At 40.3% G+C, this 103,025-nt stretch overlaps 1 protein-coding gene and 2 pseudogenes across 2 annotated transcripts; all 3 read left to right on the forward strand.

Annotated features, from left to right (window-relative positions):
• The first annotated feature begins 17,553 nt into the window (after window positions 1-17,553).
• Window positions 17,554-78,825, forward strand: CCDC83 (coiled-coil domain containing 83). 2 transcript variants are annotated; one of them, XM_012469504.2, is made up of 12 exons: window positions 17,554-17,752; window positions 27,175-27,297; window positions 34,409-34,493; window positions 44,363-44,525; window positions 48,034-48,201; window positions 57,891-57,982; window positions 61,536-61,604; window positions 70,264-70,385; window positions 71,664-71,762; window positions 74,393-74,472; window positions 75,005-75,207; window positions 78,137-78,825. In XM_012469504.2, the coding sequence occupies exons 2-12, from the start codon at window positions 27,203-27,205 to the stop codon at window positions 78,296-78,298; spliced, it is 1,338 nt and encodes a 445-aa protein (XP_012324927.2). In that variant the 5' UTR covers window positions 17,554-17,752; window positions 27,175-27,202; the 3' UTR covers window positions 78,299-78,825. The 2 variants fall into 2 exon arrangements, with proteins under 2 accessions (XP_012324927.2, XP_012324928.2); XM_012469505.2 differs by lacking the exon at window positions 71,664-71,762.
• Window positions 19,926-20,841, forward strand: LOC105729031 (adenosylhomocysteinase-like; annotated as a pseudogene).
• Window positions 78,826-82,988: 4,163 nt separating the features above from the next.
• On the forward strand, window positions 82,989-93,551 carry LOC105729030 (tricarboxylate transport protein, mitochondrial-like; annotated as a pseudogene).
• The last annotated feature ends 9,474 nt before the right edge of the window (window positions 93,552-103,025 follow it).

Raw genomic sequence — 103,025 nt, forward strand, 5'->3', positions numbered from 1 at the left:
GGCCACCATGCCCAGCTAATTTTTGTATTTTTAGTACAGAAAAGGTTTCGCCATGTTGGCCAGGCTGGTCTCAAACTCCTGACCTCAATTGGTCGGCCCACCTCAGCCTCCCAAAGTGCTGGGATTACAGGTCTGAGCCACCACACCCAGCCAAAGTTTTGAAGAGTTCTCACATATAAGGTTTTAATGAACATGAACTTGCAATTAAAACACCAGGAAACAAGCTACCATGCACTAGAGTTAAGAGAGACAATAAAATATAGAAGCAGAACTACAAAGACTGCAGATATTATCACATTCAGAATATACAATAAGATAGACTGAAAAAGAACAAAATGGAACTATTAATAAAAAGTATATGTGTAGCTAAATAATATTAATCCATCATTTCTTAAATATGTTGCACATCTTTTCTTCCAAATTTGTCATATATGTTTACCCTGTTTCTTATCACTTCTAAGTTTTTCATTCTTTGGAAGTCAAATCTGTCCATCATTTTCCTTTATGGCTTTTGTGGCTTGTCTCTTGCTTAGGAAGGCTGTTTCTATTCCAAGGTTATTTTTAAAACCTTTATCTTAAAACAGTTCTCACCTACAATGTTCAAATTAATAATACCTATCTTATAATGTTGTGACTTTATGACAGTGTGAAAGCAATACACCTTCAGTAGAAACTATTTCAATATGGTATTTAATAAATTATATGAGATATTCAATACTTTATTATAAAATGGGCTTTATATTCACTGATTTTGCCCAACTGCAAGATAATGTAAGTTTCTGAGCACATTTAAGGCAGGTAGCTATATTAAATGCTTTCTTTTTTCTTTCCTCTTTTTTTTTGAGACAGCGTCTTTCTCTGTCACCCAGGTTGGAATGCAGTGGCACAATCACAGCTCACCATAACCTCAAACTCCTGGGCTCAAGTAATCCTCTTGCCTCAGCCTCCTAAGTAGCTAAGACTACAAGTACGCACCACCATGCCTGGCTAACTTTTAAAAATTTTTTGTAGGAACTGAGGGAAGAGGTTGAGGGAAAAAATTATAAAAACAAAATAAAATAAATAAATAAAATTTTTTGTAGAGACTGGATGTCACTATGCTGACCAGGCTGGTCTTGAACTTCTGGCTGCAAGCAATCCTCCCACTTTGGCTTTACAATGTGCTGGGATTACAAGAGTGAGCCACCATATTCAGCCCTTAAATGCATTTTTGGTTTATAACATTTTCAACTTATGATGGGTTTATCAGGACATAATATCATCATAAGTTGAGGAGTATCTGTACTTTATTTAAATATTGATTTTATATTGAGTCTAATTTTTACTTTTAATAGATTGCATTCAGAAATTCCAGCACTGCTTATTAAATATACCTTTCTTTCTCACTAATTTGAAATACTACTTTTAACATAAACTAAATTAATTTCTTGTTATGGTAGTTGAGAATTAAGTTAACCAACAACTTCTAACTTCACTTACTCCATCCTCTAGCCTCCCAATTTTTGTTTAAATCATTAGTCACTATTTACATAACAAAAATGCATGCAAATATTTTGCAGTGTTGAGCCAGGTAGTATACTATGATTACATTTCCTTTCTTGAACAACATTTTGTTTTCCCAAGTGTTAATACTTGCCTTGTTATTTTCAGTAGCAGTTTTCTGTGAATCTATACAAATGCTTATTTGGGCCTATCAAGGACCTTTATTATTTTCCAAATACTCAAATATATCAAATAATCTTTCTACTCCATTGTTTTCCTGGCAATCTCCCTCTTAGAACCCTCCAATTCTCCTGCTCCAGTTGGGGTGATTATTCTCTAGGTCTACTGCACAACTATCCTAATGGGATTTCCTTCACTACTTTGTGTTGGAGGCTTCAAATGTCAGTATGCAGAGGTGTTTACTCTTGAGAAAAAGTCTCCAATCTCCTACCTGCTGGGGAGGGCAGCATATGTCTAGTTGCTATTTGGTAGTAGGGTCTTTCTGTGACAAGGTCTGAGAAAGAAGGCTGAGGATCTCACTGTTCATTACTCGAATTTTCCCACAATCAGCATGTTTCAGCCTCCTGCCATAAATTCAACTCTACCTCATCCCTACATGTGTGGTGTCCCTGAGTCTGTCTGGGCTGACTCTGGTTCACTTTCTCCAGAGAACTTGTCTTCTGTCACTGGTAAAGGGTAGCTACTTAGCAACAGAGAGGGGAAGAGGTCCTTCAGCTCTAATAGCTCCAAATAAACATATAAGCAATCCCTGCACCTCACTTACCTTCCATGCTACTGGTACCACTTTAAGTCCTGTGTCCTCTATGAGCTCTCACATAGTAACCTCTTCTACTCAAAATCATGTTTCTCTCCTCTACTAATTTTCCACCTTCCAAAAATTTTTTTCTGAAATTTCCTATTTGCTGATGACTCCTTTCCAATTCTCTGTCTTTTTGGATGTATACCACAGCCCACACCTACCCCACCCCATGCCTACCCTACCCCACCATACACATACAAATTTAGTGAGGTTTCAGTAGGAAGAGGAGATAAACTCTGCCATGTTTAACTGGAAATCTCTTATCTTATAGTCTCATATATCTATATACATGTGGCACTATGAGATATATAAAATTATTATGATAATAATAATATATTAAGAATAATGGTAATCAACCCTAAATGCCCCTTTCTACCATTTCTCCCAAAGCCCACAGGGCCTCTTACAAACAGGCCTCTAACATCTCAGAGTTTTTCAGGGTAGATATGCATCGTGGCTCTTGACACATATGATACAACAAAGAGATGAGTTGAGAAATAAAAAAAAAATTAGTAATTGAAAGAAAATCGATTTCTAGCTAATAAATAGGAGAGATATTACATATTATATTTTATTACAAACTTTGTTATACTTGGTATATACTTTATGCCTCCAAAGTAATAATGTGACTTTAGATCTGTTTGGAAATGTGTACATATATATATATGTATATGTATGTGTGTGTGTGTTTGTGTGTGTGTACACACAAACACACACATACAGATACATAGATGATTAATAGATAGACAAGGTCACATAGATACACAGACACGCATTCCTTCTGGCATTTTTTAACCCTCAGAAGTGACTGTTTCTCCATCCCACTCCATGACTTCACTGTTACAAAAGTTGTTTATTATGTTTTGGTTTCAACCCTTTGCTTCTTTCTGTAATTAACCCAAAAAGTGGTTAGGAGAGAAAATTTCAAATTTTCTCCTCAAGCAATCAATATGCACCCTTTTTCTAACATTCTATTTACAGAATCAGGCTCCAAATTCAGTCATCATTACATGCCATATTTATTTGTAATGCTCCTCTTAGATAGAATTGTATCCTCCCAAATTCGTATGTTGAAGCTCTAACCCACAATGTGATTGTATTTTGAGGCAGGGTCTTCAGGGAGGCAATTAAGGTAATGAAGGGAATAAGAGTATGGCTCAATTCAACAGAATTGGTATCTTCATAAGAAGAGGAAGACCTAGCAGGGATCTCTCTCTTTCCTCATGTGAACAGAAGAAAGGCGATGTGAGGACACAGTAAGGAGACAGCCATCTGTAAGTCAGGAAGAAAGCCCTCCTCAAACATCAATCCTGATGGCACCTTGATCTGGATCACTTTCTACTGGTTATATCCAGTCTGTGGTATTTTGTTATGGCAGACCTAGCAGAAGAATACACCTCTCCTACTTTTGTTGATACATCCTTTTTAAGTTAAAATGATGAAGCCAGGAAGCCGTATGATGGAGCTACTCTCCTCATCATTGCTGACAACAGAATTAAGCCCGAGTGACTGTAGAACCAGGGCTTTTGGCTACTGCTATGACCCCAAATCTGATTTCTACCCTAGAGGAACATACACTATAATGACTAGTCCTCCCTCAGAATGGAGCCTCTGATGATTTATAAGAGCAGATGAAGAATGGGTGAACAATGATGGAGTACTTCACTTTCTGCGATCCCACAATGATATTCACCCTTCTGTAACCGGTCTTTTCCAAACCACGCTTTCTCAATCTCAGTACTATTAAATTTAGGCCAATTGTTGGGGCCATCCTGTGCATTGCTGGATGGTTAGCAGCATCCCTGGCCTCCACCCACTAATTATACCACAAATGTTATAGAACATCTAAAAGCAAGTTTTTATTTATTTATGCCAGTAGCACAAGTTTTATTTTATTTATGCCAGTACACCCCTTCCCTAGTCATGACAATTCAAAATATCTCCAGACATAGCCAGATGTCCCCAGGGGGACAAAATTACCCTAGTTAAGAACCACTGTTTTATGCTTTTAGTGGTTCTAGACTACAGTTTTTAAAACCTGTCAACCTCTGACAACCCTCTGTGTCAAAAATAAGTGATAATGAAAAGTAACACTGTATTTCCCCCTCAAATATAAGCATTAGGACAGGAATTTGAAGAAAATAAATTCTTGTGATACCAGCAGGAAATCTATTTCTTGGGAGATATTACGTATCCATATTTTGTGTTGCACAAAGCTATTTTCGCTGGAGATACAAACATAGATACAGATGTAGATATAGACACAGGTGTATGTATTACGACGTTCTTGCTTTGCTATAAAGAGATGCCTGATACTGGATAATTTATAAAGAATAGAGGTTGAATTGGCTTACAGTGGTGCAGGCTTTACAGGAATCATGGTGCCAGCATCTGCTTGGCTTCCAGAGAAGCCTCAGGAAGCTTCCAAACATGGCAGAAGGCAAATGGGGAGCAGGTATCTCACATGGTGAAAGCAGGAACAAGTGAGAAAGAGTGCAGGGGCAAGTTCCTCCTACTTTTAAATAATCAGATCTCAAGAGAACTCTCTATGGCAAAGACAGCACCAAATCATGAGGGATCCACCCCCATGACCCAAACACCTCCCACCAGGGTCCACCTCCAGCACTGGGGATTACAATTAAACATGAGATTTGGGTAGGGATAAATATCCAAACTATATCAGCATAGGTATCTCCACATACATAACAGTCACATGAGTTTTCACATATGCATACACTCATGAAACCAACAGCATAATCAAGATATAGAACATTTAAAAGCAAGTTTTTATTTATTTACTTATTTTTAGAGACAGGATCTCACTATGTAGCCCAGGTTGGCCTCAAACTCCTGGGCTCAAAGGATCCTCCTCATCTCCTCAAGTACTGAGACTGTAGATGCCCACCACTGTGTTGGGCCTTTTTAAATTTAAAGTTTTAAGGGAAGCACAAAGTTTTTTAGTTTCAGAGAAAGACATAGGATGTACATGGAGGATATTCATGAGTTATCCCACGAACATACAAAAATAACTGCCACTTTGCCCCCTTTCTAAACAGCTATAGGAATGTGCATTCTTGATTTTTTAAAATGTACAATTAAGGTATTATTGATTGTAGTCACCTTGTTGTGCTATCAAATAGCAGGTCTTATTCATTCTTTCTGACTATGATGGAACACTTTACTTTCTGCTATCCCAGCACGATAGTCACCCTTTTGTAACTGGTCTTTTCTAAACCAGGCTTTGTCAATTTCACCATCCCCATACCTCCCCTCAGCGCATCTGAAGCCCATCTGAAGGATGGTTGCCAGAGGCTGGGAAGGGTAGTGGGGGACTGAGGGGAGGTGGGGATGGTTGAACTCTCCTGAGTTCAATTGTTTTCATTTTAGACCCCACAAATAAGTGAGAACATGCAATGTTTGTCTTTCTGTTCCTGGCTTCTTTCACTTAACATAATGATCTTCGGTTTCATCCATGTTGCTACAAATGACTGAATATCATTCTTTTATGGCTAAATAGTACTCCATTGCGCGTATATATATATATATCACATTTTCTTTATCCATTCATCTGCTGATGGACACTTAGGTTGCTTCCAAATCTTAGCTATTGTAAACAGTGCTGCAATAAACATAAGAGTGCACATATCTCCTCAACATATTGATTTCCTTTCTTTTGAGTATATACCCAGCAGTGGAATTGGTAGATCATATGGTAACTTAATTTTTAGTTTTTCGAGGAAGCTTCAAACTGTTCTCCATAGTGGTTGTACTTATTTACATTCTCACCAACAGTGGGCAAGCGTTCCCATTTCTCCACATCCTCGCCACTATTTGTTATTGCCTGTCTTTTGGAAATAAGCCATTTTAACAGGCTGAGATGATTGTAGTTTTGACTCGCATTTCTCTGATGATCAATGAAGTTGAGCACCTTTTTATATACCTGTTTGCCATTTGTATGTCTTCTTTCAAGAAATGTCTATTCAGATCTTTTGCCCATTTTTTATCAAATTATTCTATTTTTTTCTATAGAGTCATCTGAGCTCCTTATATATTCTGGTTATTAATCCTTTGTCAGATAGTTAGTTTGCAAATATCTTTGCCCATTCTGTGGGTTATCACTTCACTTTGTTGATTGTATTCTTGTTGTGGAAAAGCTTTTTAACTTGATATGATCCCATTTGTCTGTTTTTGCTTTGCTTGCCTGTGCTTATGGGTTACTGCTCAAGAAAGCATTGCCCAGTCCAGTATCCTGGAGATTTTCCCCAACATTGTCTTGTAGTAGTTTCATAGTTTGAGAGGTAGCACTCAACTAGGTATTGTTTAAAAGATTATCAGGGATCTGCTACCCAACTTCAAACTATACTATAGGGCTACCAAAACAGCATGGTACTGGTACAAAAACAGACACACAGACCAATGGAACAGAATAGAGAGCTCAGAAATAAGGCCACACACTGATAAATACCTGTTCTATAACAAAGTTGACAGTAACCAACAGTGGGGAAAGACTGCCTATTCAATAAATGGTGCTGGGAAAACTGTCTAGGCATATGCAGAAGATTGAAACTGGAGCCCTTTCTAATATCACATATAAAAACTAACTCAAGATGGATTAAAAACTTAAATGTAAAACCCAAAACTATAAAAACCCTGGAAGACAACCTAGGCAATACTATTCTGGACATAGGCACAGGCAAAGATTTCACGACGAAGACACCAAAAGCAATTGCAACAAAAACAAAAATTGAGCTTCTGCACAGCAAAAGAAACTATCAACAGAGTAAATAGACGACCTACCGAATGAGAGAAAATATTTTCAAACTATGCATCTGACAAAGGTTTAATATCCAGCATAAAGAACTTTAACAAATTTATAAGCAAAAAAAAAACCCATTAAAAAGTGGGCAAATGATAAACACACACTTCTCAAAAAAAGACATACATGTGGCCAACAAACATATGAAAAAAGCACAACATCACTTATCATCAAATCAAAACCACAATGAGATATCATCTCACACCAGTCTGAATGGCTGTTATTAAAAAGTCAAAAAATAGATGATGGCAAGGTTACAGAGAAAAAGGAACACTTATACAAGGTTGGTAGGGGTGTAAATTAGTTCAACCATTGTGGAAGACAGCGTGGCAATTCCTCAAAGACCTAAAAACAGAAATACCGAGCACTTTGGGAGGCCGAGACGGGTGGATCACGAGGTCAAGAGATCGAGACCGTCCTGGTCAACATGGTGAAACCCCGTCTCTACTAATACAAAAAAAAAATTAGCTGGGCATGGTGGCGCGTGCCTGTAATCCCAGCTACTCAGGAGGCTGAGGCAGGAGAATTGCCTGAACCCAGGAGGCGGAGGTTGCGGTGAGCCGAGATCGCGCCATTGCACTCCAGCCTGGGTAACGAGCGAAACTCCGCCTCAAAAAAAAAAAAAAAAAAAAAAAAAAAAAAAAAAAAAAAAACAGAAATACCATTCAACCCAGCAATCCCATTACTGGGTATATAAGCAAAGGAACATAATCATCCTATTATAAAAACACAGGCATGCATATGTTCATTGCAGCACTATTCACAATGACAAAGACACGGAATCAACCTAAATTCCCATCAATGGTAGACTGGATAAATGAAATGTGGTACACATATACCCATGGAATACCATACAACCATAAAAAAGAACAAGGTTTTCTGTTCCTGCATTAGTTTGCCATGTTCCTTTGCGGGGACATGGACGGAGCTGGAGGCCTTTATCCTTGGCAAACTAATGCAGGAACAGAAAACCAAATATCATATGTTCTCACTTATAAGTGAGGGCTAAATTATGAGAACACATAGACACATAGAGCAGAACAACACACACTGGGGCCTATCAGAGGGTGGAGGGTGGGAAGAAGGAAAGGGTGAGGAAAAATAACTAATGGGTACTAGGGTTGGTACCTGGGTGACGGAATAACCTGTACAACAAATCCCTATACACAAGTTTACCCATAAAACAAACCTGCACATGTGCTCCTGAACTTAAAAGTTAAATTTTAGAAAGTCAATTCAGATGTCACAATAACAAAGAAGTTTTATTATGCATGTGTAACTTATTTGTCAGGTACTACGTTCTGGCATTCTCACAGTATGGCATGCCTGGCTTACTTTCTGGAAAGAATAACCATTTGTTCATTTATCCAAACATTTGCTAAATATCTCTGAACACCTTTTACATGTCAGGCTCCGTACTAGGCACTGGTGGTATAATGGTGAAGCAGACAGACATGGTCTACACCCTTACAGAGCTAAGAGATGAGTTGGAAAGATCGACACAGAATGAGTTCATTTCAAGGGTAAGGAGAGCTACAAAGGGGAGGTCAAGAACATTCTAAAAGCTGCGGTCACTCTAGTGGCTGCCCATGTTCCCTCAGCATTCACCAGGCAAGCCAAGAGCTTCTTCCTGCAACACTTAGTCCTGAGTGACGACTTCTCTGGCCTGCAGTGGGTAGGGACATGGTTAGCCCCTGTAGGCTATTGGGGCCAAGGAATCGATGCCCTCAGGAGCGTCCTCAACCAATGATAAATGAGAATTAACCATCCAGCTTCCTCACCCTCTGGGTGAGACAATTCTGAGCATGTTCTTTGCTGTCTCCCAGGGTTCTCAGTAAAACTAAGCCCCAGTTACCCATCTCCCAGTAACTTGTTTGTTAACATAACCTCAATTGGATTTTCTTCCTCCCTCATCTCCCCATTTTCCTCCCAGGGCTTTCTAAGACTACCTCCCTAATAAACTACCTGCACTCAAATCCCCATATAAGGGTGTTTCTTGGGGAACCCAACTGGAGCATATAACAAGGGGACCTGACCTAGACCTGGGTGGGCCTGGATCTTGGAGGGCCTTATCAGCCACGTCAGAAACTCTTTCCTAAGAGATCTGTGGGAAGTCATTTATGGTCTTAAACAAGAGAATGGGTCTGTAGAATAATGTGGAGAAAGGACTGAATGCAGGGTGACTAGGTAGGAAGCTATTTCATCAGTCAAGTCAGGGAAGATTGGGACCTGTACTAGGGAGGAGGCAGTGAAGAGAGAGCCTGACATAGTGACTAGCTCATAGTAGCTGCTCAACAAATATTATCATCCAAAATACTTATGAATGAAAATTATTGACTGGGTTAAATCTAGTAGAAAGTGTTCAACTCCAGCTGTGGCCAAGTGGAATCTGTCAGTAGACTAACAAAACTTGAAGCTTGATTAGATCTGGAGGTGAGGAAAATTAAACAGTCTAGAATGGGCCAGGCGTGGTGGCTCATGCTTGTAATCCCAGCACTTTGGGAGGCTGAGGCAGGCGGATCACTTGAAGTCTAGAGTTCAAGACCAGCCTGGCCAACATGGTGAAACCCCGTCACTACTAAAAATACAAATTGGGTGTGGTGGCACACCATTAAAATCCCAGCTACTTGGGAGGCTAAGGCAGAAGTATCACTTGACCCAGGGAGGCAGAAGTTACAGTGAGTCAAGATTGTGCAACTGCACTCCAGCCTAGGTGACAGAGCAAGATTACGTCTCAAAAAAAAATAAAATAAGAGTCTAGAACAATTCCCAATTTTCAGAGTTGAAAAGCTAAGTGGAGGCTGGTGTCATTTACTAAATATGGAACACAACCTCGAGGAGGAGGGGCAAATCGGAAGGAGTGGAAGATAATAAGTTTGGGGCATGGTGTGGCTGTGAGCCATCTAACTGATGCTGAGTGTGTGTGTGCAGGCCTGGAGTTGGGTCAGAGATGCCTATTTGGGTCCCATCAAATATGACACTAACCAGGTGGAGAAAGCTCTCTCTGGCTACATGGGAAATGTGACACAGAAGAGTTCCACATTTTCCTATTTTCCAGCCTTCTCACATAATAGTTAAAAGGCTACAAGGAAGAACTAACATTTATTGAAAACCTATTATGTGCCAGGAATTGGACCCGCTAATCTTCAGAACAGCCCTGAGAAGTATGCGATATCACATCCATTTTATAGATCAGGAAATTGAGATACAGAAAGGTAGAGTAACTCATCCAAGGTCACACAACCAGTAAGCAGCTTCAGAACCCTGAACTGACTCCAAATTTCATGTTCTTAAACAAAATAAGCATCAACAAAGTGTGGTTCTGAAAAGTATTATCTCTCAGTCTCACCAGATGCCTCAACAGGTACTTCCTAAAGTCAGGGGCATTCGACAGAAGGATTTTTCCATTTCAGGGTCAAAGACTATTCTTCTCTGCATTACCCCTTTCAATTATTCATGGCTTCACTTGGACAGCTTCCTCTCCAAGCAGTCCTTGTGCTGGTGACCCTATCATGTAAGCCCTAGCTGAAGTCTCTTAATTTCTGTCTCAGTAAATTTGCCTTTCTAGACATTTCATTCACATGGAATAAGAATATGGTCTTCTGGCAATGGTTTCTTAGCTAGTGTGCTGTATATAGGGTAAAACAGTATGTCCTCAAAACCATATGAAGTGTGCAGGGAGTAATTCACAACCTTATTATTCCCTTATCTGAAAACACAGCACACTACCTTGAGTTTCCTAATATTGGCAGATATTCCTGAAAATGTCCTTTTATTTTTCTTTCCACAAACAAATACAGTTCTTAAAATATGGAAGTTAGAATGTATACTGCCTTATTCTATGTGAGGCAGTATTTCTTCACATGTTCTCTGGTGGTGTGGTAATGGTAGTTTCATAGACTACTTTCTGGTGTGGAGGTGGGCATCTCACCTGAGTCATAGAAGACTCCAGAGATTAGGCAAGCTGACAACTTGAGTCAAAGAGATGAGGTCATTCTTTTCGCCAGTCACTGCAATCTTGCAAAGGGCAGAGCCTGAGACATGTATCTTGGACCAGAAACTGGAACCAAGTGAGTGGCCCTTAGGCAAAAGAAAGATTGAAACTGTGGTCAGGGGAATTCATCCTGGAACCTGACCCTGTCCTGCCCATTCCCACCCTCCTTCACACTTGCCAGAGTGAACTTCTGTCATCATCACAGAGCCTGTAATCCTCCGCATGGCTGAGGACCCATCATGATCCATCCTACTTGCTTCTCCAGCCTCCTGTCTCACTCCTCTCATATCCCTGGGAACCTATTATCCAACCGTGGTAATCTCTTCTGCTCTATTAGAAACTGATCTTCATTTTTACCTCTAGGCCTTTGTATTTGCAATGCCCTCTGTCCCAGGCCCTCCCACTCAATGAGTCCTGCTCATTGTCAAGTTCCTGTTCATTGTCAAGTTTAAATTTAGACCTCAGTTCCTCTGGAAATTTTTCTCAAGACCGGATTAGGTTTTCCATAGCACCTTGCTTTTACCCCCTTTCTGGAAAGCATCCAACTGTCTTATAATTGCAGAATAACTTGATTGCTCCACACTTCCCCTAGAATGTTCCTTCAGGCAAAGATAGAATCTGTCCAACATCTGACCTCATGAGTTACACCAAGCTACAACTCTCCAGTGACGTTGCTCCCAAATTCCTGATCCATAGAAACTGTGAGATAATAAATGACTATTGTCTTGAATTGCTAAATTTTGGAGTAATTTGTTGTGCAATAATAGACAACTAATAGACTAACAAAACTAATTCGTTTAAAACAACAACCCAGGCTGGGTGCAGTGGCTCATGCCTGTAATCCCAGCACTTTGGGAGACCGAGGTGGGAGGATCACTTGAGCCTAGGAGTTCAAGATGAGCCTCAGCAACACAGTAAGACCTGGTCTCAACAAAAAATTTTTAAAAATAAATAAATAAATAAACAAACCACTACTTTATTGCAGCTCACAGATCCTGTAGGTTAGTAACTGGTGATCTCTTGCTCCTGTGGCTTCAGCTGAGATTAACTCAACAATACTTAGCTGATGGATGGGCCAACTGGGACAGTTCCAAGATGGCTTTGCTCACATGTCTGGCACTTTGTGGGTTATAAGGTGGGGTCAGCTAGAATGGTGGACCACAGTACCCATACTTGGCCTCTCCAGCATGCTTGTCTCACAGGAGATGGACTTCTTACATGGCAGCTGGCTTCTTTTGGATATCCCAAAAGAACCAGGAGGAAGCTGCATGACTGTTTATGACCTAGCCTAGAAGTAACACAGACTCATTTCCATACTCTCTTGCTTAAAGCAGTCATAAGACCACCCAGATCCAGGGAGAACAGAGATGCCACCTCTTGAAGAGAGGAGTGTCAAAGAAAATGAAACATTTATTTATTGATTGATTGAGACAGAGTTTCACTCTTGTTGCCCAGGATGGAGTAAATGGTGCAATCTTGGCTCCCTGCAACCTCTGCCTCCCAGATCCAAGTAATTCTCCTGCTTCAGCCTCCCAAGTAGCTGGGATTACAGGCATGCACCACCAACACCCAGCTAATTTTGTGTTTTTAGTAGAGATGGGCTTTCACCATGTTGGTCAGGCTGTTCTCAAACTCCCAACATCAGGTGATCCACCTGCTACCTCCCAAAGTACTGAGATTACAGGCGTGAGCCACCACGCCCAGGCTGAAACCATTTTTTAAAAATTAACTTTGTTAAAATACAATTTATATATAATAAAATATACCCATTTTAAATATATAGTTCAATGGCTTTTAACAAATGCATACACCATTGTAACCACCACCATAATCAAGATATAGAGCATTTCCTTAATCCCCAAAAGTTCTCTCCTGCCCTCCTTGCAGTCAATCCCACACCCCAACACCTCAGCTCAAGGCCATCACTGATCTGCTTCCAGGCTTTTCTAGAATTTCATATGATACAGCATATTGTTTTTCACACTTGGCTCCTTCACTTAACTCAATTCTTTTGAGACTCATCCAGGTTACTGCATGTATCAATAGTTCATTCCCCCACACCCTTTTTTTTCACTCCCAAGTGCTGGCAGCATTCCTTTTTTTATTAAGTAGTAGTATAAATAAAGCAGCTATGAACATTAATTTTCATTTCTCTTGGATAAATATCTAACAGTGGGGTTGCTGGGTCATACAGTATATGTCTAACCTTATAAGGGACTGCTAAATTGTTTTCTAAAATGGTTGCACCATTTTGTTTTTCCACCAGGAATATATGAAAGTTCCAGTTACTTCACATCCTTGCCAACACATGGTATTCTCAGTCTTTTTAGGTTTAGCCATTCTAATGGGTGTGTAGTGGTATCTCACTGTGGTATCAATTTGTATCTCCCTGATAACTAACGTTATTGAGCATCTTTTTGTGTGCTAATTGGCCATGAATATAGCTGCTTTTCTGGAGCATCTATGCAAATCTTTTGGCATTTGTAATTAGTTGAATTTTTTCTTATTATTGAGCTTCAGGAATTATTTACAAATTCTAGATTGCAGTCTTCTGGTATATGTATTGAAAATATTTTCTTCCAGACTGTGGCTTCTCTTTTCATTTTCTTAAAATTAAAGAGCAGGTTGGGTATGGTGGCTCACGCTTATGATCCCAGCACTTTGGGAGGCCAAAGCAGGAGAATTGCCTCAGGCCAGGAGTTTGAGACCAGCCTGGGCAACATAACAAAACCCCATCTCTACAAAAAATAAAATAACAAAAAAATTAGCCGAGCATGGTGGCACATGCTTGTGGTTCCAGCCACTTAGTAGGCTGAGGTAGGAGGAGCACTTGAGCTCAAGAGTTTAAGGCTGCAGAGTGAGCCATTTTCATACTGCTGCATTCCAGCCTGGGTGACAGAGCAAGACCCTGACTCAAAAAACAAACAAACCAAAGGAAAAAAAAAAAAAACCAAACCTCAAGAGCAGATGTTTTAAATTTAAATTTGATGAAGTTCAAGGTTTTTTTTTTTTTGAATCATGCTTTTTGTGTCCTATATAAGACTTTCCTGATGCAAAGTCAAAAAGACTTTTTGTCTTATTCTAGAAGTTTTATAGTTTTCACCTTTATGATTTATTTTGAGTTACTTTTTTATATGGATTTTGGTCAGAGTGAAGGTTCATTTTTTTCCCAAATAGATATCCAATAGTTACAGTAGCATTTGTTGAAAAGATTATCCTTTGCTTATTGAATTACTTTGACACTTTTGTCTGAAGCAATTAATCATGTATGTTTAAGTGTATTTCTTGATTTTTGTTGTTATATTCTATTGGTCTATATGTTTGTCCTTCTGTGTTCATATTTTAAAACTATGGCAATTCATTGTTGCTAAATGTTCTTGTGATGTCACATGCTGAACCCCTCAGGCGTAATTCATATCATATAGCCTAGCTTCCTGAGATAAGAAACCCTGGCTCCAGCTTACTGTCTTGGACTCCTCCTATATCTGAGAAAACAGAGAGTTCATAACAGTAATTTCAAAAATTAATTAGGCAGAGGAAGTAAGGAGGAAAAAAAGAGATGTGATATCTTTTTGCCAGGATTCTGGTTATTCAAGTTAAACTTGTTTGGAGAGATAAAGAAAAAAGTGAACTAAAGGGATACGCCTCTGGCTTCAAGTGAAAAAAATGTGACTCTTATAAAGTGAGACACCATTCCATTTTATAATATTTTATAATATTGCAACGTGACAATGGATGTTGGGTTAAAACAATCTCCTTCTTAAAAGTAGCATATACTTTTTCCTCTTAAGTGAATATTTCAGTTCATGATTATTTTTGCAAAGTCATCTATTTAATTGTTTCATATTTGTGAGGAACAAAGTTTTTGGATAAGAAGTTGTAACATAGCTTTTCTATTTCTCAAAAGTAACTGCTGTAGGTAAAATGTCTGATTTACTAAAGTTTGAACTGGTTTGGAAAGGCAGTAAGTTCATTTCTAGTTCAGGTCTTTAGAAATCATTGAGAGATTTAATAAGACCCTGCAGTTGTTTTTGTTTAGCAATTGTTCATATCAAACAGGTTCTTTGTGGGTTTGCCAAAAACAGACAGTATATTTGGCTTTTTCTACCATAGACACTTTTCTACATCTATTTCTACATCAATTCAACATGGCAAGGCTGACAGAAAATCAAGGTCAAATGAGGAAACTCGGCAATGGTTTTTATCTGGCTTCACACTGACCACCAACTGGTAGACACCGTAAGAAAAACTGTGCAGAATATAAATGATAAAATAAAAGTACACTTTTTACTATGGGCCCAGGCTCTCATAAAAGAAGCAGGCCTAAGATTTATAGGAAATGATGTGAGAATGAATTCAAAGTGTTGAAGAATCACAAACTGCTTTTCTACTTAACTAAAAAAATCACCATGCTTCAAAAATCTTCCACTAGTAGCTTTTTCTCCTGAATTTGCACTCTTAATAATTTTATCCTATAATCCCATCTGATGTTGTTATTTTAGGGAAAACCAGGTTAAGAGAAGAATCTTTATCAGATGTGTAGATCATAGCAAATTCCTGGCACCTAATAAATACAACACTGATAGAATAAAGGGAGGTTTACATGAGGTGGAACAAGTAAATTATCTCTAATAATAATGGATAATTTGTGTATGACATTTTACTGATGAGAAAAACTCCTTTAACCAAAAGCTGCTCATTATTTTTATTAGCTGCTTCATTTCCATTCCTTTAAGTTCTTAATACGTTATTAATATAACACAGCATAAATAAAAAATATGATAATCCATTTTTTAAAAAACAAACTTAAGGGTGCAAAACAGGTGACTTACGAAGGGAGCAGGGAAGCTTAAAGGAGCCTCATTTCTGTCTTCCTGAGACAAAAGGATAAATAATTGACTGAGATGTAAATACCAGGACATAGACGCTCCTAGGATGTAAAAGAAAATTTTCCATTCAGAGCCAATGTCAAAGTACAAAAAAAAAGTCTTGAGGTAGCTAATGAGAAAAAATGCAGGAGAGCAAAGAGTAACTTTAAAGGCTGTAGGTATAGGATTTCCTTTTTCTCCCTCGGAGAAGAGAACTGCAAAAAACGAAGAGTGGGAAATACTGGACTTAAATTCCTTTCTTAAGGTTTAGGAACAAAAAAGTAAAGCGAGAAGGAAAATAGAATCAAGGACTCTGTACAGCAGGAAGTTGTCCTATAAGCATTTAGTCCAGGGATCTGCCATTCTTTTTAAGAGCTAAAACCAAGAATTCATGTACCAAAGAAGAATGACAAGAAGCGCGGTGGCTCCCGCCTGTAATCCCAGCACTGTGCAGCCGAGGCGGGCAGATCACCTGAGGTCAGGAGTTGGAAACCAGAGTGACCAACATGGAGAAATCCCGTCTCTACTAAAAATACAAAAAATTAGCCGGGCATGGTGGCGGATGCCTGTAACCCCAGCTACTCGGGAGGCCGAGGCAGGACAATCGCTTGAACCCAGGAGGCGGAGGTTGCCGTGAGCCGAGATTACATCACTGCACTCCAACCTGGACGAGAGCGAAACTCCGTTGAAAAGAAAAGAGAGAGAAAGAGAGGAAAAGAGAGGGAAAGGAAGGAAGGAAGGAACTTGAAGGAAGGAGGGAAGGAAGGAAGGAGATGGAAAAGGAGGAAAGGGAGAGAGAAAGAAAAGAAAGAAAAAGAAGAAAGAAAGAAGAGAAGCCGCTGCAGTGGAAGAATTGGAGCGGGGCGGGGCGGGGCAGAAGCCGCAGCCGGCGCCCGTGTCCCGTCCCAGTGCCCCTAGCTATGCGGAAACCACCACCGAGTCCAGGCGTCTCGCTTTACACAGAAGATACAGACTCTGAGACCCAAACGACCTGCTCACGGTCACAGCACAAAGCCCGTGGGTCCAGTGTCTACAGTCACCAACTTCCGGGTTTGCGACTAAAGGGAGCCAATGAGCGAGAGAGCGTTTAATCAGACGAGCTGGCTGAGGGGAGACGGAAATCCCGCCCGGAGGAAGGCGGGAGACCACGACCCCGGCTACCAAGCTGCGGCGCGGGCCCTAGGCCAAGACTCTTCCGTGCGCCGCCACCAGATGGCGCGCTGGGCCCGCCGTTCGCGGCTACGCAAGGGCTGGTGGGGAGGGAGTGAGGAGGACTTCTGTTGCCTTGGAAACGCAGGGCCCGGCAGCGACTACAGTGGAGCGGGCGGGCCTGGTAGGCGGGCTGAACTGGAGTGCAGGCTATCGGCCTACGGCCCTGGGTATCCGCCCCCGGAAGCTGCGGAGGGGATATCAGGAAACTGGCTGGCCTCCTTTCTTGGCCCCCGACTCCTTCCAGTCTGACATTGAAGACTTTATAAATATCCCCGCCCCCTCCCTCCACGGGCCCCTTTCCTCGCGGCCTAGGCTTGCGCCACTTAGAGATCTGCCTGGGGGTCGCGCCCTCCTGGTCTCATCCACGAAGCGCCGTTCTTGGGCCGTTAGGAGCTGCTGGGAAGGGCTCTGACAGACCCACCCCTCTTCGCCCAGGAGATGAGAAGGAGGGCGGGCCTTCTTAATCTAATCAGAGTGTTAACTCATCGCTCACCACCTTGGGTAGAAGCCCTGGATACATTGCTTGCCCTCTCGGAAGGCAGGCTCTGAATTTGATTCAGGTTTGTAACCTTCACGGTGCCCTCACACAGCCCCTACCACACGGCAGACGTGGAGTAGACTAAGAATGCCTTCCATTCTTACGAGGCTTTATCACTTGACAGTTTTCCCAAAGCGTCGGGAGCCTCATAATAGCCCGGACAGCAGCTAGGACAGATGGAGGAGGAAACAGCTCAGAGGCTGAGACTTGGCCGAGGCTATACAACTCCGGGCAGGGGCTGGGACTAGGCTCGGTCTAGCTTCTCTTAGGGCCTCTCTCATCAAATTCCGAGTCTAGTGAATGCTGAGTGAGGACCTCACATATTCTTGTTTCCTTCTCCATACCAGCTCTTCCCCTGTAGGTACTTAATATGCGCTAAGTGTGTTATTGATGTCTTTTATCCTCATATCCCAATTCATAGATTGGTTTCAACTTCTTGCTCTAGATACTACAACAATTCTTCTAAAGATAACAGTTTCTTTTATGAATTTTTCTTGGGGGAGGACAGAGTCTCTCTGTTGCCCAGGCTGGAGTGCAGTCGTGTGATCTCAGCTTACTGCCCCCTCGCCTCCTGGGTTCAAGCTATTCTCCTGCCTCAGCTTCCCGAGCACCTAGGATCACAGGCGCCACCACCACGCCTGGATAATTTTTGTATTTTTAGTAGAGACGGGGTTTCACCATCTTGGCCAGGCTGCTCTCAAACTCCTGACCTCGTGATCCACCCACCTCGGCCTCCCAAAGTGCTGGGATCACAGGCGTGAGCCACTGCACCCGGCCTTTTTATGAATTTGTCACATTTGTACAGTGCCATGTTTGTTTCCTCACTCCCTTCCTTATCCCATAATTTTCTGCTGGGCAAGAGAGAGAGTTGAGCACGTGATTAGGAGATGGGAAAAAGTGCCCTATCTAAGCCATAAGAAAACAAAAAGGAAAAGAAAAATTCCTGCTATGACAGAGGAGAAAAATAATGACTCGATATTTATCAGTCTGTGATAATTGCTGAAATAGACTGATGATTGCCTTATAGCCACCTCCAGAAGATCCTCTTTAGACTCACTACTGCTCTTTGAAGGTGGAAAGAAGCCTTTTTATTCTCCACCATCAGAGTATAAAATTATTGCATATTTTCTCCTTATCCTCACAATATTTTCATGGTTATTTTTCTTTTCTTTGTTGATATTTCTAAAACTGAAGGACAGTAAGACTTGGAAAAAAAGTAGTTCTGTTTACTAGAGAAGTTAGTGTAATATACTGCATTTCAAACTATTTGATATTAGCAATTCTGGATCAGAAGACAGACTAATTTTAAAGCTAAGACTCCAATATAATTTGGGTACTACAGTAGAAAAATGTGCCACTGACTGGCATTGGAGAAGAAAATACACGGAGAAAATACATGTACATCATCAACCATCCAAGTGAAACTCAAAAATGCCACTTATCTAGATATTTTTAAATACCTTGATTTTAAAATATGATTTTAACACATTTCCAAACCAGACAAATTTTACATTTTAACACTATTTTGGGCCATATCATATATACATAATCTATACAAAAAGAGGTCTCAATTTTTAAAACTAATGCTTAAGTGGTACTATTACTACGAAATGGCTTTAAATTAATTCAGGATTTTTAAAAACATTTACTTGAAACCATTTTAATTGAGTTAAAAATGTGTTCTGTGCAATCTTATTTTCAGGAGCCACAAAATGAATAAAATACCCAGGAACCCCCTGCCCAGTGCCATACCCCCAGTGCCTGTCCCCAGATCAAGACCTAGCCTCCTTCAGCCGTGTCCATCAAAAGTGCCAGCAGCATATCTGAGAAACTGCCCTACAATGTCGCTGACATTAGCCTGGCCATCTGGGGATGCAAAGCCCTGGATATTGTGGAGAACCAGATGCTGGGTCTGATGCGCATGTGGGAGCTGTGCTCAGTCCTCTAAGCCCCTGAAGGGCTCCCGCATCACCAGCTGCCTACACAGGACTGTGGAGATGGCCATCCTCATTGAGACTCTCATTACCCTGGGTGCCGAGATGCAGTGGTCCAGCTGCAACATCTCTACCCAGGACCATGTAGCGGCTGCCATTGCCAAGGCTGGCATTCCAGTGTATGCCTGGAAGGGTGAAATGGGGGAGGGGTACCTGTGGTGCACCAAGTAGACATTATACTTCAAAGATGGGTTCCTCAATATGATTCTGGACATTGATGGGGCCCTCACCAACCTCATCCACATCAAGTACCCACAGCTCTTGTCGAGCATGCGAGGCATCTTCGAGGAGACCATGACTGGGGTCCACAACCTACACAAGATGATGGCCACTGGGATCCTCAAAGTGCCTGCTGTCAATGTCAACAACTCCATCACCAAGAGCAAGGTGGACAACCTCTCTGGCCGCCGGGAGTCCCTCATAGATGGCAAGTGGGCCACAGACTTGATGATTGCGGGCAAGGTAGCAGTGGTAGCAGGCTATGGCAACGTGGGCAAGGGCTGTGCCCAGTCCCTGTGGGGTTTCAGGCCCATGTCATCATCATCAAGATTGACCCCATCAACACACTGCAAGCTGCCATGAAGGGCTATGAGGTGACCACCATAGACAAGTTGTGCCAGGAGGACAACATCTTTGTCACCACCACAGGCTGTGTCAACATCATCCTTGGCCAGCACTTTGAGCAGATGAAGGATAATGCTATCATGTGTAACACTGGACACTTTGACATGGAGATTGATGTAAAGTGGCTCAACAAGAACAGTGTGGAAAGGGTGAACATCAAGCCCCAGGTAGACCAGTATCAGCTGAAGAATGGGCACCACATCATCCTGCTGGCTGAGGGTCAGCTGGTCAATCTGGGTTGTGCTGTGGGCCACACCAGCTTCGTGATAAGTAACTCCTTCACCAACCAAGTGATGGCGCAGATTGAGCTGCAGACCCACCCAGACAAGTACCCCGTTGGGGTTCTCTTCCTGCCCAAGAAGCTGAATGAGGCAATGGCTGAAGCCCACCTGGGCAAGCTGAATGTGAAATTGACCAAGCTGACTGAGATGCAGGCCCTTTACCTGGGCATTCCCGTGACGGCCCGTTCACGCCAGATCACTACCACTACTGAAAGCCAGACCTGCCCTTCACCTTCCAACTGCTGTCCTTGTCCAGTCCCTGCCTCTCCTCCCTAAGAGCAAATAGCACCAGTGGTTGGTTTGTCAGTGTCCCTTATTGACTCCCTGGGGCTGGTCACTCAGTTTTTGGCCTCTGCTGCATCCCTCATACTGCATTCCAAGTGTGGCAGGGGGAATTGAGAGGCCCCTCCTGAAGCCCTGGCCATGACAGAGGTACAAGGAAGACAGCCACAGGGAACTATTAATTCAGTGGTCTCGAAACTGCTCACTAAGTCAGTCCTTCCTTTGCCTGGAAGTCAGTAATGGAGTCACAAAACCCATATATGTTACCATCTAGGCCTTCACCCTGTGTGTGGACTTATACCCGTGTGCTTGGTTTACAGGTTCAGTGATACCTCAGCCCATGACAGATAAGAAGCAGCTGTACTGAAGGGCAAGGAAGAGCTGCTTGAATTTTCCTGAGAGCCTGGCTTAGTGCTGGGCCTTCTCTTATACCTCATAACAATGAGGTTGGTACTTTTAGTCCCTGTTTTATAGGAATTAGAATAGACTATTAAGGGACAACTGAGAAAGGACAGAGAACTGACAGCCAGAGGCTGAGAGGGCCATAAAAACATAAAAGCAAGCATAAATCTACTACCACTTTGTAACAAGATAGTTCCTATCACAACCCTGGGTCAAAAAGAGAATAATTTGGTATATAATGTTTATGTTTTTTTAAAAAAAAGCAGGAAGGTGGGTAAATAAAAATCTTTGTGTCCAAAAAAGCAAAAAGAAAAAACAACTAGGAATACAGCTTACCAAGGAGGTAAACGAGTTCTACAATGAGGATTACAAAACACTGCTGAAAGAAATCAGAGATGAACACAAACAAATGGAAAAACATTCCATGCTCATGGATTGGAAGAATTGATATTGTTAAAATGGCCATACTGCCCAAAGCAATTAGAGATTCAGTGCTATTCCTATCAAACTATCAATGTCATTTTTCATGGAATTAGACAAAACTATTCTAAAATCCATATGGAACCAAAACAGAACCTTCATCACCAATTCAACCCCAAACAATAAGAGCAAAGCCAGAGGAATCACACTACCCAACTTCAAACTATATTATAAAGCTGAAGTAACCCAAACATGGTACTGGTACAAAAATTGACATATAAACTAATGGAACAGGTTAGAGAACCCAGAAATAAAGCGACACACTACCAGATCTGTGACAGAATGACAATAACAAACAATGGGGAAAGGACTCCCTATTAAATGGTACTGGGATAACTAGCCAGCCAGCCAGCCATAGAAGATTAAAACTGGACTCCCTTCCTTTTACCACATATAAAAATTAACTCAAGATGAGTTAAATACTTAAATGTAAGACCTAAAACAATAAACACTCTGGAAGAAAACCTAGAAAATACCATTCTGGACACTGGCCTTGGCAAAGAATATATGACTAAATCCCCAAAAGCAACTGTAACAACAACAAAAAATAGACAGGTGGGACTAATTAAAGAGCTTCTGCATAGCAAAAGAAACTATCAACAGAGTAAACAGACAACCTGCAGAATGGGAGAAAATATTCACAAACCATGCATCCAAAAAGGTCTAATATCCAGAATCTATAAGGAACTTAATTCAGCAAGCAAAAAGCAAATAACACCACTTAAAAACAGGCAAAGGACATGAACAGATACTTTGCAAAAGAAAACATACATCAGGCCAACAAATATATGAGAAAATGCTCATCATCACTAATCATTAGATAAATGCAAATCAAAACCACAACAAGATACTATCCCACAGCAATCAGAATGGCAATTATTAAAAAGAGAAAAAACAGATGCCAGTGAGGTTCAGAAGAAAAGGGAACACTTATGGTGGGAATGTTAAAGAACATATGGAAAGCATTGTGAAGATTTCTCAAGGAACTTAAAACAGAAATACCATTCAACTCAGCAATCCCACTACTATACTTAGGGTATATACCCTAAGGAAAATAAATCATTCTACGAAAAAGACACATGGACTCATGTTCATCGTAGCACTATTCACAGTAGCAAAGACATAGAATCAACCAAGATGCCAATCAACGGTAGACTAGATAAAGAAAATGTAGTACACATACACCATGGACTGCTACACGCCATAAAAAGAACAAAATCATGTCCTTTGCAGCAACATGGATGCAGCTGGAGGCCATTCTCCTAAGCAAACTAATACAGGAACAGAAAAGCAATATTGCATGTTCTCATTAAGTGGGAGCTAAATGTTGAATACACATGAACACAAAGATGGAAACAATAGACACTGTCTATCACAAGCCATAAATGGTGGAAAAAAAAGTACAAATTGCTGTGGGGCCACAAGGCAAGGTTATTTATCACTAGTTAGGACAGTAACAAGAGGCTTCTCAAGAAGATGAATTTAAATATTAAAGGATACAACATCTATTTTTGAATTCCCAAAGATGAGTGTTTATTGAAGTAGTTAGGTGTCACTAGCATTAAAGCAATTGTATTTTGTTGAAGATGAGTACCATGAACGTTTTTGAATATGTATGTCAGCCTTGCAGTTAACATTATAGTGAAGTATGTACCTTTTAAGTTAGATTGCTCTTTAATAAGGCTTTTGGAAGCACTGCATTACTACCACACTACTACTTTTATTAGCCTTACAGTTTATAGCTGAGAATCCAGTAAAATTTGGGAACTGCAGTCCAAAACTGTGCAGTTAATGGCTCAGTTTCTAGCTAGTTAATGGCTGAGCCATGACTAGACTTCAAAACATCTAGCACCCAAATAGAAATCTTTTATATCATGCTCTTATGCCTTGATGGAATCTTATTCCGAACTTCTGCCATTACTAATGCTATTAACTAAATATCTTTCATTTTAATTTACATTTACATAAAACATTAGCTATCAAACCTCAAGATCCATTTTATATGTCCAGAAAGGTATTAGGGCAGAACTGCCATCCCTCCCAGCCTCCACAGAATTATGTGCAGTGGCTCATGCCTGTAATCCTAGCACTTTGGGAGGCCAAGGTGAGTGAATTGCTTAAGCTCAGGACTTCAAAATCATCCTGAGAAACATGGCAAAACACCCTCTCTAAAAAAATATAAAAATTAGCCAGGCATGGTGGCATGTACCTGTAATCCCAGATACTCTGGAGGTTAAAGTGGGAGGATGACTTGCACTTGCGAGACAGAAGTTGCAGTGAGCCTGCATTTTAGCCTAGGTGCCACTGCACTTTAACCTGGGCAACAGAGCCAGACTTTATCTCAAAAAAAAAAAAAAATCATTTATTTTAAGCTTTCTAGATACTGAGACAAGATCCTGAGACAGTGCAGGAAGGGACACACTCTATGTTCTCTAGGTAACTTTGCAGAGCCAACGCAGTATGGGATAACAGTACATATGAAAAAAATGATTGTGATATGTCTATTTTTAGTAAACAGACTTCTGACTTTTCACTGAGGGCATTTGGGAAATATTTACTGAAAGATTTTATGACAGAAAATGATTATGGAGTAGATCCTGGAAAGGTTGGTTGGGAACTTGAATTTTTCAAACCCAGGATGTTCACCTGTCCTTACATTATGGTGTATGTTTCAGAGACCCCAAACACAGTTGGGAGAGGAAAACACACGTGAGCACAAAAGGGAGGTCACATGTTGGGTGAATATCTTCCTAGCATTACCTGTAGGATTTTGCTAGAGTCTTTTAAAGCTGCTCATTTTCTTAAAGTTCTGCTGTAATATGCTTCTTTCTTCCTATCTGTATGAGTCGGGTCTTGCCTCTTTTATACTTTGTATGAAACCCGGGGGCCACATAAATCACCATGCACAGGGCAGGCATTGAATAGATGTTTGTAGTTACTGATGGATTCTATGTCCATTTGTCACATATTCTAAGTGTAACCTTCCTGGAAGATAATTGTATTTATTTTGTGAATATTTTTCTAGGATTATCACCCTTTAACTGAGAGAAATCTTTTGGTTGGTCAGGAACTGTGAATCCTCGTAAATGTTTATGAAAGTGCCCATGGTTTATACAGCATTATCAAATGCAAAAATAGATACTGAGATACTATCATTAGCTCATCACAAAAATGCAGCTGTTAAGCAGGAAGTCCAACTGGCTTACTAATTTTCTTAAAGTGTGTGAAACAATGAATCTTAATAGAGTTTATGCATAAAGCATTTGTGCTTTAATGGGTCCACATTTTCACTCATATTTTATTAAAATATTTTGCCATGAGCTGCAGTTAGGTACGTAATTATACATTAGTCAGAGAGTTAAAAACATAAAAGCCAAGTAACTAAGGTAATTCAGCAAGATGAGGTCATTTTTCCTCCAACACCAGATGGGTACCGCAGGTAAAAACCGGAACACTTGATCTCTTCCATATGACTTAGAAAGAGATTAATGTTGACATTTAACTTTTAAATAAAATATTTTATAATAAAAATTATTACTTTTTGTGCAAGTCAAGTTTAAAATTCTAATTCTAAAATGAAAAAGAATATAAAAATTCAACTCTGCATCTGAAACAAAAGAGTAATCTTTTCTTAGCTGATAATTTTCTGTGAACTGGGGTGGTATCATGATGACACTTTTTGATGTGGAGCCTATTACTCTCAATACTTTCATATTTGAGAAGATATTACTTAATGTACTAAATCTTTTTGTTGTGTCATCTGCATGCTTTTCAGACGGAAAGTATTGTGGTATGTTTGCATACATATTCATGTATAAACTCAAATTTGTTAGTGTATAGAGTAGTGCATACCTGGTTAGAAAAATCACAGACATAAAGACAGCCTCACTGGAGGTCTGAGTCTGCAAGCAGCATGTCTACAGAGAAAAAGCATGTTTTCATTTTAACAAGTTTTTCCACTTTGGGGCTGAATCGTCTACAAAGATTTGTGTGGATTGCCAATTCAGTGATCCAAATCAATGAAAGTTGCCAATAGCAAACTTCATGAATTAGTCTTTCCACACATCATCGTACTTGGCAGCAGGCAGACATTCTATGCTTTAGTTACCCAGAATTTGAAGAGGCTTGACCTGGAGCAACAACTAAAGGGAAAGAGGAAGGGGCACTATACAGAGATAGAGCTACAGATATATGCCCTTCTTCTATATGTCAGACACTATGCTAGGTGCTTTAAATATTAGCTTATTTAATCCTTACAATAGCTCTTAGAGTAGAATTGTTATCCTTCTCCCTTGACAGATGATGAAACTGAAGTTCTTCAAAAAGATTAAGTAACCTATTCAAGGTCACACAGCTGGATCTAGGATTAAAGCCCACGTCTGCCTGATTCATTCATGCATCCACTCCTGTATTCATTGACAAGCATTTATTGTGTGCCTGTTGTGCTTGGTGAGGAAATATAGTAGTGCACAGAATTACATCATCCCCACTCTCATGAGTGTTTCCAGCCATTTAAACAAATAATTGCAAAGGTTATATTATATGCTTTCTACCACACCTAACTACTGATACATTTATTTAAGACTAGGTACTTATTCTTTTAAGAACAGTGGAAATTAAAAGATAAAAATGTGTTAAGGAAGACTATAATCTGAAAAGTCTATTTTAGTACCCAAACCAAATGCATGAAAGTTCTCCTGCTTACTATAAACATCTGTGAACAGCGGGTCTTGATTTTCCCTTTTAAAAAGTAGTTTTGATTTTTTATTATTAGGTATAAAATCAATTAATAGCTGATGAGCAGTTGTTATTAATACATTATTATTATTCTCATTTGTAAATCTCAATCATTTTAAAAGTACTTCAATGTGTGCTTTTATTTGCTCTTTATAACAACTGTAGCCAAACCTAATTTTTTGGATCCTGATTCTAATTAAGTCTTTTGGATCCTAGCTTCTTCATGCTCATAGAAAATTGTGGTTTTGTTTTTATTTTCTCTGAAAAATTAATAGACATTTAATTAATGTCTCTCTGCCAAATACTGTGGAGAAATAAAATGATTGAAAAAGCTCAGTTCTTTGCTCTTAGAAGAGCTAGATAGGGGCAACAGATATAGATGAATAACATAAGAGAGGGAGTCTCTCAGAAAGTTTTGGGTGGAGAAAATGCTATGCCTGGGCTAAACATGGAATTCACCCAGAATCAAGAATCCAATCATTTCATGATGTTCCACCGTTGTGATGAATCTTAGATCTGGGGACATGGAAACAATCAGGATAGAAAGCCAGTATTAAGTCCCAGAGGTACCTTGTCTAGAGTAAACAAAACTAGGGAGGCAAAGATGGAATTTTTCACTTTTCCTATGTCTCTTTTCTAAACAGGTATATTTCTTAATAGCTAACCAGCACAATGGAAAACTCAGGGAAAGCAAATAAAAAGGATACACATGATGGGCCACCAAAAGAAGTTAAATTGCCTACCAGTGAAGCACTTCTAGACTATCAGTAAGTTTTTATTCTGAAATCTGAAAGTTGCCATACATAAAGGGCAGTCATTGTTAAGACTCATATAACTCCAAATGGAAATGATGCATGCAGCAGCTGCCAGAAGAATAGATGTGGATTTGGAAGCATAATTGCACTCTTGTGCTATACACGTATTTTTAAAGATTTTTGAAACTTTTAATATAACATAGTCCAAGTAGTAGCTATGACTACTTAGACTACGTTATGAAATGAAATGAAAGCTGCTATGAAACAGCTTTCATTAATGTGGTATTGGCTCCCTCAATTATATTATTGGTTACTCTCACCAATGCACACAACAGCTTGCTAGCTTACCTCTTAAAATACAACATAGAATGGTTAGTTTACATTTATAGAGAGTGGAAGAGGCCGGACGTCGTGTTTCATGCCTGTAATCTCAGCACTTTAGGAGGCCAAAGCGGGAGGATCGCCTGAGGTTGGCAGTTTAAGAACCAGCCTGGCCAACATGGTGAAAACAGGTATCAACTAAAATCAAAAAATTAGCCAGACATGGTGGCGTGTGACTGTAATCTCAGCTACTTGGAAGACTGAGACAGAAGAATTGCTCAAACCTGGCAGGTGGAGATTGCAGTAAGCCAAGATCACACCACTGCATTCCAGCCTGGGCAACAGAGCAAGACTGTATCTCAAAAAAAAAAAAAGAGAGAGAGAGAGAGAATGGAAGAGAAAATTTCCCTTTATGTGACCTTTTATTTCTTAGACATTCCAACTTACATTTTCCTAAATGGCTACATATAAAATCCAAATGATTTACAGAAAATTCTTTTAATAAGAATAACATTTCATAATGTCTCACTCCTAGGAGCTGGAGACAAAAGCATAGGTAACATTTATTCTATGTTTATGTTTTATTCCAACAAATAGCTCCTTGAGGGTTGTGAACTTTAGCTTTTGGCACGAGGTAGGTGTTTAATGTGTAATTCTTAGAGAATTAATAGATAAGTGTTAGTCTTTTCTCACATAAAGCTGAAATGTGCTTCATTCATGTATTCATTCAATAAGTACTTGAGTGTCTACCAAGTGCAAATCAAGTGCTGGGTACGGAAGTATAGCAGCAAACAGGATCACATGGTTCCTGCCTTGATGAAGCATGGGAGACAGACAATAAACCACTCATTTGAGCTTTAAATAAAATGACAGGACAGTGTGGTGGCTCACGCCTGTAATCCCAGCACTTTGAGAGGCCAAGGTGGGTGGATGAGCCCAGGAGTTTGAGATCAGCCTGAGCAACATGATGAAACCCTATCTCTACAAAATAAAAATTAGTCCCTGCTATTTAGGAGGTGGAGGTGGGAGGACTGCCTGAACCCAGGGAGGTCAAGGTTACAGTGAGCCATGAGTGTGTCACTGCAGTCCAGCCATGGTGACAGAGAGAGATCCTGCCTCAAAAAAAAAAGTTGTATGACTATAATAAAGGTGCTATAAAATAAAAATGTAGGGTGCTGTTTAACAGCATAACTAAAGGATTTGACCTAGACAGAGGGGTCAGGAAAAGCTTGTTTGAGAAAGCTTCAAGCTGATTTCTGGAAAAGGAACACGTATTATGTATTTATGCATTCCATGTGTTCCTCAGTGACAGAACTGTTGTCACATGACAAATAGCCAGGACACTGTCTCTCATCATCTGAGGAAGGATTGTCCAGGAGTCCCCTGGCAGCCTCTTATACCTCTTTCAGCTCCTAATAAAGCAGTGAGCACACAGTAGGTAGTTAATTCATGGTTTTTGAGCAATTGACCTTTTTTCAAATTTATCCCAAGAAAGTCTTGAACTTCTACGGTTGTTTGAGAAGAGCTGATACTACCAATGTTCAGTCTATAAAATTATCATCTCTGAATAATGATTATTTTTCTTTTCTCCTTTATATTTGTTTTCCCTTCAGTTTTCTGAAGTATGGATATAGATATAGAAATAGGTGAGAATGTGGTTATGAGTAAAAAAATGAAGATGATATAGATTTTTTGAAAGTCAAGTTTATTTGGATCAATGATTTGTTGGTTGGTTGGTTTGTTTTTGAGACAAGAGTCTTGCTCTGTCACCCCCAGGCTGGAGTGCAGTGGCATGATCTCAGCTCACTACAACCCCCACCTCCCAGGTTCAACTGATTCTCTCACCTCAGCCTCCCAAGCAGCTGGGATTACAGGCACACGCCAACATGCCCACTAATTTTTTGTATTTTTAGTAGAGACGGGTTTTCGCCATGTTGGCCAGTCTGGTCTTCAACCCCTGATCTCAGGTGATCTGCTCACCTTGGCCTCCCAAAGTGCTGGGATTACAGGTATGAGCCATGTTTGTTTGTTTTTATAGAGACAAGGTCTCCCTACGTTGACCAGGCTTGTCTCAAACTCCTGAGCTCAAGTGATCAGCCCATCTTGACCTCCCAAAGTGCTAGGATTACAGGTGTGAGCCACTGGGTCTAGCCAAGATTTGTGTTTTTATATGGATAAGGCAGTTAGAATATTTTAGGTGAAGGAAAAATATGGCAGGACATTTGTGCTTGGCTCTCCCTCAACAAACTGTGAGCTCCTTGAAGACTGTTGTTTACTCCTGTCTATACCTCTAGTATCTATCACAGCCTGATATATAGTATAAGCTCAGAGTTTCTTTGTTGAGTAAATATTGTTGGATCTTGTCTGAAAGCAAAATCACACTCATGAAAACAAATACAATATTATTGTTGCCTGTTGATACAGGAAATAAAATTTTTAACGTATTAACACTCAGTGATGAAATGCCCACCAATAAATGAGCTCTTTCTTACCCACTGGTGAGTATAGATTGTTAATATTCTGAAATCATTTGCAACAAAGCAATCCTGCCCTTTTATCAAGTAATTTCAAGGATATAGGAACTCTTTTCCAGAATACAAGGTCATGAACTCCTATGGTTGTTTGTAAAGAACTGATACTGCCAATACTAAATCTATAACATGATCATCTCTAAGTAATGGTAGTTTTTATTTTCTCCTTTATACTTGTTGGCTCCCAGGTTTCTACATTAAATATGGATAGAGATATAAAAAACAGATGTGGGTATGTTTATGGGTTTAAAGAAAAAACACAAAAATATAGGTTTTTTGGAATTCAAATTAATTTGTTTTCCTTCCCAGAATTTTCAATGAAATTGCATGAGTGGGGGGAACACTGACACATTACTAACATTTTAACAACATAGAGAGTGGGGCAAAAGGTGACATATTGTATTACTAACAATTTAGTGTCACTGTGCTTTAGAATAGTACCATATCCTTTTCAAACTCCTTTAATGTATATTGGTTTTTTTATCGCCCCACTTGCTTCAGCACCTAGTGTGACATTTTAGATTCTAGGGCACTGAGTAGATGGGGAGATATTAAAAAGGAAGAAGTGTATAGAGAACAATGATGCTTGAAGTCCCCATAATAGTGGCGAGTTCTGAAGTTAAGCTTCATCTGCTTCCTGGTAAAATACGCCTCTTCATGAAGCCAGAGAAAGCAGAGAGGCTCAGCTAAATTAGACCGCCAGCTACCATGAGCTCCACAAGGGGGCCAGTGAAGCTGCCAAAACATTTAGGGCATCTCAGAATTCCCCCGAGGCCTGCTGCTGCCACTCACATCATCCGGAACTACTCACTGCAGAAATGGACAAGAGACAAAGCCCAAGGCCATTTGCTCCTAAATGCTCTGAGGGAGGGGTAGTGGTCTTAAGTGTAAGATACATCTATTTGACAGAGGTATCAAATAGAAATAAAGGCTGCCCAATTAGAGTTTCAGAGAAAGAGCAAATAATTTTTGTAATATAAACATGACCCATGAAGTTGGGTTGGGGCAGCACGTGGTCTCCAGCCCAATAATTGCATGCTCAGTTATCACCAAGAAAAGCTCTCAGCTGCAGCCAGAAAATTTGTCTATTGCCCTTTCTCTTTGAGGAAGACGCGGTTGTAGCTGTTGCGGATTATTGGTTTGCACGCTCTTGCTCCTGACTCACCACTGTTCACTCTTGCTGAGGAACAAGTCAGTCAGGAAGCCACTCAGCAGCCATGGCTTTTAAGGATACCAGAAAAACACGTGTGGAGCCGGAGGTGGCAATTTACCAAATTTGAATCACTCTAACAAGTTGCAAGGTAAAATCCCTGGAGAAGGTGTGTGCTGACTTGATCAGAGGAGCAAAGGAAAAGAATCTCAAAGTGAAAGGACCAGTTCGAATGCCTACCAAGACTTTGAGAATCACTACAAGAAAAACACCTTGTGGTGAAGGTTCTAAGACATGGGATCATTTCCAGATGAGAAGCCACAAGTGTCTCATTGACTTGTACAGTCCTTCTGAGATTGTTAAGGCATTGATTCTTTTCAGATAATTTTCATTTATAATACTTTTTTTAATCTCCTGAAAAACAGGAGGTAGAGAAGGCACTGCTTCAAAATTTTTGCACAAACGTAAGCTTTAAGTAAGAAGTCAAAGATAAGCCCAGTGTGGTGGTGCACATCAGTAACCCCAGCTATTTGGGAGGCTGAGGTTGGAGGATTCCTTGAGCCCAGGAGTTCAAGCCCAGCCTGAAGAGCATAGCACCTTATTTTCTTACTATTTTGTGTAGCCCGCCTATCTATAGTAGTCCCCTCCATTTACAGTCCTTCTTATATTCTTATTTTCCCCATGGTATTTATCATAATATGTAAACAATATGTTTCAATATATGTATGCGTTTACTTATTATCATGCAGTAAAAGGTACCCTTGAAGGCAAGGATCATGAAGGTGTTGTTAAAAATTATAGGCTGAGCACAGTGGCTCACACCTGTATTCTTTCTACTTTGGGAGGCCAAGGCAGGTGGATCACTTGAAGCCAAGAGTTCAAGACCAGACTGGCCAACATGGTGAAACCTTGTCTCTGCAAAAAATTCAAAAATTAGCTGGGCATGGTGGCACGTGCCTATAATCCCAGCTACTGGTGGGGTAGGGGGCTAAAGTGGGAGAATAGCTTGAACCTGGGAAGGGGAGGTTGCAGTGAGCCAAAATTGTGCCACTGTACTCCAGCCTGAGTGACAGAGCAAGACTCTGTTTCCAAAGGAAAAAAAACAACAACATCTCTATAATGCCTAAAACAATGCTGGGCACCTAGTGGCAGGTCTTTTAAATCTACATTGAATATATGACTGTTTGAAAGGGAATACTGGTCCATTTAAATTGCAGAATTTTGGAACTGAAAAGAAAGCACAGAGTTCATCTCCATCAATCCTCTTATTTCTGAAACAGTAAGCCAAAGCCTAAAGGTTAAATATCCCTAGAGAACTGGAAAACTAGCTCTAAAATTCAAGTTTCATAATATCCAAACAGAGCTTTTTATGACCAGTAAAGGATTTTTTTTAATGTTGCATTTTCTCATTATTGGGAAGGAAAGAGCCTACTTTTTCTCTCTACTGAGTATACAATGTCACAAATATAACTGACGTCTGGGGGGAAGGGCTAAGGATGTAAGGCTCAGTTCAACTGAAATTTACTAAGAATTTACTTTATGCTAGAAGCATTCACATATGATTTCTTGCTTTAATCCTTATGATAATATGCAGAACTAGGTATTCTTATCCCATTTGACAGCTTGGACATTTAGGCACAGAGAATTGACTTGCCTGAGATAATGTAGACAAGAAGTGGTAAGGGCAAGATTTAAAAGCAGAGTTTCTCATTCTTTAACTACTCTTCTGTTCACTATACTATAGAGGTGCTGTATTTCTGGCTTTGTTTTATTTTGTTTTTAATTGAGCCAAAGGGTTTAGATAACACATTTCCTTTGCATTATTTTGGTCTCAGATTTAAAGTTGTAAGATTTACTAGGTCATAGTGATACAAGAAATACTATAAAATTTTTTAAATTATTTATTTACTTTGAGACAGGATCTCACTCTGTCGCCCAGGCTGGAGTGCAATGGCATGATCTTGGCTCACTGCAACCTCCACCTCCTGGGTTCAAGCGATTCTCCTGCCTCAGCCTCCTGAGTAGCTGGGACTACAGGTCTTCGCCACCATACCTGGCTAATTTTTGTATTTTTAGAAGGACAGGGTTTCGCCATGTTGGCCAGCCTGGTCTGGAACTCCTGTCCTCAAGAGATCCACCTGCTGGCTGGACGCAGTGGCTCATGCCTGTAATCCAGCACTTTGGGAGGCTGAAGTGGGTGGATCACTTGATGTCAGAAGTTCAAGACCAGCCTGGTCAACATGGAGAAACCCCGTCTCTACTAAAAATAGAAAAATTAGCCAGGTGTGGTAACAGGTGCCTATAATCCCAGTTACTCAGGAAGCTGAGGCAGGAGAATGGCTTGAACCCAGGAGACAGAGGTTGCAGTGAGCCAAAATCACACACTGCACTCCAGCCTAGGCAACAGAGTAAGACCCCATTTCAAAAAAATGATCCACCTGCCTCAGCCTCCCGGAGTGCTGGGATTACAGGTGTGACTCACCATACCCAGCAAATTTTTAAAGAGATATACTATACTTAATACCTCAAATAGCTATCAAATAGCCTATACAAAAGTCTTTCTACACTTTTCTATCTCTCATACCTAACAGACACTCAACAAATACTTGTTGAGTATTAAAGAAATGTATTTGTGCCAGAAAAGAAGTTTTTACTATTTGTAGAAGAGAGGGCATGCTAATGAATTTTAACCAATAGGCATGCCTAGTTTACCTTAATATTTCAAGAAAGTGTGCTTGCCCTTATAAAGTCTTAGTTTTGTTTATCATTTTTGTCTGAATATTTTTAGAATTCTAGAAAGCATATTTTCTATATGCCCTCTCCTTGTTTTCCTTTAGGCCAAATTATTTATAAACAATTCGAAAGTATGAAATTACAACTATAAAATGTGAACAGGGATTTTTTTTTTTAAAGAAAAAAACAACCTTGAAGTTATCTCTCCAATATATATTTTAGTGAGTTAAATAGATTCAGAAACAGAAAACTATTTGGGAAGGTTTTTATCCCTAAATGTGTTTTCATAATGTATTTAATAATTCACTTCAAATACTTTTTAAATTTTTCTTATGAATTTTTCCTAAGATAAATGATTGTAACACATGTTATCTTTGTTGATTCCCAGATGTCAAATAAAGGAAAATGCAGTAGAGCGACTCATGTTTCAAATAAAGACACTTAGGGAAAAGAATCAAAAATATCATGAAAGAGTGAGTATAAAATTTAGAACCTATATATAGTCATTAAACATTTACACTTATGCTTTCAAAAAATGTGCATTATGGTGAAATATACTCTAGGAAATTATCTTCTTGAAAGCTTGGAAGTGATTGATTTATAATCTATTTAAGTTTCTTTGTACAAGTGTGGCAAGAAGGTACTGCTGTTCCCATTATATTAGTTATAATGTCAATGGAAGATGGGTTGAATTATGTTACTTAGATCCTGAAGACACTGAATTTTACATTCAAAATTTTAAAGCTTTGAAACCACATTTATCTTTTGACCTTTTATTTAACCAAACTATAAAACATTGGTTCTCTATTTTTCATTTCTTTATCTTTTTTCTTTTAGATTTTCAGAGTATGCATATGTAAATACCATTTGAAAAGGACATTCTCAGTTGTTAAAATTATTGATTGCATATTTACGATAATACACTGTTTTTATTCAATCAGATTGAAATGAATATCAAAAGGGTGCTATATATGACTATCAGGACTACAGGTCAACAGAAATAAAGTTTGGAAGCAGTCAATGATAATTAACATAGTTTATCCCTCAAGGTATCTCATGAAGGAAGAAATACTGAGGGTGCCTCCTTTTAACACATTTTATATGGACCCTGAAACTTCCAGTTAACTGTTTTATTTTGGCTTCGTTCTAAAAATATATATTTATAGCTACAAATTTTAATAGAGTCTGGAGTCAGAGATCTGAGTTTGCATTCTGACTGTACAGCTTATTGCTGATGTCATTTTGGCCAGATTTAGTATAAGCCTAAATTTCCCTTTTGTAAAATGGGGATTCCTGTCTTCCCCATAGGGCTAATTTGTTTGTTCATTCAGTAAATATTTAGTGAATAAGACAAGCTAGTGACATAACTATGACTCTGACACTGTCATGATTCTCAAGGTTCATTCACTTGTAATAGGGACTAAAACAGAAGCTCAGTTTGACCTGTTGCCTGAATACAGGCTCTACAAGAGATCCAGAACACTAAAGAGAAGTGAGTACCATCAAGGCACCCATGCACACCCTCCAGTGGTCAGCACTGGGACTTGTAGATCAGGACTTGGTTGTGGCAAGTACAGCGATCAGGACTGAGTAATCATTTTCCCATTAGTCCATCATTTGGAGCCGGAAACAGTTACAGTTCTTGTTTCCATGAGGATTGGCTCAAGAATCACATTAGTGGACTCAGCAGTGAGGAGCATGGAGAGGCAAATTCTAGCTCCAACTCTGTATCTGAACATCATCCATTTCTTTCCTTTTATGTTGCTATTGCTGTAATTTAAACCACCACCATCTCTTACCCATCCTTCCCCCAAAGCACATTTTCCACAGTGCAACCAGAATTAAGTTTTGAATACTGTAAACCTTTCAGAGATTAACATCCTTTAGTGGCTTCCTATTGCACAGAAAATAAAAGCCATTGTCCTCACTAAAGTCTTCAGGGCCCTTCAAAATCTGACCCGTTCACCTCTCAAACCTTGTCTCCAGCTGCCGATAGAGGATTTTTTGCTCCTTAGCTCAGCTAGGTCTGGGTTCTTGTCTCAGGACCAGAAAGAAATAAGTACAAAGACATGCAAAGAGTGAAGAGTGAGCAAGGCAGGAAGTTTTACTCAGTGATGAAACAGTTTTTAGCAGGGAGGGGAAGCAGGGGTGGTCTCCTTACCCAAAGGCAGTAGAATTCCCAATATGGCTGAACCCAGGACTTTTTATGGGTTCAGAATAGGGAGTGTGTGCTGACTGGTTTTTGGGTACGTAAAAAAGGTTAAGGTGGGCACAATAGTGTAGAAAATCAATTAGAAACGGGTAGGTATATGTAAAATAGGTGGAGGATGGGGGCCAATCAGAGGAAAGCATGCCAAACAGGAAGGCAGGTTCTCAGTCTGGTTGGAGGATATTCGCAGGACTGTTTCCAGCTTGAAGGCTGGATTTCGCTGAGGTCCCGCCCTTTTCTGCCTAGGCATTTGTCTGCCTCCTGCCTCTCTGCTCTACCTTTTGCTTGTCACCTCTTCTTTGAAATCTTGAAAAACCAATCTATTTATTTGTGCTTTTATTCATGCTGTTTCCTCTTCCTAGAATGCTTTTTTCTTGGCTAGCTCCTTTTCATTCCCCCAACCTAAGTTGGAATATTGTGTAAAATTATATCTCCGATATTAAACTGCAAGCTTTTTAAGCAGCAGCAATCCAGTCTTACTTATCTTTGTTTCTCTGGAAGAATCCAGCTTGAGTAGGTGTTCAATAAATATTTGTTGAGTTGATTCACGCTAACACTAGTGGAAGGAAAAATGTTTTGTGGTCACAGATATTTAACATGACTCATTAGGAAGATACATTGTTTTCTCTTCAGTTATTTCAAAATCAGAAATGCCCCTCTTCTTTCCCACACAACATCTCTTCCTATGTATATTTAGTTCTGTTTGGATTATCACCTCATTTATTATCTTTCTTTCTCTCGGTTTGCATTCATTGCTCTACCTACCTCATTAGATGTTCCATAGTTCCCTATGTCTACTTACTTACCCTCCATTCATTCTTTCATTACTACTATTCCACCACAACTGCTCTAGCAAAAGTTATTAATGACCAATTTTCCAGGTCCATTAGACTCTTTTTAGTCCTTACTTTATCTCTCATCTCTACAGCAGCCGCTCCCTTTATCTTAAAACCTTTTTCTCCTTTGGGTTTCAGGACCTCACTCTATCTTAACTTTTCTCCTACCTCTCTGACCATTTCTTATTTTTTATTCACTGCTCTTTGCCTAGACCCATCCCTTAATTATCACATTTACCAGGGCTCTGATCTCAACCCTTTTCTCTCTCTCTAAATCCTTCTTGGGGTCATCTCCCTTAACACTATGGCTTCAAATAACCATCCATTTGTTAATAAGTTTCACATCTATATGTGATAAAATTTTATTATATTGTACATTGAAAAAAACAAGTGTATGTACAAACAAAAATGAATAGTCTCTAGTTTAGTTAATAACATATCAATGTCAATTTCCTGGATTTGATAATGCAATTTGTTATATAGAATCTTATCATTGGGGAAAGTAAGGTGAATAGTAGATTGGGATTCTCTGCACTATTTTGGCGACTTCTTTTCTTGTTTTTTTTGTTTGTTTGTTTGAGAAGGGTCTTGCTGTGTCACCCAGGCTGGAGTGCAGTGGCACAATCTCTGCTCACTACAATCTCCGCCTCCCAGCTTCAAGTGATTCTTGTGCCTCAGCCACCCAAATACCTGGGATTACAGACACATACCACCATGCCCAACTAATCTTTGTACTTTCTGTAGAGATGGGGTTTCACCATGTTGGCCAGGCTGGTCTCGAACTCTTGACCTCAAGTGATCTATTTGCCTCGGATTCCCAAAATGTTGGGATTACAGGCATGAGCCACTATGCCCAGCATCTTTTCTTATTGAGCTTTAAAAAGTAAAAGGGTAAATATGAGAAGAAAGAAAACAAAATCAATCTTTTTATAGCTTATTTATTAAATGTCCTTTTTCCGTTTTTATAATGTGATAATTACTCTTATCTCAAGTAGTAATGACTTACCTCACTTTGTAGGATAAACATATTTTTAGCACATTAGTAGTATATCTAACTAAATTTTGTTTCTTATATTACTCAAAATAATTTTTGAGATATATTGAATTCTGTAAAATGCTATCAGACACATTCTCCTTCCATTCAAAATTCATATTGGGTTTGATAAGTTTAATATAGATAATATTAAATTTATATATAATGTCAAATAGTATTTAATGATATTTATGCAGGCCAGGCACAGTGGCTCATGCCTGTAATCCCAACACTCTGGGATGCCAAGGCGGAGAATTGCTTGAGGCCAGGAGTTTTGAGACCAGCCTGGGCAACATAGTGAGAGCCCATCTCTACAAAAAATTGTAAAAGGTAGCCAGGTGCAGTGCTGTGCACCTGTAGTCCCACCTACTCAGGAGGCTGAGGCAGGAGGACACTGAGCCCAGGAGTTTGAGGTTACAGCGAGCTATGACCATGCCACTGCACTCCAGCTTGGGCAACAGACTGAGACCCTGTCTCTGAAAAGGTAAACATTTTTTAAATTTTGTAAATGAAAACTATCATAGGCTTGAAAAGAATAGTCATTGTGTTAAATATTTGATCTAGGGAATTGGATTTACCTTGAGAAGTATTGTGCCAAGTATGGAAAGAAAAGGAAAATTTCTCTGTATATTATATACATTTCTTTGTAACTTGTATGTAGTGGTTTTAAAATTATCACTATCTTTGGAACTTTTTGCCTGTGTATCATGGTAAATATTTCTGAGCTGGGATTGAATTTAGAGGCCATTGTTGCCTTATTAAAATTAACTAAGATAAGTAAAATTAGATATCTTAAGATTCAAAACATACTTGATAAAGGAATTTTCTACTTCTACAAAAATAAGTGGAAAAGTCCATATTTAGAAAAAGTATTACCAGTGCAATAGTTTGGCAAGTGATATTTCCATTACTATTATTTAAGTTTCCATAAATATTTCATTTTAAAATAACATGCCAAACTAAAATAATTCAATTTATTTATAAGCAAACAAAACATGAATCTATTTCATTCCAGAAAATAGACTATCTGAGAATTGGTTAAGGAGTAGTAAATTATTTATTTTCAGTTGTCAATATTCATTGGCCTTCATTTGTTAGTTAAACTCTATTTTGAAATAAGTATAGATTAACACTAATTTTAAGAAATGATAGAGAGGTCCTGTGTACCTATTACCTAGCTTCTCATAACGTATTACAAAATCACAGTACAATATCACAACTAGGATATCGACAAGATTACATGGAAAGTCAAGATATAGAATATTTCCATCATCACAAGTGTCCTTCATGTGACCCTTTATAGCCACTCACTCCCCTCCCAGTTCTGCCCCCTTATTAGACCCTGACAACCATTAATCTGTTCTCCATTATTATAATGTTACTTCAGGGATGTTACACAAATGAAATCACACAATAAATAACCTTTGGGACTTGGCTTTTTAAAATTCAGCATAATTCTCTGGAGGTACATCAAGGCTGTTGTGTGTGTTACCAGTTAGTGTTTTTGTATTACTGGATAGTAGCATGGTGTGGATGCACCACAGTTTGTTTAACCATTCACCTGGAGGACATCTGGGTTGTTTCCAGTTATTGTACATTTTACATAAAGCTAATATAAACATTCACGGACAGGTATTTGTATGAACAATAGTCTTCATTTCTTTGGAATAAATGCCCAGGAGTTCAATTGCTGGGTAGTGTAGTAGTTACATGTTGGTTTTTAAACAAACTGTTAAACTATTTTCCAAACTGGCTGTACCATTTTACATTCCCACCATCATATATGAGGGATCCAGTTTCTCCTCATCCTCTCCAGAATTTAGTGTTGTCACTATGCACTATTTTATGTTAGCCATTCTGGTAGGTGTGTAGTGATATCTCAGTGTGGTTTTAATTTGCATTTCCCTAATAGATAATGATGTTGAATCTCTTTGCATGTGCTTGTTTCTCTTTTGCTTATTTTATAATTAGACTTTTTGTACTGAGTTTTATATATATTTATATTACTTATATATTATATATATTTTGTATAGAAGACTTCCTGTAAGACTTTTTGTACTCTTGTTTTATATATATATAGTCATATATATATATATATATATATTTTTTTTTTTTCTTCTAAAACTAGACCTTTCTTGGATATGCTATTTGCAAATATTTTCTCCTAGTCTGTAGTTTGTCTTTCATCCTCATAAAAGGAACTGTAACAGAGTAAAAGTTTTTAATTTTAATGAAGTCCAGTTTATCAATTTTTCCTTTTATGGATTGTGCTTTCGGTGTCAAGTTTTCAAACTCTTTGCCTAGCCCTAAGTCCTAAAGATTTTCTCCTATGTTTTATTCTAAAATTTTTGTAATTTCACCTATTATATTTAAAATATGGTCCATTTTGAGTTAGTTTGTGTATAAGGTGTGAGGCTTAGATCAAGATTCTTTTTTTATTTTTACCTGCAGATGTCCAGTTGTGTCTGCACCATTAGTTGATAAAACTATCTTTCCTGCACTGAATTGCTTTCATACCTTTGTCAAAAATCAGTTTGGCATTGAATAGGTGCTTCTCCAGGGAAGATACACAAATGGCCAATAAGCACATGAAAAGATGCTCAACATAGTTATTAGAGAAATGCAAATAAAAACCACAAGGAGGTACCACTTTGCAGATACAGGATGGCTGTAACCAAAAGTGGTCATGAAGATGTGGAAAAATTAGAACATGACCTCATACATTGCTGGTGGGAATGTAAAATTGTTCACCTACTTTGGAAAACCATTTCACAGTTCCTCAGAAAGGCATATAGAATTACCATGTGACCCTGTAATTCTGTTCCCAAAAGGATGAAAAACAAGTATTCAAGTACATGTTACACGCATGTTGATAGTAGCACCATTCAAATAGCCAAATCAAAACAGCCCAAAGGTTCATCAACAGATGAATGGATAAGCAAATTTTAGTATACACATAAACAATGGTATATTATGTAGTCATAAAAGGGAATGAAGTACTGATACATGCTACAATGTAGATGAACCTCCAAAATATGCTGAGTAAAATATACCAGACACGAAAGTCAGCATGTTGTATGATTCCATTTATTCCAATATCCAGAAGAGATCAATCCATAGGGACAGAAGAGATTGCTGGTTGCCAAGGACTGGAAGAAAGGGATAAGAGGGAGAAACTGCCTAATGGCTAAGGAGTGTTGCTTTGGAATGCTGGAAATGTTTTGGAACTAGATAGATGTGGTGGTTCTACGACACTGAAAATGTACTAAATGCCACTGAATTGTTCAATTTAAAATAAATATTTACATTTTAGCACAATTTAAAAAAAAATCAGTTGGAGATTTCTGTGGACCTCTTTTTTTTTTTTTTAGAGATGGAGTTTTGCTTTGTTGCCCAGGCTGGAGTGCAGTGGCATGATCTCAGCTCACTGCAACCTCCGCCTCCCAGGCTTCCAATGATTCTACTGCCTCAGGCTCCTCACTAGCTGGAATTACGGGCACCTGCCATGATGCCCGGCTAATTTTGTATTTTTAGTAGATATGAGGTTTCACCATACTGGACAGGCTGGTCTTGAACTGACCTCAAGTGATCCACCTGCCTCCGCCTCCCAAAGTGTTGGAATTACAGGCGTGAGCCATAGCATCTGACCTTGTGTGGGTCTGTTTCTGAGTTCTCTATTCTCTTCATTTGATCTCTATGCCTACCCCTCTGCCTATACCACATAGTCTTGATTACTATAGCTATGTAATATGTCTTGAAATAAGGCAAATTAATTCCTCTTACTTTATTGCTGCTTTTCAAAATCATTTTAGCTATACTGGTTCCTTTGTCTTCCCATATAATTTAGAATTATCTTGTATATATTTACCCCCTACAAAGAAAACTTACTAAGCTTTACATAGGGATTATATTAAAGCTAGTTAACAAAATTGGGATATCTTTACTATGCTGTCTTCCAATCCATGAGCATGATATGTTTCTCCATTTGTTTAGATCTTGTTTTATTTTTGTTTATTTATTTATTTATTGAGACAGGATCTCCCTCGGTTGCCCAGGCTTGAGTGCAGTGGCACAATTACGGCTCACTGTAGCCTCGACCTTCTGGGCTCTAGTGATCCTCCCACCTCAGCCTTCCAAGTAGCTGGGACTACAGGCTTGAACCAACACGCCTGGCTAATTTTGAAATTTTTTGTAAAGATAGGTTTCGCCAGGTTGCCCAGGCTGGTCTCAAACTCCTGAGCTCAAGCAATCCACCTGCCTTAGCCTCCCAAAGTACAGGGATTACAGGCAAGAGCCACTGTGCCCGGCCCAGATCTTGATTTTTTTTAAATCAGCATTTTCTAGTTTTCAGTATACAAGTCCTATACATGTTTTGTTAGGTATTTTCGCTGGGTCTAGGATTCTAGATTGACAGTTCTTTTCTTTCAGCACATAAAAAATAATGTGCCACTTCCTATTACCTTTCTTCCAGCTAGCATGGTTTCTGATGGAAAATATGTCGACATAGTTTGAGTACCCCTTAACTGAAATGCTTGTGACCAGAAGTGTTTCCAGTTTTAGATTCTTTTAGATTTTGGAATATTTGCATATACAGAATGATATATCTTGGGAATGGGACTCAAGTCTAAACATGAAATTCATTTATGTTTCATATATACCTTATACACATAGCCTAAAGTTAACTTTATTTTTCCCTTGGGGATGTTGAATAAACTGTGTTTGGTTTGCCTGCATTTTGACTGCAAGCTGTCACAAGACTTCAGGTGTAGCATTTTCCATTTGTGGCATCATGTTAATGCTCAAGAAGTGTCAGATTTTAGGCCAAGCACAGTGGCTCACACCTGTAATCCTAGCACTTTGGAAGGCTGAGGTGGGCAGATCACCTAAGGTCGGGAGTTCAAGACCAGCCTGGCCAACATGGTGAAACCCTGTCTCTACTAAAAATGCAAAAAAAAATTAGCCAGGCATGTTGGTGGGTGCCTGTAATCTCAGCTACTTGAGAGGCTGAGGCAGGAGAATCACTTGAACCCAGGAGGCAGAGGTTGCAGTGAGCCAAGATCGTACCACTGCTCTCCAGCCTAGGCGACAGAGCAAGACTCCATCTCAAAACTAAAGAAGCTTCAGATTTTAGAGCATTTCAGATTTTGAATTTTCTTATTTTTATTTTTAGAAACTGGGTCTTTCTCTGTCACCCAAGCTAGAGTGCAGTGGTGCAATCATAGCTCACTGTAATCTCAAACTCCTCGGTTAAAGCAGTCCTCCCTCCTCAGCCTCCTGAGTAGCTGAGACTACAGGTGCCACCATGCCTGACTAAATTTTAAATTTTTGTAGAGATAGGGTCTTGCTATGCTGTCCAGGCTGGTCTTGAACTCCTGGCATCAACTAATCCCCCACTTCTGCCTCCCAAAACACTAGAATTACAGGCATAAGCCACCACACTCTGCCCAGATTTTGGATATTCTAATTAGGTATGCCCTGTACTCTAATTGTTTTTCCCCTATAGGTAAGGTGTGGTTTTTCTTTGACTGCTTTTAAGACTTTTCCCTTGTACGTAGTTTTCAGAAGTTTGATTCTGATGTGTCTTAACATGGGTTTATTTCTGCTTATCTTGTTTGGGGTATGCTCAGCTTCTTGAATTCACAGGTTTATGTCTCAGAAATTTGGGGAGTTTTCAGCCATTATTTATCTGAGTACTTTTTCAGTCCTGCCCTCTTTCTCTCCCCACAATACTCCAATAACATGAATCTTTTGTTATAGGCCAGGCATGCTGCTCACACCTGTAACCCCAGCACTTTGAGAGGCCAAGGCAGAAGGATCACTTGAGGCCAGGAGTTTCAGAACAGTGTGGGCAACATAGTAAGACCTCATCAATACAAAAAAAAAAAAAAAAACTATTGAAAAAATACTAATTCTAAAATGTCAGCCACCTTAGTACTGGCATTTATATATTATCATTTTTCGTTCAGTTCATAATCTTCCTGGTTCTTGGTAAGATGAGTGATTTACTGAAACCTGGACATTTTTGTATGATATCATAAGACTAGATTTTATTTGTAATCTTCTGTTTTACCTAGCTTTTATTGGCATTACTCCGCCAGGGGAAGTGGGGATATCACCTCTCATAATGCCTGGTGGAAGTAGAAGTCCAGGCTCCCCACTTGGCTTCCCGTGATACCCAAAGGCAGGGAGCTTCTTGACTCTATTTTGAGGAAAAACAATGTACATACTTGATCAAATGTGAATTACTGTTGATTTTCATGATAGAATAGCCGCTTAAAAGAGGAACAGATTTGGCACATACGGCATCTACTAAAGGAATTGAGTGAAGAGAAGGCAGACGGATTGCCAGTTGTAACAAGAGAGAATGTTGAAGAAGCAATGAAGGAAAAATGGAAGTTTGAAAGAGACCAGGAAAAAAACTTGAGAGGTAATTTAGGAACATAGAAAACTATCACAGAGTTGTACCAAGTTATTTCTTGAATATATTAATGCCTTATTCTTCCAATATGTTCAAAATGCTGTGAATGTATTTTATGACATCATTACCACCACAACCACAAACACATGTAGGTAACTGGGCAGGAGAGGGAAATAACAAAGTGGGTAGAGGTAACAAAGCCAAGCAAGGAGGTGGAAGAAGAGTAGTGATCAAAAACAGATGAAATTCATCTGGCTTTTTTTTTTTTTGAGACAGGGTCTAGTTCAGGTACCCAGGCTGGAGTGCAGTGGTACAATCTCAGCTCATTGCAGTGTTAACCTCCCAGGCTCATGCAGTCCTCACACCTCAGCCTACCAAATAGCTGGGACTCCAGGCGCACACCACTATGCCTGTAATTTCGTTCCTTTTTTGTAGAGATGAAGTCTCGCTATGTTGCCCAGACTGGTCTCCAACTCCTGGGCTCAAGAAATACTCCAACCTCAGCCTCCCGAAGTTCTGGGATTATAGGCGTGAGCCACTGCGCCCAGCCTCATCTGACTCTTACAACAAGACAGTATCCTGTTAAACACCATTCCTTATAGTAGGGTTTTGTCCTTTTTCTTCTTTTTTAAAAATTCTGTTATTTGGTGCCTTAATTGGCTTCAGCTTCAGTTTAGATTTGGGAATCATAAGGCAAATATAACCATGAAACGTGTTTCTCCCAATATCTCTAAGGGAGCCAAGCATCCCATCTAGATGAGGGAAATAGGGATTAGAGTTGGGAAAGGAGAAGTTTGGAGAACATGGGTAGAAATGACACTAGGTGCAGGCAATGAAAGACCCAGGGCATACTCTTTCTGTAGGAAATACCATGGTACTGGGGGTAAATCATGCACTTTTGTCATGCATTTTTAAATTCCTATTCATTCTAAACTTGCTGCTGAGATTTCTCAGACCATTTTTGCCAAAACCTCCATAAATAACATCTCTGCTAGGAAGCTGGAAAACACGAGAAAGAGACCTAAGTGCTATCACTTGTTAGCCCTTAGGAAATCCACATATTTCTGGATTTCTCGAAGTGCCTACTTGCCTGAGCACTTTGCACAAAGCAGGCTCTCTTACTTATTGTTTTGAGTGAAATCATTTCCAAAGCCAAACATCAATAGGCAAGTTTCATTTTTAGGGGAGTTCAAAACTGCTCCTATAGACCTCCAGACCTCCTCCTACCCAAGTCTCTTTATTGGCAATAGTGATGTCATGACGTGGTAGATAGTATATTTTGCACAACTCCTTTCCAAGAGAGTTCTGCTTATTTTTGGAAGGAATACTTTAATAAGTCCCTTGAGATGGGAGTGAGACTCCAAAGGATGCTCAGGTATGCTTGTTAAACTGCCTTATAAAGGAATGGGCTCAATTAGTTGAGATATGCCTGTTTATGGTTTGGGCTGAGCATGGAATGTGTCGTACAAGACTGGGTCACATTGCATTGCTGAGCATGATAGAAGAGGACTGGGCATGCATGGGAAGAAAGGAAGCTCACAGACCTGGAGGAAGAGAGGAAAAGTAAGAGAACAGAAGTGTCTGGAAAACATTTCCGAGGTAGTCACTTTATGTCCCAGGTAGTTCCTTGCAACTCATTTTGGTGTGGAGCAGCAGCAGGTGCTTCACCTGTCAGCTTGTTACAGTGCAGATTCCCAGGCCCCCCCCACCACAGACCTACTGAATCAGAATCTGCATTCTGACAAGATCCAGGGGGATTCCTATGCACAGTAAAGTGTGAGAAATACTGCTGCAACCCTTTTCTTCCAACTTTTAGTATGGACTTTCAGTTGCAAGGACAAAAATCCAACTCAAACTAGCCTAAGCATAAAGGGGACGTTAGTCTTTTCGCATCAGTGAACAGAGAAAGAGTGCTTCTGACCTGGATGCAAGGCCTCACATGCTGTCAGATTGCAGTTTAAACAAACAAACAAACAAAAAATAGCTCTGAGGTGTGTATTACCAGAAGGGAAAAGAAAATGTTCTAAAAAAGTAGAAAAACAGCCACTACATCCATCTCCCTTTTACAATCTTCAGTGACATCTACCAACCCTCCCCTCAAAGGCCAAATGGGGCACAGGCCTGAGACAGTAGCAGTCTGCTCAAATGAGAGAACAGCTGCCCATCTGGGTTATAGTAGTATTAATAATTGTTTAATGAAAATAACAAGCACCATTTGTTAAGAGATTTTAAAATACAGTATCTTGTGGCCAGGCGTGGTGGCTCACGCCCTTAATTCCAACACTTTAGGAGGCCAAGGTGGGTCGATTGCCTGCCGTCAGGAGTTCGAGACCAGCCTGGCCAACATAGTGAAATCCTGCCTCTACTAAAAATACAAAAATTAGCCAGACATGATGGTGGGTGCTTGTAGGGATCCCAGCTACTCGGGAGGCTGAGGCAGGAGAATCACTTGAACCCAGGACGGGGAGGTTGCAGTGAGCAGAGATCGCGCTACTGTACTCCAGTCTGGGTGACAGAGCGAAACTCTGTCTCAAAAAAAAAAAAATTAGTATCTTGTGTACATCTTTGGAAAAAGATGAGTCCTGAGTCCTTCTGCACCTCTGGACTGAAGAATATCACCCTGGCCTGATGGAAATGCTTCAGTCATTCAACAAATGTTTATTGAGCACCAACTAATTGCCAGGCTCTGTGCTAAGTGCTGGATTTACAGAGATGAATATAATGTGGTCTTGCCTTCAAAGCACTCTCAAACAAGGTGACATATGGTGATGAGTCAAACAGCCATTAAGTTTGTTATACTTGACTCTTCTGTAATGCTTCTTTTTCAAAAATTTTCAGCAACATACTCAGGCCTAAAGACTGAATACAATGTCATGTTTAGCAAACAAAGTTTATATCCCTGAAACAGTTCAATATTAGTACATATTTAACTGGGAAACTTATCTATCACTCTGGTTTTACCAAAGGAGAGGTGGGAGAAGATGTTATTATGACTATCAGATGCTATCATTTCATACAAGAGAAATCTAAACAAATGAACTTTAGATGACTGAATCAAACAATTTACTTACAAAAATGGTTGCCAAGGACCTGGGAAGGACACAAGTTGAAACCACTTTTGCTCAGAGGGTATAATGGCCAGAAAAATGACAATTTACTAATAAAGAATATAGAGTATATGATACACTACACAAAATAGGACCCTTATTAAGCTATCACAGGAATGATGTAAACTTGCAGCTTCCTACGTATATGGGTTGTCTATTATGTCTTTCAATCAAGCCTGAAACCACACAACTACTTTATAATCAGATGTTTAATTTTACTTAGATTTTGAATCAGGAGAGATAGATAAACAATAGTCTGAATAGTTCTGAACTCCCTAAATTTTAGATGTAAAATAGTATTTATGAGTTAACAATATTTTAGTATCACATCTTAACTTCTTAAAACCAGTTTGCAACATATAGTGCTTACAAGGACATCAGTAATGACATAGTGTCTTTATTTTCAACAGATATGCGCATGCAAATAAGTAATGCTGAGAAACTATTTCTTGAGAAACTCGGTGAAAAGGAATATTGGGAGGAGTACAAGAATGTAGGGAGTGAACAACATGCTAAACTCATTACCTCCTTACAAAATGACATCAACACAGTTAAAGAGAATGCAGAGAAAATGTCAGGTCAGTTGCAACAAAACTAGTTCAAGTTCAATAAAAAAACATCTTTAGTAGGGCATACATTGGTGGAAGAAAAATGTGAGTACTCCCTGAAGCATTCAATACTCTGCTGTGAGCACAAGCAGCTGTGAGCCTAAGGGTAAAGGTGGAGGGAGGAAGTAGAAAAATGATCCCAGGACCACCTATGAAACTGAGAAGGGGAAATAAGGAAATGGGGGTGGGAAGGAGAAACCCTATGACCAACTGACTTTAAGAAAGAAGCTTCTGGCTGGATGTGGTGGCTTATGCCTGTAATCTCAACACTTTGGGAGGCTGAGGCTGGAGGATCACTTGAGCCCAGAAGTTTGAGACCAGCCTGGGCAACAAGTGAGACCATGTCTCTACAAAAAATTTAAAAATCAGCCAGGCATGGTGGTTCGTGCCCGTAGCCCCAGCAACATGAGAGGCTGAAGAGGGAGGATCAGTTGAGAGCCGTGGTCACGGCTGCAGGGAGCTGTGATTGTGCCACTGCACTCCAACCTGGGTGACAGAGCAAGACTCTATCTCAAAAAAATCAATAAATAAAAAGAAGAAAGAAGCTTCATTCAATGAATGGGATCTGTATGTTTACACACTGGGGCAGAAGCAATTCCACCAAGATAGCAAGGTCCTGAGGCCAGGTTATATTATAAAGAGAATTCACCTGGGGCAAGCTAAGTCAGCTTAGCCAGGCTGAATAGCCAGAATCATCATGGAGAAATGTTGAAGTCAATTAAGTTGTAGCCAGGAAAAAACTGGGAAACAAACATGAGATGGGAAGTGGAGAGGCTGTAGAGTAGGATGGCATCAGGAGCAATGAAGCTTACCAGACCAGATCTGGACACGATGAGGGCCAGCTATCTGTCACTGAGGCAAGCATAGTGGCTTAAAAGAACACCAAAGACCCAGACGTAGAAGTCAAAGGACAGAATTAATAGGGGAAATCTGGCCCAAAAGAGTTGCTGTGGTTGGACAACCATCCAGGACCCAGCTGGAGATAGTGCCCTGTGTTATGGAGGGGTTCCTATGGAACCCCTGTCAGTGACCTCTGCTTGTGGACCAGTTTGTATGTAAGTTTCTCAGCTTAGGGCCTCTGCACCACAGTGATAGTGTAAACTTGGCCCCATGTCAGTCTGGGTTTGAAGTTCCAATTTGTCAAAGATTTTTCTCCTGAAAAGAGAACAAGAGTGTAAGCCTCCTATTCCCTCTTTCCCCACTCAGATCCTTTCCCACTATTACCAGTTTCTTATGTAGCAGTCAGAAATAGCCTATGCATTTACATATATATATATATATCACAAATAGCATGTTATAGATATGTGTTACTTGCTTTTTATGTAACAACATGAACATCCTTCTAAATCATTCTTCCAGTAGTTGCATTGTTTTGTTGTACCATAATTTTTTTTTTTTGAAACGGGGTCTCACTCTGTCACCCAGGCTGGAGTGCAGTTGCGTGAACACGGCTCACTACAGCCTCTACCTCCCAGGATCAAATGATCTTCCCATCTCAGCCTCCTGAGTAGCTGGGACAGCAGGCATGTGCCACCACACCTAGCTAATTTTATTTTATTTATTTATTTATTTAAATTGTACTTTAGGTTCTGGGGTACATGTGCAGATCATGCAGGATTGTTGCATAGGTACACACATGGCAATGTGGTTTGCTGCCTCCATCTCCCCGTTACCTACATCTGGCATTTCTCCCCATGTTATTCCTCCCTGACCTCTCTACTCTCCCACTGTCCCTCCCTTGGCTCCCCCAGCCCAACAGACCCCAGTGTGTGATGCTCCCTCCCTATGACCATGTGTTCTCATTGTTGAACACCTGCCTATGAGTGAGAACATGTGGTGTTTGATTTTCTGTTCTCGTGTCAGTTTGCTGAGAATGATGGTTTCCAGATTCATCCATGTCCCTACAAAGGACACGGACTCTTTTTATATCTGCATAGCTGCATATTATTCTTCTATAGCTGCATAGTATTCCATGGTGTATACGTGCCACATTTTCCTTGTCCAGTCTGTCATCAATGGGCATTTGGCTACCTGATTTCAAACTCTACTACAAAGTTACAGTAATCAAAACAGCATGATACTGGTACCAAAAGAGAGCTATAGACCAATGGAACAGACAGAGGCCTTGGAGGCAATGCCACACACCTACAACCATCTGATCTTTGACAAACTTGACAAAAACAAGCAATGGGGAAAGGATTCCCTGTTTAATAAATGGTGTTGGGAAAGCTAATTTTATTTATTTATTGTAGAGGTCTCACTGTGTTGCCCAGGCTGGTAACCATAATTTTTTTAACCAGTTTCTTACTCATAAACATTAAGATTGTTCCTAGTCTTTTACTATTACAAATAATGCTGCAATGACTATCCTTACACCTATCTAATTTTCCTGTGACAAATATTCGTGTATTTATGTCATTTCACTAATGTGTATCTCTCAAAGAAATGGTTGTGTGAAATAGCCTGTTTATTTTACTGTGATAAATGTGGCCCTCCATAGAGGTTGTACCAAGCTGCACTTCTACCAGTATGCGTGAGGATACCTGTTTTCCCACATCTTGAACAACAGGGGGTGGTATCCAAATTTTTGTTCTTTGTCAGTCTTATGGATCAAAAATGGCAACTCATTGTAGTTTTAACTTCCATTTCTTTTATTAAAAGTGACAATGAATGTATCTTTTCATAACTTCAAGAGCTATATGAATTTCCTTTCCCATGACTCATTTTGTTCACACCCTTCACCCATTTTTCTATTGTGTTGTGGCACTCTTTACATTTTAAAGAAATTAGCTTTTTAACTGTGATATAAATTGCAAATATTTTTCCCATTTGTCATTAGTTGTTTTGTTTGTGGGTAATGAAGTAATGTTGTGCTTTTAAAGTGCCCAACTTGTCAGTTTTTTATTTTGTGTTTATGAGATTATGAATAAATTCTCCAATATTTTATTCTAAAATTTTTGTGTGTTTTTTTAATATTTAAGTCTTTGTTTTTGTGTGAGGAAGTAATCCAACTTTTTTGCCAAATAGTTTTCTAGTTGTTCCAACATCATCATCAAATAAGCAGTTTTTATCCTAATGATTTGAAGTGCAAACTTTATTATACGTTAACTTCTCATATATATCTGAATCTTACTGTCTACTATCTATTAAATCTGCCTATACATTTGCTAACCAGTAGAATACTTTTTTAAAAATTATTGCTCTGGTATGTTTTCAAAATTTTAAATATTTTAGCCAGTATTTATTTTACATTCTTAAAGTCGGAAAAGTGATCTCATATAAACTTAACCCATTATCTTGATCAGAAGTTTGGATAATTGGGTCAGGCATGGTGGCTAATGCCTGTAATCCCAGCATTTTGTGGGGGTTCAAGGTGGGTGGACCACCTGAGCTCAGGGGTTCAAGACCAGCCTGGGCAACATGGTGAAACCCCATCACTACCAAAAATACAAAAATTAGCTGGGTGTGTTACCGCACACCTGCAGTTCCAGCTACTTAGGAGGCTTATGTGGGAGGATCACCTGAGCCTAGTAGGCAGAGGTTGCAGTGAGCCAAGATTGCGCCACTGCACTCCAGCCTGGGTGGCAGAGCAAGACCCTATTTTAAATTAATAAATTAACTGTTAACTAGGATGATTAACTTAAAATTTTTCATGCAGTTGTATTCAACTTTGGGGTGGTAATAACATTTATATATTGAATTACTTGCTGGCCAAGCCATGGGGCACAGCCATGAGAAAATAGTTATGAGCTTGTCTTATTTTCCATTAGTTTTAGGCACTTCTCCTAACCATCCAGGTAGCAGCAGCCACTCCACCAGGAGAACTATTAAAACATGCTGGGGACCACTAACTGGACACAATGAACATGAGCAAGACTCCTAAATCAGTCTATCTGAAGGATTACTACCATCACCCCCTCTTTTTCTCCTACTTGTCCCCTTCTACATAGGCTCCCTTCCTTCATGATTTTCCTGGAATTCTCCTCCAACAATTATGGGGTTTGTGTTAGTAAGGTTGCTTTACATGCAAGCAACAGAGATCGACTCAGACTATTGTTGGGGGCTGGGAGACTGCTCTAAGTGAAACAGGATATTAAAACTTTATTTAAAGTCTCAGCTTACACTGAGGTGGCAAAATGAGATGAGATACCACCACACAGATTTGCAATTTGATGAAGAAGAAAACCAGTTTCACACCTTGGACTAATGAATTCCAGCCTACACAAGAAGTTAGAGAGGCCAAGAAAAGGTTATTAGAAATTAGTGGACAGCTTTTGGAAAGAGCTCTTGGTGTGCTATCAGTCCTACATTTTCCCCCACCGAGAAGCAGGTAAAATGTAATTCCTCCTCCATCTCACATCTGGATGGAAGCTCTTCAGAGAGACTCGTCAGATGTTTCAGTATGTGTCCCCTGTAGTTTGGACATTCAGGTCTAGTTTACGACTCATCCCTGAGAAATCTAGGGAATAAGTGGCTGACGAGCAAAACACTGACAGCAAAACACAGAAGAGGTGGCTGCTGCCTTGGGCAGGGCCTGCACTCCTGAGTTTGTCAGGACAAAGAGTGGAGGAGTGTTTTTTGTCAACTTGTTATGAGAGAGAGTTGGGGAACAGTCACGTGAAATCTTGCCTGAGACAGCTGACTAGGGTGTTGGGGGCTGGTGATAGTTCCCCAACAGAAAAATAGGGATCTTGTATGTGTGGGAGGCGAGTGCAGAAATGAAAACCAGGGACCAACAGAAAAGTTGTTACCAACTTCTAAGGACAGTATTTGCCCAGCATCAAGGGAATGCAGATGAAATATCATTTGAAATGCGGAAGCTTATTCTCCAAAGAACCTACTAAAATGCTCCCATGAGACAAGGCATCAGTCTTAAATGCCAGCTAGGACCAGAAAGTGGACATGAGCTTGAGACAGTATCAGGCAAGTGAGAGCTTTCTTTGGTTTTTCCATGCTCCTGTCTTCCTTTCAGCACTGAGAGAGAAATCATGGAAGCTCAAGGCAGAGGAAATAGCAGTAGGCCCACATTAGGAAAGGGGATTGGCATAACTTTGAAAGAAATTTAAATTATTGCAATACTCTGGACGTATTAATTACCTGTTGGAGTACCTTTTGTTACTGCAAAGGCACTAGAAGTCATAGGATTTACCATATATTTTATTGAGAAGAAGTCAATAGACTCACAGTGTGACTTTTTAAAGGAAAGAGACAAATAATAAGTTGTTTAACTTCCCAAGGGTCATACTAGTTGGCTGTAATACAAGTGAGGAAGGGGAAAACTAAAGACAGAATGAGATTAGCAGTGGCTCTAGTCATGGCTCCTCCCCACATTTCTCTCCCCTGATCTGTGACTGTCCCTCTCATTGGCACCTCTGCTTTGATCTGCATACCTGTCCCCCTTCTACTTCCCACAGAACAGTTATTGCAGTATTCTCCAGCCCACTTCTAAAGACAGCCGGTGCCATCATCCACCTCATCAACGATGACCCAAGGCCTCTGTCCATGCTTCCTCATGGGTCACCAGTCAGCCCCACCACAAACTGTTCCTCAGTCACCTGCCTTATTCAGCAGCCTCCCCTGAAGCCAGCGGCAGGAGACAACACTTAGAGTTGCTTCCCTGAACTTCAGCTAGAATGGGATATTGGGACACTGGTACAGAAAACAGTCACTAATATATCCAGTCCGAGGCTACTTCTCCTCAATAAAAGGAAAAGAGACCTTAGATTAAGCCCAGGAATAGAGAAGATGAGAGGTTATTACAAGTCATTATATAATTACAGTCACAGAGCATTTTTATTTTTGTCCCTTACTGGAGCACAGGTCAGGGACTCTTAAAAGTTCTTTGTACACTAACAGTGAATTTTTAAAAATTAGGTTCAAGACTCCTTACAAAAAAGTGGCATTGCTTCTTTGAATGTTTTCTTGCCTATAAAGTCAGAGTTTCTAGGTGATCTCCAAGAGGACACACATTTCCAGCATCTGCTTTTCCATATCTTGTCTAACCCTTACAAGTTCCTCTGAGTTACATATAATTATGCCCAGTTTAAAGATAAGAAAACAGAGGCTCAGAGAAGTTAATTGCCTTAACCAAACTCACAAAGTTAGTGACTAATGGAACAGGGATTTGAACCCAGGTATGTTAGGCGCCAAACCCATCTGCTTCAATTTTAGTATATGTGCTGCCCAAGTGAGCACCCATCTGCTTCAAATAGTCCCCCTGAGTCTGTGATTCAGTGAGTTAGGGGTGACGCTGAAGAGATTACTACCTGGCCAGTGTTTCTGCTAGCTCCTGCTCAGTTTTCTCCAAAAGAGGCTGAAAAGAGGCCACTGCCACAGGGGACGGTCAACAGCATGGAGCTGTGTGACCCCAGAAGTTAGAGAAGAGTAAATAACAAAGTTCCCAACAGGCCATGAAGGAGTAAACCAAAGCAGAGCCATACACGACAGGGAAGGCGGAACAGTGCAAAGCAAGCTGTAGCCAGTACACTTTGAGGTGGGGTCATCTTCTGGAAAGGGATCCCATTAGATAGGGTGTCCAAGAAGCAAGGAGTCTTCGGCACAGTCCTAATCTCTCAAGCTCCCACTTGCAGTGTCTCGAGCTTTAATGAGGAGACTTTTATATGCTCCCACTTTCTTTGGCTGAATTCACCAATAAATGGTTAATTGTTGTTACCAGAAGCAACATCTGAACCACAAAAGGTAACAATGAGATTCTCACATTCACCCTTGTGATGAGTACTGTGCTTTTAAGAAGAAAAATGGTCTGTACAATTGTATATGGAAGTTGGAAGAGAGTCGAATGTGAATATTGCTTTTTCAGTATTAATAAGGCAATAGAGAAAGCTACATTTTTAGTCAGAGCATATTTGATAATCTATTTTTAAATTATTTACAGCAAAGAATTAATATTTCATGTTATCAAGCTCCAGGTTTTATGGTTTCTTTCAGAAACTAAAATCCATTATGCTCCTGATCCATTGCAACTTTTAGATTGATTATTGTGTTTTGTTGGGTAGAAGTTCAAATAAATAACCAACATTAAGCTGATGGGCTAGGTTGTGAACTGAAAAAAGAAATTCCATCAGAAATTAGTTTGGAAGGATCAAAATATTTACGAGATTACTTCAAATAAATAAGAAAAATCCAGGCTATATAAATGGAAATATGTAGGTTAGAATAATAAAGACTTCTATTTCTTATTCTCTAGATGTCAAATTAGACTAACTCCAAAAACTTAACGAACTTCTTGCTTATGAACCACGGCCTCACTCTAGTCCATCTCTATTAGAGGCAGAAACTGCCCTCCCCTGACAGCCTTTTCTGGCCACCCCACAAGTTGGGAGAACTCTCCCTTTCTTTCTCTCTACCCCTTCTTCCCCTCCCCACCAAAGCTGCCAGAGAAGGGGAAGAGCCATTATTTGTTTTCTGGTGCTGAAGCCTCAGATCACTGTCCATCAAAGACTTGCAGTTTGCCGAATTTTATTTTCTTCAAAATACTTTTTGGCATATATTGTGTCCCAGGGATACAGTAATGGAAAAATATGGAAGAGAAGTTTTTACTTTCTACTCTCAACGTTTTCATCTAATAGGGGAAATGGCTATGCCAGTACAAAGTATAGATAAGGGCTGAATAACTCTTCCCAGCTCTCTGGCCCCCGAGTTCCAGTGGTAGCCATCTTAGTTGGGTTCCTGGTCAACTGAAAGACCAGACCTGCAGATCTCCTTCTTTATAGCATAAGATCCCTGAGGGTTCTTCTTTGGCTGACTTGGTCTGTGAAGAAAATTTTCCCTTTGAAACAATTCCCTAAATCAGAGGTCCTCAACCCCACCAGGCCACAGACCAAGATCAGTCTGTGGCCTGTCAGGAACCAGGCCATACAGCAGGAGATGAATGGTGGGTAAGCAAGTGAAGCTTCACCTGTATTTACAGCCACTCTCCATCACTTGCATTACCACCTGAGCTCCGCCTCCTGTCCAACAGCACTGACATTAGATTCTCTTAGAAGCGCAAACCCTACTGTGAACTGCACATGTGAGGGATCTAGGTTGCATGCTCCATATGAGGATCTAACATCTAATGACCTGTCACTGTCTCCCATCACCCCCAGATGGGACCATCTAGTCACAGGAAAACAAGCTCAGGGTTCACAACAATTCTATATTATGGTGAGTTGTATAATTATTTCATTATACATTAAAATATAATAATAATAGAAATAAAGTGCACAATAAATGTAATGCACTTGAATCATCCCCAAACCATCCTCCTTTCCCACTCAGTCTGTGGAAAAACTGTTTTCCACACAACCAGTTTCTCATGCAAAAAAGGTTAAGGACTGCTGTCCTACATGGAAATAAGGTTCTGTAGCACTGTTAGTACAATACTGTTGTTTAGTTATAGAATAAATGAAGTAAGCCTCTGGACCTCTCCAGAAATCTAGCAGCCATGATTTTTCAACATCATTTGTATGGGAAAATACTTCCTGAATTCCAAATAATTGTCCTGTTATATAAATAAAGCACAACTAATGGGAATATATAACACAGAACTTCTAATAAAATACAATTAACCTTGATTATTCTCAGATTAACTCGTTTGTAGTACAGTTTCCTCATTTTTCACATTGCTGACTACCTTATTCAATCCCTGAATGTTACCTCCTCAAAAAAAGTTTCTCTGATCACTCGAACTAAAATAGAGAATTTTAGTTCTCCTTCCTCACACACATCGCCACCTGAAATATTATTTATTTACCTGTTTACTCATTTATGATCTGGCTTCCCTATTAGAATGTACATATCACAAGGACAGGGTTTTTTTCTGTCTTAATCAGCAATATTTGCAGGGTATACACACTGTTCGGCATACCGAAAGATCTTGATAGTTATTTGTTGAAAACAAGAATGAACAAATTAGACTCATTTGTCCAGCTTTTTATTCTCCACTCGTTAAAGCAGCCTTGCTATCACAGTGTCTCATTTTCCTTAAGAAGGGATGTTGATTACATGACCTCTAAACATCTTTCATGGCCTAAAATTTTATGATTCTTTGCTCTCTCAATAATGACATTTGTGAGCATGAGAAAATCTGGAGAGGACAAAGAATCCTGTGCTTCTTTCTTTCTTTCTTGCCTGAGCCTAACTTACAACCAGGTCTGTCAACTTTCCCAGCCCCATACTCCCTATCTACTCTCCTCTCCTCGTTCTGTCTTTCCTACCCCAGGAAACACATGCCAAGAATAGTGGAAATCTAGTTAGATGGAGTAAGATAGACAGAAAGCTACCTGAACAGATAATAAAGTCTTCATATTTTTGTTGTGGAGTAATAAGTTGTGTGATATGAAAGGGAGACTGCCACACAAATGCTGAACTGTTTGAAATTCTGCCTTTGGAGAGATAGTCCTTTGAAAATACAAATATTCTTATGTAAGAGATCTTAAACTAATTCACATTAAGGTATTAGTAAATTATTAGAGTATATCTTTTAATTGGAGGAACTAGATTCATCCGTAAAAATATACCCTGAAAAATTCAGAAAAAAAAATGTGTAGAAAGGAGAAGTGAGAATGATGGAAAATAAAATTTACTGACATCATAGTTTTACCTAAAATCAGCCTTGCTAAGGCTTTTAATTTTCTTTCTTTTTTTTTTTTTTTAAGAACACTATAAAGTTACTCTGGAAGATGCTAGAAAGAAAATAATCAAAGAAACTTTGTTGCAACTGGACCAAAAGAAGGAATGGGCTACACAGGTATAATTCAATTTTCTTAAAAACAGAACAAAACAAACATTTTCCCCCTGTATTTTCTTTGGTTATATTATAGTGCTTAAGAACTTTGGGTATATTCTCAGATTTGGGATGCTCAACCTGTAATAATGGCTGTAACAAATATTAAAATAAAAGTTTCGAATGAATTATAAAATAAAATATAATTTGTCTAAAAAGTACTTTCTTTTGTATCCAAACCTAAGAACACGGATTCTGAGGGCAGACAGTTTGAGTTTAAACCACTGTTCTACACTTACTGGCTGCATAATGAATTTGTTACTTAGCTTTTCTGGGCTTCTATTTCCTAACCTATAAAATGGAGAATAATACTAGTATATACCTTAAAGAAACAGTGTGACGATTAAATAAGATTATTTAAGCACCATAATGTCTCACAAGAAGCAAGAGCTCAGTGAATTTTTTCTTTTTTTTTGAGACCGGATCTTGCTCTGTTGCCCAGGCTGGAGTGCAGTGGCATAGTCACAGCTTACTGCAGACTTCACCTCTTCGGCTCAAGCAATCCTGTCACCTCAGCCTCCTGAGTAACTGGGACTACAGGCATGTGCCACCATGCTTGGCTGATCACTGAATTATTAATCAGATTTTTTTAATTATAAGGAATATAGGTTGAGTATTCCTTATCTGACACGTTTCCGATTTTGGATTTTTTCAGATTCTGGAATATTTGCATTATACCAGTTGAGCACCTCAAATCCCAAAATCCAAAATGCACAGAAGTCCATGCTGGGTGCAGTGACTTACTCCTGCAATCCCAGTACTTTGGGAGGCCAAGGTGGGTAGATTGCTTGAACTCAGGAGTTTGAGCCCAGCTTGGGCAACAGGGTAAAACCCTGTCTCTACCAAAAATACAAAAATTAGCTGGAAGTGGTGGTGCGTGCCTGTAGTCCCAGCTATTTGGGGTGCTGAGGCAAGAGGACTGCTTGAGCCCAGGAGGTCTAGGCTGCAGTTAGCCATATTTGCACCACTGCACTCCAGCCTGGACAACAAAGTGAGACCTGGTCTCCAAAAACAAAAAAAAATCCGAAATTCTCCACAGTCTGAAACTTTTTGAGTGCCAACATGATGGTCAAAGAAAATGTTCACTGCATTTTAGATTTCACATTCTCAGATTTTGGATGCTAAAACTGTAATAATAGTTGTACCAAAATATTAAAAATTTTAAATGAATTATAAAATGAAACATAATTTGTATAGGAAGTACTTTCTTATTTATACAAACCAAAGACAGTATATTCTACATTGCTGGCACTTTAAAAATTGGGGATATAAAGCATTTTTTGAGGCATAATTTTCAACTTTATATGTTCTATAATTCCTTTGTTTTACATACAATATCTGACTTTTTTTTTTTTTTTTTTAACAATCTTGACCTCTCTTCAAACTATCTTTAAAATCAGTGAGATCCCCCACTGAGATTGTCTGTTCATCTGGGACTTTCTTTTCTCAGAATCATAAACATCTGTTCTTTTTTCAAAAAGGTTCCTTACTGAATTTCAGTTGCTATTATTTGTTGCATCCCCATTGGTTCAGTTGTTCTTTTATTCTTACTCTTTTATTGCATTATTTTTACTAATTTACACAAATACAGAACGTTTTGGACAACTGATCACCAATTTATTTGCTCATGCAATTCAGCCACTTTCACATGGTGAAATCAACACTTAAGTAATCTGACCATAGTTAAGATGATTAAAAGTGGATATATAGGCCAAATAAGCATATGACTTAAAGTACATATCATGAGGATTATTGTAAATACTCTTTCAAGCATTTCACATTTAAGTCTCTCAGCAATCCAGTAAGCTGTAGAGACTTGCTAATAAGGAGACTGGAGCACAGAACAGTTTTGTGACTTGCCCAGAGCAAGTGGGAAGATCGAGATTCATTTCAGAAGGACTCCTTCAGATCATTGCTCCTAATCACTAAACTATACCATTTTCTTTTCTCCACAGAATGCCGAACACTCACATGCTTGAATGACTTTTCCTCATTTTAGCTGGCTATTTTATCATACGGTTCTATTAATATCCTGTAATCCAGTGCTGTGCAACCTTAGAAGCACATTCAAGTCACCTGAGAAAGTTTTTTAACCCAGGTGATACCTGTATCTCACCCTCAGCAAAGGCTGATATATTGCCCTGGGATGTTGTGTGGGCTTCTGGACTTTTCTAAGCTTCCAGGAGATTCAAATGTGTAACTAAGGTTGAAATCATCATCCACTGTTAGTGAATCCAGCCATTAGCAAATTAACTTCAGTTAGGAGCTACTTCTTGCTTTTGTCCAAATGAAATTCTGTGTTGGAAGAAACTAGAATTATTAGTTGTAACTGGAGTATAAAAGTTCCTGGTTCCTAAGAAATATAGGTCCACTTATAATTTAATAAGCATGACTTAAAGCAATATTTTTATGGGAAGTCTTTCAACTCTTAAAGACTTTAATAGAGCTGGGCGCACTGGCTCATACCTGTACTCCCAGCACTTTGGGAGGCCAAGGTGGGTGGATCACTTAAGGTTAGGAATTCAAGACCAGCCTGGCCAACATGGTGAAACCCCATCTCTACTAAAAATAGAAAAATTAGCCAGGTGTGGTGGCAGGTGCCTGTAATCTCAGCTACACCAGAGGCTGAGGCAGAAGAATTCCTTGAATCCAGGAGCAGAGGGTGCAGTGAGCCAAGATCACACCACTGCATTCCAGCCTGGGTGAAAGAGTGAGACTCCATCTCAAAAAAATAAAATAAAATATTTTAAAGGTAAAATTTGCCCTTAACATACTTTTAAATCACTTCTGTTCATGTTTATGATCTAGAATATTTTTCTTAATTTCTCTTCTTTTGGTTGTGGCCTTCAGTTACTAAATACTGAATTTGTACCATGGTATCCATAAAAAAGCATCTCACAGAGAAATACAGTTAGTTATTCATTATAAAATTCTTTTCAATATCCACATAATTAAAAATAAATTTATATTTTATAATCCTACTGATAAAGTAAGACTTTTGTCTTCTTTATCTGAAATGCCTTTCTTCAGGAGACTATCTAGCCTGCTACCCTGAAACTACTTGCTGTTAGATTTACAAATATGTATGTTGTGATTAATGACATGCAAAATTTTTTCAAATTAAAAAGATAGTAATCTGTTCATGCTTTTGCTATATGTTGGATTACGTCTGTGACTATAAACTTAAAGAATGTTTGATGACTGCAGTTTAACCATCTTAATTGTGAAACATGATTTCACCATGGCAGTCAGATTCAGTCACAATGGAGGTCAACTGAATAGTCAGTTACACATCGTCCAGTTCTCCAAATCACCTGTAATTGACAGTGTAAATCAGCAAAAGCAATATAATAGGATAGTAAAGACTGAACAACCAAACCAACAGTTCTTAAGTATGTTCCTAAAGTAATTGCAGACACAATGTAAAATGAATGATCAGGTAAACTGTGCATCACTGTTGGTAAAATTGTGAATCAGCAGGTGACAACTCTTCCTTAATCCAGAAACTTTCTTTTAGAATGCTGTAAAGCTCATTGACAAGGGCAGTTATCTAGAGATCTGGGAGAATGACTGGCTCAAAAAAGAGGTAAGTGGAATTTATCAAAACAAACAATCTCTTCATTCTCATTTTTTTGAACCGGAAATGACTTAATTATGAACTGAAGTCATGGGAAAAGCATGGTACCATGACTGACTGAGACAAAATAAAATTCAAGCGGAGTCCTCATCTTACTATAAGCCGTTACTCAACAAATATCACAAATAATCTCAATAATAACCAGAAAAAATGTTGGGGTTTACAATTCACACAGTAAACTCAAATGTGCAAAGTTTCTTTATGTCCTAAAACTTGATTTGGTCTTCCTCATGAGCCTACTTCCTCCTGAGTGATGGGGCAAGGCTAAAGGACCATTCTAAGCTCATTCTCTGCTGGGTTAAGTTGCCTCTTTTGAGTGACATGGTCTCCTTTGGTCTGTGCCACTGACATTTGAACCAGATAATTCTTTATGATGAGGAACTATACTGTTTTCCCTAGATTGTACATGCCAGTCCTCTGCCCTTACTTCCATATCTCCTTACCTTCATCTGTCTAGAAAACTCCAACTCATCCTCAGGCATGGACTTTGATTATCAACTTCCTTGTGAATCATTTTGTAATCCCTCCAGGAAATACTGAGTGCTCCTTCCCAGCGTTTTCTTGCTTTATTGTAACTCTTGCTAAAATATGTTGAAATTGTCTATTTATGTATCTGTCTCATTAATACAAAGAGCAGGGTATATCTTTTCAACTATATATCCATGGCACCTGATAAATAATCTGTGCTCATTAGTTATTGAATGAATGAATGAATGTCAGTGAATATAGATATACTCATTGAAGGGATTAATCAAATAAATAGCTTAGATCATAGGTGAAAGAAGCAGCTAGGTTAAAACCTTTGTGAATTGTTTACTGTAGTTCAAGATGGTAGGCTGCATCCTGCCTCTCCTAAGGGCCCATTGAAATACAATTGTGAAAATTATAAAAAAATAAAAAGGAAATCACCCACAAAGGGAACAAGAAGAGTTAACTAGCAGGTGAGATGTCAGAAATCTTCTGAAAGACAAAAAGCAGATGTGAGAGTATATTGTTGGATGAAACAGGAAGCTATGACTTGGGCCAGATGTTACAAGAGAACACAGAGGATGTGCAAAACTCAATGCGTTTTCGGAAACCTGGGAGATTCTCTGCTCAGAGTCTGTATGTGCTATAGATGGTGGAAACAGGAACTGGAGCAGAAAACAAGAGGGTTACTTGATGGTCTGAACAGGGAACATCTGTATCAGTAAGCATGCGCCATCACCCTCTACCATTTCCCTTACATACCATCAAAATGCTTAGTCCTGAACTAACAGCCTGATAACGGTCCTCTGAGAACACTAAACAAATTATCAGATAAAGGCCAAGGTTTCTAGTGTAGACATTAGATGTTTCTGTGCCCCACAGAAAATCCTTCCTATGTTGGCATTTAGGAGGCCACAACCTAATATCCCACTCCTGCCTTCCCATCCTTTGGGATTTGCCATTTCACACCTCCTGCCATACCACATACAGTCTCCAGTCCACATTCCCATTCAGAGGAAAAATTTGATATGAAAACAGACCTATTTATACAGTGGTGGGGAAAATCCATGCCATTCTCCAGACTTTTCTTAAATATAAATAGACCTCCAAGGACCACCAAGCATTTGAGTACATTTAGCACAACAGAAGAGAAAGACCAAGTGAACTAATAACAACAAAATAAAGAGTAAACAGTAACAACAAAAACTGTGGAAGAAATAGAAAAAAATTTAGGGAACTATGAAGGTCTTTTATTAGTATAATCAAAAATGCCTGGCCAGGCATGGTGGCTCACACCTGTAATCCCAGCACTTTGGGAGGCTGACGCAGGCAGATCACTTGAGGTCAGGAGTTCAAGACCAGCCTGGCCAACATGGCAAAACTCCATCTCTACTAAAAATACAAAAGTTAGCCCAGGTGAGGTGGCACACGCCTGTAGTCCCAGCTACTTGGGAGGCTGAAGTACGAGACTTGCTTGAGCCTGGGAGGTGGAGGTTGCAGTGAGCCAAGGTCCTGTCAATGTACTCCAGCCTGGGCGAGAGTAAAACTCTGTCTCAAAAAAAAAAAAAAAAAAAAAATCTGGCCAGGTGCAGTGGCTCACACCTATAATCCTAGCACTTTGGGAGACCAATGCAGGCAAATCACTTGACTGCAAGAGTTCAAGACCAACCTAGGCAACATGGTGAAATTCTTTCTCTCTCTTTCTCTCTCTCTCTCTCTCTATATATATATCTATAGATAGATAGATAGATAGATAGAGATATAGATAGATAGATAGAGGTATAGCTATAAATATATAGATAGATAGATAGATAGATAGATAGAGATATAGATAGATAGATAGAGGTATAGCTATAAATATATAGATAGATAGATAGATATTTTTTCAATTGTAGAAGGCATTTTATTTATAAAACAAGATGCTTTCAGAACAAAAATCAAATATAAAATAGGAAACAGACCAGGCATGGTGGTCCATGCCTGTAATTCCAGTACTTTGGGAGGCCAATGCAGGCGGATTGCCCAGGAGTTTGAGACCAGCTTGGGCAACATAGTGAAACCCCATCTATAAAAAAATAGAAATGTTAACCAGGCATGGTGGTGAGTGCCTGTAGTTCCAAAGACCCAGATGGCTGAGGGGGAGGACTGCTTGAGCTCAGCAGTTTGAAGCTGCAGTCAGCTGTGATCGAACCACTGCACTCCAGCCTGGGCAACAGATTGACACTCCGTCTCAAAAATAAAATAAAATACAGAACAGAGATCAACTCTCAAAACAGGGAAGACCACAATACAAACAAAAAAGGAAGAAGAGAAATAAGAAACACAGAGTACTAATGTAAGATGTACAATATCCAACTAATACATAGTAATTTCAGAAAGAAAGAATAGGAGCCAGTGCAGTGGCTCACTCCTTTAATTCCAACACTTTGGGAAGCTGAGGTGGGAGGATTGCTTGAGCCCAGGCATTCAAGACCAGACTCAGCAACATAGCAGGACCTCAGCTCTACAAAAAATAAATAGCTGTGGTCCCAGCTACTCAGGAGGCTGAAGTGGGAGAATCACTTGAGCCCAGGAGGTCAAGGCGTCAGTGAGCTATGATCGCACCATTGCACTCCTTGCCTGGGTGACAGAGAGTCTCAAAAAAAGAAAAAAGAAAGAGACGAAAAAAAGGGACAATGGAGGGAAGGAAATCATCAATGAAATAACAGAAGAAAATTTCAGGGCTCTGAAAAGGACATGAATTTTCAGAACACCAAGAACAAAAGGAAAATCCTAAAAGTTTCTGGCAGAAGCAGGTAGGGTTGGGAGTGAAGTTAACTACAAAGGAATAAGACCCAGACTCACATTTGATTTTTCAATAGCAAAGTTCAGATGAAAAATTATTTTTAACTTGGAGTTCTATACTCAGCTAAACTAGATTAAGGACAAATAAAGCTATTTTCAGAAATGCCAAGGCTCAGAATGCTTCACATGCTTTCTCAGGAATTAACCACATACTTCAGCAAAACAAGAAAGTAAATGATGAAGAGAAAAACAGGAAATAGTGTACTTCCCAGAATACCAGGGAAGAAGTGTCTGAGGATGATAATTGTGTTGCAGGCCTAGAAAGTATCCTTTCCAAGTTGAAAGTGTTCTCAATCCCAGGCTCTAAATTCACATATTCGACAACCAGCTGTGCAACTCCACCTAAATGCACCACAGACTTCTCAAACTCCTAAATTGACTGCATCTTCCCTTTTTCCCAAAACTGCCTCCTCTCCTACTTTGTCTGTCCCACTTAAGAATGCCACCATTATCCAGTCACCTAAGCCAGAAACTTGGGAGTTAAGTCACCCCTGTTTATACTCAAGGGATTTGTCCCAGCACTCCCACTTATACCAAAATCGAAGCACACTCAAATCTGGCAGTCAGGCCTGCAGAACCCATGTTTATAGGATAGGTTATGGAATGTAGCATAGGTTATAGCATGTTTATGATATATATCTCTGTATATATGAGTTTTGCACCCCAGGAATACTGCATTTTTTATCTGTGTTTGGTTGAAAAAAACCTGCATGTTGGCCAGATATGGTAGCTCCCGCCTGTAATCCCAACACTTTGGTAGGCTGAAGCAGATGGATCGCTTGAGGTCAGGAATTTGAGACCAGCCTGACCAACATGGTGAAACCCCATCTCTACTAAAAATACAAAAATTAGCCGGGCATGGTGGTGGGCACCTGTAATCCCACCTACTCAGGAAGCTGAGGCAGGAGAATCACTTGAGCCCAGGAGGCAGAGGTTGCAGTGAGCTGAGATCACACCACTGCACTCCAGCCTAGGTGGCAGAGTGAGACCCCCATCTCAAAAAAAAAAAAAAGAAAAAAAAAACCTGCATGTGTTGTTCAAGTGCCAACTATTTTTATTTTTTAAATTTATTTATTTACTTTTGAGACAGAGTCTCACTCTGTTGCCCAGGCTGGAATGCAGTGACATGATCTCAGCCTGCTGCAACCTCCATCTCCCAAGTTCAAGCGCTTCTCGAACTCCTGACCTCAAGTGATCCATCAGCCTCAGTCTCCAAAAGTGCTAGGATTACAGGCAGTGAGCTACCACCCCTGGCTGAAGTGCCAACTATTTTAGAAATGTTCTTTTCACTTCTCACATTCAGAAGGCCTCCAAGTCCCATCACTTCTACTTTAACCACCTCTCCTTCTCTGCCATCGTCCTAGTTCAGGCCTCATTATCTCTCACCCAGATCTTTCACTTGTGTCTTATCTGGTTTTCCTCCCTGCCTAGAATGGAACCTTCCCCTTTCTCCTTCACACTGCCTCAGAGTCATCTTTCTAAAACATAAACCTATCTGTAGTCCCAGCTACCTGGGAGGCTGAGGCAGGAGGATCACTTGAGCCTAGGAGGCAGAGGTTGCAGTGAGCCAAGATTGTGCCATTGCACTCCAGCTTGGGTAACACAGTGAGACTCTGTCTCAAAAAAATAAATGAAATTTAAAAATAAATAAATAAAGCATGGTCATGTCAATCTTCTGCATAAAATCATTCAATGACTGACTTGCCAGTCAGTTCAGAGATGTCAGGGAGCATGAAAGGGGTTTTGCCCTTGACTGCTTCTTTAAAATAAATTTTAAATTTACAGAATTATTGCAAGGATACAAAGAGAGTTCTCCTATATGCCACACCCAGTTTCCTCTATTACTGACATCTTACATTGTATAGTACGTCTATCATAATTAATGGAGAAGGAGGTCTGGCCCACATTGTGCAACTGATGCAGAGAAATTTGAGCTCTCTCTAGCAAGTAACAGAGAGTCATTGAAATCCATTTCTTAGTAGCCTGTTTCTGGTTTGTGAGGACAGTAGTAACTTAAGCTTATCTAGCCCAATCTACCCTTCTACTTGAACCCTTTACATACAAAGTAGCCACCTAACCTGTGCTTAAATGCCATCTATGAAACAAAGCTCACTGCCTTTTGAGAGAATGTACTTCAGCTACATGCAGTTCTTATTAATGAGTTAAATACAGCCTTTCTTTCTAACTTCAAGCCACCAGCAATATTTGAGCCTTTTCCATGGCAATGGTATTGCTTTATATTATAATTATCTGTGGTTTTAATCTCTGGATTATAAGCTCTCTTGAGGGAAGAAGCCATGCCTTATTCACCCTTGCATCTTTCTACATCTAGCTCTGAACCTTGCCCATAATAAGAATTTATGTTCAGCTTTATCCATGTCAACAACAAAAACAAAAAAAAGAATTTATGGCTGGACACAGTAGCTCACGCCTATAATCCCAGCACTTTGGGAGGCCAAGGTGGGTGGATCACTTGAGTTCAGGAGCTCAAGACCAGCCTGGCCAACATGATAAAACCCCATCTCTACTAAAAATTTTTTTTTAAAATTAGCTGGGTGTCATGGCGCGTGCTCATGGAAGGTGCCGTGGGGCTGAGGCAAGAGAATTGATTGAATCCAGGAGGCAGAGGCTGAGGTGAGCTGAGATCATGCCACTGCATTCCAGCCTGGGTGACAGAGCAAAAATAAATAAATAAATAAATAAGAATTCATCACTAGGTGGCTCATGCCTGTAATCCCAGCACTTTGGGAGGCCGAGGCAAGCAGCTTGCTTGAAGCCCAGGAGTTTAAGACCAACCCGAGCAACATGACGAAATCCCATCTCTACAAAAAATACCAAAAAAAAAAAATTTATCCAGGTGTGGTGGCACACCTGTAGTTCCCACTACTCAGGAGGCTGAAGCGGGAGGATCACCCAAGCCCTAGGAGGTTGGAGTTGCAGTAAGCCGGGATGGTACCACTGCACTCCAGCCCGGGTGACAGAGCAAGCCCTGTCTCATGCTTTGGGGGTTTTTTGTTTTTGTTTTTGTTTTGAGAAAGCGTCTCACTCTGTCACCCAGGCTGAAGTATAGTGGTGCAATCATAGCTCACTGTAACACTGAACTTCGGGACTCAAGTGATCCTCCTGCCTCAGTCTTCCAAGTAGTGGGTACTACAGGTGCACGCTACCACACCAAGCTAATTATTGTTTAATTTTTGTTTTTTGTGTTATTTGCTAAGAATTCATGCATTTAATAAATGGTGATGTAATAGAGATATGCATGTGATAACATATTGAATGCTTTAAGATTCCAAAATACAATTAAATCTCAGTGACAAAGCAGAAAATGTTAGTCATCTCCTTCTGAGTACCCATCTCAGTTACACTCTTGGCAGCTCCTGACAAGAGATACTGAATCTATACCCCTGTGCCTTTTTTGTTACATCTATTCCCTCAAGACTTTTATTACTTCCTCCAGTTTATATTACCATTATTCTTACCAGCCTACCTCTTTCTATTTGATGCTCTAGCTTCTAATTCTCCTACTGTTCTGATCTCTCCCCATTAGCGCCTCCTGATCCAGCACCTGTGTAGTTCATGCTGCTTTGGGTGGCGGAGAGGCAGGTTTGGAGGTTCTATCTAGTAACGTTCTTCTATATACTCTTCCCACTATCAAGCCCTTTTTGGACAAAAGTTATCAAAATACACTCTTTTTTTCTGACACAGAGTCTCACTCTGTTGCCCAGGCTGGAGTGCAGTGGCATGATGTCAGCTCACTGCGATCTCCACTTACCGAGTTCAAGTGATTGTCCTGTCTCAGCCTCCCAACAAAATATAGCACAGATGAGAGCTCTATCAACAGAACCAGGACATTTGTTCCTATTTGAATTAACCACATTATTTTTCTTCTTCTTTTTTACAAGCCCAATTGATGTACCAAAGTTAGTCCATTTTTTCAGTAAACATTAACTAAACTTGCTACGTTTATCAATGACCTTCCATCACCTACAGGATAAAAACCAAACTCTTTAGCATTATTTGGCTCTTCCTTAATTATCCAGTTCCTCTCTTGCTTCTCCCTATTCTTATTTTGTATCTGTCCACATCAAAATGATCGTGCCTTTGCACATGTGCTTTCTTCTGCCTGGGGCACAGCCTCCTATGTCTGCCTAGGGAGTCCCTGCTTAGCTTTCAGGATCCAGATTAGGTGTCATCTCTTCTATTAATGCTCTCTTATCCCCGACAACTGATAGAAGTAGGGTGAACCTCTCTCTCCTCCCATAGCACCTGGATAGTTTCCATTTTGGTTATTATCATGCTATTTTCTGTTTTCATCACCATTTTTCCCACTAGGCTACAAGATCCTTGAAGGTTACTACATATTGTTGATCCTTTGTTCCCAAAGTGTAACATTATTTCTGCTACATGATAGGCATACAATACAACTGAATGAATGAACGAATGGACAAACAATATTTCATCTACCTAACAATTCTCAGAACTACCTAGCACTCGGAGAGAACATCATTGTATTCTAGAGGCTGATAGAAGGACTACTAGGCCTGTGCTTCTCTTTTAAAAAGTATCAATAAATAGCATTTTCCCAGTGTTATTGGTTTTCATTGTATTGTTTATAGTTACCCTTAGATACGTCCTAACTTAGCTACTAATATGCCCTATTGCTAAATTCATCACCCATGTTTTCTCAGTTATCTCTGCCTCTGGCTCACATGTAAGTCCAGCAGTGTTTTTGAAGGGTAGAAAAAGACAATTCCTGCTATTCTGTAATAACTACCTAACTATTCAGACAAGCTCTGCTGATGATCTAAAAAAGATTTTCACCTATTCCTTTTTAGAGAGGAAGGACAAAGCAAGCCCAGTAATAAATGATACATAATAGATCTTCCCCTAGGCGAATGCACTTTTAGAAGTTGAGTTTATTATTGTAAACTTAATAGAACTTGGCCGGGCATGGTGGCTCACACCTGTAATCCTAGTACTTTGGGAGGCCAAGGTGGGTGGATCACCTGAGGTCAGAAGTTCAAGACCAACCATGGCCGACATAGAGAAACCCTGTCTCTACTAAAAATACAAAATTAGCTAGACGTGGTGGCACATGTCTGTAATCCCAGCTACTCAGCAGGCCGAAGCAGGAGAATCGCTTGAACCCGGGAGGTGGAGGTTGCAGTGAGTTGATATTGCACCACTGCACTCCAGCCTGGGTGACAAAAGTGAAACTCTGTCTCAAGAAAAGAAAAGAAAACTTAATAGAACTAAATCAGTAAGTACCAACATTCATTTTCTCCTCTGAGAACAGGTTGCAATTCACAGAAAGGAAGTTGAAGAATTAGAAAATGCTATTCATAAACTGGAAGAAGAAAATTTGGTGCTTATTGATCAATTATTCAACTGTAGACTTGTGGATCTCAAAATACCCAGGTGAAAATTATTTATATATATATGTAATATATATAAAGTATTTTGTAATGTTTGTATCTGTAAAAAGTAGTTTTTAAAATTAAAAAAAAAGTGATGATTTAGTTATTCAATGCTCCAGCCAGATTGCAGCAGTCCAAAAAGAAAGGGACATACAAAATGGTCATGATGAAGGTATAGGATTATTACTATTGATCACTGGTACAGTGTAAACTTTGCTTGTTTTTTTTTTTTGCAATGCACTGTAGTCACTATAGCCAGCACATAACGTGAACATCATAACTGCCAACCTTCAGGAACCTCCAGGGGAACGGTCATGAAAATAAATACATAACAGTACAGTAGAATATGGAGGAGGTAAAGCATTAGCACAGAGGAGGAGCTGATCCACTTTCTGGAAGTTTCATGGAGGTTATCTGGTCTCCTGTGGATTCTAGAATTACTTCTTTTGGTTCAAAGAGTCAGAACTACTCCGTAGGCCAAGAAAAGAAGGCCTCCGTAGGCATTCCAAGTCACATTTGTTCTTGCACACAAGAAACCAAGTGGTGTTTACGGTTTTATATTTTCAGTTAGAAGTTTTCCTTATTTGACCAAAAAAAAAAAGTCTTAATTTTATTAATCTTGACAGAAACCTAGGGCCCTTGAATATAAAATTAAAATTCAAAATGACACTCATAATTTAGACAAGTAGTCAACACAAAAAAATAATCTAAATAGTAGTGTGTTTAGGAAGAGAGGGGAAGTCACACAAATGTAGGGTGCGTGTATGCAAGTATAGGAGAGAAATGTCTAGTCTAGGCATTAAAGCAGATGTTGAGTTGAACCTGGTGGAAGAGGCAGGAACAATTTTCCACAGAAAATTGTTTGTGAGACATGGAAAAATACTATTTGAGACATGATCATGTATTTGTTATTTATAAACTTTCTATTGTTTTCCAAGAAAGGTGGATACAGGAAACTTATGGGTTCTTTGTTATGGGTTCTTTGAAATAACATCAGGCTAAATGATGGGTGTCAGATACAAGATAAGAGAAATTAAAAGATACGCTGGGTGGGGCAGAATAGAGAAAGAGGCCATCTGCCCCCTTTGCATAATTATTTGTGTGCTTCAGATAGAGTCGATACCAATATAGATGAGGGAAGGCTGAATGAGGATTGATTACTGAACTCCTGTACTTCCAGTCTTTTGAGCTGATGCCCTAGAGGGCCTATAGGCAGTAGGTGCTCACTGTTGCCCAGTAGGCAATGCTTGCTTTTGCCAGCCCTCCTCTCTGTTATCAGGTCTCCAGTGCTACCTTCCTGCCCCACCTCTAATCCTCGTTATCTGCTGCCGCTGCTGCTGCCTTTGGGATCATGTCTAATCTCTGCCAGGCATTGCTGGTGTGTGGCTTCTAACTACTGCTATACCTGCTGTCCACTGCCCTCTTTTCTGAACTGGCTAAACTTTAGGAAAGAGTTACCCTCTAAGCAGCCAGCCCCGTGTCTCTACATGGATCAGCTCAGTCTGGTATATTTGTTCTGACATGGTTGTAAAGTGCTAATAATTCTAAAAAAGGGAATTATTTCACTGGCCAGAGGGGAGTTGGCAAGAATAGAATGGGAGACTAAGAAACTTTTAATGGGGATTTTCATTTAGTTGTTTACTGTGCAGTATGTAATTTAACCTAATCCTCACACTTCCCCTCAAAAATCTTCAGTAAAATCCACATTGTTCATCAGTGCTTTAGGGGTTGGTTTTCTTTACTGAGAGGAATGGAGTGCTTAGTCTAGCTTCAGAGTTGGAAGAAATGAAATCAAAATCTTTCCAAGGGAAAAGAAACAGCAATGGGTGACATTTATAGGAACTGATAAATGTGTCCTTGCTATATGCTTCCACAGCACCCTGAACTTTTCCTGTGTAACCAACCTTTATCACACTTTTGATTACTTATTTAATGTCTGCTTCTTTACTAGACTGTAAACTCCTTGAGGCAATTGTTTTGGACATTTTAGAAAGAACTGCATAAAGAAACAGGAAAATCTGAAACCCTTCAATTATCTACTAGACTTATGGAGAAAGATAACCTGAGAGTACTCAGGAGCTTTTACTGTACCCACTTCCAAGCCAAAGAAATATCATACATATTATATTTTTATGGTAACTGCCCCCTCCATCTCTTTGTTGAGAATTAAGTTTTGTATAATACTAGTAGGATGATAAGAAATAGACAGGAACAGTCCCCAGTGGACATAGAAGAAGTTCTATTTCCAATTTGGATGAGGAATGGGATATTGTGGTTAATGGAGTTACCGCATTTCCTATGCAAAGCTACTCAAACTTTTTTCCATTGCAACTCACATAGAATGTTATAGGATTTGTTTGACACACTGGTGCAAACAGATGAGGCAACTGTCAGCCAGAGGTGACTGACTGGGACTCCAGTGCCACATGACTGAGGCTAAGTGGGTCAATATCTACAAATCTAACACTAGCTTACCACAATAACATCTTTTAAACTATTTTCCATATCATTAAGTATCAAGTGTTGCTACCCTGTAGTAGTACAGAAATGACAGCAAACTAGTGATTAATAGAAAAAGCTAGATTCCTGAAGGTTATGGCTTTTAGAAAGATCTTAATTGTTCACAATGGTAAACTAGGAAAGAAAAGAATTCTATAGCCTCAGACATGTCTCCCTGCAGACCAAAGCTACATGCAAAACTTACCTTTACTAAGATACTTTTACTAAACTTACTGTAACTAAAGTTTTTAGGTTTCATAGGTGTAAACATTGCACGTAGTTACAGTATTTGCTGGAGCCATTACCATCTGGATAACACTTTATTCATGTTCTTTAAATAACTGACAGCCCCTAATTTAGGGGATTCACTTTGGTTGCTTAGCTTCCAAGCATGAAAGCTTGTTTGCACATTTGCAAGAGTTCAATTACTTCATGCTGTCTTCAGGTAAACCTCATGGAAATGCCATACACAGTTTTCAAGGCATTATATTTTCTGATTGATAATTCAGTGGACATTCTAAAAATGTAAGCGCAGAATTAAACCATGTACAGAGAGCTACAACAGCAGGTGGACATCAATTCACTGGGCTTGCAGCTGAAGCATACCACTAAGTGAAAGCCAGGACCTAGATGGCATCTTGGATTCCTACTGCTTGCTTTCTCCTTCTCTCTTCATCTCAAAACCATGTCTTTCAGGCCACTATCATTCTGCAACTGAAATACTACAACAATGACCTGACTGGCACCATGCTCACTCTCATCTTTTGAACTTTGTGTTATTCCCTTATTTGAAATATCCTTCTCTCACCCCTAGCTCTTCCCTGGCAAGCATCTTCAGGTTCAAGACTGTATAGTCCATTCTCACGCTGCTATAAAGAACAGCCCGAGACTGAATAATTTAGAAAGGAAAGAGGTTTGACTCACAGTTCCACTAGGCTGGGGAGGCCTCAGGAAACTTAGAATCATGGCAGAAGGGGAAGCAAACACAACCTTCTTCACGTGGCAGCAGGAAGAAGTGCAGAGTGAAGGTTGGGGAAAGGCCCCCTATAAAACCATCAGATCTCATGAGAACTCACGCACTAACACGAGAACAGCATGGAGGTAACCACCTCCATGATTCAATTACCTCCCACCTGGTCCCTCCCACAACATGTGAGGATTATGGGAACTAGAGTTTAAGATGGGATTTGGGTGGGGCCCAGCTAAACCATATCAAAGACTAGGCTCAGGTTTCATCCAGGAAAACTTTCCTTTGCCCTAAGTCTGACTCAGGTGCTGCTGCTTTCTGCATCCCAGCATTCTCACACTGTGCTAATTACCCATAATTGTAATTAGCATACAGTGACTTTAAAATACTGTTAGGCTGTCTGCCACCCCACTGGGCTTTATGCTCCTCAGGGTAGAAATTATGTCTCATTTCTTTAGCACCTAGTAGAGAGATACACCCTAGTAAGCATGCAATGCAATATTTATTGACTGACAGACCGGTTTTCTTATTTGTTCTTTTAGGCAACTATATCTTATACAAGCTGCTGGACTAGAAGTGCCACCTGAAGAAATGCCTTTGGAATCGCCAGAAGCACATATAGGTATTACTTTATTGCAATAGTGATGATATTTTTTCAAACTCTTGTTTTCAATTTAAAAAACACTTACCTATTGTGCGCAGGTGCCCCACATACAAAAGCTATTCAGGGAGTAGATACCTGCCAGCTCCTCTAAATTTCTCCTCTTGCAGGGCTTGTCCTAATCTATCTCCTCTCTGTAGTCCCACTTTCAAATGAAGGTCACCATGTTTCACAGTAAATTAAATAAATACTGGCGAAAAGGGATGAGGGATGGTCTGTTGTCTACACTGGCAGGTTTAGGGCCCTATTTAGCTAACCAAAATGACAACATATACGTAGACACCCATATAATTACTGTAACTTATTAGCTAACAAAAAGTAATACGACTTAGAATTTCTACAAATGGGACTCCCTCTTACTTTAATACATAAATTCTACATTTGCAGTTCTCCAAGTTCCATCCAATTAAAAATGTGACAAAGTATGTATTGCATTTTCATATTTCTATGTTCAAAAAGGTATACATAATTAATTCCTCTGTATTCATCCAAGAAGAGAAGTCAGAACTGCAACCCATCAAAGCAGAAAGTGGAAACATGATGCACTCATCAGATGAGATCAGGACACGTCTTAGTCATGAAAAGAGCATCACAGATCTCCAGTATGTGAAGCCAGCTGAAGAGGAAAGCTCACGCACAGAGTCTGGGGACACTGATGTGAAGTACTTACTATATGAGGATGAGAAGGATTTCAAAGTAAGATTGATAAGAACATAACTTTGACTACCAAGAAAATGCTGTTTTATTAATCGAGAAAATTCACCTAACATATGCATAGTGTAAATTCCATTTACAATTATTAGTAAAATTGGCCCACCATTCACATCTCTCATTTGGATACTATTTTCACTCCTACTCTTGCCCAATTTGCTATCTATATTCCCTTATAGGCCTCCATTACTAGCATACAAAGTAAGTTATCTAATGCTACTTAACTATCCCTAAAACCTAGTGGCTTATAACAACAATTATGCATTCTCTCTTGGGGCTCTGTTGGTTAGAAATTCAGGAAGGGCTCCACTCAACAGTTCTCACTTGGTGGACTCTCAGTTGCAACCATATGTTGGATAGGTCTGCACTCGTCTGAAGGCTTGATTGGGGCATGTGTGTTCACTTCCAAGCTGGTTTATTCATGGAATGTTGATGCTGGCTAAACTGAGAGCCTCACTTCTTCTTTACATGTGCCTCCCCAAAGGGTGTTTTGAATTTCCTTTGTTATAGTGTGTCTTTTCCCAGACCAAGCAGTCCTAGAGACCAAGATGAAAGCAGCAATTTGGCTGTGGTGGCTCATGTCTGTAATCCTAGCATTTTAGGAGGCTGAGGTGGGTGGGTCACCTGAGGTCGGGAGTTCAAGACCAGCCTGGCCAACATGGTGAAACCTCATCTCTACTAAAAACACAAAAATTAGCTGGGCATGGTGGTGCGTGCCTGTAATCCCAGATAGTTGGCAGGCTGAGTCAGGAGAATCGCTTGGACCCAGGAGGCAGAGGTTGCAGTGAGCAGAGACTGCACCACTACACTCCAGTCTGGGGGACAGAATAAGACTCCATCTCAAAAAAAAAAAAAAAAAGAAAAGAAAAAAGAAAGCAGCAGTTTGTATGTCTTAGCCTTGGAAATCATACACTGTCACTTCCATCATATTCTACTAGTTGATCCAATTACAAAGTTCCATCCAAGGGGAAGGAACATAGCTCCTACATCTTGATGGAGGAAGGTCAGCATCACATTGTAAAAGCACTTGGAATATGATAGGAATTAGGCTATCTTTGGAAAGTACAAATTGCCACATATACCATTCGTTAAAACCTGGAGTTTTAAGCCTTTTAATTTTAAAACTTCTTTCTAGTACTTTCCAGTTACTCCCACAGCCATCCCTTGTTATTTTCCTTCTTGGTGCTTTAAAAGTTCTCCTAGAATTTAAAGTCTGGTAGTGAAAAAGATGATGTAAGAAAGCAGAAGAAACTGAATAAACCAACACAAACCATTTTAACTAACAACAATTCAATCCTGCTGCCAACAAGTGATGATTTAAAGACTAAAGTTCTAGTTCCTCTAACACTGAAACACCTCCATGAGTATGTTAGAATCATGACTCCTGGATGTCATGATAATCTCAGGCTAGTGGACAGTTGTCTACAGAATCCCCAAATTGCATACCATTTGGTTGAATGAAAGACCTTCTTACTTTCCATGCAAGTTTTCAATGTAGTCAAACTGCCATGGCCACGGTTTATAACTTGAGAATCCTCCTCCCAGTGATTCTGAAATACGTGATAGATCTCCATCAACTTACTTTTCTCCTGTCCTGCATTTATCACAGCTACATATTTTGAAAGGTAGATAGAATTATATATATTTTGAGAAATAAGACATCACCTTCCTTTTTCATTCTTTGATTCTTCTAAATTCAAATAAATATTTATTGAGAGTCCCACAACATGCCAGGTCCTTGTTAAATGCTTGTGCCTTTAAGGGAGAGAATAGCAAGAAATCAAATCTCCAAGATGCCTATACAGCAGCCCTTACCCCAAATCACTTACAGACTTGTAGAAGACAGGTAAGAAAATCAACAACTACCATTTAAGAGTAAACAGACCACATGTACCTATGTCCCCGATCAGTCTATGAGCTTATCATTGCACCCTAGTACTTGACACAGGGCTGGCATACAGTGAACACTTGGAAAAAGTTTGCTAAAGAGTCGTGTCGAACAAATTAAAAAGCAAGAGTTATGGCAGGGGAGACTTCCCAGAGGAAGGGACGTTGGGTAGGGTGTGAGCTCTGTCCACCCAGTTTTGGGTTGGCTATGGGATTTCTTATCAGTTAGACTTCTAATTCTGTTTTTTGATAGCTTAGACTTGTAAACCAAAAGGTATCTGAGACAGGTCTCAATCAATTTAGAAGTTGATTTTGCCAATGTTAAGGACAATACCTGGGAGAAAAAAACATGAAATCACAGAAACAGTGTATCGTCTGTGCGTTTCTCCAAAGATGACTTGGAAGCCTTCAGTATTTAAAGGAGAAAAGTGGGCTGGAGGGGAAAGCAGGAGGGTATGGTCATCCACATGTTGCAAGAGAAAAGGAGCAGGTAGGGAACAGTCAATTATGTATTCACCTCACACTTTACAAAAGATCAGGTGCACATAGGGTAGCTACCTGTGGAGATATTTAACCTTTTATCTGTAGCTATCTGCTTAGGAACAAAAAGAAGAGCAGTCACTTACATGACTCAGCTTGCAGCTTAATTTTTTCCTTTTGGCAAAGTGAATTGGGGTCCCATGTTTTTATTTTCTTTTCACAGACTATAGTTAGTTTGGCACTAACTACAGAGAGCATCCCTCCCCCATTAACCCACTATGAGACAAGCTTGCCAGCCTTGCTGCCTACTTTTTGGGAGATCTTGCCTACTATGTATGCCCCACAGGGTATGTAAGTTTACCGAGTGTTTTGCTTTTTTCCCATTTATAGTGGTTCTCATATTTCGTGTGTTATACAGCATCAAGCAATTAGGGGGCAATGAAGTCTGTCAGATAAAGGCCAACTGTAATAAAGAAAGCCTAATCTATCAAAGGTGATAATTTGCTGAATCACCTCTCCTATTCTTTTTCATGTCTGTTCATCATAGGATTATGTAAACTTGGGCCCCCTGGGAGTGAAGCTTATGCGTGTGGAGAGCAAGAAAATGCCCATTCATTTTCAAGAGAAAGAAATTCCAGTCAAACTCTATGAAGATATCAGGAGCCCAGAAAGCCACATCACCTATGAGATGATGAAGTCTTTTCTCTAAGGCTGAAAGCTGCAAAGGAAACACAACTTTTCCTTATAAATATTCTTTGGGAACTGAAGTATATTATCTGTTGCCCATTTTACTTACACTTTGACTCATTTTTAAACCAGCCATTATTGTTAAAGGTCATAATTACATTTAAAATCAAAGTTCCAGGTATTCAGCTATTCATTTACTTGCATGGTATGAGTGACCACAATGGAAGCACACTTTGTATTTCTATATTGAAGTATTAAGAAGTATGACAGTGGGTTCGAGGTAGTCTCTGACGTTCCTTTTCACACACACACATATGCACACACACAAAGCCACTGATTAATCTGTGATTCCAATATGAAATAGTTCCATTAGAAATGTTTCTAAGAAAAACTTAGAGGTTTGCATAGCATTGTCTACACATCTTTCCCTCTGAGGATGCTCAATGTGATGGACACCTAGTTTATAATTCAAGCCAATTCTTCTTAGTTTAACCCTGTGTATTAGTCTGTTCTCATGCTGCTAATAAAGACATACTTGAGACTGGATAATTTATAAAGGAAAGAGGTTTAATTAATTTACAGTTCCACATGGCTAGGGAGGCCTCACAATCATGGCAGAAGACAGATGAAGAGCAAAGTCACATCATACATGGTGGCAGGCAAAAGAGAGCTTAGGTAGGGGAACTCCCATTTGTAAAACCATCAGATCTTGTGAAACTTATTCACCACCTCAAGAACAGTATGGGAAAAACTTGCCCTCGTGATTCAATTACATCCCACCACGTCCCTCCCATGACATATGGGAATAATACGAACTATAATTCAAGATGAGATTTGGGCAGGGACACAGCCAAACCATATCACCCTGTTTATAATGAATATAAAAAATGTTGGAAACAAATAAACTTGAGAGTGTTAATTTGTTGTATTAAAATAGTCCACTGAGAGGGAGCACTCCCTCCCTCCAGGTATATCTAAACTACCATGTTCCTATCCAAAGCAAATACCACTTCTCTCATGGCTACCACAAGCCAAGGACACTGTGACTATCTGGATATGACATCAGCATTCCATTTGGATCCTTGAGACCAGATAATACTACCATGTGTCATGTTTCTGTAATCTTTAGTGATATAAGGATTAATTAATCATCAGTGGGGGATGTTATTGGCATTTAAAGGAAGGACAATTGTGCAGCACTGTCTTGAGCCCACAGAATATTAGCACTGCTGCTCCCTCAATCTCAAATGCCGCTACCTCAACACTTCTCATTGTAGAAGTCAAAAACACTGGTCATGTTTCCCAATACTCCTTACTTGGTAGTACCATCACCAAGTGAACACCTTTGAGTTTCTCCTGTACTTTATTTTTTATTTTTGGAGCCAAGAACTCTGTCACCCAGACTGGCATGCCGTGGCACTATCATAGCTCACAGCATCCTGAAACTCCTGGGCTCAAGCAATCCTCCTGCCTCAACTTCCCAAGTAGTTGGGACTACAGGTCTGTACCACCAAGCCTCAGCCTCCCCAAGTGCTGAGATTACAGGCATGAGCCACTACCCAGCCTCCCCTGTACTTTAATCTCCATTGTGTTTAGTGCTTCCCTGGACCCTTCCCATTCTCTCCCAAAACTTTCAACCATAACCTCTAAAAAACCAGTAAGACAAATGCCATTGTTGAAGGTGTAAACCCCCAAGGGGTACACCTTGCCTACTGCCTAGACAGAGCTGATTCATCAAGACAGGGAAATTGCAATAGAGAAAGAGTAATTCACGCAGAGCTGGCTGTGCATGAGACCAGAGTTTTATTATTACTCAAATCAGTTTCCCAGAGCATTCAGGGAGCAGAAAGGATAGCAGGTGGGTTGGGGGAACCAGTGAATTGGGAGTGCTGATTGGTCAAAGACGAAATCATAGGGAGTCAAAGCTGTCCTCCTGCACCAAATCAGTTCCTAGGTGGGGGGGCCACAAGATCAGATGAGCCAGTTTACTGATCTAGGTAGTGCCAGCTGACCTATCATTTGCAGGGTCTGCAAAATATTTCAAGGAGCAATTTAGAGAGGATCAGAATCTTATAGCCTCCAGCTGCATGACTCCTAAACCATAATTTCTAATTTTGTGGCTAATGTTAGTCCTACAAAGGCAATCTACTCCCTAGAAAAGAAGGATACCTGCTTTGGAAAAGGGCTATAATCATCTTTGTTTTAAACTATAAACTATAAACTAAATTTCTCCCAAAGTTAGTTCAGCCTCCACCCAAGAATGAACAAGAACAGCCTGGAGGTTAGAAGCAAAATGGAGTCAATTAAATTAGATCTCTTTGGCTGTCTCAGGCATAATTTCGCAAAGGCGGTTTCAAAGATGTCTTTTCTTTTTGAGACAGGGTGTCACTGTCATCTAGGCTGGCGTGCAGTAGCATGATCATGGCTCACTGCAGCCTTAGCCTCCCAGGTTCAAGGGATCCTCTCACCTCAGCCTCCCAAATAGCTGAGACCACAGGAGCGCACCATCATGTCCAGCTAATTATTTATTTTTTTGTAGAGATGAGGGGAGTCTTACCATGTGACATAGGCCGGTCTTAAACTCCTGAGCTCAAGTGATCTTCTTGGCTCAACTTCTCAAAGTGCTAGGATTACAGGTCTGAACCACCATGCCCAGCCTATTGAAGGTTTCTTTTCCTTTCTGGTCTTGACTGGCACCTGGATAAATAAGAAAATTATGGCAGACATAAATTAATTCTTTGAGCCAATGAGAACAAAGACACAACATACCAGAATCTCTGGGACACAGCTAAAGCAGTGTTTAGAGGGAAATTTATAGCACTAACTGCCCAAAGGAGAAAGCAAGAAAGATCTAATATCAATACCCTAACATCACAATTAAAAGCACTAGAGAAGTAAGAGTAAATAAATTCAAAGGCTAGCAGAAGACAAGAACTAAGATCAGAGCAGAACTGAAAAAGATAGAGAGACAAAAAACTCTTCAAAAACAACAAATCCAGGAGCTAGTTTTTTTTTTTTTTTAAAGATTAACAAAATACATAGATGGATAACCAGACTAACAAAGAGGAAAAGAGAGAAGAATCAAATAGACATAATAAAAAATGATAAAGGGGATATTACCACTGATCCCACAGAAATACAAACAAAGAATACTATAAATACCTCTACATAAATAAATTAGAAAATCTAGAAGAAATTGATAAATTCCTGGACACATACACTCCCCCAAGACTAAACCAGGAAGAAGTTGAATCCCCGAATAGACCAATAACAAGTTCCAAAATTGAGGCAGTAATTAATAGCCTACCAGTCAAAAAAAGCCCAGGACCAGATGGATTCACAGACGAATTCTACCAGACATAGAAAGAGGAGCTGGTATCATTCCTTCCGAAACTATTCCAAACAATAGAAAAAGAAGGACTCCTCCCTAACTCATTTTCTGATGCCAGCATCATCCTGATACCAAAACCTGGCAAAGACACAACAAAAAAAGGAAATTTCAGGCTAATATCCCTGATAAACATCAATGCAAAAATACTCAATAAAATACTGGCAAACCGAATCCAGCAGCACATCAAAAAGCTTATTCACCACAATCAAGTCAGCTTCATCCCTGGGATGCAAGGCTGGTCATATGCAAATCAATAAACATAATCCATCACTAAACAGAACCAATGACAAAAAACACATGATTATCTCAATAGACGCAGAAAAGCCCTTCAATAAAATTCAACACCTCTTCATGCTAAAAACTCTCAATAAGCTAGGTATTGATGGAAAGTATCTCAAAATAATAAGAGCTATTTATGACAAACCACAGCCAATATCATACTGAATGGGCAAAAGCTGGAAGCATTCTGTTTGAAAACCAGCACAAGACAAGGATGCCCTCTCTCATCACTATCATCAGAGTGAACAGGCAACCTACAGAATGGGAGAAAACTTTTGCCATCTATCCATCTGACAAAGGGCTAACATCCACAGTCTACAAGGAACTTAAACAAATTTACAAGAAAAAAACAACCCCATCAAAAAGTGGGCAAAGGATATGAACAGACACTTCTCAAAAGAAGACATTTATGTGGCCAAGAAACATATAAAAAAAAGCTCATCATCACTTGGTCATTAGAGAAATGCAAATCAAAATCACAATGAGATACCATCTCACACCAGTTAGAATAGCAATCATTAAAAAGTCAGGAAACAACACATGCTGGAGAGGATGTGGAGAAATAGGAATGCTTTTACACTGTTGGTTGGAGTGTAAATTAGTTCAACCATTGTTGAAGACAGTGTAGCGACTCCTCAAGGATCTAGAACCAGAAACAGCATTTGACCCAGCAATCCCATCACTGGCTATATACCCAAAGGATTATAAATCATTCTATTACAAAGACACATGCACACGTATGTTTACTGCAGCACTATTCACAATAGCAAAGACTTGGAACAACCCAAATGCCCATCAATGATAGACTGGATAAAGCATATGTGGCACATATACACCATGGAATACTATGCAGCCATTAAAAAGGGATGAGTTCATGTCCTTTGCAGGACATGGATGAAACTGGAAACCAGATCCAAGATGGCTGATCACTAGCAGCTCGGGCTCGTAGTTCCCAGTGAAAGCGCAGAGAACGAGAGGACGCCACACTTTCAGACGAATATTTGTTGCTCACGGACCAGGAGATTCCCAGCAGAGGAGCCCCATGTGTCGCCAGGACGACTCTTGTGGCCGGTGCGGCGGTTTTGCTGGTGCCTTAGCGCGCCAGTTTTTGGTGCAGAGTCCGGAGATTCCCGGGCAGAAAAGCACCATCCATCTTAACACCGCTGTTTTGGCTGGTGCAGTGGTTTGCTCAGATTTCGGCGCTGGGAATCAACAAGTTGGACATCTGCTCAGAGACCTAGTTAGAAAGTCAGTAACTACAACGACAACAGATGGATAAATAAATAATGAAGGGAAGAAACCAGCGTAAAAAGGCAGAGAATACTCAAAATCAGAATGCCTCTTCCTCTACAGGGGATCGCAATTCCTCATCAGTAACGGAACAAGGCTTAATAGATTACGAGTGTGTTCCAATAACAGAAGCAGGTTTCAAAACATGGGTGATAAGAAACTTCTGTGAATTAAAAGAACTTGTTCTAACCCAATGCAAAGAAACTAAGAACCTTGAAAAAAGGTTTGACGAAATATTAATGAGAATGGACAATTTAGAGAGGAATATAAGTGAATTGATGGAGCTGAAAAACACAACACGAGAACTTCGCGAAGTATGCACAAGTTTAAACAGTCGAACTGATCAAGTAGAAGAAAGGATATCAGAAGTCGAGAACCAGCTCAGTGAAATGAAACAAGAAGAAAAGATTGGAGAAAAAAGGATGAAAAGGAATGAGCAAAGTCTCCAGGAAATATGGGACTATGTGAAAAGACCTAATTTACGTTTGATAGGTGTACCTGAATGTGACGAAGAGAATGAATCCAAGTTGGAAAATACTCTTCAGGATATCATTCAGGAAAACTTTCCCAACCTGGCAAGGCAGGGTAATATTCAACTCCAGGTAATACAGAGAACACCACAAAGATATTCTTCAAGAAGACCAACCCCAAGGCACATAATTGCCAGATTTATTAGGGTTGAAATGAAGGAGAAAATACTAAGGGCAGCCAGAGAGAAAGGTCAGGTTACCCATAAAGGGAAACCTATCAGACTTACAGCAGATCTCTCAGCAGAAACCCTACAAGCCAGAAAAGAGTGGGGACCAATATTTAACATCCTTAAAGAAAAGAACTTTCAACCCAGAATTTCCTATCCAGCCAAACTAAGCTTTATAATCGAAGGAAAAATTAAATCCTTTGCGAACAAACAAGTACTTAGAGAGTTCATCACCACCAGGCCGGCTTTACAAGAGCTTCTGAGAGAAGCACTATACATATAAAGGAACAACCAATATCAGCCTTTCCAAAAATATATCAAAAAGAAAAGAACATTAACACAACGAAAAATTTATACTAACTAATGGGCAAAACAGCCAGCTAGCATCAAATGCTAGTATTAAAGTTATATATCTTCTAATCGGATAAAAAGCCAAAACCCATCGGTATGCTGCATCCAGACCCATCTCACATGCAACGATACACAAAGACTCAAAACAAAGAGAAGGAGGAAGATTTATCAACCAATTAGAGAGTAAAAATAAACAAATAAATAAAAAGCAGGAGATGCAATTCTCGCCTCTGATAAAGTAGACTTTAAAGCAACAAAGAGCAAAAGAGGCAAAGAAGGACATTACATAATGGCAAAAGGATCAATGTAACAAGAAGAGCTAACGATTTTATAGATCAACGAGACAGAAAATTAACAAGGACATCCAGGACTTGAACTCAGACCCGGAACAAGTAAACTTAATAAACATTTATAGAACTCTCCACTTCAAATACATAAAACATACATTAACACCTCACACCTATTCCATAAGTGACTACATAATTGGAAGTAAATCACTCCTCAGTAATCGCATAGCATTTCATAGGTTTAAATGAAATATTGGTTGGCTGCTCGTTTGTTATTTTCTTCCCTTATTCCTTCCTGTTTACATCAAGTATAATTATTGGTATAAAAGAGGTTTTCAATACCCATTACTAAACTGCATCTAGCCTGGGCAAGAAAGCAATACTCCTATTCTCTCTCTCTTTCTTTTCCTTTTTCCTCCTCTTTATTCTTTTTCTTTCTTTCTTTCTTTCTTTCAAAAAAATAAAAATAAAAAAATAAAAAAATAATAAAATATAAAATAAAATAAAAAGAAACTGGAAACCATCATTCTCAGCTAACTAACACAGGAACAGAAAGCCAAACACTGCATATTCTTACTCTTAAGTGAGAGTTGATCAGTGAGAACACATGGACACAGGGAGGATAGCATCACACATTGGGTCCTGTTAGGGGGTGGGGGGCTAGGAAAGGGATAGCATTAGGAAAAATACCTAATGTAGATGACAGGTTGATGGGTGCAGCAAACCAACATGGCACGTGTATATCTATGTAACAAACCAGCATGTTCTGCACATGTACCCCAGAACTTAAAAGTATAAAAAACAGAATATTATTATAAATGTTAAAGCAAGGAAAAGATGAATAAGTAAAAATATGAAGAATTTCAACAGAGCATTAGACTATAAAGAACCCAATGGACACTGTAGAAATAGAAATATACAAAATCAGCCGGGCACGGTGGCTCACACCTGTAATCCCAGCACTTTGGGAGGCTGAGGTGGGCAGATCACCTGAGGTCAGGAGTTGGAGACCAGCCTGACCAATATGGTGAAACCCCATCTTTAAAAAAAAAATTTTTTTTTAATATACAAAATCAAAAAGTAATAAATGGGTCTGATGGCAGGCTGGATATGGAAGAAACCAGGAATAGTGAAATTTGGGACAAGTCAATATCCAACATCCAAAAATATTCAAACACAATTCCAGAAAGAATAAAGAACAGAAAGAGCAGAACACTGTGGTAATGAACATGTGGGATTAAGCAGTGCAACATACATAACTGTAGTTAGCGTACAAAGAAAAGGGGTTGTAGAGATAAAGAAGAAGAAATATTTGAACACATAATGGCTGAGTTTCTCAAAACCAATTAAAAACAACATACAGATTCAAGTTCTAAAGAACTGGCACATGGAAACTAACCATAATGCTGTTAGCAGTGGCCAGTCTGTACGGGTCTGCAGCAACCTCAATTCTTGCCTCCTCAGGAGAAAGAATTCGACCCAGGGGCATAAGGCAGAGGGAGAGACCAGGGCAAGTTGTAGAGCAGAAGTGAATATTTAAAAGTCTAGAGCAGGAATGAAGGAAAGAAAAGTACACCTGGAAGAGGGTCAAGCAGGTAACTTGAGAAATCAAGTACACGGTGTGACCCTTGACTTGGAGTTTTATATACTGTCATGCTTCTGAGGTCTTGCATTACTTCTCCCCAATTCTTCCCCTGGGATGAGCTGACTGCAAGTGCAGTGGCTTCCCAGCACTTGGGAGGGGCTGCATGTGCAATGTGTTAACTGGAATTGTATGCATGCTTACTTGAGGCACTCTTACCTTACCAGTTGAACGTTCCTAGAAGGTCATATATCAGTTAAACTCCACCATTTTGCCTCTTAATGTGCATGCTTGAACCCACTCACCCAACTACTGACATCAGGAAGCTGCTGATCACCAGTTTCAGGTGTTTCTATCTATTGGGAGACTGCCTTTATGTGGCACCAGTTGTAACCAATTATAATATTATTTTACTTTGATTTATTTACTTATTTATTTTTTTTGAGATGAAGTCTGGCTCTGTCACCCAGGCTGGGGTGCAGTGGCGCAATCTCAGCTCACTAGAACCTCCACCTCCTGGGTTCAAGCAATTCGCCTGCCTCAGCCTCCCGAGTAGCTGAGAATACAGGTGCCCGCCACCACACCCTGCTAATTATTTTGTATTTTTATTAGAGACAGGGTTTCATCATGTTGGCCAGGCTGGTCTTGAATCCCTGAGCTCAAGTGATCCGCCAGCCTCAACCTCCCACAGTGCTAGGATTACAGGCATAAGCCACCATGCCCAGCCAATTATATTTTAAAGAGACAGTTAACAACTGCCTGACTACCACCTGATGGTTGCCTGATGTTCCTGGTAGTGGGGAGGTGATCTCCTGCCCTGCTAATGTCTGCCTGACTACCTACTGCAATAATGCCATATCTTGAATGGGGGTCGTGATTTGGCAAAAACTAAACAAATCTGAATAAATGTATAAACTTTAGATAAGAACAACATATACTGCAATATCGGTTTGTTAATTGTGTGAAAAGTACCATACTAAAGACAAATATTGGTACAAGACAAACTGGGTGTGGCATATATGAGATCACTGTACTTGCCATCATTTTTTTTTGTAAATCTAAAACCTTGAATATAATAGTCTGTTTATAAATAAATAAGTAGTCACAGACTGCAAAAAGATACTCCATGGGCCAGGTGCAGTGGCTTACGTCTGTAATCCCTGCACTTTGGGAAGCTGAAACCAGAGGACTGCTTGAGTCCAGGAGTTCGAGACCAGACTGGGCAACATAGGGAGAACCTTTCTCTACCTATAATAATTTTAAAAATTAGTACAAAGTGGTGGAGTGTGACTGTGATCCCAGCTTCTCAGGAGACTGAGGTGGGAGGATCGCCTGAGCATGGGAGGGTGAGGCTACAATAAGCTATGATTATACCACTGCACTCCAGCCCAGGTGATGAAGTAAAACCCTATCTCAGAAAAAAAAGATACACTATGCAAACATCAACCAAAAAGAAGGTAGTGTGACTAACCTAATATAAGACAAAGTAGACTTTAAGGCAGAAAGCATTAAGATAAAAAGAAAATGAAGAAAAATATAATAGTAAATTAGCCAGTTTATCTGAATGACATAACAATACTAAATTTGTATGCACATAATAAACACGGTCTCAAAATATATAAAGCAAAGTTTACCAAAGTAAAAAAGGATACAGTAAATTGTATGTTATATATATTTCAGAATAAAAAAGAAAAAAGAGAAAAATAGACTTGAAGATCTTACCACACCTCTCAAGAAGTGATAAATCAATTAGACACAAATTAATGTTAACAACTGTATAATACACATTCCTTTCATGTGCACATGAAACATTTACAAAAATAGACCATATGCAAGTCATAAAGAAGTCACAACAAATATTCAAAAAACTGTAATCACATAGAATGTGTTCTGTGACAACTATGGAATTTTATTTTATTTATTTTTATTTTTTCGAGACAGAGTTTCACTCTGTCACCCAGGCTGGAGTGCAGTGGCACAATCTCTGCTCACTGCAAACTCAGTCTCCCAGGTTCAAGTGATTCTCCTGTCTCAGCCTCCCCTGGAATTACAGGCACTCGCCACCACGCACAGCTAATTTTTGTATTTTTATTAGAGACAGGGATTCACCATGTTAGCCAGGCTAGTCTCGAAATCCTGACCTCAGGTGATTCGCCTGCCTCGGCCTCCCAAAGTGCTGGGATTACAGATGTGAGCCACCATGCCCGGCCCACTGTGGAATTTAAAAACAAAACAAAACAAAAAACTCCAAATAATTAGAAAGTAAGCAGAACACTTTTTTTTTTTTTTTTTGAAACGGAGTTTCGCTCGTTACCCAGGCTGGAGTGCAATGGCGCGATCTCGGCTCACCGCAACCTCCGCCTCCTGGGTTCAGGCAATTCTCCTGCCTCAGCCTCCTGAGTAGCTGGGATTACAGGCACGCGCCACCATGCCCAGCTAATTTTTTGTATTAGTAGAGACGGGGTTTCACCATGTTGACCAGGATGGTCTCCATCTCTTGACCTCGTGATCCACCCGCCTCGGCCTCCCAAAGTGCTGGGATTACAGGCTTGAAGCAGAACACTTTTTAATAATTCATGAAAAAATATTTTGAACAATAATGTGACATGTCAAAACATTTTGGATCCAGCTAAAGTAGTGCTTAAATTAAGAGAAATATATAACTTTAAATTCATGTATTTAAAAAGAAGAAAGGTTGAAAAATCTTAAGCTGTTACCTTAAGGATTGTGAACTCCGAAAATTTCAGGCAGGTCTCAGTTAATTTAGAAAGTTTATTTTGATAAAGTGGGTGGATCACGAGGTCAGGGGTTCGAGACAAGCCTGACCAACATGATGAAACCCCGTCTCTACTTAAAAATAGGAAACTTTGCCGGGCATGGTGGCGCGCACCTGTAATCCCAGCTACTTGGGAGGCTGAGGCAGGAGAATTGCTTGAACCCGGAAGGCGGAGGTTGCAGTGAGCCGAGAGCACGCCATTGCACTCCAGCCTGGGCGACAGAGCGAGACTTCGCCTCAAAAAAAAAGAAGAAGAAGAAGAAAAAAGAAAGTTTATTGTGAGCGCGGAGTTGACTAGGCTCCGACCGGAAGCCGCCACTGGGCACCGCGCCTCCCGCCCACCACGGCCGCGTCCTGCGTTCTGCGTGGTACGGCGGCCGCCAGGCCTGCGTGCGAGAAGGCCAAGCTGACACACCTGGGGAAGGCGATCCTGGCAGGCGGCTTGGCGGGCAGCATCGAGCTCTGCATCACCTTCCCCTCCCAATACGTGAAGACGCAGAGGCAGCTGAGCAAGCGCTCGCACCCGCCGCGTCACCAGAGCATCAGGGACTGCGCGCGGCAGACGGTCCGCAGCCTTGGCGTCCTGGGCCTGTACCGCGGCCTCACCTCCCTGCTCTACCGCTCCATCTGCACGGCGGAATGTTCGAGTTCCTCAGCAACCACAGGCGAGATGACTGCTGGACAACACGCGCGGGCTGCTGTGAAGCCTGGGCGCCTGCGTGGCCGAGGCCGTGGAGACCCTCAAGGTGAAGTTCATCCACCACCAGCCCTCCCCAAACCCCAAGTACAGAGGATTCTTCCACAGGTTAGGGAGTTGTGGGGGAACAAGGGCTGTGGGGGACGTACCAGGGCCTCAGGGCCGCTGCGCTGAAGCAGGGCTCGAACCAGGCCATCCGCTTCTTCGTCATGACCTTCCTGCGCAACTGGTACGGAAAGGACAACCCCAACAAGCTGATGGACCCGCTGATCGCTGGGGTCTTCGGAGCTAACGAGTGCGCAGCCAGCGTCTTTGGAAACACTCCTCTGGAAGTGATTAAGACCTGCATGCAGCTGGGCGCGGTGGCTCACGCCTGTAATCCCAGCGCTGTAGTTTGTTTTAGCTACTCAAGAGGCTGAGGCAGAAGATTGCTTGAGCCCAGGAGTCTGAGGTTACAGTAACCTATGATCATGCCACTGTATCCCCGGCTGGATGACAGAGGGGGACCCTCTCTCTAGAAAAGCAAAACAAGGCCAGGAGCAGTGGCTCACACCTGTAATCCCAACACTTTGGAAGGTTGAGGTGGGAGGATTGCTTGAGCCTAGGAGTTTAAGATCATCCTGGGAAACATAGTGAGATCCCCTCTCTACAAAAATAAAAATTAAAAAATTAGCCAGGGCTTGATGGCACCTGCCTGTGGTTCCAGCCACTTGGGAGGCTAAGATGAGAGGACTGCTTGAGCCCTGGAGGTTGAGGCTGCAGTGTACTGTGATCATGACATTGCACTCCAGCCTGGGTGACAGAGCAAGACTTTGTCTCAAAAAATCCAAGTAAAAATTAAAAAAAAGAAAGGAAAATGTTCAAGAAACTAAACATTGACAAGAATACAGAGCACCTCGAACTTTCATATAATTGGTTACAGAAGTGTAACTTAGAGTGAACACTGAAGTATGTTTTGCCAATATTTATTAAACCTGGATATGTATACACACACATATATATGTACCGCATGATACAGCAATTCCCCTTTGGACTTTATATCCAACTGAAATGAATGCTTATGTTCACCAGAAGACATATACAAGACTTCCTAGCAGCTGTAATGATAATAGCTAAAAACTGGAAACAGCCCCAACGACTATCAATAATAGAACATGTAAGTCAATTGTGTTATTCTCACTACTAAGCACTCAATTAAAAAAGTAAAATTGTGCGTAGTCACACTATGGAATATCACACAGCATAAAGAAAAATAAATGACACATGTAGCTCTAATATATAAGTAAATCTTACAGATGTCATATTGAAAGAAGGCAGACTTACAGTATGATTCCATCTAATAAAGCTCAAAAACAAGGCAACCAATCTATGACGATAGAAGTCAAAACAGTGGTTATCTTTGTGGTGGGTAATGACTAGAGTGAGTCATGAAGGGTTTTCATTAACCTGGGTGTGCTCACTTTGTAAACATTTATCAAGCAGGACTCTTAAGGTTTGTGTACTTGATGGGTGTATCTTACACTTTAAAATGGAGTGAAGTTGCCATTTTATTAAGAATGGTAAACTTGTTATAGGTAAGATTTATCTCTATTTTTCTCAGAAAAAAAAAAAACAAACTTACTTTCCACTGGGACAAATCAAACAGCTTCTAGTAACCAACACAAACAGCCTATGTAGCAACTCACTGATTTCAGCAGGTAAACAGAAATGGACTTTTTCTCTCACACTTGGGAAGTTCAGACCATGAGATTAAAGCATGCCAGTCATAACATGGAAAGAATCCCACCTAATTTGTTAGTTGCAGCAATTTTTTCTTTACAGTGAGAATTTGAGTCAGAAGAAAATACCAAGTGACTAAGGAAAATGGCTGTGCTTCCAAGACAAGGATGCCCTCTCTCACCACTCCTATTCAACATAGTACTGGAAGTTCTGGCCAGGGCAATCAAGCAAGAGAAAGAAAGCATATTCAAATAGGAAGAGAGAAAGTCAAATTGTCTCTGTTTGCAGATGACATGATTGTAAATTTAGAAAACCCCATCACCTCAGCCCCAAATCTCCTTAAGCTGATAAGCAACTTCAGCAAGGTCTCAGGGTACAAAATCAATGTGCAAAAATCGCAAGCATTCCTATACACCAATAATGGCCAAATCATGAGTGAACTCCCATTCACAATTGCTAAAAAGAGAATAAAATACCTAGGAATACAACTAACAAGGTATGTGAAGGACCTCTTCAAGGAACACTACAAACTACTGCTCAAGGAAATGAGAGAAGACACAAACAAATGGAAAACATTTCATGCTCATATTAGGAAGAATCAATATCATGAAAATGGCCATACTGCCCAAAGTAATTTATAGATTTAATGCTATTCCCATTAAGCTACCATTGACTTTCTTCACAGAATTAGAAAAAGCTATCTTAAATTTCACATGGAACCAAAAAAGAGCCCATATAGCCAAGACAAGCCTAAGCATAAAGAACAAAGCTGGAAGCATCACGCTACCTGACTTCAAACTATACTACAAGGCTACAGTAACCAAAACAGCATTATAGTGGTACCAAAACAGGTACATAGACCAATGGTAAGAACAGAGGTCTCAGAAATAATGCCACACATCTACAATCACCTAATCTTTGACAAACCTGACAAAAACAAGCAATAGGGGAGGGATTCCCTGTTTAATAAATAGTGTTGGGAAGACTGGCTAGACATATGCAGAAAACTGAAACTGGACTCCTTCCTTACACCTTATACAAAAATTTACTCAGGATGGAATAAAGACTTAAATGTAAGACCTAAAACCATACAAACCCTAGAAGAAAACCTAGGCAATACCATTTAGGACATAGGCATTGGCAAAGACATCATGACTAAAACATCAAGAACAATGACGACAAAAGCCAAAACTGACAAATGGGATCTAATTAAACTAAAGAACTTCTGCAGAGCAAAAGAAACTGTCATCAGAGTGAACAGGCAACCTACAGAATGGAAGAAAAATTTTGCAATCTATCCATCTGACAAAGAGCTAATATCCACAATCAACAAGGAACTTAAACAAATTTACGGCTGGGCGCGGTGGCTCAAGCCTGTAATCCCAGCACTTTGGGAGGCCGAGGCAGGTGGATCACGAGGTCAAGAGATCGAGACCATCCTGGTCAACATGGTGAAACCCTGTCTCTACTAAAAATACAAAAAATTAGCTGGGCATATTGGTGCGTGCCTGTAATCCCAGCTACTCAGGAGGCTGAGGCAGGAGAATTGCCTGAACCCAGGAGGCAGAGGTTGCGGTGAGCCGAGATCGCGCCATTGCACTCCAGCCTGAGTAACAAGAGCGAAACTCCATCTCAAAAAAAAAATAATAAAAGAAGAAGTTAGAGGAGGTGCAGATAGTTCATGGCACCCACAGCCGCTACAATTCTCCAGTATAGCCGATCAAGAAGCCTGACGGAACTTGGCAGATGACGGCGAATTATCAAGAACTAAAGTAACACCCCTTTTACATGCAGCTGCACTGTCTATCGTGGTTTTGATGGATTACTTGGTGATGAAACTGGGAGAGTATGTGGTGGACTTGGCCAATGCATTCTTCTCATTGACATTGTTTCAGAGAGCCAGGAACGGTTCACCTCCACATGGGAAGGCCAACAATGGACTTTCACAGTGTTGCCACGGGGCTATGTTCATAGCCCCACCATATGTCATGGTCTCCTTGCTACGAATTTAGCCACCTGGAAATGTCCAAAGGGAGTCCACCTATTCCATTATATTGATGATATTATGTTAACCTCTGATTCTCTTGCAGATTTAGAAGTGGCGGCACCCCTCTTACAACAACATTTGGCAGCGTCTGGTTGGGCAGTCAACAAATCCAAGGTCCAAGGGCCTGGATTGTCTGCCAAATTCTTGGAAGTTATCTGATTGTGTAAGACAAAGGCCATACCAGAGGCCATCACTGATAAAATTCAGTCATATCCCCGGCCCACAACGATGAGGCAGCTACAGACTTTAGTGGGCCTGTTGGGATGGCATATGTGACCCATTTGGCTCAGATGGTAAAACCATTGTATCAGTTGACAAAAATGGGAACTACTTGGGATTGGAATGATGAGGCTGAGATGGCTTTTCTGGCAGCCAAGTGGGCCATACAGCAAGCACAGGCCCTACGAGTAATTGACCAGGGGCGTCCATTCGAACTTGATGTGCATGTGACTATAAATGGTTTTGGCTTGGGCCAATGGCAGTACACAGAGGGCTTTAGACCACTGGCAGGCTTTTGGTCCCAAGTCTGGAAGGGAGCTGAGCTCTGGTATTCATCGATAGAGAAGTAGTTAGTAGCTGCATATACCACCCTTTAGACTTGTGAGAGTATGACAAGACAAGTTACACTAGTCTTGCCTGTAAATGACTTATCCAATAGTGAGGTGGGTACATTCATGGATAATGACCCTCCCGGACCAGGACGACACAGACATCTACCTTAGCAAAGTGGGATGCCTACTCAGAACAGCAGAATACCCTGAATACAAGTTCCTTAGCAGCAGAATTACAAGAAACCTTGGGACCTGTAATCCTGATGCAAGATAAGGTCATGGGTCAGCCTGAAGCACCCTTAAGCTCTGAGCCACCACCATTTAAAGAGGGGCAGCCCCCGCATTCCTGATGGAGCATGGTATACAGATGGGTCCAGCCGGGGTGTTACTGCTGCCTGGACTGCCGTTGCGGTCCAGCCTAATACTGATACCATATGGTTTGATACCAGGTGTGGACAAAATAGTCAATGAACTGAACTCAGGGCAGTACAGATGGTGATCACCAAGGAGGAGAAACATATGGTAATCTGCACTGATAACTGGGCAGTTTATTGAGGCTTGACCTTGTGGTTAACTACCTGGAAGTTACAGAATTGGCTAGTTGGTCACCGGCCCATTTACAGCCAGGCCATGTGCAAGACCTGTGGAAAAAAGGATGACCTCCTCTTACCAGGTATAGGGACCAACAATAACCTATTGTTGTCTGCCCCAGTGCCCCTAAAGGCAGGGAACAAAAAACCTGGCTTTGAACATGGACCCTCCCAGCCCCCCATTGCTGATGGTTGGTATCATAGCCCTCTGGGGGGTGGGCCTACGGTATGATTTACATGTCACTCCTTGGATATTCAATATGTGGCTTCCGCAATTGACCATTCGTAGGGGAATGGCCAGGGAAGGAACCCCCCTCTGGGGGACATATGTATTGTCTGTGTGGCCTCTTATGAGCTCCCCAGTGACTTCGGCATGAATACAGGACCCAGAGGAACCATGGGGAGCTGAGAAGCTGTGGTACCATCACCCAGGACAGAAGCCCTTGGCAGCTGCATTGTTATCCAGAGATGAAAGGTTGGCTTGTATTTTGCCCGAGGAAAGTGATTTCCCCGTGTTAGTACCTGTGCCTGCTTTGTCATTTCGACCATAGGTTGACATGCTCTAACAGCGTTGTGGAATGGGCTATGCTGAGGTGACCAATGTGTTCAACTGTTGGATCTGCATTGCGCTTCCAGGCTTGCCCTGGCACATACATCCAGCTTCCGTGGAAAACCAGAAATGGTTAGAGACTTGGGGTCCCATGGCCGACATTTGCAACGTGACATGACAAGCTTTGCATAGGGGACGCTGCAAAACTCATGGTATGCCCGCCCCCCTGGCTGACCCGTAGCATCTATGGTGGATGGTTAGTGGGGGTTAGCCCCCACCACAGGTACCATGATGTATAGGGCAGCATTGGGGTAATGCCACCATGGCGTGGTTACCCGCCATAGCCTCCACAAATGTAACATAGGTCACCACACCAAAGGTGTGGTGGAATAGGCAGCTTCATCAGTGCCAGGCCCCAGTGGACTTTGTGCCCCCCTGGGAGTTTCTGGGTCTACGGAGACACGGGATGGTCCTATTTGCCAGTGAACTGGACTGGCTGCTGTACCTGGGGGTGGCCTTATATGCCTTCCACTCTTATTCCCACATTGCCTAGATGCCCATATTACTGGGAGGTGCTACATTCCTGGTTTTTGCGAGTGCGATGAGCCACCTGGGGCTCTACCCCTTAGCATTAACCATTCCTGAAGCAGGTGTCATAACTGTATAAATGCAAGCTGCAGGCCTTGTGGAGCACACTGCTTGAGCCTTGAATTACACCCGACTTGCCCTCCTTCTGTTGACAGATGAGGTTGAGTGGATGACCCTAGACATATCAGCTGCTGCCCAAGGTGGCACCTGTGCTCTTTCAGGAACACAATGTTGTATCTTCATCCCTCACAATCAACAAAATATAACAGCAGCTTTGCAAGGAGTTTCCCAGGAAATCAAGGCAGTCGAAAGCCTTACTGATGACTCCCTACTAACATGATGGGTGTCTCTGGGCTCTGGCCTACACTGGACCCTGATACTTACAGGCAGGATAGCAGGAATGTTAATAGCGAGTTGTTGCTCCTTGTATTGCTGCTGTGGCCTCTGGGTCCAGGGTTCCGCCCTGTGGGCACGTCTCCCCACTAGGAGAACTCCCTCAGCCTATCGGGTAGAGTATAAGGAAAATGCTGTGCTTCGGTCAGGAGTAGGCCAAGTCAGTCATCCAGGAGAGCATGATACAGCGGGTTTGGAGCTCAGGCACACAATCCCATGCACTATGTAATCACATTTATATAGTCATTTAATGTATCCTTTGCATGACCTCATATCTGGCTTTAAGCCACTGCTGACTCTGTAAGAGAGGGGGAGAGAATCAAGCCATGTCCCAACTGTTTACGGTTCTTCGAGTGTTCTTTCAGCTACCCGCCACCCACCCACCAGCTGTCCTCAGACCTCAGCTCAGGTTGGAACCTGACAGATTGAAAAAGCCTTGTTGGCTGCCAAGAAGATGTCAGAGTTGAGAAGGTATTATTTGGAAAAGGAAGAGGGAAAAATGTCTGTATTAGTTTATATGTGTGGTTATACAGGAATACCTTAGGCTGGGTAATTTATTTTTAAAAAGAGGCTTCACTGGCTTACAGTTCTGCAGGCTGTACAGGAAGTGTGATGCCAGGATCTGCTCCTGGACAGAGCTGCAGGAAGCTTACACTCAAGGTGGAAGGTGAAGGGGGACGGGTGCATCACATGGCGAGAGAAGAAGTAAGAAAGAAGGGAGACGGGCCAGCCTTTTTAAAACCACCAGATCTCATGTGGCCTGAGCAAGAACTCACTTATCACCAAGGGAATGGTGTTAAACCATTCATGAGGCATTTGCCCCCATGATCCCATCACCTCCCACCAGACCCCACCTCCAACATTGGTGATTACATTTCAACATGAGATTTGGAGAGGACAAACATTCAAACCCTATCAATGTGCTTTCCTTCCATCAATATCGTTTCTTGTTTTTGGGATTGCAGAATAACAGTATCTCTAAAACAAATCTGCAGTTTTCTTAACAACCCAAATTCTTAACAGCTTACAATGGTCGGTTTGTTAATGACTACATTGCAAAGCAACTCTCAATAAAGTTGTACCACTGTGAACTTCCTATGGGTGTCACTCATTCAACAAAGCATTTATGGAAACACTCAGGCCCTGCGTGTAAGGTTTTAGCGACGCAAAATCAAACTGCTTCTTTCCTCAAACAGCTCGTGGTCCACTAAGACAGCCTGAGCCATCATTGCTGCTTTCAGTCTTCAGCAACACCAAGGAGGGAAGGAAGCAAGGGAAGTGGGAGACCAGGACAAGCTATTCTAGGCGTGGGGGGTGAGGCTACCACGTTTAACTCACGTTGTTTTTAGTACCTTCAGTAATAGGCTTGGAAAAAGCAATTTAAATCAAAATGAGTTTAGGAGGATTTTATGTAGGTTTCAGTTCTCAGAAAAACCAAGTATGTGAGTTTTGCACATCGTTATTCAAGATTTTGAGGGCAGGAAGAAAGTGGCTGCAGCTTGAGCTTCAGGCTAGTAAATTGCTTACTTTAGGCCCAGGAATTACATAGGTTTGAAGGAATTAAGGAGGTGTAAAGAGACAGAGTATGGGAAAACACATTCTGTGGAGTCAGGCTGTCTGCCTTTGCATCTTGGGCAGTCACTTACACCTGGCTCCTCAACTGTACTTTATGAATCTAATTCCCATACTGTAGTATTATTTAAGGATTAGAAAGTGTCTGATACCCAGTAGACATGCAATATATGGCAGCTGAAAAAATGGGCATTTAACAGGAATCTCTAAAGAGTCTCTGGAAGCAGCCAAAGATGTATAGTTGTCTTTGCAGTGCATTCATGTAGAGGCACACAGAGTCTGTATCCAATCCATCGCATGGTGTGAGGTGCAACCTGTCTGACAGCCGGGCTCGACACACTTTAATTTTTAATTTGTATAGATATGTGATAGTTGCATACATATGTACCACACGCTTATTAATCCAAGGGCTTGCTCCATCCTTTGCTGAGAGCAAATCAGTCACTGCCTGGTGTTGGGGCATGGTCTTCATCCAGTAGGCTCCAAGGGCCAGTCCTAGATCTGCTGATCTACTTCAGGATGTAGGGACAAGTCGTAAACCCAGTTCCAAAATTCTTATGTGTAGCGGGAGGTGGGGTACGGGCATTTTTGTCTCCTCTCAAGCCCTGTAGTCAGACACTAGAGCCATTCAGGGAACAGAGAGGCTAGGGTGGTTTTATGGCAACAAAGGTCTGTTTGTTAAAGGCCCGATTGGTCCTTGCTTGTTTTACTAGATGTCAATACAACAGTTCTCTGTATTTTCCTTGGAATAAACTGGCTTTTGTAACAGACACAAGGAAACGAGCCCTTGTTCAACTGAGGCTTTCTAAATATTAGTGACTTTAACTTGATTATTTCCATTTTCTATTCCTATGACTTTGTGAGGCTCATGCTCCCAGAAAGCCATTTTTTTTTTTTGGTATCATGACTCTTTAGGTTGGTTATGTTTTAGGTCATTCTGTTCTTGTGATCTGATGCTAAAAGCCTTTAAGATACTTTTAAAGAATCTTTAAATAGAAATGTTTTCAGATTTCAGCAATCAAACTGTGTACTCTTGCCTGTACTGGTACATACACAGATGCTACTTGATAAACACAATGGCATTCCATACTCTATTGTACAGCAGAGTGCTTAAGAGTAGACCAACAACCAGACCATAGTAGCTCTGGATGTCAACTCAAGCAGAGTTGACAAAGATTGTATACTAAGTGACTTAATCGCTCAGATTTCCAGCATAACAAATGAATCTTAAAGTAACTGCAGATTCAGATATCCTTACAGATTCTTAGCATAGGCTTTGTCAGCATTTCCTTCCTCAAGTCCTGTGTCAACTTGCTGACCTCTTGGCTTCTTGGGTTACTGCCATCTTTTTGTATAGTCTCAGCTATAAAAACATGCTAGCCCTTGCAACATTTCCCTCCTAAGAAGAATGAAAATTAACCATGTGGGAGTCCCCTCTCTATGACTACTCTAAATGAGGCCAGTGAGGCACTTTTATCTCAAAGTCCTCAAACACCAAATCAGAGGGATGGTACCTGACCTCCCTTGAGGTTCTAGTGCAAGTGTGTAATTAACCTTAGAGCTTTGATGTTGTTACGTCTCATTCTTACATAAGTCATTTTTCTCCTAGCCACTTAAAAAGTGCCTTTTGTGACTTTTATGCTATTTATTTAGAAATGTAAACTTGAGCTACAGCGGGACCTAAAATCTGGTGAGAAAGTGCATATTTTCAACGTCTTGTAACATTTACTCGGCACTAGCAGCTTGGGTTTGCTTAGTTTTCATTTAAGCTTTCGATATTTTTTATATTTGTTTTCAATGACACATTTCAATTCTAAAATATTATTTGTAAACATTTCTCAGATCTCAGCTTACAGTATGTGTCATGGGTTTTGAAGTCACAGATCAGAAAAAGATTCATGAAAAATTCTTCTAATAAAAATTGCATGACTGTGGCAATGGTTGCCATTTATTCACTCGGGGTGGCTGGCAAAATATTTAAGATATATTAGGAAAAGTTAGTCTCAAACCTTTTGGAAGGCTGAAAGGTTTTATTGGGGCAGCCTGAAGGTGGCCAGCCAGTCCATTAAGTTAGGGAGAAGATAGGGATGATAAGAGGCTTTTCCCAGCTTAAGTCTGTTTACCCCACATCCCTTTGTCTCCACTCTGTTTACTCATGTTAATTTTGTGCTGGTGGCCCTCTCCAGGGAGGGTCAAAGGGGAATTATCTGTTAATAGTATTTACTCTGGGCCCCAGAACCTAAAGCTTTTATCATTCATATAACCACTCTTTTAACCATCCGCAAGTGTGTTGACTTAGAAACTCTGTCGTGAATAAATGTGTGGATAGACAGAGAGTCTTGGTCAATTGGTTGCATTTTGCCCTCTGAAAGCAGCTAACAGCCCTCCCTAGCCCACATGTATCGCTGTAATGGTGTGAGAGTGCATTCATTCATCCATCTCATCCATCGTTGAGTCACGGTCTGCCGGCCAGACTTCCACAGGTGGTGACCAATGTCTCATTTAAATATATTCTCCCTATTAGCAATAGTACAAAATAAAAATGAAAAAAAAATAAACAAAATGATTCTCCCCCTTCATCTATAATCATTCATTTAGCTGTTTTAGTTGGTACATGGTCACCCAAATTGAAGACTTTTCTTTTTTAGTCTTTAGGCTTTTTTTTAATAGTCATATGGGAAAGTTCTGGCCAATGGAATGTGAACAGAAGTGCAAGAAGTGTGCACAATTTCTGAGTCATCTTTTCTGTCGTCCCCATGCACCTGAATCCTGCTGCTTAAATGTGGTTATGCTGCTCAGCCATATTGGATTGTGCACCTGAGAGTTAAGGACTTTGGGATACCAAGATACCTAAACCTAAAAGTGGACACCTAACAATCTTGTAGGGGAGAGTGGCCGTACATACCAAGTCAGGCTTGCATGTGTGAGGGAAAAGAAACGATCTTGTTTGAATCATTGTTAGTTTATTATCATATACAATGAAAACCAATCCTCATACAGAGACTGAATATTTCCCTTATGAGAAGTCGTTTTCAATAGTAAAACGTCTCTGCCAGGTGTGGTGGCTCATGCCTGTAATCCTAGCACTTTGGGAGGTTATAGTGGGAGGACTGCTTGAGCTCAGGAGTTCGAGACTAGCCTGGGCAATATAGTGAGATCCCCTCTCTACAAAAAGTTAAAAAACTAGCTGGGTGTGGTGGCATGTGCCTGTAGTCCCAGCTACATGGGTGCTGAGGTGAGAGAATTGCTTGGGCCTAGTTTAAGGCTGTAGTGAGCCATGAGCTTGACACTGCACTCTGGTATGGGCAACAGAGCCAGACCTTGTCTCAAAAAAAAGGAAAAAAAGTAGTCTCTAGAACATTAAATAAGGCTGGGTAAGTAATTTATTATGCTAAAGTTTTTTTAAAAATTGACATTTTGGGCTGGATGATATGAAGAAAAAACGTTTTAAAAAGGCCTCAAAGTACATTAGAAAGTATTCTGCTTAGAAAGTATCTGTGAGCATTCTAAACTAATACCCTACGTATACTTACGTGTGGGGTTGGCTGTTTTCAAAAAAGTGTTCTGTCACACCGAACTACAGTATTACTGAAGTTGCCCAGGCCCAAGAACTTTTGCTTGTGTAAGGACATGTAGAGTCAGGGGTTCAAAGTTCTGCTTTGAAAACCACTCACAGGATCTCCACAGCACTGGGCTTTGGTTAGCTATGCAAAAAGGCAGAATTGGCAGTGCCAACAATTTAGTAATGCAAACAACAGCAAACACATGTGCTTATTACATGCACTTTACATATATTGATCCTATTATCTATTATAACCTTATGAGATAGGGTCTATAATTATCCCCATTTTACAGATGAAAAAATAGGCAGAGGGAAATTTCTCAAAGTTCCCCAGGTAGTAAGGAGTGGAGCCAGGATTTGAACACAAGTAGTTTGCATCCAGAATCTAGGCTCTTGACTACAAGCTGTTCTGCATCCCAGTGAAAGTAACAGTAATTACATATCGTGCCTTTATCACGTTCTGAGTATATCTTTTAAATTCATTAAATACAAGCCAGGCATGGTGGCTCACACCTGTTATCTCAGCACTTTGGGAGGTTGGGGTGGGCAGATCACTTGAGGTCAGGAGTTCCAGACCAGGCTGGCCAACATGGAAAAACCTCATCTCTACTAAAAATACAAAAATTAGCTGAAAGTGGTGGCGCACCTGTAATCTCAGCTACTAGGGAGGCTAAGGCACAAGAATCGCTTTAACCTGGGAGGTGGAGGTTGCAGTGAGCTGAGATTGTGCCACTGCATTCCAGCCTAGGCAACAGAGTGAGACTCTGTCTCAAAAAAATAAATAATTAAAAAAATTCATTATATACAACAGTCTTATGAGGTAGGCAGTATTATGATAATTTTACAGATGAAGAAACTGAGACAAAGGGAGAATATATAACTTGCTCAAATTGGGGTTTATAAACTCACAGCAGGGCAGAGTTTATACCATTACTGCTATGCTGTACTGTCCCATCAAGCGGCGATTGCTTCCCTCAGTGACGGAGATGCTCTCCAAGGAAGGGATTTCTGTAGATTGTCCTCTGTGTATTTCCATATTCCAGGCTCTTCATTTGCCTTTCTTCCATCTCCTACCCCATAACGTCTCCAGTCCTAATCACTCAGCATTTCCCTTTCTCCCACTGATTTTGCAGCCTGTCTCACCTAGCTATCTCCTCTCACGACAGCTCTCAGGGGCTGTTTTGCTCATGTTGGAAGACTACTGTAATAGTCTCCCTATAGTCCATTCTTAATACAGCAGCCAGGATGAACCTTTTAGCAACAAGTTTTTAAAGAATCCTCTGGTCAACATTTTCGGCGGCTTCCCCTCAGAAAGAAATCCAATGCTTAGTATGGCCTAGCCTTGGCCCACTGCCACCCCTGACCTCAGCTCCAACCCGTTCACTTTGTTCAGTCCTTGCTGGTGACCGTGCTGTTCATGAATAGGGAAGCAGGGCCTTTGCTCTACCCTCTGACCACATATGTTGGGAGGAGAGCCACTCTCCGCATCTTACCATCCTGCTTTCCTACTTAGTATCGCTGTTCAAAGGTGATTTCGAGGTCTTCCTTGACCCTATCCCAAACAGCACTATACTCTGCTCACATCACTCTCTCCACTGGTTTTTTCTCACAACACTCATTATCATTTGTCATAAAATATTTGCTAACTGCCTACTCTCACAAGAAAATAAGCTCAACGAAAGCAGAACCTATGTTTTATTGATTCCTGCACCTAGAACTACTGGCACACTGAAGGCACTCTGTGTTGAATGGATGAGCAAAGCAGCCAATCTGCTTTCTAGTCTTCCTTGGCTAGTCTTTTGCTTAGTGTCTCTTTTAGTTCATACC

The sequence above is a fragment of the Aotus nancymaae genome, unplaced genomic scaffold (assembly GCF_030222135.1).
Source record: "Aotus nancymaae isolate 86718 unplaced genomic scaffold, 86718_ANA_hifiasm-v0.15.2.pri h1tg000059l, whole genome shotgun sequence".
Lineage (NCBI taxonomy): Eukaryota > Metazoa > Chordata > Mammalia > Primates > Aotidae > Aotus > Aotus nancymaae.

What these genes read in the sequence shown, in the direction of transcription:
- CCDC83 (XM_012469504.2), top strand. Translation starts at nt 27,203, where the DNA reads ATGGAAAACTCAGGGAAAGCAAATAAAAAGGATACACATGATGGGCCA. An exon ending in GTGGATCTCAAAATACCCAG is followed by an intron (nt 70,386 to 71,663) that starts GTGAAAATTATT and finishes CTCTGTTATCAG; the next exon opens with GTCTCCAGTGCTACCTTCCT. An exon ending in ATCGCCAGAAGCACATATAG is followed by an intron (nt 74,473 to 75,004) that starts GTATTACTTTAT and finishes TATTCATCCAAG; the next exon opens with AAGAGAAGTCAGAACTGCAA.